The 144179-nt window shown below is 42.8% G+C and overlaps 1 protein-coding gene across 1 annotated transcript; it reads right to left on the bottom strand.

Moving 5' to 3' along the window:
• Positions 1 to 37691: 37691 nt before the first annotated feature.
• LOC147901754 (TCP-1/cpn60 chaperonin family protein) lies at positions 37692 to 104847 on the bottom strand. Its single transcript, XM_087374809.1, has 14 exons — positions 104647 to 104847; positions 103881 to 103942; positions 103129 to 103201; positions 100704 to 100771; positions 100499 to 100568; positions 90107 to 90175; positions 89943 to 90014; positions 89724 to 89797; positions 89234 to 89511; positions 55138 to 55522; positions 54881 to 55006; positions 54501 to 54605; positions 38303 to 38377; positions 37692 to 38219 (listed from the first exon to the last, which is right to left on the bottom strand). Exons 1-14 carry the CDS (start codon positions 104669 to 104671, stop codon positions 38034 to 38036), a joined length of 1668 nt encoding a protein of 555 aa, XP_087230935.1. The 5' UTR covers positions 104672 to 104847; the 3' UTR covers positions 37692 to 38033.
• Between the last annotated feature and the right edge of the window lie 39332 nt (positions 104848 to 144179).

Genomic DNA, 144179 nt, shown 5'->3' with positions numbered 1-144179 from the left:
ACACTTGGGTTGAGTCATCAATCATCTTGCATAATACACTGGATAATCCACTTCCCATCTGGTTGATCTAGTATAATACCAATGGCATACCTAGAAGCATCCACATGAACATTAAAATAGCATCCCATCTTGGTTGTTTGAGAATGGGTGTTTTAGAGGCATGTTTCTTCAATGTATGGAATGCATTAGACACTTAGAACTCCACTAAAACTTAGTATCCTTCTTGGTTATCTCATATACTGAAGCTGCAATCTTGGCTAAATCCTTGATAAACTTCTATAAAAGCTAATAAAACCAACAAAAGATATCAATTGAGTCATAGTCTCAAGTTTTAGCAACTTTTCTATGGCCTAAATTTTACTTGGCTTGGTTTTGATTCCTTTCCAAGAGATGACATGACCAAGAAAAATGCCAACTCAAACACAAGAAACACTTTTGGTAGGATGCAAGGAAATGCCTAGCTATCTACATTAATCAAAAATGTTACTACCACAATGGGAATTAACCAGTCACTTATGTCAATGGCATAAATAAATCTTGCTTAAATGAGCTTATCAAGCTCATCTTTAACTTGCTTAGCATAATTAGGATTCATTCCATACCTCTATTATTTGATAAGCTTTGCATCTTGAACAAGTAAAATTTTGCATTGATAGATTTCCCAAGAAAACCCATTTAAATCAATGTTACTCTAGGAAAAAATATGTATATACTGTATGAACAAGTTTCTTACAGCTTGAAGATGAGTGCCAACCACATGGGCACTAATTACTACCATATGTATGATTAAGCCTTTTCCCAACAAAAAAAATATTCATGGTGAAAGTGAAAATTTTATTGGAAAGAAAAAGAATACAAAGACAAAGCATAATGCATAATGATAACCTTCATTGAAGAGGTCAAAAGAACGCTAAAAGTCTACAGTCAAGTAGTAGATTCCCAAGATGTGAGGCCAATCATTTGGGAAGTCCTACCCAAAAATGAAACATATTTGATACATGCTAGAAAAAAAGGCAAACAACTCAACCAAAGAGCTTTTAGGCATGATAAAAGAAAACAAGTACAACTTGACTATTATGGACCTATTCTCTCTTGCAATAGCCATAAGGATAGGCATCAACTATAATTAAGAACATTGAAGGTGGTTGAAGATGGCTTGTTGAAAATTGGTTGAGTAATCCAAGAAGAATTCTCTCCGTTGTTTGGAAGAATGTGTCCTAGTTGACAAAGAAAAGCAAGAATTTTACCATGAGCACCATGAAAAGGCAGCTAAGTGATGTTGAATAGCTATGCTACAATAATTATAAGCTAATAAATTTCAAAAAACTATGCTACCATGAGATGATGTAAATAATTTTGTTTATAAGGATCATTGTGATACCCTTGAAATTTTCTATTTTCACAACATCCAAGATTTCCATATAAGAAGTTTGGAGGCATCATAGTGCCATGGATTAGTAAAGAGGGAATTAAAGAGTGGATGAAGAAGTGGGAGAAATAAAGGAAGCATGAGAGGGATGAATACAAAATGTGGCAAGAGAGTGAAGTATGATAGGGAAAGTGGAGGACATAAAGGAGGCCTTGTGTGGCAAGAATATGCCTAGGGGGAAAATCTAAGAATGGTAATGAGAACAAAGGTGGTAGAAAAATTCATGGGAGGCATAACTACAAATTGTTATAAGGCCTGAGGTATCCTTGGAGGGGTCAATTTGTTGAATTGCCTATGGCATCAGCAATAAAGAATGTATGCAAAATACTCCTATACTTGAAAACTTATGTATCTTTATATACTTTTTAATCTCTCTTGTACAAATGTACCTATTGTGATTCTTTAGTTTAAATATATCCATCTTGTACAAGTGAACATGTTTTGATTCTTTAATTCAAATTTATCTGCTCTACATTTAGATGACTTAATCATATTTACAAGTATCTTTTTAATTTGATCAAGGACTCGTTAAAAAAAGCCCCGTCCACTGTTTAAACATCCTATGTCACATGTTTAAGATAGGTCTCCCTAAGGTCCTTGTATACATGTAAATTCTATTTCCATCCCCCAAAATGAGCGACCTCTCTTGCATATTATCTTTGAAATATGGCACCACAATAGGGGTTGATGCATATTGGAACCATAGTATGCCTCACCAATCCATTACATTTTTGGAATCTTCCACTCTTTCCATACACCTCTCTCATACTCCTAAGCTAGCAAGAGAGTGACTTGTTGGTGTCTCATAGGTTTTGGTTTAACCTAAGAGTTGTTATAAATGGTTCTTTCCCATAATTCCACCATCTGATATATGGTTTGGAACCTCATACTCTTGGGGATCTATTGTCTTTGAAATAATTTGTAATTTTTAAAGATGTATAAGCATATAGTTCCTTATTGATTGTCACAATTCATACTCTTGGGACCTCATACTCTTGGGGATGTATTGTCTTTGTAAATAATTTGTATTTTTTTAAAGATGTACAAGCGTATAGTTCCTTACAGTTGGTTTAACCTAAGAGTTGTTATAAATGGTTCCTTCTCACAATTCCACCATTTGATATATGGTTTGGGACCTCATACTCTTGGGGATCTATTGTCTTTGCAAATAATTTGTATTGTTTTTAAGCTGTATAAGCGTTTAGTTCCTTACAGTTTGTCCATAGCTTGAGATTTCTAGGTTGTAACATATAGAGACCTATTTTAATTGGATCGGTGATGATGACCTCAAAGTTTCTCTTAATACTAATCATTCTTTCCATTATAATTTCTTGGCATGAATTCAGTCCTCTTTTAAATAATAAAACCTTCATATTTGCATGAATTAGTAATTAAGACAAGGGTAGTGTTTCGATTCATTATTATAAGTGTCGAAAGCCTCCCCATAGCTAAGGTGAGGTTATTTTCTTTGACACAAATATGTCAAGGTTATAATGTCTTTGAAACAAATATGTCAAGATTCATTATGATTCTCTTATTTATGGACTTGTGAGTTCTATATTTGTGTTCTCATGTTGGTGGTATGGTCATTTTTATAATAATATTGTCCACAAGGACATTTTTATCAATTGATTGCCTTTATTGATAATATGATATGAGATTATTCTTGGATGCTAAACTTTGAATAGTTAAAGACTTCTTTGACTTATAAAAAGTAATTTAACTTTTTCTTACCCTTAGAAAGAAAGTTCCATAAATCTTATTTCAATAGAAATCTAAAAATATTTGGCTCCAAAAGGTTAGGAAAGTTTCTATACCATTTTGGATGTAAAGTTTTTTATAATGCATGCCATTTCATGATAGATTTTAAGGTTACATGCATTTAGATCTTGTATGCAAGTTATAACATATAAGAGAAACAAAAAGTGGTTTGAAAGTAGATATAAAATAATAATTAAATTGAAAAGAAGTGACATATATTGTTGACATGCAACTTTTAGCTTAGGCTTGAGTGTCTAACTTGTGTTGTTCCAACTTCAAAACAACAATGATTACCAATTGCAAGCTAGCCATAGAAATTTTTACATATAATATAATAAAAATTTGTTTGATCGAGAATATATGTCTACGTACAATATTAGAATATTTACATATAATATAATAAAAATTGTCTCGAGCATATATGTCTACGTACAATATTAATATGACCAACAAGATACTAATCATGGAAACATGGACCATATTGATGTATCTAAGATATAACCTAAATTATAATATACACCCTTTAACTTTAACTTGTTTAAATTATATGCTTAATCTTTAAATCTTATGAAGATAGAAGGGTGAGCAAGACTAGAGCCTAGGACACATATGGTCTATTAATGTCCTTTTAAAGTTGAAAGGACTCATAAAGATGTCTATTTTCATTTTAAAATCCATATGTATTACATGTTCTAACTTTCTACCCATATCACGTCCATGAGAAAAATGTGTATTCTATGAAAATTATTTAAAACTTCATGTGAGCTATGTCTACTACCTTGCATTCATCAATTATTGATTGAATAGTATAACTTCACATATGCTAGGTATATGCTGATTTGCCGTCCAAAGGACCAAGATTGTGTCTTATTATGCAAGGACACAATGGTATGATTGCAATAACAATTTTTTTCATGAACATTACATTTACCTCGTTAAATCAACATGACATGATTATGTATTTCTCCAAAGGTCTCAAAAAATGTCCTTTTTTCACCTCTAATCACAAGAATCTTTGTCATGTGGAGATGTTAGCACACATGCCATATTAAATGCTAAATGTTGTGCATATCTTTATGCCATTATCCCAACAAAGACTAAAATGAAAGAGCACTATACATACTACTTCTTGTATTATAGCATGTATAATAAGTAGCTTGTCAAATTTTCTAGTTTTTAGCAAGTTGCAAAACCCATGATATTCTATGCCCAATTCAAATTCTATATGAATTTCAAACCTAATATGACATCCTATCCTTGCTTTCTTGAAGTTCCATCCTCTTGATGCTACCTGATTACATCCTTGAATTTTGATACTCTTGATTCTCTATGATTACATCTTTTAATGTCTCCATTTATTCAATTAATCATATAGCTTTATGGAGAAAATCTGTAGAGCTACAGGTGGAACATGGAAACCGTGTATAATGGTGAGGATTGTAGTGATCGGATGCAAAAACTCTGTATTGATAGTGATGTTTGTAGTAGTTGGGAGTGGCAAATTTATGGGCTTATTTGCATGGTGCTTATAGCTTGAGTACACTTAAAATAATTATAAGACAAAACCTTGTAATGAATGAGACGATTAGACACACCAACCATTACACTTTACATGGAATGACTTTTTTATCAACGTAGGTGATCACAATAGATCAAATGTCCCCACAAGTATCTCTTTAGATAGATTGAGTATTGAAAAGGTGCACTCACATCTCACTTTCCAAATTCAAAAAAGACAAAAGTATGGAAAGGGGACTTCACCTAGTGTTATAATGTATAATCAAAGTTATGCATCACTCATTGCACTTTATTGAGTTTATTGCTTTATTGGTTGCAATATTTAAAGCAAAAGCAAAAGTACATAAGGTGCACTAATAAATGAGAGTCTTATAAAACAAGTTGACATTTGCATGTGGTGCATAAGGGCAAAAGTAAAAGTACATAATATGCACTAATAAATCAGAGTCTTATAAAACAAGTTAACATTTGTATGTGTGATAAAGGCAAAATCTTAAACCTTGGTCCTTAGGAGCCAATGCACATGCTACCGTTGGAGCGTGTTGGCTATTGTTTTTTTGTTTATGTGATCAATGGAAATAAAAGTTTTGCACTCCTAGAGTGGAGATAATGCATTAACTTGTAGCTAGCTAAAACTTGGAGGCTAGTGTGTAACCCATAGAGCAACCATTAAGAGGGGCTTAAGTTCACATTAGAGCTACCTATGCATATTTATGATTTATTCTAAGCTCAATGGCAAATAACCATTAATGAAGCTCAAGGCAAGAGGTAGGAATCTATCAAAGGGCATTGGCATGAGATCATGAAGAGTTTATGCACCCATTCTAGACAAGAGTATTTGAAGTGTACTCTTCGTGAGGATCTACAAGCAATTTTTTTGGCCTTAAAATAAAGACTATCCTTTATAGTAGTTGTAAGCTTTAGAGTCCCTTTAGAGTATTTGCCGAATATTTGCCTGATCCGTTTATACTATTTTCCGGTCTTATACAACACTCATACAATAGGGAATATATCAATATGACCATCTTCGATGCACCTCATATTTTGGCTCTGCTCTGATGTCGTTTTCTAGTGATTTTCGCACATATCCTTACCATCAAAAGGATCAAGCAGCAAATGAAGGAGATAAACTAATAGTCAATTACATGTAGACTGCAGTTCTTATTTCCGTGCGACTCAACAAAAATGGACTCAACGTTCCCAATATTTGTTCATTGCGCTGTCCAATGTTCCAACTTCCCGTGTGTATTTCAACAAACATGTTGGGCGCTTCCGTGGGGTCGGCTGATTCCAGTACCGTTTAAAAGTGCACGGTTGAAACTGCAACATTGCAAATTGCAATGATCAATCTGTTCATGTGGGTCTACGGCTCCGAGAAGAAGGTCAAGGAGGAGACTGCGGTTAACGGTCTGGGGGTACTCCCGTCAACCATCAGTCCAAATGTCGTCGTAAAGGAGAGATACATGGACGCTGGCGATTTGGGGCCAGGGGCAGGATACAAAGTATGAAAAGATAGATCGACGGGAGTGAAGATGTACTGAATTTCTTTTTGCCTCGGCATGGGTTTTCCATTGGGTAGTGTGTGGGCGTGTGTATGTATATGTGTGTACGTCAGTGCGGGGATCGCCGAGTAGATACGCATTGCCTGCATAGAATAGAGCCCGGCCAACCAACGTTAGATTTCGTGTGCCTTAGTGCTTCTTTGCATGGATATAATCAATCAATCTCTAAATGGTTTCATGGAGTAGCGCACCTTACCTATCCATAATGCAGAGTGTATTTAGTGTCGTATCGTTCAAAAATCATTGGGGCACAACATATCACGGTTCCCTACTAAGGGCCTCACCGAAATCTTAATCGGGGCTGCATGTACTAGAGGGGACTTAAGCCTCATCGTGCTAAAATATTAATATACAAAAAGTGTATTAAAGCCCCATAATACTTCTAATTAGAGTGTCGTGCCTGGAAGTAGAAGGTGAACCTAGTATTTAGTCTTCTCAAGAGAGGGTGCCTTGCTCTATTCTTTTGGCGCCTACACTTATGTAATGTGGGTCCATAAGCATGTGGGATGTAGGACAAGGGTTATAGCACATGTGTTTATCAAAAACCTATGTGCTATGTGTTTAGCAAAACCCTATGTGAGTAGTCTTTCAAAAAAACTAGAATATCCTATAATATTCAATCTTAAACCAATAGTTCTAAGAGCATGGTCATATGATGAGCATACTAGTTAATGCATGTTGTTGCATGCAACTTCAATCAAATTTTATAGGGGTCTTTTTAAAAATTACAAACTAAATGATTTTGATGCATGCAAAACATGTGCATAGATCCTTTTACAATATGTGATCCTAAATTAAACTAATTAATTTAGTTAGCCATTGCCTTATTTATCATGTTCTCTAAATTTTATTTTCTTATAATAGAAATACTATGCTCATTATTCATCCTATGTGTCGTCTGAGCAATCCACTAGGCCCCCATGATTTTGTTTATCCTCATTTGTAATTAGTATGCATGGGAAGTGGATATAATTAACATAATGCTTTTGTTTGATTAAATTAAGGTAAGAATTATGGTTGATTTACCGAAGCAACACGTGTCGCAAAATGGAAATCTAGCATGAGATAAAAATATGTGCCTTGCATTCAAGAATTCTCTCCATTGCCTTGTGTACAGTATAAAGCATGAGAGAGGGCAAGTAGGGGCACAGCGTGAGGGAAGGAGGGAGAGGGGAGGTAGGCAGAGGGGAGGGAGAGGCAAGGAAAGGGGGGGGCTGAGGAAGAGGAGAGGAGAGGGGAGGCAGGCACAGGGAAGGGAGAGACGAGGAAGATGGGAGCGAAGGAACAGTCAGATGAGGAAGAGGGGAGCTGAGGAAGGGAGGAGAAGGGAGGGAGGAGGGGTGTAAGAGAGGTGGACTGCAGAGGCGAGAGATGCAAAGCAGTGAGGCAAGCCATGACGCGAAAGGGAGAGAGATGTGATAGACTTAGGCTACTTAGAGAGCAAGCCTGCAAGTAGCTTAATTAGAGAGCAAGCTTGCGATTTGAGGGAGCGAGGGAGGTAGAGCAAGGAAGAGATGTAAGGAGGCAGGCAGAGCTTTACTACTTGGAATTTTCTTTGCAAAATAAGAAATGTTTTGCAATTCATTCGAGCTCAAAAGCATGAGTGGTCTATAAGTTACATATTTTTGAAGATGAGAGAGCCAATAGTGAAGACAAGAGCACCTCACAGAAGCTTATCTTAAGGAATGTACTTACACCGATTATGCTTCCTTTGGAAAATAAATAAGACAAGATGGACAAGGTGTGAAGATCAACACATGTATCACACATTGCTTACTTCCATTGAAGTCATTCTTTCGTAGTTATTCTTTCTCTTTGCTCCTTGCAGGGGTGAGAAAAACATTTAAACATTTGATAAAACTGAATGTGTCCATACCCTTCTCTAACATTGAATGTTAAAAATATTATACATGTTTCTTGAAACAAGAATCCGGCAAGAATAACTGGATTAAAGACAGATAGTGTCTACAATTATGAGCTATCTAAAGATCCATAAGAGACCTTAACTAAAAATGAATCCCAATGATTTGGAGGTCTCATACAATTGAGGTATACCAGGGCTTCTTAAAATAAAAATACTATGCTCATTATTCATCTTATGTATTGTTTGAACAATCCATAAGAAACCTTAACTAGAAATGATATCCAAACTATTTAGAGGTCTCATACTAGTAAGGTATACTAGGGATTCACATCTAATCATGCTATGGAGTGGTCAATGAGGCAAACTAAGGCTTAGTGTTCAGGGACACAACTTTTTCCAAATCTATAAAATTAATGGTACTCCGTCATAATGATAGTAACATAGACAAAGTAGAGCTCACGAAACTGTGGAAAGATTTATGCCTCGTCCCAAACTTGAAGAGGCAACGAGGGTGGAGAAGTAGCATCTTAATGATACTCCATCCTAATAATATTAACATAGACAAATTAAAATGCATGAAACTAATGGAAAGCTTTTTGCCTCATCCCAACAAACTTAAAGAGACAATAAGGGTGGAGATAATTTTACATGCACACACATGTCTATGTGTGCATGTAATTGTGCATGCTTGTTTATGTGTTAGGGGGGCATGTGTGTGCCAATGTACATGTGCATGTGCTTGTGCATGCTCATGTGCAAGTGTCTTTGCATGTGCATCCACATGCATGTCTGCATGCATGCATGCACAAAAAATTTACAAGATTTTTACCTTACATTAAACTTCAAAGCTTGTTAAAATAGTTGAAATTAGCCCTACTTTTTAGGATATAAGGCCCAACCAAACCTATGAGACAAGATGTACATCAAGTTGGGTGTGCAAGAGAATATCAAAGTGAGATCATAACAATGGCATAATAGAATATGGAGTAGCTCTAACAACTATCGACAAGCTGAGTTATCTTTGATTGATATATAAGATAAGGGTGAAAGCATGCTACGGTGTATGTCAAAAGTATTCTTTTGGAAAAAAAGTACGGAGTTATAAGAAGCCATATAGTACTAAAAAGTATAGTAGTATTTTGTAAAATGAGGAATCCTTCCTTGCACATCAAGGATTATGTGATCAGCTTGACCTCTAGATCTTGAGCATCTATGACACATGTTCTCTCTCTCTCCCTAGTCCCCAAAGTAGCTTGGGAGCTAGTTATGGAGGGAGGTGTGTTATCCTTGACCCATTCTCTCTGCTCTCAAAATTCACAGAGGAGATTTTTTGCCTCTGATGGGTCCATTTGAGACAGTAACTTTCTCGCTTTCTCTCCACTACTACCAGAACATTCAAACATAGCCTACTTCACTATGGTTCTCAAACATTCATTTCATATCATCCATTTTAAATATCTTACTTGAGAGGTAGTGTTTGAGAACCTTTTCCTCCCTTCACCTAAACCTCCTCTTGTACTTCCAACTTGCCATCTTGGTTTCAAAGGTACCATGAAAATGTATGCGTAGCCCCATAAAAATATGAGTCATTTTCAAATGGGACAAAAGGATAAGAAAATGAGGAAAGAAGAAAAGAGGTCTAGCTGGTATTACTCTACACCATGCATATCGATTGAAATATGCACCATCTCAATGGAAATATTGATGTGAAAATATTGAATGGACACTATGAAGCAAGAGCACGTAAATTCATAGAGTAGGTTGGACCTCATACAATGTCACAATATTCCATGAGGCATAGATTTCAAGGAAGATGGCCTTCTTCCTCACAATTTGTGCACCACAAAATTTTGTAATGATGTACGACATCAACCCTATTCTAAGAATTTACATGTCCTCCACTGGTCTTCTTCTTCCGTGCAATCCACTCATCGCATTCTTCCCCACAATCCTTGATTCAAAAAGAGATTGCATATCTTGATGAAGATAAGAAGGGGGAAAGGAAGAGGAAAGAAAAAGGAAAAGAGTAGAGTGAAACAGAAAGAGGAGAGGAAAAGGAAAGAGTAGAGGGAAAGGGATGGCGTGTAGGAAAATGGAAAGAGGGATTCAAGAGAAAGGGAGAAAAAGAGAAAGTAGAGTGAAACAGAAAGAGGAGAGGAAAAGAAAAGAGTAGAGGGAAAGGGTAGAGGGAATTGGATGGCATGTAGGAAAATGGAAAGAGGGAAAGGGAAAGGGAAAAAAAGAGAGGGGAGAGAGAGGAAAAGAGAGGAGAAAGAGGGAAAATAGAGGAAAAGAGACGAAGAATAGGAGAAAGGGAAGAAAGAATGGAAAGAGAAAGGGAAGAGAAAGGAAAATGGAAAGAGGGGAAGAGAAAGGGGGGACAAAGATTCAAGAGTAGAGGGAAATGGAAGAGGAAAAGGGGAAAGGGATGGAGAGGAAAAGGGGGAAAGGGATGAAGAAAAGGGGAAAGGAAAGACATAAAAGGGAATAGGAAGAGTGCATTCTCTTCATAAATCTTCCTTCCCCTCTTCTTCCAAAAATAAAGCAAAGAAACCCCCAAAGACCATGAACTTGAAAAAAGAATGCAAATCTTGAACACAAAGCTCACCTCAAACACTTCTTTGTATTTCACTTTTTGGGTGTGCTCCTTGGTCTAGGTGGGACTTCGAAGTAGAATGTGGAAGATGGCTTGGTGCAAGTTTTGGAGGGATGAGAGTAAGGGATATGGAGATGAGAGTATGTAGAATGAAAGCGATGGGTTTTGGGTCAGAGTTTTGGCCATCGACAACATTGATATTACCATCGCGATTACCATCGCTAATTCTGTCGAAAATTATTGCACAAACAATTGACATCAAAATTGTCTATTTTTCCAAATTTGGCAAATTTCAGTCACTTCCAATTCTTGATAGAGTAAAAATAAATGATTACTTGTTTTGGATAATGAAATTTTGGCACACGAGAGCAAAACCCTAGTGGGATGCATGGGGACACGTGTAGGTTCGGACACAAATATTTTGAATGGGGATGTTGGGCATCGGTCACTGGAATGGGATCAAAACTGGTAATCCTCTAAATCAACATGGTATAAAGATTCATGCTAGGTATTCTTGCATTTGGAGTAGCGCAAGGCCTCCTTTTAATGTGTGAATTCCATTTTTTACTGCACCCTAAGCTAATTAATTTTTGATAGGGTAAGGCCAAATCCATGGCTCCGTGTCTTCAAATGGGACAAGACTTAGTGTGCCTCTAGTGTATCACGCTCCATGCCAAATATTGTCCCAGAAAAATGTATCCAAGGCACCTTTTCAAGAAAACCGTGGTGGCATACATGAGGACATGTGTGGGTCTGTAAACATTGGTTTTGCATGGGGATATTGGGCATCGGTGGCTAGAACAGAGTGGTAGGCCTCTAAATCATGATGGGACAAAGATTCATGCTAGGTTTTTTTGCATTTGGAGTAGCTCAAAGCCTCATTTTAATGTCTGAATGCCATTTTTTAGAGATTTTTTATCACACCCTAAGCTAATTAATTTTCGATAGGGTAAGGCCAAATCCATGGCTTCATGTCTTGTAATGGAACAAGACTTGGAGTGCCTCTAGGAAAGTAATGGACCAAGCTCCGCCGTGCCAAATATTTTCCCATAAAAATGTATACAAGCAACCTTTTTAAGAAAATCCTAGTGGCATGCATGGGGACACGTGTGGGTATACAAACGTTAGTTTTGCATAGGGATGTTGGGCATCGATGGCCGGAACGGGACCAAAATTGGTAGGACTATAAATCATGATGGTAAAAAGATTTATGCTGGGTATTTTTGCATTTCGAGTAGCGCAAGGTCTCATTTTAATGTGTGAATACCATTTTTTACTGCACCCTAAGCTCATTAATTTTTGATAGGGTTAGGCCAAATCCATAGCTCTATGTCTTGTAATGGAACAAGACTTGGTATGCCTCTAGGAAACCAGTGGAACAATATCCATGCCAAATATTGTCCCATGTAGAGAGCACATACATATGCTAGAAGCACACCAATGTGTATTTTTAAACGTGTATTACATGATATTAAACAAGGAATTATGAATGCCCAACCATGCACATGAGTTTCGATTGTTATGATACTGTGCACGGGCCTTGATCTTACTGACATTAAGTCATGTGCAAAGTATCATACCCATCAAAGACACACACATAGTCCCGAAGCTCACCAATGCATATTTTTCAACACTCCTACATGATGCATGGTAGGAAACAAGGAAATACGCATACCCAACCATGCAAATGAGTTTTGATGGGCATGATACTTTGCACGTTCCTTGGTATCACTCATATCAAGGCCTATATAAATTATCATACACATTATAGATATGCACATAGGCCCGAAGCTCACAAATGCATATTTTTCAAAACTCATGCATGATGCGTGGTATGAAACAAGGAAACATGCATACCCAACCATGAAAATGAGTTTCTATGGGTATGATACTTTGCACAAGCCTTGATCTTACTATCAGAGACACACACATAGGCCCAAAGCTCACCAATGCATATTTTTCAATACTCATGCATGACACGTGGTAGCAAACAAGGAAATATGCATACCCACCCATGCAAATGAGTCTCGATGGGTATGATACTTTGCAACCTTGATCTTACTCACATCAAGTCTTGTGCAAAGTATCATACCTGTTGAGGGTGACCTCTCCACCCATGTGGGCTTCACCCCAAGAGGGTTAGTACACCCCTAGTAAAGGGAATTTACATTAGGGAGTAGTGGATAATTTTGTAACTACAGGGACAATTATAACTGTCCCTGATAGGAAGTAGTAGTGGCCTTATCCACCACATCATTTTTTTAACTATTTTATGTTTCTGACTGTTACTCAACTGAAGTCTGATGATGTTATAAGCTCATCTTCACCTCTTGTATGCGGGTTGTTGTTGTGATCTACTAGAATACCAACTACTAGTAACATTTCTACTCTATACATAGCAATCTCAGTTCTTTTGATGTTTTTAGTTATCTTTACATCTTTCTGATGTTAGTCAGACGTAAGTCCAGGACCCTGGCATTACCATTGCCAAGTGTGGATATGTGTGGGTGTTTTCCAGCTTTTTGGAGACATCATTAACACTATTGGCAATCCTCTACTGTGTTCGAACTCTGACTACTGGTTGTTGCTGCTACATAGCAATTCTTCAAAAAGAGAACAAACAATAAGATCTATAATGCCATACAAAAAATAGACTAGCAAACGCAACTTCCATGAAAATCAATCATACTATAACAAACCATTATCGTAGTGACAACTTTGTGCAAAGCAGAAAGCCACAAAACCACGTTCAACAAAAGAAATCCATCAAAATTCACTTGAAGGTGGACTACAGTCGGAATTCCTTCAAGGCTTCTGTTATCGACTTCATTCAAAGACATTCAGTTGGATAGTCACAACACACTCTGGACAAGTGCATACACTGTGAGACAAGTGGGGTGCCTACAAAGCTGTAGCTCGAAATTTGCAATCAGTGCCAAGTAGAGCCTAGTCTACTGACAATACAAGGGAGGAACAAGTGGACTAACATCCTACTGCACACAAAGCACAATCAACTATTGAAGACCGAAAGATCAAGAAGGTGCTAACAGACTAGTCATGAAAATGTACTAGACGCAACTCTATAGTAGCCAGTGATTAAGGTGTTGTATTTTTCTCTTACATGGTGAGTACCTTGGTCCATGTCAGATAACTCTCAAGACTAAACATTGCCTCGCCAAATTGGCTACACCTACTTCACCAAAAACCATGGTAGACTAGAAGCAAGCACACAGATGGATGATCAAGATGACATTTTCCACGATCCAGGTTACACACCAAGTGGAACAAGTTCTTCCGACAATTCTGTGCATGGCATAGAAGTAAGTGAAGTACAGCTCAAACTTACCCAATTGATGGTGCAATCACCTGCTGAAGAAATAATCAAGAGGAGTATTGTGACAAATTTTGCAACATAGTTATTTGTACAAGTTTAAAGGAAACTCGACTGTAATCCACTGCCTCCACCTCCAAAAAGAAGACAACAAGTGCCACCTCAAAGACAATAACAATAGCCAAGAATGTGGAATCCCTTTATGAAATCGACTAAACTCACCGATAAGAAAAGACAAGATCCTGACAGTCATGTCGGACAATTTGAGACCAAATGGGCTACAAGCAGATTCGGACAATTGCCGGACCTCACCAAAAAAGAGCAATTTGCAACAACATTTAATGGGGTAAGGCAATGAATTGGCTTATGCAATACTGTGTAGCTCATTTTCAAACTTATGATGAATTGAAAAGTGCCTTTTTAAGTTGTTTTCGTAAAGAAAAAACTCCAAAAGACATACTCAAGAAGCTTCAAAATATGAAGCAAAAACATCTGTTAGTTAAAGACTATGCACAGATGTTTAGAAATCTGAACAGGAGGTTGACAAACAACCAACAACTCACTGATGAGTAGTTGGTAGATTATTTTTGTAAAGGACTCAACAAGGAATTATGGATAGCAATAGCCAGCAGAGATTAGCTCGGAGGAGTAAATGATTTCAACAACATGGTTGATGCTGCACAAAGAGCAGAAAGAAGACTTGGCACTAAGTCAAGGTCCAAAAAATAAAAGAAGAAAGGACATTTTGACTCTGACACAGATTCTAAAACAGAAACAAATACTGATACACAGAAGAAGAGGATATAATTGGTATGATAAAATGCTATTCTTTCTCACTAATGGTTTAATCCCTCAAACATTATCTAGGGATCAGAGAAAGAAACTTGTTTTATAGAGCAGACCTTTCCTAGTCATTACTAGTGTTTTGTATGGAAGAGGAATTGACTAGGTAATTAGAAGATGTGTCCAAGATCAGAAAGTTGTGCTATGTAAAGCCCATGGAGGACCAACAGGAGGACACTTTGCTAGAGACATTACAGGTAAGAAGATTTTGCAAGCTAGTTTATAGTGGCCTATAGCTCTAAAAGATGCTCATAATTGGGCCAAAGCATGTTTACCATGTCAAAGAGATGATAGACCACTTGACAGTGATAGGATGCCCCATCAACCAATCCTCCCCTTGGGACCTTTTCAAAAATGGGGACTAGATTTCATTGGACCCATCAAGCCTCCAGCAAAATTTTCAAGTAATCATATATTTTGTGTGCCACTTACTATTGTACAAAATGGGTTGAAGCTATAGCACTCAAACATGCAAAGCTAGAACTGTAGCACATTTCCTTTACCACAATATTGTCACTAGATTTGGTGTTCCTATTGAAATAGTATCAGACAGAGGAACACATTTCCTCAACAAAACTATCAGGAAGATGACTAAGATGCACATGATGTTGCATAAAAAGTCTACAACCTATTATCCACAAGCCAATGGGCAAGCTGAGAGCTCCAATAAACTAATGAAAAAGGTCTACAGAAGAACAGTTGTTGATCACCTTGAGGATTGGGATTAGCACTTGGATTCAGTGGTATGGGTAGCACTTAGAACATCACACAAAGTTGCAACTGGGTTAACACATTTTAGGTTGGTATATGGCTGTGAAGAAGTGGTACTTATGGAAATTCTAGTAGGTAGCCTAAGAGTGGCAATAGATAATAAATTATCCACAGAAGATTCAATCAATGCAAGATTAGAGCAACTTTTGCAATTGGATGAGGATAGGCTCACAAGTTCACATACTAATGATATAATTCAGAAGAGGAGGGCAGCATGGATAAACAAGAACATCAAGTTCAAATTGTTCAAGAAAGGTGATTTAGTGTTAATGTTTAACACAAAGTTAGGGAAAATGCCAGGAAAGTTCAAGCTGAGATATGATGGTCCCTTCAAGGTACTTGAGGTTTTTGAGCAAGGTACCTTCAAATTGGCTGACCTACATGGGAATGTATTTGACCAACCAGTCAATGGTTTCAGGCTCAAACCTTATATTGGACTTGACCCCACTCAAGCAAAAATCAACACAATCTCTCTACAACTATGCAAAGACCTGCATCATGATCCTATATATGTTTCAACTATTCAGATTGACAAATCTATCTTTAACAGGCTCGAACTGCAGTCCGTCCGATAGGAACACATGAAACATGTTGTGTTATCAATAGCAACATTTAGGTAAGCTCTAATCTGGACTAGCCCAATTCAATCAATGATGCAGGTATGGAACTTCAAAGAAGCAAGCACAGTGGTGAGCCTGGCCCCAACAATAATCCGCCAACTGTCCGACAAGAAAACATCTGACCCCGACTCCAACTCTGACCCCAATCTGCACAACATGTGCGATGTCACTCCACCCATCCGACCTCACGCTGACTCAAATCCAACTCCAACACCCGCTCTCACTCAGCTTCATGCTGAAGGAGAGACTCCGTCTCTGAGCCAACCATTTTTTCACCATCCTACCCCATTCTGACATACTGAAGAACTTTCAATAGCCCTTCGACCCTGGTCCACCAACAAGGAAATATGTCTCATGCATACACAATTCTTTGTACTGACAGGACAACCAACAAACGTACACGTGATGAATCAAAAACTTATGGACAAGCCGCTTCACTCGCATGAGGCTCACACCTCCACATTATCCGTTTTCACTGACCTCTCCTCGATGAACTCCATCGTCACAAATACATCACATAGTGCTCAATGCAAGCTGATAAGTAGTTGCTTACACACGCTAAAAGACTAATGCGCCATCCCTTGAAACACAAGATCATCGACAAAAGCTTTTCCCACGTGCCCCCTCTACATATGGTGCCCAAACGTGGCCATTGCCTCACATTTTCTAGCACATTGGAAGAGCCCGAGCCCAACCTTCACCTCCTAAGCAGCAGTGCTCTTGGATGCAAGCATGGCCCCTATGCGATCTGTAATGCCCACTCGCAAAAGTTCATGCCAACTCCTAGCCATAGAGAAGATCGTTGACTTACCTAATCTAAAGGAGACTGAATTTGATGATGAGCCACCTCTCCCACTGCCAATTTTAAGGTGTACCTGAACTTGACAAAGCATCAGAAGTGGCTAAAAAAGATTGGCTTATTACTGTATGCAAGTCTACCCTGGGCATCTTGGAAAGCTTCCCCACAGTCTCTCACACAGTGCGAAAGTTTCCAAAGGAGTGGAGGTATGCTTGCTGGCAATGTTAAGCTTTCCTAAAAAATTATTGCATAGGTTTTTCATCTCCCAATTATAAATGAAGAGGTGGTCTACAAAAAAACGTGGACTTCGACATACAAAAGGAGTTCGGCCCCTCGAAAATGCAAAAAAACTACTTGTTCATCAACAACATCCAAGATTTGAGGAGACGCCAGCAATTTGAGTGGTATCTTGAGTGAATGCAGTTGCTTGTCAAGACCAACACCAAAAGCAGAGACTCATATGCCACCCTCATTGTAGCTGAGAAGGGGACCAAAATTTTGTGGGCTCATCTCCTCCACTCTCAACCGTTGAGTGAAATCGCCAACAAAGACTTAAGCGCCTCCAACACGCATTCCGAAATTGGCCATTTCATTGCATCCCTATTCGAATTTGCTAGTCAAATAGATGCAAAGGTCCCAGAGATAGTTCAACAATCTAGTGCAGAGTGCACCAAAGTGAAGCAGACGCAAACACCTTAGGAGGACAAGGGAAAGAAAGACATGATGAAAGCCGTGCAAGATGCCCAATACTCATTAAAGGAAGCATCTATGGTGGTCTATGGCCAATCCCTGGGGGCGGAGCGACTGTGGGATACACCCCTTGCAAAGGGAGAGTTTCTAACCTCACCATCCTAGCAGAAATCCTCAAAGAAGATCAAGCTAAATCTTCGGTCTAAGTCTGTGCTTCCAAAGCCCGAGAGCTAGAGCAAACCGGAGGACAACATTTCTAGCATTCTACTGAGAACACCTCCCAGGAGTTGTTTCGAACGATTCTCCCCTATTCACAGCATGGCCGAACTGCCGACATCACCAACATAGAAGCAGAAGGTTCTGCCTACAGAAGGAGTCAAGACAGTAGAGATCCATAACATGCATTGAAAGTTTTACAGCATTATGTTGACAAACAGAGGACAATTCAGCTCTATAGCTGAGACAGTGAGTTCAAGAATTAACTGAAGACAAGAGGGCTAGCCATGAGTACATGCTCAAAAGAAGCTACATGCTACACAGTTAGAGCTCGAGGAGGTCAAGAGAATATGCACAGTATAGAACCATGTAGAGAAAAATGTCTCCAAGCTCACTACTCAGGTGCGAGTCTAGAAAGAATGCTTACCTACTGTCATGCATTGGTTGGAGGAAATGAAGGCAGAGTTTTTCCTACAGTTGGATCGAATGGGTGCTACCCATTTTGATTTAAACGTTGAAAATATGTTACTCAAAGAACGGATTAATGCTTTAGAAGGAGTTGACCAAAAACTCAGGGAAATGGCAGAGGAGGTTGATGGTATTTTCTTAAGTTCCTCCGATCTCACAAGACGTGGCTAGTCAAAGCATCTCAGGACCTATGGTCAAATCTTAAGAGCCGCTTGTTTGTTATTGCACAGCAACCATAAGAAGCATTTGCCTTTGCTACTTATGCCTATGAGATTATGGCACATGAGTTGGAAGCCCTTAAAGCTGCAGCTCATAATGCTAAATAGAATCAGGTGCCATTGGATGGTGACACAAAAATTATAGAGCTGCCAATAGAGCCTGAGAAACTAGATGAAATAGAGCAAGGCCAGTCTACACAATTGTCTACTAAACATGCTCCTTTGAGAGATGACAAATATTAGGATACAAAATATTTTGCCCTCCCCAACTGGGCCTTAGCCCCTACTGCTGATTTTGAAGAGGCAGAGACCAAAATGCAAGAGGAACTAGAGCTACATGATAGCTACAAGGAAGACACAGAGGAAGAAGATCCCATTGCTGCCAAGGTAATAGTCATTGATCTAAACTCAACACATACTATCAAGGTCCACCTGATGGACTATTTCCAGTAAGGGTTTGTGTCTTCCACTTTTTGGCAAAAGTTTTGCCACCAAGACTGCCAAGTGTTGAGGGTGACCTCTCCACCCATGTGGGCTTCACTCAAGGAGGGTTAGTACACCCCTAGTAAAGGGAAGTTACATTAGGGAGTAGTGGATAATTTTGTAACTGCAAGGATAGTTATAATTGTCCCTAATAGCCAGTAGTAGTGGCCTTATCCACCATAGCATGTTTTGAACTATTTTCTGTTTTTGGCTGTGTTACTCAATTGAAGTCCGATGATGTTATAAGCTCATCTTCACCTCTTGTATGGGGGTTGTTTTTATGATCTGCTAGAATACAAACTACTAGTAACATTTCTACTATATACACAACAATCTTAGTTCTTTTGATGTTTTGAGATCTTTGCATCTTTCCGACGTTAGTCAGATGTAAGTCCGACCCTAGCACTACCATTGCTAGGTGTGGATATGTATGGGTGCTTTCTAGCTTTTTGGAGACACCATTAACAATACCGATCGGAGATTTACACATAGTCCCAAATCGCACAAATGCATATTTTTCAACACTCATGCATGATGTGTGGTAGGAAACAAGGAAATATGCATACCCAACCAAGAGAATGGGTTCCTATGGGTATGATACTTTACACAAAAGTCATGGGGGAACCAAAAGGACCTTTTGGAAAAAATGCATCAATGGCAAGGTGATTTTTCGAAGGCACCATGCGTGTTGATAGAAACAGAAGAGAGATATGTGAAAAGTGTTATTGTGGGTATGAAGACCCCAACCAGATATATGCACAACTTGAAGGGTACCATCACTTCCAATGGAAAATTGAGTGGTCTCAAGTCACATGATTGGCACAAAATGATACAGGTAGCATTATTTCCTCTTGAATAAAAAATATTCAAGAACTCTTGTTTCACTTTACTAACACATTATTTCCTCTATAGTATGTATTTCCACTTGCTTTGCAAGGACATAGTACTAAATATGCATCGAATGCCACCAACAACAAGATCAACATATTTGTAAGGTATGTTAGAGGGTCTATTGTGCAAAATCTAATTTTCCTTCTCAGTGCAAAAGCTAGTTCCAATGCCTATTTGAGGGGTATATGCAGATGGACATCATTAAAAGAGATAAAGAAATCATCCACTCAAGGAATGATAATTCTAGCCACCATCAAAGCTATATGTTTGATTGAAAAGGCATTGCCAACAAGTATTATGGACATCCAATTGCATCTAATCGTGCACTTGGTAGATGAAGTGGCATATGCAAGAACTTTGCATAACCGGTGGATGTTTTTTGGAACAGTTTATGAAGGTCTTGGAAGGGTATGTAAGGCAAAAAGCTAGACCAAAGGGTAGCATGGCAGAGGATGGTTGGTGCAAGAGTCAATGTTTTACATTGTAGAGTTTCTTATACAACTCAATCCAAACATGCCTTGACTTTGAGATGATAGTGATGATCCATAGGTTGTAGGAGAGGTTGGACAAGGGAAGGGAAAGAAAAAGGAAATGAATATCTCCTTACAACTCAAAGTGAACACCTTTTGTCTTTACAATTGTGGAGAAATGGAGAAACAGATCAAACAATATGAAGAATGAAGAGCTAAAAGAGAGGAGGACAAAAAGGCATGGCAAAGGGCCAATAGAGGTAGGCCTTATCCTGAGAGTTATCAATAATGCCTACTAAATGCACCATCAATTGGTTGGAAGATTCTCTTGAGGATGCCAGTTAGAGAGGAGAGATTGTGGCAAAGAGGGAGGAGGAATTTGCATGAGGTTTTGATCTACAAGTATCTAAAAATATTGCTTTTATTTACATTCGATCATTCATAACCTTTATGTATGTGCTAAAGAATTTTCAATACTTTGCAATACCATTACTTCAATGCAATGTGGGTGTATGGTAGTGTGACATGAAGTTGTGGGTAATAAAACTTCATGCACCTCTTGGCTTCCTACTGCCTCCAAACTTAGTGATTTTGATCTTTATCACTGGGAAAGGGGAAATAAAATAGAAACTTCCATGCTAAGGGACCACACCACAAATTCTTCCCTTAGATGAGCATGAACATGGTAACATCCCAAGTGATGTCGTACTCTAGCATAGGGAAAAGAAACGGATCAAGGGAGGCCATAATCTCAACAAGCCGGTTTGCATCAAAGACAAGAGCGATACGTTGTTGAAAGAAGATCTTGTGGCTCAATATAACATGCACTAGTATATATTGAGGGGATTGAAGGCGCTGATTGGGACGTATGGGTAGGTTCTAGGGAAACATTGCACCATAGGTACCTCTACAAGTAGCTCAAAACACTTTGCAAAATATCATCAAAAATAAAGGCCTATAACTTCTAATAAAGACATGATATCAAGGATTCAGATACAATAGATGCACCTTGAAGTGGGCTTCGTATTTATATAAGTTTTGTAAGAAACAGAGAACTGATTGAAAAGTTATGGACATTTTACTCGAATGGGGTGAAAATTGTTTGAAAAATAAATAGTCACACATAGAAACTCATAACTTTTTTATTTGACCTTTGATACAAATATAAAATACATAATATGATGTGCCTTCAATAGAGCTTCACTTTGATATAAGTTTTATCAAAATTGGAGATCGAGTAAGAAGTTATAAGCAAAATACTGATAGAGGGTCAAACAGTCTCATGAAAAACACCTACTCCTTCTACTGATGTCGACTTGGGAGAATACTCCCTCCATGCTCATACTATATCACGATCCAAGTCCCATAGAGGTTGCCTAGGAGAGAAGGAAGATCTCCCTTCATGGCTCAAGAAACGGATAAACCATGTATGCACAATGAGCAACTGAATAGAAAGAGCTTTTGAAGACTTTGGAAGACAGAGAAAGAACAAAGCGACGGAAAAAGGGGAGAGACACTCAAGAGAGATAACTTGAACTGACCTTCATTACCAATAGAGTGAGACTCTACTCAAATGCAACTCAAAATACTACAAACACAAGGGAGAAGAAGAGGTCTCATTCATTCAAGAGGGAGTGGAGCTCCAAGACTACTCATAGAAAGAGAATGTACTAGAGAGATATGGACTCAAGAGTCTACAAAAGAGGATATCTACAAGAGGGAGGGAGAGGGATCATGGAAGAGGCTTGAGGAGACTAGAGCTACATCAGCATGAGACTTATCAATGGTGGAATAGGTGTTGAACAAGGGAGAGGGCTCCTTTTATAGAGATTTTGTCACCCTCCTTCACCATTTACAATTGATGCCTATAGATTCCTTTTCCCATCAATCACATAAGCCCATATGTCACCATCCATGTCCTACTAACCCTAGTTAAATCCCATGCTATCTGCTGCCACGTGTCAATTAATGGTGACCTTAGCAAGAATGAAAGTGAGGTCTGTTCTAATCTATAGCGACGATGGCGGTGTGGACACAGTCACAAGGAGCACATAGGGACCCTCTCTTTTCCATATGTCCACATGCTCCAAATTCCACATAAGAATTCTAGAAGGATTCCTCTTGCAACAATGAATAAGACTTCATTTTCTAGAAGCCCACAAAGCATTGAAATATGGTTAAAAACCCATTGGCTTTGTGTTGGAACATGGCTTTGTGTTGGAACATGTCATAGCAATCAAAATTTTGAATACCATCATAGATGCAAATTTGGCAAGTAAAACAAGTGTTTTTGCCATTATCTCAGTTCAGCACCAATCTCTTAGCAAAGGAAAAAGCAACCCACATTGGTATCATCTTGAATTAGAGTTAATATGGAGCAACCACAAACACAGTATATAAATCTATGTGGCTATACCGACTTTTGGTTAGGCCATAGCTTATTTTTAGGGGATCAACATCCATCCACTCAAATAGTATGAGTAGCATCCAATTAGCCAAAAACCTGATTTCCCATGCTACCTAGATTAAGCATTTCAAAGTTTTCATCAATTTATCAAACAAGTTCCAATTGGACAAGTTGAATCAAGGTGATACCCCAACCATGAATATTCACTAAGCATAATCACAAGCCATTGAGGTTTGCTAGCATATTAACCACTCCATTACCTATGAGAAGTTTTCTTACTTTGGTAAACAATGACTAGGTGTGTTGAAACCTTTTGCAATTTAAGAGGAGTAATGGATTAAGCTCTTCCAAGCTTGTCTAGTTTTAAAATTTTGCTCTAATTCTTTTGGTCATCATCACAACAAAGCATCAACTTAAACCATTTTTCTTTTGTAATGCATCCTTATCTTATGGAGTGCAATTTAAGAGGGGTATTGTAGATATGCATTAAAGACCATATACAATGGCCTAATAGGACACAAAGTAGGGATTAGGGTAATGTCCTTCTAATCATCTTTTGGCAATATAGAACAACCATTTTGTGTATATCCTTGCTTGTGGAAGATACTCTTCTCTCCCTCATGTCTCACCCTCCTCACACTTGCAACAAGAGGCCATGTGGGTGTACGTGTGGGTGTAAGGATACACACGTGCACGTGCATGCATGTGTGTGTGTGTGTGTGTGTGTGTGTGTGTGTGTGTGTGTGTGTGCAATTACAAGACAAACATTATCCATCTTAGACTTATCAATCAAGACAATTTGTGATAGGATATCCTCTACCAAGAAAGCTTCCGAAAAGATCAAATAATTTTGCTCAAAAAAATACAGGATGATATTGAAGGAGCTCCACTCACTTGCATCCATCCACAACAAGGACAAGTCGGAACAAGACCCCTTATTTGTGGGACTATAGGCTTCAATGCACAGCTCCACTTGTTATCGATGTCACAATATCATAGGTTATTCTAATATAGCAAAATTGAATCGACCTTGGATGGTGGTACACTGTGTGGCACCTCAATATTTGAGTCATAGGCATCCAGATGCTCCATGTTTACAGTGTGAGTTCTTCACACTTTCTGAAACATATTTTTACAAATTACCCCAGGACAGAGGATAGAAGAAACTTTAGTCTAGTCTGATATGGAGAAAGTTTTATCTCCATTGAAGCTATAAACAAGCTTCGTATAGAGACCAAGGATTTAATCATATAGATTACCATTTACTGAAATTTAGAAATAGACATCCAGTGGTCCTGATTCATGTCTATAGGAATATGACAATAATATGCTTAGTGAAAAAATCATCATACCTTTAGAATAAGAGAAAACAAGGAAGTAGAGTATGAATTTCCTGAGTCTCCACCAAATCACGTCTAAGATCCAAGTGAATCCCTGATTATTTTCCCTTTTCAGAACAAGAAAATTTCATTTATGTATATACCCATGAAAAAATGGTATATGTTTAAGAGGTATATTGGCATTATACTCACTATTACCATGCTATAAATGGAGTAAAGTACTGAGTGCTCCACCCTATCATTAGTGTTAAAATTCATGTCATTTGAGATAGTAGTTACCTCTTACTAGCTCGAGTGCTCCAACTAAAGTTTGAAAATTTTGACCACCATCTAGCCCTTATAAAGCTTCACCAGGGCCCAAATATTAATGCTAACCGATGGTGGGGGTTATTAGATTATGGGATCATATACAACCATAAAAGAGTAACATATAGATTTGAAAAGGAGCTCCTACCGGTCTCTAGATTACCTCTTATAGTCAACACTTGTGTTGATAAGCATGCGTAGATCGTCATATCCTGGATCGCATATCGTGATAACTGGCCTAGCGCAGATCATCGTATGCTGGAGCGTTGCACGGGCACAAAGTAGTTGGTTGTGATTGCGTACTCCCCGTGACTCTGAAGCGTAACTATGTAGATGTATGGAGTATCTTTGCGCACCCACCTTTCACGTAGAAGACTCCGTTGGCCAATACGTGAAGTATCTGTGTAGCTATCAAGATTGAGCGATCATACAAAGCTTAACAAGCTAGACCGCCACTATGAATACTTGTTCGTGGTATGGCTTTATTTGGGTGTCAATCAATGTATACCTGGCTTGCTTCCATTGCAAAAACTTTCCATCAATAGTGAGTGGTCTTCAGGCCTTTAGCAATGCCGCGAGATCCTTCCTCTCAAGTGTTACGTTCAAGGTAGAGTTACGCTCAAGAAGTCTATGGGCAATTTAACTATTGACTGAGATCAACGAGTGTATAAGAGCCGTGTCTCATCCCTGGACTGAGCATTGATCAGAGTCTTCTTATGGTCATAAGAGCTACAATGTCTTGTGGACATCTATACGAGTAGCTTCTTTCCTTTACAAGGAGTCCACACAACTTGCCTCTCTCGCTATCAATCTTACAAAGGGATGGACAAGAGTATTGGCGGTAGTATAGTTCAGAAGCTATCGTATGAGCGAGAGAAAAAGAAAGAGAAAGAGAAACGACCAAGCACAATGCATTAACCTTGAAGCTGCGTTTTGAATCGCAATGGCTTGAGTGGGAGGCTTTATATAGCCATCAACGTATTCAGGCTGACCCCGTCGGTCTATATGTTGGGATATCTCAAGGTGTATGCCTCAGGCACACCTTATGTTTCTATGTGTGAGTGCTAGAGGCACAGTTAGGTGCCCACAAGCATAGTTAGGTGGTGGAGAGCCACATAGGATGATTGAGAGAATCTAGGAGCAGATTGAGGAGATGATTGTGGAGCTCTGAGGTCATCAGTGATGTCAGTGAGCATGTATGAGGTGCCTACTTAAGGACCTCACTCTTCTTCATTCTACAACCAAGTAATGCAAGTATTCTGAGTTTGTGTCCACTCTTTGCTTTCCTTTCAGCCTTCCAACACTATATTCATGCAACGTTTCACCTTATATGTGCATTTCCATGCAACGTCCCATGGGTAGATAAAAAACAATATCCCTTAATAGCAATTCCTCACGGATTAGCAGATGTTTGAACACAAAAGGTCATGGTCTAGCTTTTATGGTAAGTCCAGGATTTACTACTTCTAAAAAAGTACACACACACACACGTGTGTGTGTGTGTGTGTGTGTGTGTGTGAGAGAGAGAGAGAGAGAGGTGGTCAATAGCCATGTGCTAGGAAGGAAGGAATAAAAATGTGATTTGAGCGAGACATGTACTAGTAAAATAAATGTTCTAACTTGGAGGGTAATGTAGGACATTTAGAGCCAAGGGTGGGAAGAAGAACTAGAATAGATGTAGAACAGTATTGGCTATGTGAAGAACTAGAATAGATGTAGTTGCAAGAGATGGCTTACGAGTTGTGAACATTAGTTGATGGGTTGGTTGCACTAGTCACAAAGGCATGTGCTTGTAATGTTGGTGATGCACGTTTGTAGAGAAGTAGCATCACTTCAAGCAAGAAGGTGGACTAGCGAAGAATCTCCAAGCAATAGGTGCAAACGAGATGGTGGAGTGTAGATTATCCAAGAGTAGTGGTGACATTCTATAAAATGTGTGAGAGAGAGAGAGAGAGAGATCTATTAACATCCATGGGAGACCTCACAGGTCTATAAGACAAAGTACAAAACCAAAAGTGACTTACTACATTTGGATAACCAAAGAGTCGCGAGATTACAAAAGGCTCAATTTCAACCGAAAATGATAGGACATAACTACATTCTAATACTATCATAAAGTGACTTTTCTAACATCAATTTAATATTGAGTCTTTGGGTTTGGATTTGAAGTCTCTAATCAATGCTTGCCCATCTCAATAAACCACCCATTTGCCTAATTTGTGTCCTTTTACTTTGGTGTGTTCAATGTTTCTATGTTTGAGCTCCTCATATATCCAAATCTTTGTACCCTAAAGCTTATGTGTTTGTCTAAAGATCGTAACTCTCGCTACCCTCCCTCTTAAGTAGACTTGTGCTTATGTGCCATTTTAATAGATATTACATAAATCATTCAACTTGTGATATTCCTTCCTAAAACATATGATTATGTCATCTATGTTTTTCTCATCATCATCATGCATTAGGGGAGAATTGGGGTCTCCAAAGGGCCTCATAAGGAATGGATTAGTCCTAATGAAAGGGCCAAGGTAGGTCCCAAAAAGTCCTAACCCCCCCTCACCTAGGTGGTTTAAGCCCAAAAGTGACCCCACCTCTTACAAAACTCTTACTCCTAGGTGGGAACCAAAAAATTCAAAATTCAAAATTTGAATTTTGAATTCCCTCCCTCCCTCTCTCTCCTCCCTCCCTCCGTCCCCCTCCTCCCTCCCCCTCCCTCACTCCCCCTCCTCACTCCCTCCTTCCCCTCCCTCCTCCTCCCCCTCCCTCCCTCCCTCCTCCCCCTCCCCTCTCCTCCCCCCCCCCAAACCCTCCTCACTCCCTCCTCCCCCTTCCTACTCCTCCCCCTCCCTCCCTCCCTCCCTCCTCCACGCCTACTCCTCCTGCCCTCCCCCTCCCTCCCTCCTCCATGCCTACTCCTCCCCTCCCTCCTCCTCCTCCTCCACCACTGCTCCTCCTCCCCCCTCCCTCCTACTCCTCCCTCCTCCCTCCCTCCTCCTCCACACCTGCTGGTCTTCCCCCCTTTTCTCCTCTTTAACTACTGGTCCTCCCTCCCGCATCCCTCCTCCTCCTTCCCTCCCTCTTCCTGCGTGCTGCTCCTTCAAACCTGTATCTCCACACCTTCTCCTTCTCTACACTCCTTTAGTCATGGCACCATTCTAGGATGTCTCCAACAAGTACCAAGTTCACTTAGAGTTGGAGGCTGAATATGCAAGCACACGTAGTCTAGGATTGAGGGGAGCTTCCAAAATCCATAGTCTTCGTTCATAAGGAAAGAAGCATCTCGACCTTTGGGTAGAAGGATCCTTGTATCCTTTAGATCCTGCCAACCAAAAGAGCCCTCCTTTCCATAGAATGCATGAGCTAGTTCGGTTTGTTGGAAATGGACATGCGGGGTTGCTTGGTTACTGCAATCGGTTAAACAATGCTCAGTCAATGGCTATGCAAGCAAATGAGATGCACAAAGCCCAAGTAGAGATGTTAGCACATTTAGGAAATACCACCATTGTTGCAATGCATAACTCTATGCAAGATCTTCAAAGGAAGAACCAGGATCTTCATGATAAAGCCAAAGCATTGGACTTGGAGAAAAATGCATTGGACTTGGAGTGACATAAATTAGAAGAGTCACTCTGTAAACTAGCTCAGTCCAAAAAAGGCTTGCAAAGATCTATATACAATCAAGTTCGACGAGCCGTAGAGAAGGAATGAGAGAAGGCAGAAGAACAAGTGCAAAAGATGAAAGAAACACCTTTGGGATTGAAGGAGAGGAAAAGAAGATGCTTACATAACATGGATGCATTGGGACCCACTAGTGGTGCTAGAAAGAGGAGAGTCCAGGCTACAAGGTTGGTTATCAAATGTTCCAATGAGATTACACTCTTCTGTGCTACATTGTTTGTGACTAAGTTTTTATTGTGTTCTTCTTTAGGAACTTCATGGAAGATGTGATGGGAAGAACAGACAGGGATGATATTGACTGTTAATATGCTCTAGCTAGTTTATTGAAGTCAAGCGATGTCATTAGGATACTAAGGGACCCAAGACACAAGCGCCTACGTGTGCAAGTTGTTGTTGAAGAGGTGATGAAGCACTTCAAGGATATTGTGGATGCAAAGGAGATGCTTGCAGCTTGTGATACTACCGGTGTAAGTCATGAAGCTTACACATCTGTTTTCAAATTTTTCAAGTCTGCTATTTTGGGAAAGTATAAGAAGTCTACAATGCCCCTACCCACACCTTGGTCTGTTAGACGTGCACGGCGAAAAACAAACCAATGTGTAAGAGAAATGCTTGGAGGGTACCATAGCATAAGGGGCACAATGACTTGGAAGAGTAAAAAGAAATCTGGCTTGCAAACCTTTGAGATGAATGCTTTCAACAATGTCTACTTAGATGTTGAGAAATTGCAACAAGCAATGGTCAAATTCTATGGCATGAGAGAAGATGGTAAGAGGAAATCCATTATAACATTGCACTTTACTTAGTTCATTTCCTATATCATGTTTATCCTAACGATTTTCTCTTTTGTTGTACAGATTGCAATGGAAAGCTCGTATTTGTCATCAAAATGGATGAAGCTCAATTGGTGAAAGAACACAAGTTAGAGAGAGTTAGCATCTGCATTATGAATAAAGCGTTAGCCTTTGTTCAAGGGGACGAACAAGTAGAGCAAGATTTCTCAGTGCAATCAGAGAAAGATATATGGTGGCTTGCAGCATTTGAGACTTCAAAAGACTGTCATGAGACATTGAAGTGGGTTCTAGATAGAACAGGAATCCCATCGACGATCCGAAGACAAGAGGAAGGACAAACATTGACAGTCGATGGCCATGGAACCTTTCAAGTTGAATGGCATCTTGTTGGTGATTTGAAAACCCTCAAGTGTTTGCATGGTTGTGATACAAGGGAAAATGCAATGAACACATGCCTTTATTGCATGTGTTCACAACGTAAGCAAAAGGTTGGCTTACAATGAGAGAATGGCATTCTATCTTGCAGCCAAACGCAAGCTCCCAATTGCGAGACAAGAAGGATCCGAAGTGGGATCCCATCTTGCCGATCCCACTTAAGAGAGTACACATATGTACTTTACATGCAGAACTATGCGTACTTGATAAGTTGTTATATTTGCATCTTGTTTATGCTTGGAATTTAATTCCACAAGAAATATCCGCACGGTGCATTGCAGAAGTTGAGAAGTTGTTGTCAGAGATGGGATTCCATGGAGGACATGTCAAACTTAAGGAGGATAAGAAAATGTCTAGGGCAACACAGAATCTTCCTACAAAAGTGCCCATGGGTGGAGGGAAGGCAAGGAGATTCCTATTGAACCACAATCTTGACAAAGACAAACATACATTGTCTCAAAGTAGTTTGGGTTGGGAATATTGGAAAGCATTGTGTGAATGCACGACCAATAAGGCTTCTCATCCTCAAGTAGCAACTTTGAGAGCTAAAGTATGGACAAAGGTAGATGCATTGATAAAATTGCTTCGCCAGGTTCAAATTGATGAGATGTATTATGAAAGGTTTAGGATGGTTGTGAAAGAGTTTATGCAATTTATGGTGAAAGCATGGGGGGGGTCACACATTACGCATTACATGGTAATCTTGGCACCATCGTAATATTTAGCACTTGCTTTATAAACAGTTTTTGTTGTTGCTGAAATGATTCTCATCATGTTTGTAGTATATTCTCTATGCACAGGGACCATGGTTTGTACAAAATTGGAGTCCTTTGTCCATTTGGAATACACAAGCCATGGAGAAGTCACACTATAGAGCCAAGGTAGCCTACTTCAAGAACTCAAGGCATGGTGATGGTGTCACTCGCAGCAATGCATTGCATGAGATGTTCGACTAGTTTTTTAGATGTTTACTAGGAAGGACTTTGAAGTCTAAAAAGGCAAAGGCATCAGAACTTGCAAAAGCAGTTCAAATTGTATCAAAGAATAGAAGGCATAGTGCTTAGAAAGCATCCATAGGGAGTCGAGGAGTTGCACGTTGGTTGCAAGCTAGAGTGAGAGAAGGGAGCAGATGGGTCCAACCACTAATAGAAGCTATGGTGTAACTGTATACAAATATGAAATAAATATATTGCTTATTTTGACGACAATTTGTGTACTCACTCTTTAATATCTTGCTTTTAACCACAATTTTTGTAGTCACACGACATTGGGGAAAGTGGGGACATGGTGAAGGAGGAGGAAGAGAAGGGAGGGGCGTGGGGCGGGGCAAGGGGAGGGGTGGAGTGGTAGCAAGGGTGGGGGGAGGGGCAGATGGGGGGTATGGGGGAGGGCAACGAGTGTGGGTGGGGCAAGTAGGGAGAGGGCGACGAGGGTGGGGGGGTTGGAGGGGTTAGGGTGGGGGCAAGGGGCACGATGAATCCCTAAATGTAATTAAAAGGGATATCAAAACATGATGGGCCCATATAAAACGTTTAAAAAAACCCTATCTCTCATTATTCAATAGCAAGAGTGAAGAACACCGCTAGACCCACTAGAAGCCGCCTCCACCCTTCCTCCTCTAGCTCCACCACCTCCATGGCATCTGCGCACATGAACCTATCCGGGTCTGGTGGTGCCTCCCCCAACTCTCGTGAGCCCTCTCCCAACTCTCGTGAGGTCTCCCAGGACTCTCGTGAGCCCTTCCCCAACTCTCGTGAGCCCTCCCCCAAGTCCCGTGAGCCTAGTCCCCAACCTCGTGAGCCCACTCCTCAGCCCCAAGAGCATGTGAGCCTTCCCCTCAGCCTTTCCCTCAGCCTTCCCCTCGGCCTTTCCCTCCCCATGAGAGCCCTCTCCCGATCGAACAAAATGTGTTCGATAACCTCCCGGACATAGAGAGGCTTCCTGAGGGCCAACAGACTGCTAGGAAGAGCACCATCTTCCCTCTTCTGGTGATACAACCCATCATAGAGATGATCCCTATTTCCATGATGAAGAGGGTAAAGCAGACGTTAAGGAAGCCCCATCCCAAAGGAGGATCAACGTAGACAAGAGGAGCGAAAGAAATTCAAGGCAGACAGGAGGCCATGGGATCATGTTCGGGTACCTGTAAAGCCTCCACCAAGAGTCAAGAAGCTGTATAGAGCAAAGCCAGGAGTGCGGGCCCTAAGGGAGCTTAAGCAAATGCAGAAGACTAACGACAACCTGATTCCGCATGCTCCCTTCCAACGTGTGGTACGGGAGAGCACAGGGATACAAGGACGACGTGCGATTCAACACAGGAGCTATGGGTGCGATTCAACACAGGAGCTATGGGGGCACTCCAGGAGGCTACGGAGCAAGTGACCACAGCTCTGTTTGAGGACGCCAACTTGTGTGCCATCCATGCAAAGCGCATCACGGTCATGGACAAGGACATGGCTCTGGCGAAGCGGCTACGGAGTGACCCAAGTTTAAAGCCCTAGATTCTCTTGCAGCCCACTCTTAGGACTTAGACCACCCCCAACCCTTGAAGGCACTATCTTGTATCTAAGGCCCAAGGGCTGATATTTTTTAATAAAATATATCGACATTCTCTACACTATTGCATTGTTGTGTATTTTTCATTTCTATGACTGCAGCAACTGATCATTTTAATGTAAGTTTTGAATTCTGCTTAATCCTGAAGGAATTTCACGTCGCGTAGAGTCTAGCACGTTGCAAAGATCCCAAAAAGCCCAAAATCCACCACGGCGCGAATTTGGACATTCTAGCAAGTCGCGCAAAAGGAAAAAGTGTCCAGCACATTGCCAGGACCCCAGAAAGCCCAAAACCCACCACGACTTGCCAGAATGTCCAAATTCGTGTCATGGCGGGTTTTGGGCTTTCTGGGGTCCTGGCGACGTGTCAAACACTTTTTCCTTCTGCTCGACGGTGAAATTCCTTCATGATTTGACAGAAATGAACTTTCGTTACCCAGAATTGGTGAAAATGATACTAAATTGGCTAGAAATGTATTAAATTAACACAATTAAAATGATGGAGAAAATATATCATCGACTTAAACAAAATACAATGGAATTCATGACGAGCAATGATAACTTAAAACAAATAATAAAGACATGTAGTCATGTATCCATTTAAATATATGTCAATATATAAAAAAGGACTCATAGGCTATCTTTCTTCTTAGCTAGTTCAAGTACATCGAGAATAAGGGTCTTTGAATCCCCTAGTGGATTCCTAGATATAAATCTAGCCGCAGCAGTACTAACATCCTCCTCTCCTGCTGCCAAAGACATAGCCGTTGCCATCAATGCCCTTCTATGAATGTTCAATCCAAAGGCATTTATAGCAACCATGCGTAGCAACCATGCATAGCAGCCATCCGGTGTACCAAAATGACTTTGTCGGCATTCCGAGTAATGTTGGAGTATCCAATAGCGCGCAACAATGCCTTGCACTTCAGCAGCTCCGAAGGACCTCGAGGAGAAATTTTGCTTTGTGAAAGACCACGATATGCTCTGCGACTTTGCCAAGGTCATTAATGGGCCAAAGAATGATCTTGCCCAAATGCGAAGCGAACATTATCCCCTCGAGATGAGAATTCATCAAGCTCAAACGCATCCTGCAACAATTCAACAAACATTAGAAGACCGACAAAACAAATTATACTGAAAGAACATCAAAATAAAAAATATTGTTCGAACTTAGCTTCCTCCTGACCTGTATTGGAGGTGAAAGCTTCTACATGAGAGGGTTGTGCATCGTATACAGACATGTTTGCATCCCTCATTGAAACCAATGTCGTCAAGAGAAAGTCTTCCATTGTCTAGTCTTTGGTACCTAAAATCCCAAGATCTTTGATACTTGTGTCAACATCGAACCCCGATAGGACTCCGAGTGCCTCATCCTCTCGTAGTCCAAAAAGAATCTCTATGTCATGGAGGAATACCTACTCTTCTCCATCGATGATGAGGGGGGACACGGACCATAATTCTGAGTCTGGGTCAGCGGTCTCCGATGCAAATTCTTGCTCTACTGAGGGCTCTTCAAGTAGGCTCAATGCTTGAGCTGCTTCCATCTCCTCTGTTGGATCGTCAAGACTCTCTTCTATGTAGATGTCCGAGTCTAATCTAAGGACAACCAGATCAGCAATTCTACTAGAGGGGGTGCTAGACGATGAGGCTTCTTCCTCTAAATTTCCTTCTTGGAGAAGGAAGATGAATGTCATCTCCCATGAAAGGAATTTGGTGCCTGTATTTCCTGTGATCCCCACGTCTAGGATGTCTGGAACTTCGACTGTCCTAAACCCTTCGTCTGTAAGTTTGTCACAAAAGCGGGCCAAGCGCTTTACAAACTTGGGTTCCTCTACGAACAAATACTTTATGTAATCTATGGGAACCCATCTCTTTGAAGAGTGGTCAAGTGTATAGGCAAAATTTGAGAAATTATCTTACATGTAAAGGATAAGATATGAGAAGTTATCCTTGACTCGCATATATGTGCCTGGGACATCTAAAGTCCTATCTGCAAATACAATTCGTGAGATGAAGTCATGGAACACAGTTCTAGCTTAATCCTAAAGCTCTTTCTCACGATCTGCAAATACAATTCGTGAGATGAAGTCATGGAACGCAGTTCTAGCTGAATCCATGGAAAATAGCAGTTGATGGAGGAAGTATAACTTCTAAGGATGGGAGTTTCTATGGCTCTCTAAATGTGAAAGTGAGAATGTGATGTAAAAAGGGCTCTTACCCCTTAATATATATCAAAACCCTAAAAATTAAAATTAATCATAAAATCCTCAAATTTTTTGAAAAACATTCACCATAAACTGAAAGGAGAAAACATTAAAAGAAATAACATTTTAATTTAATTATCCATCATCTTTTGAAGCAATAACTAGGATTTGACAAACAAAAAATTAAATGCTGCACTAGTCAAACACATTGTTAGCAATCTTCAAAGTTGCAGGAGGAATGAAATTGGCACTATGCATGCACTTCTCCACACGGCGGCTGATCTTACCACCATTTAAGGTAAAGTAGAAGGACTCTGACATGCTGTCCTCCACGACCAATAGGTGTTCTCGCTCATCCCTTAGAGTCCATTCCGATGTGACATTCACATTCTTGACATCTCCCTCGTCAACATCAATAGACAAACTTATCCCCGTATTGTCTTCATCATTAGAGTCTAGGGAAAGCCACCGACCATTTGTTTTCTTCCAACGTCTGTACTAAAAAGCTAAATACAATATTTGGCGGGACAAATGGTATACATTGAAACACATCACCCTTTTGGTCGCCTGACTTGGTTCCCCAATTCATCCCGAGTAAATCTTCAAGAGCATTTTTATCTACACGCTTGCAGGACCACAGTTTTTGTTCTATGCATATGTATATTCTGAAATAAAGAAGCGAAAATGTGCAGAGGCATAAGCCAAGATAACCTTGCCCATTTGGATCCAAATGTAAACTTCATGGCCATGCCCACATTCTTTGCAATCTTGTCCTTATACGATTGCAATGTCCTCGAGTCCACATTGCTGCAATCCATGTCTTGAAGTTGTGCTGGTGCAATGGTTTGCAAACGGCCATAGCTTGATGATATCGTTGGAGTGATGTATGTTGCATTATACTAATACACATTCTTCATTCGCAAGGAGGCCAACTTCTCCCCGGCATGCATTTGCTTACCTAAATCCTCATGAATCGCAGTGAACTTGCCTATGAATGATTCAACTGGTTCCCACTTCTCGAAGTCCAAAGGGAAAACATCTACCACCATGAATAAGAGCTCTTAAAAACCAAACACAAAATCTTCAAATGGACTCATTACACTTACAAGTGAAAAAGATACATAGATAGAAAGACTCACAGTGAGATGGTATCCTAGATTGATTGAATGATGAAAGAAACGCATATCTTTTCCCATGTAAACATGTTGCACTTTTGCGAGCCATCCTTTCTTCCCAAACTTAAACTTCAAGATGCGCCCCTTCCACTCATGCAAGATGTCACCTCTCTTACTCTTGGGAAGCGTATGTGAACCTTTGGCCAATCCTTTCATCACTATCCAGTCATTTAAGCTGTAGGTGCAAGGGATCCACTCATCCAATGCATTTCTAGTGTTGTGGAAGACACAAGAGGTCACAACATTACGTGGTCTGGTAGCCTTGCTCCTCACCATGCTTGCAAAGGTTGCAATAGCAAGAATGGAACTCCTACACACAGCAATGCAGCTCCAGCAGAGGCACAAAAGAGGAAGAAGGAGAGGGACAGAGCAACCGCAACAGACACGAGAGGGAGAAGGAGAGGGACAAAGCAGCTCCAAACAACGGCACAAAATAGGAAGAAGGAGATGGACAGAGCAACAGCAACAAAGGCACAAAAGAGAGGAGAGGAACAAAGCAACTCCCAGAGAGACACAAGAGAGGGAGAGAGGGGGGAGAGAGAGAGAGAGAGAGAGAGAGAGTAGCTGCGACAAGCAGGCCAAAGCAAGAGGGAGTAGAGAAAGAGAGGAAAGAGAAAATGCGTGGGATTTGATTCAAATGGAGTGATTTGACACACTAGACCAGAACAATGGGAGACAAAGGCCCTAGAAAGAGAGGGGAGAAGAAAAATTCGCCAGAAGGACCCTACCATCCCATTGAAGGCAGTTTTGGACTCATGTGAAGGAGATGCACCTGGTAGGAGGGAAAAAACATGGCTTAAAAGGAGGGAAAGGGAAATGGTTTGGGTGGTCCCTAGTGTAAAGGGAGCAACCAATAGGGACTCTCTGCAAGCTTGCCCACCCTCCACCTCAACATACCATTGCCTCACCTTTTAGCACTCTCATTGGTACACCTCAAATCACTCTCCAAACCCTTGAAATTAAGAACACTAATTGAAGGCCCTTTTGAGACCCCCATTCTCCCCTAATGAAAGCAACCCTCTTTCAGTCCCCAAATCCACAAGATTGTCTTACTATGTGCTCCAGCTTCCTACTCTTTCACTTTCACTTAAAGATCCGCTCTATCAACTTTGTTGTTGACATCAACATTTGTGTACAAACCTCTACAATAATTTCCTACTTTCCATTACTCTCTATATCCTAGCTTTCCTCCCAAGGGCTGCAAGCTAAAGCTTGAGCTCTCTAATTTCTTGCTGCAATAGATTTGCCCCTATGGTCTACAATGATCCTCCATCTCAAATGAGTCCTTGCATATGGAATGGGAGTCGATAATGCTGTAATGGTTAAGTATGAGGGTTTGCTAAAAGGAGTTGTTGACGTAGAAAATGACTTCATTTGGGAAATCTCCATGGCCTGCATAAATCTCAATACCCCAATGTTGTAACTAACCCCCAGGTTGGGGCAACCCAACTCGAGATGGGGGTTTGAAATTTTGAACCTTAGAGTTGACTTAGAATGGAACAAAGGGTAGTAAACTAAAAGTCGAGTTGTGGCAAGGTTTAGAAAGGAGCTATGCGCACTGAGACCTCGAGCGACGCTTCTCTCCTTCTCAAGCAAAAATGGTAGAGTTCATTGTCTCCTGGCTTTTGGCAACGCTGGAGAGGGAGGAGACCTCGGGCGACGCTTCTCTCGTTCTCAAGCAAAAACGGTAGAGTTCATTGTCTCCTGGCTTTTGGCGACACTGGAGAGGGAGGCGAAAAGAGCTGTGTTAGACAAGGGGAGAGCTGCTGTTGGGAAATGGTTAAGCTACTAGGCGGTTGAGAGAGAGAGAGAGAGAGACACACACACACACACACACAGAGAGAGAGAGAGAGAGAGAGAGAGCTTACAAAGACAAATTATGGCTAGCCGTGTGCTGCTTTGGGAGCTATCCTTTGGGAGCTAAAATCTGCTCGTACCATTTAGATACAAAATTTGCTGACAGCCTCACCACAAGGTTGAAGTGAGACCACACCCTACCATTTCAATTGCAATGTTAACAAAATCAATGAATCACTCTGTGTGTGTGTGTGTGTGTGTGTGTGTGTGTGTGTGAGAGAGAGAGAGAGAGAGAGGTGCAGAAACAAACTCAAATTTCAGTGTTCTTTAAGGAGGCTCAAAACAGCCCACAATGATATTAAAATGTGCCCACACACAACATCATCTGAAGCATCGATGTATGTGAAGACACATGCAAAAACAAGATGCAAATCAAGTATACACCCATCAAAATAAACACTTACTAGGTAGCAAAATTAAAAGCATCTAGGTATGAGATAATTATGTAGAAACCATATTGAAAAGAGAGTACACTCATAAAGGGAGCTCACAACAGCTAACCGTGCGGTTAAAGCAGTGAGCTCCAGAAAATCTGTTTCGCAACAAAAATGAGTACTATCCAGCTTTTTAAGGATCACCAGCTGTCATAGCAGATACATCTCACTCGTTGCTGGTTCCGTATATATTTAATCTTGAATGTGAACTTGTAAACCTGCCTGCCTACATTGGCCAATGTCAACCCAAGTGATTGGAGAAGCCCTCGAAGCCAATATAAAATTCAGACTAAGGGGCTCCTTCTGTCAAGAACATCTTGATTACTCAGGTAACATCTGCTCACTATCTACATCCTTCTCATCTTCCACCTGCGGTTTAGCTGGAGTGGACGATGGTGCTTGCTTTTTCTTGATACCAGAGACAATGTCATCTATTCTCAAAAGCATACATGCTGCTTCAATGGCAGTTTTAAATGTTTGTACTTTCACATTGTAAGCATCCAAGACCTGCCAAGAACCAGCTAAACAGCTCAAAAACTTCGTCACAAAAAGTATTTCAAATGAATCACAGAGCCAAATGAGTATATTACCCCAATTTCTTTCATGTCAGTTATGGCTCCTGTATTACCATCAATGCCAGTCCAAACGTTCTCACCATTGGCATGCTGTAACCAGCACACGAGACACAGTGAGCAATCTTCCAAATAGACAATTTGCAATTGATTTTCCACGTGTGATTTAACAGAAAAAGGGCATTGAATTGTAATACTTACATAAGCTTTTGAAACACCACAAAAAGAAATTTCAATTTCTGCTAGCAGAAACTTCATTCATCAACATTGTACGTCATATGCAGATACAAAATCCCACTCACGCAACCCTGAGAACATGGTGTTGAATAGCCTCACTCTTAGAAAAAGAGACAAAGAGCTCGAGAGCTGAATGTTGTGCTTGCAATAGATGAAGTAACACAAGAAGTGGGATAGGTTTTGTCTAAGTGACAAAACCTTATCCTTCACTAACGGTAGTTAGTGAACTAACTGTGGTTAGGAGGAAAAACCTCTAAATGAGGAAAAAGTGCCCCTAACCTACTTATTACATTACATTGGTCACTACTAGAATATAAGAATAATTCTAACACCCCCCTGCAATGCCAATGTCATGTACAAGGAAATGATCAATCACCAAAAGGAGATAAGTTCAGGGCACTGCGAAATGCCTCAAACTTTGCACGTGGAAGTGCTTTGGTGTGCAACATTGTCATGTGTTGACACATAGATCATACTGATCTCTCCTGCATGCAACTTCTCTCTGACATAGTGATAGTGAACCTCGACGTAGCACTCTGACTATCAGTGAGAATCGAAGAAGGACCCTCCAATGAAAGATGAAGATCAGCAAACAAACGACGCAGCCAGACACATTCAACTGTCGCTGTGAAAGCTGCCCTGTACTCAGCTTCACATGAGAAGGTAGCCACTGTAGACTATTTATTGCTCAACCAAGAAATGCAAGCATGTCCTATAAAGAAACAATTCCCACTAGTGGACTGCCTAGTCTCATAGTCTCCAGCCCAATCTGAGTCACTGTAAGCATGCATCTGCAAGTCACCCCCCCGGGAAACATCAAGCCAAAAGACTTTGTACCTTGCAAGTAACGGAAGATGCGTTTTACAGCCTGCCAATGCATAATCTTTGGGCTGTGCATATACCTGCTTACCTGAGAAACTGAAAATTGAATATCAGGTCGTGTATTGCAGAGATAAATGAGGCATTCAATAGCCTGACTATAGATTATGACATCAATTGATTCACCCGCATCATGCATTGTAAGCTTCAGCCCCGGCTCCATGGAAGTGGACATAGGCTTGCAATCATGCATGTTGAATCTGTCCAAGAGCTTTTGAACATACTTGGACTGAGACATAACAATGCCACGTTTCTCTTGAATAAACTGGATCCCCAAAAAGAAATGTAACAAGCCCAAGTCTGACATATCAAATGTAGCTTTCAATTGGGCTTTGAAATCTGCAATTACTTCCTCATTTGATCCGGTGAGCAGCATGTCATCTACATAAAGAATGATGACCAAAATATCCCCCCCATCCTTCTTGATGTAGAAGATGCTCCCAGTTGGACTATTGTGCAGCCCCTTGCTGGTGACCAAAATATCCCCCCCATCCTTCTTGATGTAGAGGATGCTCTCAGTTGGACTATTGTGCAGCCCCTTGCTGGTTAGAAAGGCATCAATTTTGGCATACCATGCACGTGGGGCTTGTTTCAACCCATACAAAGCTTTATTCAGCTTACATACTTGATGTGCATTTCCTGAAATTTCAAAGCCCAGAGGTTATTTGACATAAACCTCTTCCAACAAGTCTGCATTAAGGAAAGCTGTTTTGATGTCCAACTGATGAACATTCCATTCAAAATTTGCAGCCATTGTTATAACTGACCTGATGGTGGTCATTCTGGATGTAGGAGCAAAAGCCTCCTCATAATCTATGCCCTTTTTCTGAGCATATCCTTTTGCAACCAGCCTTGCTTTGTACCGATCAATGGACCCATTTGGCTTTCTTTTGACTTTGAAAACCCAACGTGTACCTATGGCATTCTTACCTGGTGGCAAATCCACGACATCCCAAGTCTGATTTTTATGAATGGACTGCAATTCATCGTGCATGGCATTCATCCAATGCACATTATCCTTTGCTTCTTCAAATGTCTCAAGCTCCTCCTCATCAAGAAGAGTACCTACATAAGCTAATTCAACTGAAAGAGCCCTCCCCATGTGCCTTACTGCACTACGAGTCCTGCTAGGCAATGGAGCCTCAAGCTTACTCTCCCTGAGAGTCTGAAGCAACTAATGCAGGACTGTTTTGGCTGCGTGTATCTCTTGAATTTCTTGCCTGACAACTTCATCCACACCCTAAGGTTGTACCAATTCAACTGGGGGCTGAATCTGTACTTGTGGAGCTGGCGGAGGTTGCTATAAATTCTGAGTTTTAGCAGAGGAACCAAATGCTATAGGAAGCATCCCCTCAAACACATTATCTAAAGAGGCCAAAATCTGAAATTCAGCATGTGTATGTGCAGAATTTTCAGAGAATATAACATCTTTACTAACAAAAATCTTGCGTGTAGCAGGATTGTAGTGACGATAGCCTTTGCTTTGTGAACTATATCCCACAAAAATGCATTTGAGTGCCTTATCTGACAACTTGTGTCTGAACTCCACAGGCACGTGAGCGTATGCAACACAACCAAAAACTCTGAAGTGGTCCATTGAAAGATTTCTCCCATGCCATGCCTCATAGGGAGTGATTGTCTTCAAAGCCTTTGTAGGAGCCCGATTTAAAATATAGTTGGCACACATGAGGCCTTCCAGCCAAAACCTGTGAGGCAACTTCTTACTTGTGAGCATGCATCTATCCATTTCCATGGCGGTGAGATTCTTCCGCTCAGCTTTGCCATTCTGTTGAGGTGTAAGCCTCACTGTAAGCTGATGCATAATGTCTTTTTCTTTCAGAAATGTCTCAAATTCATGAGACATATACTCCCCCCCTCGATCTATACTCCCCCCCTCGATCTGTGAGAAGTGTCTTTACCTTGAGTCCTGTCTCATTCTCAACCATAGCCACAAAAGGTTTGAAATGCATAAACACTTCTAATTTTGCCTTGAGACCATAGACCCAAGTGTAGTTGGTAAAGTCATCTATGAATGTAACCAAATAGAGATAACCCCCAAAAGCAGGTGTCCTCATGGGAACGCAGACATCGCTGTGAATAAGCTGCAATTTTCTTGTAGCTTTTACTGCACCATCCTTTTTGAAGGGAAGCCTAAGCATTTTGCCAAAAATGCAACCTTCACATGCATAAGGAGGAGGCGACTCCAAAGGAGGTAATGCATCAACCATATCATGCCTCTAAAGCGTCATTAAGCTACCATAGCTCATGTGCTCATACCTGGCATGCCATAACTCCGCATTCTGCATTGCAACAGTGGGAGTGCTAACTGATAATGCAAGATGGGATCTTTTTTCATATAGATCAAGCTGAAAAAGACACCGATACAAAGTGCCAGACAACATCAAAGCATAGTCATTTTCTTTGTCTCTTACTGCACACTTGTCATCATCAAAAACAACCTAAAATCCTCCTCTATTGAGTGAGGACACTGAAAGCAAATTCTTCTTTATACCTGGCACATAGAGTACATCTGAAATTCTGAAATCTGTGCCATCAATGGACGTGAGAATAATATCTCCCACTCTACACACTGAATAAGAAGAATTATTTGCACAAGTTATCTTCTTCTTGGTGCGTGAACAATGCAGAGTCACAAACAGAATTTTCTTGGAAGTTATTTGAAGCACCACTGTCAAAATACCAAGTATGTAGTGTCTCATCAACACTAAAAGAGCATTCATCCTTTTAAGGATTGTAACTGCAAGTCAAGAAAGCATATGGATCATCATCATTAGTGGTTGTAGTATCTGAACTACCCATTGAAAAATCTGAAGTGCAAGACAAAAAGGCATAGTGCTCTTCAACCAAGTTGGCTGCAACATCTCCTCCCTCATGAGAATGTGAAACTGATGCATCTGACACAGCCATACCGGAATCCCTTTTCTTCTCTTTGGCTATGCGCTTCTTGCACTCTCCAATATAATAACCTGGCTTCTTGCAATAATGACAGATGCCCTTCTTTTTTTGCTTATTTGTATCACCCTATGCCTTATAATAAGAAGGCTGTCCAAAATCAGCTTTATGCTGATGTGTGGGCTAATTGGCATGTGGCTTATGCTGCCCTTTACCCTTGGATTTGAACTTGGAGAGCATAGTATGCTCGCCACCCCGGGTTGCCATATTTCTACATGTTTGTTCCTCCTGCAACAGAAGTCCTACCAACTCGTGAAAGGAGAGGGGATTGCTGCCCCTCAATCACAGATTCAACGAGGTGGAAACCGAGATAGGACTCAGGAAGAGAGTTCAGAGTGGTGGTGATCATCTCTGAATCCGGAATGACTTCATCAATATTCAGCAATTGTTCCCTGAGGTCCTGAAGCTTTGTGAGGTGAGAGTTCATGGAATCTCCCTCCTCCATATTTGTATGGGAAAGTTCTCGCTTCAAAAAGGAAACCCTGCTATCATTTCTTGCTGCAAACATACTTTCAAGTATCTCCCAAGCTGCCATAGATGTCTTGCATGACCGAATATGAGGTATAATGAACCTCTTGACAGAAAGAGAAATTACTGAAAGAGCTTATGCATCTCTAGAGTCCCATCTTTTCAGCTCTGCTCTGGGAGCTCCTAGAGCGACTGCTCCAATCACCTGTGCTGTATTTGTACCTCTTCCCTTGCCTCCAGCAGTAGGAGTGACACGTATAGGCGTTGTATCTGGTCTTTCTTCATCTCCATTGACATAATCCCAAAGATGTCTGCCAACCAAGATATTACGAACCATGAAACTCCACAAAGAGTAGTTGGTGCCATCCAACTTATCCTCTAGAAAGGCTATTACAAAGTTATCTAGATTATGTCAAGCACAGTGTTCTCAAGATCACAGAACATAACAAGAGCATATGCATTACTTTAAGCTAGTAACATCCTTTTAAGTTCTAAAGATACATCATCGAGATGCATCCTGAGCTGATGACACCTAGAATGCAAGTTAATCTCACTAAAATACTTAGCTCCTTGAAATGGATGAACGAGCTCATTAATGCATGATCACGTTGTTTCATGACAGCTTCGATCTAGTTGTGAAGACCGGATAGAGGGTACCATATCCAAGCAGTGAGGTCTCTTGCTATTGTTGCTTTGTTTGTTGTTGAGAGCGTGACATTATAGTGGTAAAACAGCTTTAAAGTGGGTTGGTTGTGCAATGAGCGTGGCGACGCGATACACGAAGACTTTGTTGAAGCGCAAGTTTGTTTAAAGCAGCACATGTATATTGGGTTGGAGTTGCATGTGCTGTCACAAAACCCAAATCATTCAATGCTGTAGTTCTTTTGGACTTCGACAAAGCACACATACAATCAATAAGATGATTTAGCAGCTATATCCTGCAAGCAATCGTGGATGTGTGTTGTTGTTGATGACATTATCCATCTGTGTGCGATGTTAGTTAGTTGGGGGTCCCATTTTGGGATGCATGTGTATTGCCCATAGCTTCAAGAGTGATTGCGTTAATGAATTGTGGGTTTGAACAGTTTGATGATTTAGCAATTTGTGAGCTGATAGCAGTTGTCCACAAGTATTGATCAACATCTAGAATCAATAGATTGCTTGCAATCTAGAATTTGATGTTTCACTGGCAATAAACACTTTTCGAATATTGTTGATTGGCAACATATAGTTTTGGAAGATTGTTGACGGCTGTTTATGCTGCCAAGTTGCAAAGACTTTAGTGGCATTTCTATGTACTTCAACCTTAAAAGCATAGTTAAGATTGTGTATAAAGCCCCTACTCTTATGGAATTAGTGAGGTCTTAACAATGGACTTCTGATGCCAGTGACGAACTGATTCTATGGGAACTTCTCCATAGTAAAAGAATCCCACATCTCTGAGAGATTTTTTTTAACTCACTCTTGAGAAAGATTTTCTCACAGTCCAACCATGTATTGGGAACTTGACCACTATTCCTTATATACACGTTGCTGCAAAAGATAGACTAGCTTCGACTACTAGCAACTTAGCTTGGGTAGATTTCAATCTAATAAAATCTTTTCACTTTTACGAGAAAGTTGAATTTGGAGTTGTGATTAGTCAACTCCAAGGGCAAGAGAGAAAGAACAACCTATGGCAACCCTATTGTCGAAGTCGTAATGACTTCTTCAAACAAGCAAGTCGGGTCAGTTGAGAAGAGCTCAATTTAAGCTGGCCTCATAATTGCCAAAGTTTGAATTTGGTACATGGTTTGGAAAACACACAATGATAGTTATCTGTTACAAGTATGTCTTGGACATCACTCGTGAAGATGGTTGTCCATAATGTGCTGGCTGGATACTTCATGTTGGGAAGATTAAGTCAACGAGTGGAAGCTAGTACTTAGAGGATTAGGAGTGATTCTTGAATGGTTACAACACGTGTTTGTTTTTCTATCTTAATATAAAATATTTTAAGGGGGGAAAATGTTATGTTCCTACTTGGAATAACTAGGGCTCAAATATGATTGGACAATCTGTGCTTAAGGCTAGGTGAGCCCAAGATTTGGACGAATAAGGGTGTAGGAATAATTCAACCCGATGTTGGCTATGGCTAGGGTTGAAACTAGTCCAAGTAGTATTAGTATTGATGGAGGATTAGGGTGCAATCTAATCAAGGGTATGGATTGACGTTAGGTTGAGGCTGAAGCTAGCATGGATGAGGTTTAGATCCTTTGAATAGAGCCAATCCAACAGTGACAAGGCTAATCCAAGAAAGGCAAGGATATTTTGGAAAGCAGGTTATTTGGGACATGGCTTGATAGTTGGAGTCATATGCTCATATTAGCAGGAGATAGGCTTTAGTATGTGGGGGTCCAAGAATTGGTGGATCTGTAATCCTCCCTCGTAAATTACAGCAGAGACACTCTCATTTCTTTATGCAATCGCTAGCTCTCTCTCTCTCTCTCTACACACAGCTAGGGCCCAGGACAACATGTCGGGCTGGACCCCCCCGAAGGTATTTTATTTCTTGAAGAGAGAATCTGTTACAAGAGTTCAGCGTAGAGCTGCCTGATACATAATCCAACGTAGAATGAATCATTACAAGAGCTTCAAGCTCATTTCAAATTGGCAACATGCCACTTGTCTAAAATCTAGACTAAGTCCTATTACATGCCACTAAGGGCAACTTTGGGGTCTTCGAAGCACTTGGTCACGCGAACCGCCTCCTAGACTCTGATTAGGCTCCCATAACGCTTAGGAAAATAACTCTTCCTGGTACCTGCAACAATTAATTAAAGCGCACCACCATGGCACCCATTAATTGTTAGCGCTTTGCATGCAAATAACACACTGTGGACTGTAGGCCATCTTCTGGTGGTTCTAGTGATGCCCTATAGGCCATGGTATGTGCCTTGTAGGCATAAGTGTAGGCACTTATAGTGTTAGTGCCTTCTAGGCCACATAGGACACTTAGTCCTATGTGACACCTAGGACACTTAGTCCTAGGTCTAGGTACAAGTACTTTGTAATTGTGTGTTTTCAAGTTATCTAAGTTTATTGACGTGACTACCTATCCGTCTTGTACCTGCACTCTCTCTCTCTCTTCGTTTTGGACCTTCAGTGGTATCAGAGCAGGTATTGCTCTTGTCTTCCAGCTCAAGTCAGCCCCCGAGTCTCCCATTGCTCATTGGGAGTCTGCTGCACTGCTGGTCATCACATTTCCAGCCTGTTCGAGGCTCTTCAGCTGCTGTCCAAGATCCAGGCGTCCAACTCCCCAAACCAAAGGTGTAACTGTATTCCCTTCCATACAGTCGTACGGAAGGTCTAGTACCTGTAGCCGTACTGCACGTCGCCGTACCTGCGCGTCACATCGTCGTACTGTACGTCCGTACTACACGTCGCATCGCCGTACTGCACGTCCGTACCTACATCGCCGTACCTTCAGTGGTATCTGCATCACCATATCTTCAGTGGTAGATTCGTCGTGCAATGGTACCTACGCCGTACAACCGTACCTGCACATGAACTTTTCAATACAAAGAAACTTCGCCATACAACTGTACCTGTGCAGAAACTTCTATGTACAACTGTACCTATGTAGGAACTCCGTACAAGGTACCTGCACCGTACATGTTCCGTACAAGGTACCTGCTTTCATACGATCTTCCGTACATGTATACCTACAGATCAGTCGTCAGCAGCTTGTACCAGCTTTCTGTACACATGTACATGTTAAACAGCTGATCGTACAGCTTGTACTTGCTCTGGGTATTCCGTACAGTTTCACACGTGCATTGGCAAATTTGGGGCTTTCAATTCCTCTCGCCTCCTTTGATTGCAAATTCTTGTTTAGATTGCAGTACATTGGGTCAGATTGCAGGACATTAAGTTACATTTGCAGGACATTGAGTTAGATTTGCATACATTGGGTCACATTTGCAAAAATTTCAGCAAAATTTGGGGCTTTTCTGCATTTGACCTCTTTTTGGCCTACTTGCCCTCAATAAATTTGGGGCTTTTGCCAAATTTGCTGTTTTTGCAGTGAACATTGCCTGTCACAGTCACATTTGGGTCAGATCTGCATTTGCCCTTTGATTTGAGTCTGAAATTGGCAGATATTTGCTGTCATTTTTGGGACAACCAGCTTTTTTTACAGTGATAGCCTTGAGGCTTTTGGGTTTCCAGGTCTTTTTCAGGGTATAAGAGTTGCTATGGCTGGGAACAATCCAGATTTATTCGGAGTTCTTCGTGAAGATGATAAGTTGGATGGCACCAACTATCCGATGTGGTCTTATCTCATGAAACATATTCTTGTTGCAAAGCATTTGTGGAATATTGTTTCTGGGGCTGATCTGAGGCCAGCCAATGCTACAGTGGTTGTTTCTACTGCTGGTTCTTCTGCAGGGGGTACTCCTCCTGATGCCTCATCTTCTAGCACTCCTACTGCTGCTCTTCCAACTCAAGAACAGTCAAGATAGGATGCAAGAGATGCAAATGCACATTCACGCATTGCTTTATCATGCAAGAGAATCATTATTCCACACATCTGGTCTTGCAAGACAGCAAAGGATGCTTGGGATAAATTGGCTTCTCTCTATCACATACGAAATGAAGCTCGTGTTGCATATTTGAGAAAGCAATTACAGGAAGTGAATTTCATATGAATGAAGGTGAGTCAATGCATGCATATTTGACAAAGGTCAAGGACCTCATGGAACAGCTTGCCAACATTGATGAGGTGGTGCCAAATTCACAGCTTGTCAGTACCACATTGAATGGACTGCCAGATACATATCAAGGGTTTGCTACAACCCTTGACTAGTGGTCATGGGTAATCCAGACCACTATTCTTTTGACCCGCTAGTTACTTTGCTTTTGCAGGAAGAGCAAAGTAGAGCTAACAGACAAGCCATATTCCTGATCATGCATTTGCTTCACAGCAGACAGGAAGAGGCAAGGCTTCCAAGCCTATGGGCAAGCCAAAATCTGCGCACAGCAGCTGCAATTCCTCTACGCATAGCAGCTGCAATTCCTCCCATGCATCTAAAAATACAGCAGATAAGGGAAAGAAGAAAAGATGCAACTATTGTCGCAAGCATGGACATGACATTTCAGAATGCAGGAAGTGCATTGCTTCGGAGAAAAAGAAAGCAGGATTGACAATTAATGCCTCACATGCTATTGAATCCCATGAGCCAGCAGATGCCAGGATGATTGGGCATGGGCTGTCCATTGCTCATTTGATCCCTCCAAAGCTGATGCACTCTTTACTGCTAAATGCTCAGTCCTAGTACTTTGATAGTGGTGCTTCCAAGCATGTCACATCTTGCAGACAGTTGTTTCATTCTCTACCTGCTGCACCTCGAGGGGGGACTGTCACATGTGCTAATAATGCTTCATATGCTGTAAAAGGAGTTGGAGATGTGCAGCTCACATCCATTTCCAGCCATCCTGTCACTCTGACAAATGTTCTTTTTGTGCCTGGCATTGAAGTCAACTTGATTTCAATTTCAGCAATTGCTACTTCAGGTTTCAGAGTAAATTTTGATGGCTACAGATGCCTAGTATATGATCTTCGTGATGACAATGCCATAGTTCTCACTGGCACTTTGCAAAAAGGGCTTTATCACCCTGATCATCATCCAGCTGCACTTTCTATTGAAGCATTGGCTATTTCAGATTCACAGCTTCCTGAAACTCATCTTTGGCATGAGAGAATGGGCCATCTCAATTATAGAGCTCTTGCAAAGCTACATTCACAGCAGATGGCAAATGATGTACCTCAGACTCACCCAGTTTCCAAACATGTGTGTGAGCGTTGTCTTTTGGGTAAGATACATCGATTTCCTTTTCAAAAGATTTGTCCAAAACTCACAAAGGAAATTGCAACTAGTACATAGTGATGTCTGTGGCCCAATGAGGACAAATGCCATTGGGAGTATAAGTATTTCATGACTCTCATTGATGATTTCACAAGATATTGCTGGGTATATCCTTTGGACGCCAAATCTGAAGTTTTCTTATGCTTTCAGAGATGGCTGAATATGGTTGAGAATGAATCAGGAAACAAGCTTGTCACCCTCAACACAAATAGGGGGGGTGAGTATACGTCAAAGGAGTTTGATGCATTTCTATCCTCACGGGGCATTATTCACTCATGCACTACTCCTTACACTCCTCAGCAGAATCCTATTTCTGAAAGGAAAAACAGGTCCACAATGGAGATGGCCAGATGCATGCTTAAGGCCAAGTCTTTGCCCAATAAATTTTGGCTTGATGCAGTAATGTGTGCCAACTATGTGCTGAATAGATCACCTACACGGGCATTAAAGACTATTACACCTTATGAAGCATGGAAAGGTAGCAAGCCTTCACTTTCACACATGAAAGTTTTTGGATCTCTTGCATATGTTCATGTACCATCTCAGCTGAGACATAAGCTTGATGACAAGGCTATCAAATGCATATTCATTGGTTACAGCCAGGAGAGCAGAGGGTATCGGTTATATCAACCAAATACTGGGAAGATTATTGTCAGTAGAGATGTGATCTTTGCTGAACATTCAGCTTCTCCTCTTGTGGACTGCAAAGCAAAGCTAGATGTTGACATGTTTGATGCCTTTGAATCTTGGTTACCTCTGCCATCATCAGAGGAGGATTTTGAGCAGCAACATGAGCCTCCTGCAGGCCCTCCACTAAGCAATAATCAGCACCAACCTCATGCTCATTTGCAGGTTTCTCTTCCGGCACAAAATGAGCCCATTACTCATGATGCAGTCATTGAAGAAAGAGCTGACAATAGACAGCAAAGGCAAGTTCCCAGATGGCTTCTTGATACATTGAGAGACAGCAAACAAGATCAGCCTTTTGCTGCCCGGACAAGATCAGGAAATAGACAGCATGGTCACTCTCTTGAGTTTGCACTCCCGCTACAGCTTGCAATGAAAAGCCTTTGTGCCATAAAGATGCTTTTGACAGCAAAGAGTGGACGGATGCAATGAAAGCTGAGTTACAATCTATTGCCAAAAATGACACATGGGAATTAGTAGATCTCCCACCTGGCAAGCATGCCATTGGAACGCGGTGGGTCTACAAATTAAAAAGGAAATCTGATGGCAGCATAGATCGATACAAAGCCCGTCTTGTTGCAAAAGGGTATGCCCAACAACAAGGCATTGACTTTGAGGAGACATTTGCTCCCACATCCAGGATTACTACCATTCGATGTGTCATTGCCATTGCAGCCCATCATCATTGGCAAGTGCACCAACTTGACATCAAGACCGCTTTTCTTCATGGGGATCTGCAGGAAGAAGTCTACGTCACACAACCTCCTAGCTTTGAGGTTGTTAATTCTGAAAATAAGGTATGCCGGCTTAGAAAAGCCCTTTATGGTTTGAAGCAAGCACCCAGGGCATGGTATGCCAAAATTCATGCACGCTTACTATCCCTTGGTTTTCAGAATAGTCCCACAGAACCCACTCTTTATTTCCGTGGGAGTGGATCTGATTTTTTACTCTGATTTTATATATGGATGATATGCTTATCACGGGCCCAGATACTCAGCAAATTGCAGCTTTCAAGGCTGATTTGCAGCAGATTTTTGACATGTCAGACATGGGACGGCTTCATTATTATTTGGGCATTCAGTTTGCTCATGGTTAGGGGGGTATCATGATGTCTCAGTCCAAGTATATTGGACAGCTCCTTGATCGTTTTCAGTTTGAGGATTGCAAGCCAATCTCTACTCCACTGGACCCTTGCTTCAAATTCTTAGCTCGTGATGGGAGCCCACCATGTGATATCACTCTTTATCAGTAGGCTGTTGGATGCCTTATTTATTTGTGTCACACCAGACCTGACTTGCAGTATGCAGTATCTCAGCTCAGCAGATTCATGCACATGCCGAGTTCACAGCATTGGCAGGCAATGAAGAGAGTCTTCAGATATCTCAGAGGCACTCAAGATTTAGCCCTCTTCTACGGTGATCAAGGTTCACTTACCATGCACGGATAGTGACTGGGCAAGATGTTCCGACACCAGAGTGTCACATACTGGCAATTGTTTTTTGCTTGGTAATTCATGTATTTCTTGGCTCAGCAAGAAGCAACCGACAGTTGCCACGTCTAGCTGTGAGGCTGAGTACAGGGCAGCTTTCACCGCTACAGTAGAGTGTGTTTGGCTTCGACAATTACTTACAGATCTTGGTATTTGCCAGACATCCTCCACTATTGTCTACACTAACAGCCAGAGTGCTTTGGCCATTGCGCGTAACCCAGTGTTTCATGCGCGTAACAAGCATATTGAAGTTCACTATCATTATGCTCGGGAGCGGTTGTCAGCAGGAGACATAGAGTTGTCCTATCTTCCCACAGAGGACAACATCGCATATATGTTTACAAAGGCACTTCCTCGTCCCAAGTTCGAAGTCTTCCGACAGGCTTTACACTTGGTTCCCTTTGTTACATGATCTGACATTCCTTGTACATTCATAGGTGGCTATATCCTTTTGGATGAACATGTGCCACCATGACCAGAAACTACCAGGTATTCTGAGACGTTTCGAGAGTACTTCAGCTCATCCCATGGAGGGGGGTTTGTAGGCCATCTTCTGGTGGTTCTAGTGATGCCCTATAGGCCATGGTATGTGCCTTGTAGGCATAAGTGTAGGCATTTATAGTGTTAGTGCCTTCTAGGCCACATAGAACACTTAGCCCTATGTGACACCTAGGACACTTATTCCTAGGTCTAGGTACAAGTACTTTGTACTTGTGTGTTTTCAAGTTATCTAAGTTTGTTGACGTGACTACCTATCCGTCTTCTAGCTGCACTCTCTCTCTCTCTCTTCGTTTCGGACCTTCATGGACTAATTCTAGTCACGGTGGGCGTCCCCACTGAATACATGTGCACACATAACAAATATAAAAATATATATTTATTCTCCAGTTGACCGAAGTCAACGCTCTTGATCATAATTAAGGAGCTTTGACCAAGGGTCGATGCGCCTTAATTATAGCCGAGTCTCTCCAACCGAAGTTGGCACATCTTGGTTAACCATGGTTAACCCTCTTGGCGCATGCCAAGTCTCGTTGACCGAAGTCAACACTCTCTGACCGGAGTCAGCTCTGTAGTTCTTTGGTTAACCGTAGTTAACCCTCTTGGTAATAAACCAAGTCTCCCCGATCGAGGTCAAGTTTACTTGACCAGAGTCAAGTATCTTTGACCGTAGTCAATTCTTTGACCATTAAAAGAACTCTTTGACCATAATTAGCACATATAAAACTCTTTAATTATGATCAAATAAATGGTCAACTGTACTTTGACTTAGGATATTTACATTGTGGTGACAGGATCCCAAGGATGTTAGATCTATGGTACACGCAATAATAGCTTGGTTGAAGGGGTATGCGGTGAAGCTTCCTATGTGACTATACATGGCTGGCTTTGAAATAGTGGAGGCGAGCTCGGAAGCTCAACCCATAATATATATGTTCCATCACCTTATGGTTAGTACTTCTTTGTTATGGTTTGATAAGTCAACATATTTGTTACCGAAGGTGGTTACTTGGAGGTCGGTGTTGGAGACACAATCCACACTTCTAGAGAGAATCAATAATGTTTTGAAGAGTAGCCTCATAGACATTTCCATAAACTAGATAGCCTGGAGGCATCACCTTAATATTTTAGTGTTTAGATGGGTAGACCAATTTCTGAAAATATTTTGTTAAGCATGCTCAAGCGTGAACAAAACTCGAATGGGTGATCTTTCGTGATCGGGGAAGTGTAGCTGCCTCCATTGGAATTTCAACATGGTGTCAGAGCAATGGTTGTGTGTTTGGGAGCTAGAACATCAACTAAAGTGTCGCTTGAGGGAAATCACCTTAAATCTTCGATTAAGTGCATTCAGACATGAACAAAACTTGAATGGTTGACATCTTGAGAAGGGGGAGGTATAGCTGCCCCCATTGAGATTTCATCAGTAAGGACCTTATAGCGAGGGCCCTCCAATGGCACTGTGAGGCACATCGTGCTATTTCCCTTTAAAAGTTCCAAGAAACTAAGACACAAAACCGTAGAAGTAAAGGTAATGAAAGCATGGGTGGCTGAGTGGTAGGGGCCTTTCTAAGATAAAATAATCGTGTGCCTATTATTGGTAAAGCATCTATATTTGGTACAAAGCAAGGGCAAACATAAGGAAAGGCCACATAGTAGGCGGTTATTTACTCTATCAAAATAGATTTTGTCTTGAGGTGATAAAAGAAAACAGAAACCACCTTATCCATAGTACCATAGTAGTTCGAGAACGTGACATCCGAGAATTCCAAAAGACATACTCTTTTGAAGAGAATTATTTTGGCCTAATATGAATTAAGGACATACATGATTATCTTGTTAAGTGCCAAATTTTCCGAGTAGATAAAGCACAGAGCCTATTAAGTTGGGTGACTTGCTTCATCACCACTAAAGATCCCATCTAACAAGTGAGGAAGTATCTCGATGTGTTGATTTACCTACAAGGCATAGAAGTCATGACTTTTATGGGTAGCAATTTGATCGATTCACCAAGATGGCTCTTTTTATTTCAACCAAGAAATTTGTGAAAAACTCAAGTTCATAGATTCCTTTATCAAATATGCTTTCAAATCATAAAGACTATCAGCCGTTTGCTAGTGACTGGGATAGCAAATCTAATCATCACTTGGAAAGACTCTGTTTCATAAGTTAAAAGCAAAGTAAAAAATGAGCAAGTTTGATTCTCCTTAGTCAAATGGTTGGATATCCGATTATACTTTTCTCATTCATATGGTCCTTCAAGCCCACTGGGTTTGGTACTTGTAATCGAATCACCCTCTAGTTATCCACATGCCTCACGAGACTAGGATGCTCTGTGCATCCACAAAATTTTGGTACCGACTCATAGGGTTTATACATCCTACAATTATCCTAGTACCTTCAAAATAGGCCTTGGGAGTGAGCCTCCGTGTGCTAGGCAATAGTCCTCGTTTTACAAGGAAAGACATTATATAATTTACCTTAAGACAAGCATAATGTCAAGAACCAACAATCTTTGAGTCCATTCCAAATTACCCTAATCACTCATATGGTACACATTAAGACCTGACCTTTAATTAAATAGAGAAGTCTATCTTGAGTTGGCCTAGGAAATTCTAAATATTCTAGGGTTATTTGTGTAATGAAATGTGTGCATGGATGGAGAGGACATGGGGCCAAATTCTTGAAAATAACTATTAAAATCTATTTGATTGAAATATTTTTATTTATTTTATATTTATTCAGGTTTGAATATTTATTTAAGTGAAAATATTTACATAAACTAAATCTAAGAAGCAGTTTTTAGCAAATCAATTTGATTTTCATAGCTTTCTAGTTTTCTTACTTTCTATTGCTCGAGTTTGGGGTGTGTGCATGTTGCCACTTGGCTACAAGGATTCCCTCACGCTCATGGTGTAATGGTTTATATTATAGGCCAGTCTACAAACTACAATCATGGTGAACGTCAACAAGAACCGTAAGATCATGCCCTCAAAACATAAAAGTATTTGATCTCCTACCCACTGCATCATGCAACAGTACATGCGACACATTTTTTAAATAAATAACTTTGGATAAATACCTTGGATTGCAGAGCTGTCATTGTCCTGATGACATTTACTCCACAGTTTTGTGCTAACGTTCGTGGGATAACTTCAAATGCACGAGCGACTGCTTCATAAGGCCACTAATCAAGCACACACACCGTTAAAGTCTTCCAGGGATCGTGTAGGCCAATACCACAAGATTAGAGGTTCCCCCAAAACTCAGCCATCCACATTATGAGAATATTTGTCACACAGTATTAGTGGAAGCTCAAAATGTCACGATCTTTGTTAGAATGAATCCTTTCAATTGTGAATGCACAAACAGACTTTCTAGAAACTATTCACATTGCAACGTCACATTTGGGCCTGGTAGATACGTTCCATTATAATAAGCCTAATGAAGCAATGGCAATACCTTATCTACACCCTCGACAAAAGAGCTTTTTTGTTTCAAATTTGCCGAAACAGCCATCTCTGCTGCTCCACCCCCAGGCACAAGCTTTGGGTTTTTTATCATGTTGCGAGCAACACACATTGCATCCTGCACATCATCACATGGCAGTGAGAAATCATATTCTGTGAGGACTGAAGCCAAGCCACAAATACAGCGGGCGGGCAAAAGGGGAAGAGGGGGGGTAAAAAGGAGCCACCTCAATGCCTCTGTACGCATACCTGCAAGTTCCTTTCCACCTCGTTAAGCAGGTCTTTGCTGGCCCCTCGTAAAACAACCGTGCATGCCTTTGGGTCCTTGCATTCTGTGATAAAAGTGAAGAACTCGTCTCCTATTTTCTTCACCTCAAACAATCCAGCACCTGTTCCCACATCACTTTCTTGTAATTCCTCAGGGCGATTAACAATGACAGCTCCACAAGCTTTTGCAATCCTGTTATTATCCGTTTTTCTCACTCTTCGGATTGCACTAATATTATTCTTGCTCAGGTGATGGCAAGCAAGATCACTAATTCCTTTCTCAGTTATAACCAGATCTGGCTTGAAACTAGCAATCTGAGTGCAGAGCTTTAGGACATACTCTTCTTCCATTTTCAAAAGTGCATGCCTGAAAAGAACATAATTTATAAGTTTCTGTATAACGAACAACAAATGCAATGCAAGACCAAAAACCTGACGCATTGACAGGATTATTTTCTTCCAAATTCAAAATGACAGTTGTTCAATTCCATCAGATAAAATCTGGAAGCTCATAATCCTAATATAGCTTCACATATTTCCATATGAGAACAGAATTTCCAGGGAAACTGCAGATAAACTTTCACTTCTGGAAACCCTAATTTCTGGCATTCTTCCTGAAATTCATTTTGTTACTCGGCACTCCGGAGGTGACCAGCAGACTTAGCTGTGACAAAGACTAGCAGTAAAGGAAATAATCTACTCGTGAGTCATGCTTCAATATATGACTCAAGACCCCCATCATTTTGGTTGCTTATTGATTCTCTGCATCCAAGCAAATAAGGCTGTCTAGTGCCTAGGACTCATTGTAGGGGGTGCTTGAGAAAATGGATTGAAAAAAACAACGAAGTGTCTAGTTACCTTTTCCATTTTCTGAAAAGCCTTCAAACAAAACCAATGTCTGCCTCCCTGCTACCCTCGGTACCTCAGGTCTCAACTCTCGTGACTTGCCATAAGGTCTCCCCCCCTCTTTCTTTCAATCCCCTTGTAGGCTGCTTTGCCAAACAAGGAGGGGCCTTTTATGGGGTGCCCTTGGACTGCCCCTTTGTTTCCTCTTCCTTCCATTACTGTCCCACCCTTTCTCCATCCATCCTTTGCTGCTTCCTAAACACTCCTCTTCTCATTTGGCTAGCACATGATGTTCTTTGTTTGATGAAGGGGTTTGGATTCAAAAGGCGACCACTTGGTCTAGACAAAAGAGCTCACATGGCAGCACCATTGACACCCTCAAGTTTCAACCATCCGGATTTCCTCTCCCCAAATGACAAGCAATAAGTGCATAAGGCTATACAATCTCTTTCAAGATTGAGCAGTGATGGAGGGCACATTGTTGGCCTTATCCACTTGTGATGAGACAAGTTCGAGATTTCATCCATACAAGCTTAGCCCTAGGAGTTGTGTTGACGTCCAAGACCCCACCATTTTTTTTTTTGAGGGGGGGGGGGGGGAGCGAGGGGTCCTTCCCCATCTTAGCTCCCTAGACAGCACTCGGGCTTTGGTGGAGTGAAGCCCAATTTACCTTGGACCTCATCTCGTTTTCTTCATCCCTTGGTACCACGTGTTCATGGATGACATAGGGACAACATTATATACCAATGTATCCCATTGCGCTCCGCTTCACACACCTCCCCAATGAAGTACATATTTATTTTGTCCTCTATCGAGGCCTGCTTTGACATTGTCCTCAAGGGCTTCACCACGTTAGCTTCGATACTCTCAGACGGCAAAGTCCCGAAGGTGCGGCTGATCATGGATGATCCAGATTCACTCACAAAGGACATACTTATAAATACCCTAGTTAGAGGTGTCTTCAAGAAGAGGGTCAAGTTCAAGCCTTACCGAGGCAATGCTTTCGTTGCAAACAAATGGGCCGCCTAGCCAAGGCTCGACCTCGATTCGCAAGCTCCCTTTGCCTCACCTTAGACCTCCAAACCTTCAATAGGAGGATCGGGGAAGCACGACCCCCCAATCAAGAGCTATAGTCTCATCAAAGAGGGTTTGGACTAAAATGTAAGGCAAGAAAGTCAACAATTGTATTAATACGAGGTAACATGCGAGGCTGGGACCTCAGCTAGAGGCCTCTCTCAGGGAGTGCAGTCAGAGTTGCCTCCCTTAAGGAGTGTAGTCAGAGCTACCTCACACATAGATAGTGCCACGGGACACGAGAAAAACTCCTTCGGCACACATTCAGATAGCTTCAAGGCCAATCCTAGAATCCCTCTCTTCTTCGTCCCTCCCCACCTGCCTCTTCATATGCCTTTGCCTCCACATCCACCTTCACCACCCCAAATAGATAGTACCACAAGACACAAGGCAAGCTCCTTCAGTACACATTGAGACAGCTTTAGAGCCATGTTACGGAATTGTATATCCGATATTTCTCGCTATGGAAATTATTTTATTTTAGTCAAGTGTGACTGGCAAAGTATTCCATAGAAGCACACCGGACACGACGAGGGTCCTAGTGGATGCTTTGTGGAGTTTAGTTGGGATGCCTAACTACCTGTGTTCTGCCACGCTAGATGGTTAGTATTGTGGGTGATTCCATATTAATACTAATGTCGCTAATGTTACTGGTCTTATTGCAATTGGTCGCAAGGTGTGTATTTTGATGTCTGTATATCAAGCGTACAATTGTGTTGGGATTAGTTGGTGTGATGATTCATCAATTGATTGTAACAACTAACAAAATTGGCGGCTTGAGTACAGATGATGAGTTGGATAACGAGGAACGGAGATGGTGAAAGTGATTTGGATTAACCGAAGTACCAAATGGTAAATCTTGAATTTGTAAGCATGTCTAATTCCAATTTTCGTAACAAGCCAACATCAAAGAGCCCTCTCTTCTCTCTCTCTCATCACATAGCTCGCACATTGCCACCACATCCACCTTCATTCCCTCATTGCATGACCCTTCAGCATATCTAGCTACCCCCCTCCTCCCTCGAGCTGCGCTTGCTACCCCTCCTGCCAACTAGCCGGCTCGCCTCTACATCCTCCTACCATCCCTTCATCCCTCTACACCAGATATCATCACCCTCGTCACCAACCCACCTACAAGCCACATGACCAAGGCTGCTCCGACTACACCTCTTGCCAACCAAGCAGCTCGCCTCTCCATCCTTCTGCCATCCCTTGATCCCTCTCTGCTAGATATTATGACCCTCTTCACCAACCCACCTACAAGCCTTGTGACCCCCTCACCCCCTCAATAGGCTTAGACTTCTTCGTTGCCTCCTTACCTTCCCCCTTAAAAGTCAAGCCTAGGACTCATTGCGCTCAACCTGGATCTAGACTTGACTCCTTTCTTTTAGTTTCGAGGGGCACAAGCCCTGACGAGGCCAACCACGCCCGAAGAAGTTCTAGCGCTTGGGACACCGGAGCTACACAAAGGTTACCCTCTCATCCTGGAGAGCTCAATCATCATCTTGCAACCTCAAAGGGTGGGCAAAATTGAAGCGGTGGGAAGGTCCTCCTATCCTTTCTAGGGCTTTAAGTTCGCAGCCATAGGAGAGAAATAGAGCACTTTTTTTTTTGCTCTTTTTTTGAATGTCCAAATGATGGAGATCCTAAAGAAGTGGTTGGGATAGATGGGTCACAAACTATGGCTAGCACATGACCACAATGCCAACCTCAAATTGCTTCCCGCAGAGACAAACACGGTTGTGGGTGTGCAAATGGCAATGATCCATTTAGAGAGGAGTGAGCAGCTCAACATGGTGACGCATTGGCCCCTAAACCCATGCACAATCTCCTGAGAAGCTTCGACTAGGTCTGGAGCACTTATGCCATAGTTCCCTCAAGTTTCGAAAACGGTGATACGGAGCACGGCGAGAAATGGTGTTTTGGAGTTTTGTCCACCAAAAGAAACGACGAAAACAAAATTTCAGATTTTAAGATTAATAATGTATATATATATATATATACATACATATACCATTAATGAAAATTTTACAAAAGCTTGAAAGATACATCTTTGATCATGCTCAAAGAGGGAAAGCGTAACAGGGTAGAGTTAGGGGGAAATCACTAATAGAGGATTCAAGAAGTCAAGGAACTTGGCAAGAACGTGGAGATTTCGAGAAGCGGAAAAGGACCAGCTTCCAAAAAACGATAGGGAGAGAGGCTTGAAGACGTGGGGTTGAAGAATCGCAAGTTAATGGTCCGTCACATCAACACCACGCAGGAAAAATGTAGGGGGAGAAAAAGAGCCTATCCAAAATGCAACTTCGTGTTTCAAAAACGGCTCTAAAACACTGTACCGTTTTAGACCTTCTGAAACATCTTTTCTAGGAGCTATTATGCCTCTATGGTGGTGCCACAAAGAACTCCCTCCAAGCTTCAAGCAAACTCATTTTGTAAAAAAGGGGGTAGGGGCAGATAGAGGAAGGGTAAAAATGCCAAAATTTGTGACTCAAAAACCTCAACATCACACTACATTAGGGCTGCAATCATGAGAACTGGATCTTGGGGCTTGTCTTGCTGGCTTATGTCTGCAACTTGCTGGACAATAGCTCTTTTGCATATTTCTGAATTTCTATTAAAGATATCTCCATGTTACTAGTAGTCAACCTTGATGAACTTTAATTAATAGTCCTGACGCCACCATTACAGCTTTGTTCAGCCTCATCATGTGCACATGGATTTGCTTTTGCAAGTACCAATACATGGCAGCGATATTTCTCACACGCTGCACGCAGCACGACGACACCCTTCCGATGTTCTGCCCTTTTATTCAGAACTCCTATGAGCTGCCATTGTTCTTATTATGGCTGCTAAGTGTAGAAGGCAAAACTCCCTAGTATATCAGCTAATGAGCAGTAGTAAGGGCATTAGTTAGGTTAAAATTGAGGCCATATTCCCCACTGTCATGCGCTTGAATGTGTTGTGATGAAGCTTCAAGATTTAATGTGTCGTGCATATCTTGCTCGTGCTGCACAAGCTGCTCCTCATCATTGTGTGTGAGTTTACTTTTGCTATCATTTGTGGCCATATTCCCCACTGTAATGCGCTTGAATGTGTTGTGATGCAGCTTCAAGATTTAACGTGTCATGCATATCTTGCTCTTGCTGCACAAGCTGCTCCTCATCATAGTGTGTGAGTTTACTTTTGCTATCATTTGTGCGGTCTTCTATATTTTCTTCCTTTATGGAGACTGTACAATGACGGATACTCAACTCCGCCCCGACAACTTTGTCCTCAAAGTTTGCATGCCTAAATGTATCAAGTGTAAGCGCATCCAAGTCCTTACCTTGCTGGTCAACATCTCAAGTTTGATGTCTGATATATTTGCCCATCATTGCTTGGCTCATCATCTATCTTTTCACCCATCAGGCCTGCTTCATTGTCACTATTATGTAGGCTTGTTCCATCACCCTGCCTATAGGTATTTCTTTTATTAGAATGCTGAACCGCCAGGGCATCATCTAGAGCAATCTATTGCTTCTGCAAACTGATATAACAGCCCTTCTCTTGCTGTCCATTTTTGTTTCCATCAGGTGGGCTGCTGTTTTATTTGAGCAGGTATCCCCACTCAACCCTTTTATATTTGCACCTGTAATCGCATGGAAACAACCAGTTTTTTGTCTTGCATCTTGAGGCACCTTCCATGGCTTCGAAGCATGCTTTGGCTGCATAGTAGGGAGAGGCGTAACATGGCTGAGCTGCACTGGCTGCATTATCGGCATTGGCATGACTGCATTCTCCTCAAATGTTGGGTGTCTACTTTTATAGGCTTGCATAGCCGTTCGCATAACTCCCCTCGACATTATAGCTCCAACATTTAGTGTAGGACATGTCTGTCAAACCTAGTAGCTGGATATGTAAGGTACATATATCTCGACCATGCAACGTGTTTCGTGCTTGCAATGCACTAGTGCGTGAGGCAAAGTGCATTTCAGCTTGGAGACCTGAAATCTGATGCATCTCAATAAGCCCAACAAGTGAAAATACCTGAAGCAACACACCCAATGTAATGGGCTACAACAGATTGGTGATGGTAATCGCAAGCATCCCATTGGATTGTGAATCTTCCTCACGTTGAAGCTGCCCCAAGCTTTTTGCATGCTACTCAAATCCCTGTATAAGCTGCCCAAAACTTGAGGCATGTTGCCACATGTTCCATCCATAGGCATTTGGTTGCCCCATGGTGTGTGATAAAGTGTTGTTATTGTCCTCTTACACCAAACGCATGCACATGTGCAACTCTTGCATGACTCTCAGCTCGAACGGTGATGCAGAGAACGTGGGTGAAGAGGTTGCAATGCACTACGCTACCAACCTACAAGAGGATTCCAATCTGATAGATAAGGCTGCCCAAAATAATCAATGGAGAGGCTCAATAAAGTACCCGAAGACTAGGCTCTGACGTGGAGCCTAGGTAGGCTCAATCGAGGTCGATCTTTTTTTTTTTCGGGGGGGGGGGGGGGGGGGGGGGGGGGGGGTTTCCTCTAGTTCAGTTAGGACAGCCCTAACCTAAGACTGCTAAAATAGTTGGGGCTACTAAGTCACCCCTTGGTTAGTACAACTCAACCCAAACTAGGACTTAGCCTAACCTTGGTTGAGTTAACCCAACTAACCTAACCAAGCCTACCTAACCTAACTTAACGCAAGCTCAACAACTCGACTCAACAGGTTGACCCAAGTTAAACTAACCTAACAATTAGAAGCTAAGGTTTGGCTGCAGGGAAGCAACGGACGGCGTCGATGTCGACGGCCGATGGCAACAAGGGGGGGAATGTCGATGCAAGACGATTGTGCAAGAGCTGGTTCGTCAAGGCAAGCATAGGATATCCGGATTGTGCTTGTCTGCAAGTGCAACTAAGGGTCTCCACTTGGGAGCCAGGAGAATTTGTAACAAAGGGCAAATGCCATAAGTTGTCACGTGGCATCATAGGCTGGCCATCCCATAAGTAAACTTGTAATTGATGCCAGGCCCACACCTATAAAAGGGGGCTTTGCTGTACTATGTACTCAATTCATTTTCTTGATGCAAACTTGTGGTCACTCATTACAGCTGAAGCTTGAATAGCTCTAAGCTGAACTAGGATGTCTTCTCCTAGCCTAGGAATCTTCTTTCGTAGTCATGTTGCTGGTGCAACCCCTCACTAGCTATGGATCTACACACAAGCCAAGTACTTTGATGGTTCAGCTCTTGAATTTCTGCAACCTACATGCTGTACTTTACCTTTGTATTCGTTTGCTGGTATTACTACATCATTAGGCTGTGAATTAGATCTAAGCTAGCAGACCGTAGGCTAGCTTAGTTACAGTGGTATCATGCCACTTTTTGGGAATTGTGGGGAAAACCATATCAGGTTTGCTTTGAAACTTGGGAGCACATCATCTGAGCCATGGGCCTATCTACCTGCCAAAAACTGTCGTGGCCAGGTGTCTAGATCTGCAGATATACACGTGGCAGCCCTATACTAGGTCAAATTCCAAAGTGGTCAGATCAGCATAATTCTTACATCATTGTACTCAGTTTGATCAGCAGACCAAAAGCACTCAAGAAATTTCTGGAAATTCCATGGTATGAGTCAGCATTACTCAGGTTTTATGAGCGCTGCCAGTTTTATTGATTCTGCTCCGAATCAGGGTTTTGCTTATCAAATCTGGATTTTGCTGCATATATCATTTTGCCCCAGCTACTCCAAGGCCTGTACTAAGTTTCATTGGGATCTGAGGTCATTTGCCCTAATATCTACCTCGAAATTGGTTCCAGCAGAAGCTTTTCTGAGCATCAGCAGTTATAGTTTCGGGCTTTCATGTTTTTCCTGCATATATGGAGTCACCCCAGCCGATTACAATCCAGTACCAAATTTGGTATTGATCTGAGGTCATTTTCCCTCGAAATTGGTTCCAGCAGGTGCATTTTTTACCATCAGAAATTATGGTTTCTCTATAGGATGGGCATTGGCCCCAATGAAGGAGTACAAGATGATGGCATGGACCTAGTGTGATGCCCCAGGCAGTGGCAAACAGGGGGCTACAAAGAGAGCCTATCAAGGCTGGGAGCAGAATAATATTGGTTATATGGATCCTATATTACAGGCCCTTAAGGAGATAACTGTGGAGGTTAAAGCTAATGGTATAAGGATGCAGAATGCCTTTGCTACAATGAACAGGAAGTTCGACCAGCTCAGAAGGAGTCAGATTCATGACAGAAAGAAGCCTATGGAGCAGGCCCTGGAGGGTGACTCAGATTCTGAAAAGGATATCTTGGTGGAGCCCACTGTAGACCCTCATTATTTCATGGCATCAGCACGGAAGACCTATCATTTTAATGTGGAAACAGCTCATAACAGCAGGGAGCCACTAAAGAGTAATGTCCCCAAGAGTGCCAGCCCTGAGGTAGATAACCACTGTCAAGATTGATGAATACAGCTGATCTCAGGTCAGTCATGCCATTTTATCAATATATTCAGTCTGTTAAAGTTGCTGAACCAAGGGGACCTACTCAAGACAAGGATGTCAAGGATAAAATTGTTTTATCTAAGTTCAAGGGTGATACTTGTACCCCTAGTGAATTGGAGGAATGGCTGAGTAAAATGGAAGACTATTTTCTGCTCTATCCTAGAATTGATCAGAGTAAGATAAGATTTGTTGTCCTACACTCGGAGGATTATGCTCATTCCTCGTGGAGAAACCTTCAACATGAGGGAATCACTATTCACTCTTCGGAGGAATTTAAGGAGCAAAGGTTTCAGACACAAAATTATAATGCTAGAGATAAACTTGTTTGTGAATGGTAGGATCTATCTCAGCAAGGCTCTGTAAGGAACTATATTAAAAGGTTTTGAAAATTATCCTTGTTTGTCCATGGTATTGATGAAAGAAAGAGGCTGCTTAAATTCATCTACGGACTCCATCCCAGCATGGCTGCTGGTGTGTCAGCCCTCAATCCTAGCACTCTTTAAGAGTGCAATGAGATTGGCAGAATTCTATGAGCCTAAATATAGCCAGAAGGAGAAAAGATTGGGCATTGGGCACATGGACAGTAGACCTATCAGCAAGGGTAACCTCCCATTGGTTCCGAAGCAAGTGTTACCTTCCCATTCCTAGATAACGCACTTTTTTTTGCAGCAATGTGGGTAATGTCAAGCCTTTCAGGTCTGAAGACGCAAATGCCTCAACTAGGTCCGGCTCTAAGGAGGACCTAAAGGACAAGAAGGATAGAGTGGTTAAGCAATTGTCTCAACCTATTATTGAGAACAGGAAGAAGAAAATTTTATGCTACCTTTGTGGAAAGAATTGGACTCCAGATCATAGGAATGTGTGTAAGGCCAAGGCAGGAGCTAAATTGAGTATGATAATAGAGATTGAAGATGATCCTACTTCAAAGACCCTACTGCAGAGGTTGAATTTCATGATTGTGAAGGTGATGGTCATGAGGATGATATTTTTCATGATTCCAAAAAGGAGACTTCTTTCCCATTTGACCCAGGTGGTTCTACCTATAGAAACACCCAGATAAGTGGTGATTGCCAGCCTAATTGCCCAAGAGCACATCAAACATGGAGTGTAGAAATTCTTGATGATTACATGGAGAATGACAGAACCTTAAGGCAACTCTTGTGTGGATGATGAAAATCTGTTCTGGGACACCCAATCTGAGATTTATTGCATATCCCCAAAGGCATTTATGGGTTCCCAAAGTGCCCAAACACTCAGGCTGAAAGGGGCCATCAATGGCAGACCAGTTCACATATTGGTTGATAGTGGGAGCACCCACAATTTCATTAACTGTAAGTCTGCCCTATCAGTTAAACTACACACTACACAGATTCAGCGTGGGCTGCAAGTTCCAATGGCCAATGGGAAGCACTCCATTAGTAGATATTGCTATCAAGCCACAAATTAGACCTTTCAAGGAGACTTGTTTGCTTTGGATATGGGGCCAATAGACATATGTACTTGGATGTGAATGGCTTGAAAGCTCTTGGAGAGATTACTATGGATTTAAATCACATGTTTATGAGGTTCTTCCACGAAGGTAAGAAGGTGCTTTTCGAGGGTCATGAACCACTTAGGTTGGCTGTTATTTCTTCTAGGAAGCTGGCAAGGGACCTCAAAAACGTGTGTGCAGTCTATGCCCTTCACCTTTCTAAATCTGAAGGCACAAAAGGATGTGTGGGTTAAAGATCATGACATGCAGGATGTTACAGCAATATTCTGATGTGTTTGATGATCTGCCCCATCATCTAAACCTCAAAGGGACATTGACCACTCCATCACTCTTGAACTAGGTTCTAAACCAGTCAATAAAGCTCCATACAGGTGGTCAAAGTGGAGAGAGGAGGTGGCTGGGCATGTCAAAGAGTTGCTGGATAGAGACTTCATCTCCCACAGCCAATCCCCCCTTGCTTCACCTATCCTCTTGGTGAAAAAGAAAGATGGATCCTACAGGATGTACTGATCACAGAGATCTCAACAAGATGACTGTAAAGAACGAGTTTCCTATAACCGGGCTTCGTGATCTCCAAAGGGCAATGAACAGATAATAAACAGCAAATACTTAATTTACAACCACTTATAACTTTCCACAGCAATCCAAAGAGGTTAGAACACAACACCCGAGAGCTAGATTACCCCCGTCTTGCACACCTTTCTCATGGGGATTTTGCTACTTCTAATGCACCCAAAACTGGACAAATTTAGGTCTGGTTATTTGGATTTCCAAGGACACCAGATTGGCCCCCAGATTGGCCCTAAACTAGCACCCCTTTCAGTATTTCTTTATCTTTTATTCGGAAGGCATTCAAATACAAGAAAAGAACCGTAGTGCATTATCCCAAAGACAGCCAACTGAATAATCCCTTCACAGCCACTTCCATCCTGCTATGCAATCACCGAAAAAGGCATCCCAGTCCAATGCAACATTCCATGGCAGCCCTTCTTCTGATTCTGGCTGAGGGTTCTAACCTGCCAGTTCTGATATCCACTAGGGGAGTCCTGGCAGAAAAGAAATCAGCCAAATCTTTCTTGGCAGCTCTGATACCCGTCAAGACAGAGGCCAGCAAAACAACCACACCTGGCTGTTCCTGCCAAACAAAAAGGCTAGCTGCAACAAAGCAATAGGATCTAAAGGTTCCGAGGCAATAGGAATGCTTCTGAAAAACAATCAACAAATCGAAAAGCTCAAGAAGCCCTAGGAGAGCAGCAAACATGAAAACGAATCTCCCTGGGCAAGCTCTCTAGCACCCTAGCAAGTGAAAATCAGCAAAGACAACCCTGGAAACCTGCTGGAGGAAAATCACCAATACTGGAAGCCTGCTGGAGAAATTTGCCAACCCTAGAAGCACCTAGATGGCCTGGTAGATGAGACAAATTGCTGGAGGTCACCGGAGGAGCCCAAACCAGTGCAAAACTGAAAGCAACTGACCAGAGAAGCCCTCTGGTAAATTGCGAATTACCAACCTGGAGGCTCCTACAAACTGTGAAATCTGCTGAATCAGCCTTGGGAACACACAGAACAATGAACCGCCGTGTCTGGAAGCGGAAGGAAGCCTGGAACAGTGTGCAGTCAGAAAACGCATGCCTTGGCTGCTAGCACCAAGGTGATTTGTGATTTTAGAAATCAGCTCTTGGAAGGTCCTGATGAAGTGTGAATTAAGGTAGCAGCTCGCAGCTCTTGGAAGGGGTGATTTTGCAGTCTGGGACCTAGCAAGGCTCCTGGGTGGTGGCAGATTTGAGAAACTGGCTCTCGGATGGTGTGTGGTTAGCTCGGAAGCAAGAAAAACTAGATTCTGATCGAAGATGGAGCTGAACCATCCCTAGCTTAGCCCCTAATCCACTTGAGCCAAGAACAGCTGCCTTTGCTTGCCTTGAAAGTCACTCGATTTTTATCCCTATCTAACCCTCAGATCCTTTGCCTTGGCCCATGGAATTAATTGCAATGAAGTGTCCTTTACAAATTTAATCAGTTTGAGGCCAGGTCAATCACCGCAAATTCCTAAAAAATAGAAATTCACGTCCCCGTGACATTTCCTATCCCTAGAGTTGATGATCTCTTGGATGAATTGAAGGGAGCCCAATACTTCACCAAGGTAGACCTTAGGTCGGGTTATCGATGAGAGAGGAGGATCAACCCAAGACAGCTTTTAGAATTGAAAGGGAATTGTATCAGTTCAAGGTGATGGCATTCGGCCTCACCAATGCTCCAGCCACTTTCCAAGCCCTAATGAATTTGTATTGGTGTTTTTTTATGATATACTCATCTACAGCAAGTCTAGGGAGGAGCATCTCTCTCATGTGAAACAGGTCTTGGAGGTTTTAAGAACCCACCAGCTCTATGCAAAGCCTAGTAAGTGTACCATCATGGCTAGAGATATGAAATATTTAGGACACATTGTGGGCAGCAATGGAATCAAGGTGGATCCCAATAAAGTGAAATGTAAAGGGGAATGGCCCTAGCCAGCAAACGTGACTCAGCTCAGAGGTTTTCTTTGTCTTGCTTCCTTTTATAGGAGATTTATTAAGCATTTTGCTAAGATTGCTGCTCCCCTCACTGACCTACTCAAGAAGGATTTCTATGCATGGACATCAGATGCAGAAAAGAGTTTCCAGCAATTGAAGATTGCCCTTTCCTCAGCTCCTATATTGGTATGCCCTGATTTTTCCCTCCCCTTTACTATTGAACTTGATGCAAGTGGGAGAGTCATTGGTGCAGTTCTTAAGCAGACTCATGGAGCTATTGCCTTTATGAGTAGAAAGTTGGATGCTAAAGGTCACTTATCACATATATGATCAGGAGATGTTGGCCATACTCCATGCCATTCAGAAGTGGCACCATTATGTCTATGGCAGTCATTTCAAGGCAAAGACAGATCATAGGACTCTCAACTATTTCCTGTCACAAACTAATCTCTCCCCCTTACAAAGGAGATGGCTTTCTATAGTTCAAATTTATTATTTTGATATGGAGTATAAGGCAGGAAAGGACAATATTGTGGCTGACTCTCTATCTAGGATGTGGGCATGCGCTTTGAGTTCTATCACAGAAGTGTATAAGGAGTGGATACATGGTATTCAAGAAGAGTATCTCTCAGATAATGAAGCTGCAGTCATATTCCAGGAACTACAAAATCCTTCATGTGAAGGCCATCTTCACTACAAGTTGTCTAATGGTTTATTGTGATATAAAGGAAGGATTTTTTTGTGGAGAATTCTGCCTATAAGTTGCTGGTCCTTCAGGAGAAGCATTCTTCTCCAATGGCTGGTCACATAGGATTGTTTTAAACCTATGAAAAGGTCAGACAGAGTATTATTTGGAAGGGGTTACGGAGAGATGTATATAAATTTGTCCAAGCATGCAAACCCTGTCAGCAAAATAGGGAATCTCAGACAAGTTGGCTTGCTTCAACCTCTTCCAATCCCTGAGGGCAAGTGGACCCACATTTCTATGGACTTTATAACTGGATTACCAACTGACAGCAAAGGAGTGGAATGGCATCTTTGTGGTTGTGGATAGGCTTACAAAGGCAGCATATTTTATACCCACAAAGACACACTACTCAGCTTCTATGGTGGCAGCTCAGTTCATGGAGCATGTATTCAAATTACATGGCATGCCTCAAGAAATAGTAAGTGGCAGAGATGCTAAATTTATGGGTCAGTGTTGGCAAGAATTGTTCAAAGCTATGGACACTCTCCTCACCCCAAGCACGACTGACCATCCCCAAACTGATGGCCAAACTGAAAGGGTCAATAGGTGGTTTGAGGAGTATGTCAGGCATTATTGTTTTGACACTTAAAACCACATGGGACATTCACTTGGCTGAATTCTAGGGATGAGCCCCTTTAAGGCATTGCATGGGTACAGAATCCAACCATGTCCAATCAACAGGCCATTGAGGATATAGCACATACAACAGCCCTACTTACAACCATGCAAAGACCACATGATGAAACCCTAAGCACATATGAAGACCTATGCTGATGCTCATAGGAGGGAGCTTGAATTTGAAGATGGGGATTATGTTTTTCTTAGACTTCATAAGACAAGATATGCCTCACTGAAGGGGAGTACCATTGTTAAATTGGCTCACAGATATTATGGTCCCTACATAGTGCTGCAGAAAATTGGTGAAGTGGCTTATAGGCTAGAATTGCCTTCCTCCTCAAGGATACATGACGTAAATCACATTTCCTTTTTAAAGAAGTATTTGGGTCCACTTGATCAGGTTTTGGAGGAGCTTCCTCCAATGGATGAGCAGGGTCAAATTCAGTACATACCTGAGAGAATTATTGGATCCAGGGACAGAATACTCAGAAACAAATCTTATGCTCAATATTACATTAAATGCTGGCAGCCATCATCAAAAGTAGAGCAGTATCCACATCTGCTCAGCTGATCTATTGACAGAATTGAGCCTCAGCCTAATGGATAAATTTTCTGGAATCTCAATCCTACACTTATTGCAATGCTCTCTATACTCCCATCATTGTCGCTGCAGTCCACCATGTATCAGAGATGATTGTGTCATTTGGACTTGCTGTCACAATATCTTTCGACCAGATATGAGTTACTTTTCCATTTCTATCATTGTAACTCCTTGCTATAGCCATTGCAAATTTGAGGGTTTCTTTTGGGCCTGGGTGACTGTAACAAAGGGCAAATTTAATTAGTTAGCTTTTAGAACGGTGGGCCTTTTCAATGGCTTGTAAATAAATAGTCTTTTAGCAAGGGGAGCCCTAAGTTGCCACGTGGCATCATTGGCTGGCCATCCCATAAGTAAACTTGTAATTGATGCCACGCCCAGACCTATAAAAGGGGGCTTTGCTGTACTATGTACTCAATTCATTCTCTTAATGCAAACTTGTGGTCACTCGTTCCTGCTGAAGCTTGAATAGCTCTAAGCTGAACTAGGATGTCTTCTCCTAGCCTAGGAATCTTCTTTCCTAGCCATGTTGCTGGTGCAGCCCCTCACTAGCTATGGATCTACACACAAGCCAGGTACTTTGATGGTTCAGCTCTTGAATTTCTCATGCTGTACTTTACCTTTGCATTCGTTTGCTGGTAAATCTACATTATTAGGCTGTGAATTAGACCTAAGCTTAGCAGGCTGTAGGTTACCTTAGTTACAGAATTCGTTTGCTAGTAACGCTTGGGTGCAAGGAGGATTCTTGACTCACCTGGTTGATCGATTAGCCCTTTCACAACAGACCTGGGCTTATGGAGTTTCTGCCGATAGAATTTGTCACAGAGCTATAAAACCTGGCTCTATAGATGCTCTCAAGATGGCTCGATAAGGAGCTAGCAAGTCAGTTGGTCACAATGATTTGGGCTGGCGACGGGTCACAACGCTGGGTGGGCAGCCATCGTTTCCACTTTCCAGCCACCAGCAACATAACCCAGAGACACTTGATGCAACGACAGTGCTCAGCGAGGCAAGTCAGAAGCCAATCAAAACAGGAAGAGCTCCATCGAAACTGTACGATGGCTCCTAATAGGCGACTAAAGTATCGACAATGACTAAGTGTAGGCTCCATGCGATGATGGACCATATACAATCGAAGCCTTGTCTCATAAACGTCCTAGGAACTTTGCATCCCCTCAGCTCTTCCGACCCTTCCTTTGGCCCGGATTTCTAATGTCATTTTTGTTGTACAACTTCGTCATTGGACACACACAACAGAGTTGGGGTGCTGCTCTAGAATTAGGGATGAAGGGGGAAAGGGGGAAGCAAGGGTGCCCAAATTGGGGGTCTGATACCAATGTAGAAAAACGGCGTAGGGGCAGATTAGAGGAAGGGGGATAGAAGAGCGGAAGGGGGTGAGAGGAAGGGCGAGACGGAGTGAGAAGGGATAGGGGGGCGGGGGGAGAGAGAGAGAGAGAGAGAGAGAGAAAGTTTATTAAAGTCTTCGGAAGACCGGTGGGTCTATGAGACTGTGAAAAACCTGATACAATGAGCTGTGGTAGTGGAGCTACTAAATGAGCATCCGTACCAATGCAGAATGCGAAAAAGGAAAATGGTAGTACTAAATCCTAACTACAACAGTCATATCTCGACTGTATATATCAATCAATCAATCTCAACATCATCGTCAACATCATATCATCATCATCATCAGCAGGACATCAGGATGGATGAGGCTGTGGAAGTGGAGGCATGAGGTTAGCAAAATAGAGTGTTGATAGAACCGGGCAAAAGTAAACTCCTTGCTGGTCTCTGGATATTCGGGCACGACGTACGTCTCAGGCTTCGAACTGTGTGTTCTTATCCCGTCACATTTGAAGCTCCAAGCATACTATTTACCATCTCTTGAGCCAACGCCATCCTCCCTTCATGAATTAACGTCGAATCCTTTTACTCTCTTGCTGGGTCGTCACAGTCTTTAGATCGTCACCCCCTTCAAAGAGAAGGCGAGCCATGCTTTGATACCAATGCAACCTCAGTCGTAAAATACAGCAGAGACACTCTCATATGAAATACTACCCGCAAAGGACAGCCAAAACACTTCTTTTCATTTGCTCTCCCTCTCTCAACAGAGACACTAGGGCCCAGGACAACATGTCGGGCTGGACCCCCCGAAGGTATTTTATTTCTTGAAGAGAGAATCAGTTACAAGAGTTCAGCGTAGAGCTGCCTTATATCCAATGAAAAATCCAACGCGAATCCATATTACAAGAGCTTCAAGCTCATTTCAAATTGGAAACATGCCACTTGTCTAAAATCTAGACTAAGTCCTATTACATGCCACTAAGGGCAACTCTGGAGTCCTCGAAGCACTTGGTCACGCGAACCGCCTCCTAGATGCTTGTTAGGCTCCCGTAGCGCTTAGGAAAATAACTCTTCCTAGTACCTGCAACAATTAATTAAAGTGCATCACCATGGCACCCATTAATTGTTAGCGCTTTGCATGCAAATAACACACTGTGGACTAATTCTAGTCACGGTGGGCGTCCCCACTGAATACATGTGCACACATAACAAATATAAAAATATATATTTATTCTCTGGTTGACCGGAGTCAACGCTCTTGATTATAATTAAGAGGCTTTGACCAAGGATCGAGGCGCCTTAACTATAGTCAAGTCTCACCAACCGAAGTTGGCACATCTTGGTTAACCGTGGTTAACCCTCTTGGCGCATGCCCCAACACACTCTCCACAAGCATCACAATCAACATCAAAAGGTTGATAAAGATCCGGGACTACAAGAATAGGCTCTGTAGTCAACTTCTCCTTGAGTGTATTGAATGCTTTCTTCTGTAATATTCCCCATGTGAAGGCTGCATTTTTCTTAGTAAGGTCATGTAATGGAGCTGCGATATCAGCAAAATGCCTGATAAATCTTCTATAGTAAGAACACAGGCCTAGGAAACTTCGAACTTCATGCACAGTTTTCAGCTTTGGCCATTCTTGAATGGCACGGATCTTTGCTGGATCCATCTGTATCCCATTCTTGAATATTATATGCCCCAGATAATGGATTTCTTCCGAGAAGAATTCACTTTTCTTGCTGTTTGCATAGAGCTTATGATTTCTCAGCTCTTGAAACACTATAGCAAGATGTTCCTTGTGCTCTTCTTTTGTCTTTGAAAAGACTAGGATATCATCAAAGAAAGTACCCGTGAAATGCCTGTACTTTTGGAAGATGCGATCCATCATTCTATTGAATGTAACTGGAGCATTTGTCAACCCAAAAGGCATCACTAAGTATTCATACAACCCGAATGTAGTGCGAAAAGCTGTCTTATGCACATCTTGTGGTTGTATCTTGACTTGATGATAGCCACTCTTCAAGTCTATCCTACTGAAAACTCAAGCTCCGTTTAACTGATCCAGCACATCATCAATGCACGGAATAGGGAATCTATTCTTGATGGTCATTTTGTTCAGTGCGCGGTAATCGACGCACATACGAAATGAACCATCTTTCTTCTGTACTAGCAGTACAGGGGAACAAAAAGGAGAAGAACTGGGCTGAATCAACCCCTTGTGACAACAAGTCCTGCACCTGAGTCATAATCTCTTCTCGCTGAGTTGCACTAACTCTGTACGGGGGCCTATTGGGTAGCTCGCTACCAGGCATTAACTCTATCTGATGATCTTCTGGTCTCTCTGGGGGGTAACTCCCCTGGCAAAGCATCAGAAAAGCAATCTTTAAAGTTTACAAGAAACTGAAACTTATCTTTGTCTGCATCATTCATTTCAGCATGCATATCATTCTCTTTTTCTTTTACAAAAACCATGTACGCGAAAATTGCAGACTTTATTGCTTTACCACATGTAGCATCAGATACAATGGGGATAGTCTCTCCTTTATTCCTGGCAACTAAACGCTGGTTTTTTCCCCTATGCACAAACTCCAACACTCTTTCAGGAAGAGTCAACTTCACTGCCTTGCGATGAAACCAAGGCATTCCCAAGACTACATCATGATGTTTTAGTGGATAAATGAAGAGGTCTTCCTAATCCACATAACTCTGTACATGAAGACGGAGCTTCCCTATCAAGGGAGTGACTAGCACAGGATTCCCACACAACATCTGATCGGCATCCAAAGCCCTGCCCAACTCCTCCGTCTTTATTCCCAACCTCAGGGCTAGGTCCTCTGATATGAAATTATCAGTAGCCCCTAGATCAAATAAAATTAGCGCTTGCTAGTCTCTGACTTTGCCCCATGATAGCAGCAATTCTCGTTCTTCTGGGTTTGAAACATGACCCAGTATGTCAGGAATTCCTCCTGCCATTGGCTTTTGCAATCCCCGTGGCTTCTCTGCCTCTTTTCCCCCTAGATCAAATAAAATTAGCGCTTGCTAGTCTCTGACTTTGCCCCATGATAGCAGCAATTCTCGTTCTTCTGGGTTTGAAACATGACCCAGTATGTCAGGAATTCCTCCTGCCATTGGCTTTTGCGATCCCCGTGGCTTCTCTGCCTCTTTTCCCTTTGAAGTTGAAGGCTTTTCTGGGCACTGAGCAGCCACATGTCCCTCTTTGCCGCACTTGAAGCATTTCCCATCTCTATGAAATTCAGCTATCTGTTCAGGGGTGAATGGAGATTTGCCTTTATAAGTCTTTGAAAACTGAGTACCCCTCGGCTTCTGAGACTGAAACCCTTTCTTTTCAACCTTGGGATACTCTTTCTTTTCTGATTTTGAAAAATCAGTTTTCTTTCTTTCAGCACGTCCTACATACAAGGATAGTACTGTAGATGGATCTTGTAACGGCACAAGACTAGCTACTGAAGCTGAATGCATAAGATCTTGAATGTTCTTTGCCCCCAAAGCATTCACTACTGCCTGGATTCTTGGCTTGAGACTTGCTCTATACTCTCTCATTTGGGTTCCTTTGGAGATCTTTTTTAAAGGTGCAATCTGTAAATAAGCATCCCAAAACTTTTGGTTGTTCACATTCACTGTATCTCCTACATCCATATGCAAACTGTCCCAATCTTGAAGAACATGGTCTCTAATCTGTTTAAGCATAAACTGCTGGTAGAAGGCTTTCTTGAAGTCCTTCCACTTCTTTGGGGCTGATCCATCTGTGGTCTGTGCACTCCACCATGCACTAGCTGTCACTGTCAAGTGCAAACTGACCATTCTTAACTTGGAGGATTCTGAAAACTTTTCTGTACCGAATGCAGCATCAAACTGCCTGATAAACTGCAATGCTTTGTCTGTATGACCATACTGTCCATTGTAGGTCATAAACTTGACAAATTTACCTCCCTCTTTGAATTCCTTGGTCTCTCTGGAAGACTTACTCTTCCTGGACTTCTTGGGTTTCCTTCTTTTCCTTGATGGTTTATCTGATAAAGAAGAAGATACAGAAGTCGAACTCGAGGTAGACGGTGATGGACTAGGAGATCAATGATGATGCCTCGATCTCTTCCTGCTATGAGACCGTCCCCTATGAGATCTCTCTTTCTCTGGTTGTACACGAGAGTGTGCCTCTGGCATTGACACATCATATGCTGCATTAGGCATAGCTTCTGCATGAAACAAATGCTGAGCCCTTGGATCCTTTCTGAGATTTTCCATCTCTTGTATACGAGTGCGTAACATCTACTCAAATTCTTGCTGAGTTTGTTGCACACTTCTCTATCTTAAATGTACATCCCTATCTTGTGAATCCCACTGGATAGGCAATTAAGCCATTTTCTTACAACTTGTCTGAGATCTGCAAGTTTCTCACACACACTGTGTATGCAACTGATGCACGCTGCCTTTGCTTTTCAAAGAGAAAATTTACCTCAACAAGAGGTGTCTTGCATTCACAATCTATGCCAATACTGGGCTGTCAACTCAAGGCATATACCCACAAAGTTGCCAAAGCATCAACAACTATATTGCCCCTTTTCTGGCTGCTGCAGAAAGCACTCAGAATGCATCTGATTCCCTTTTTCTGAACACAAAGGCATATATATATATACCTTTGTAAGACTAGAATAAGTCCAATCATACAAATTTAGAATTTTTGTTGTTCTAAAGATCAAAAATCTACAAAGAAAATAAAAGAGAAAATGAAAGAGAAGAAAAAAGAGGTACACAAAAACTTTTATGAAAAGCAAAAGGAAGACATACTTAGCAAGCAAAGCAACACTTATGTCGTCATCAGTGCCCAAGCATAAGCAGCTATACTGGGTTTCTAAAGACCCGCGGAGTCTCTTATGGGTTTCTAAAGACACAAAGGCATGCATTTTCTCTTTTTCTGCACATCTCTGATTTTTCCTTTGATCTCTGCTGTTTCTGACAGTAGATACTTTCTCAGATAAGTGAAAACTGCTAGCAGAAACAGTCTCTGCAACTGGTTTTTTTTGTTTTTTTTGGGAACAGTAACCAGATGAAGTAACTGACTGGTTACTCTAACCAGACTAACTGGCTCTGGTCTGGTTAGTCTGCATCTAGACTAACTGGACTGGTCACAGTCTAGTTACACCAACCAGACTGGTCTGGTTAGGCCAGATTAACTGGACCAAGGTTGAACTAACTGGGTACTGGTTCAACTAACCAGAGTTAACTAGCTGTAGTTAACTGCACATGCTTGTGCCATGTCAGCATGCCACGTGTCACTGCCACGTCAGCTGGACCTGCTGGCTGCCACGTCAGCTCGCACGTGTGGTTGCCACGTCACTTGCCTGCTGCTCATCTGCCACGTGTACTTCTAACTGGCACCTGGCCACGTCAGCGTCTATGCCACGTAAGCCTAAGGTTCTCAACATTGGCTGACTTGGTCGGCGTCACGCATCGCTGGAACCTTCTATGTGCAGTGCAGATAATCGACGACGAAACAGAAAGAAAGAAAATTTCTTGGGTCACGTATATCGTCGCACCATCGCGTCAACATGCATGTGCAGAGTGCCACGCCCGCGCCCGATCATTGTTCTGTGCCTTCACAAGGACATTGAAAATTGCATACCATCTAGTGACCCCCCTGATACCCCTTCGCCGTTCGACGGAGATTTTTTTCCCAAGGTGTTGCGTTCTTGTGAGCACATTCCCTTTGGTATTGAGTTGCAGGGCCCCGTGCAAAGAAGATAGTACCGGGCAGAAGTAAACTCCTTGCTGGTCTATGGATATTCGGGCACGACGTACGTCTCAAGCTTCGAACTGTGCGTTCTTATCCCGTCACATTTGAAGCTCCAAGCATACTCTTTACCATCTCTTGAGCCAACGCCATCCTCCCTTCATGAATTAACGTCGAATCCTTTTACTCTCTTGCTGGGTCGTCACAGCCTTTAAGCTTTAGATCGTCGCCCCCTTCAAAAAGAAGGCGAGCCATGCTCTGATACCAATGCAACCTCAGTCGTAAAATACAGCAGAGACACTCTCATATGAAATACTACCCGCAAAGGACAGCCAAAACACTTCTTTTCATTTGCTCTCCCTCTCTCAACAGAGACACTAGGGCCCAGGACAACATGTCGGGCTGGACCCCCCCGAAGGTATTTTATTTCTTGAAGAGAGAATCAGTTACAAGAGTTCAACGTAGAGCTGCCTTATATCCAATGAAAAATCCAATGCGAATCCATATTACAAGAGCTTCAAGCTCATTTCAAATTGGAAACATGCCACTTGTCTAAAATCTAGACTAAGTCCTATTACATGCCACTAAGGGCAACTCTGGAGTCTTCGAAGCACTTGGTCACGCGAACCGCCTCCTAGATGCTTGTTAGGCTCCCGTAGCGCTTAGGAAAATAACTCTTCCTACTACCTGCAACAATTAATTAAAGCGCACCACCATGGCACCCATTAATTGTTAGTGCTTTCCATGCAAATAACACACTGTGGACTAATTCTAGTCACGGTGGGCATCCCCACTGAATACATGTGCACACATAACAAATACAAAAATATATATTTATTCTCTGGTTGACCGGAGTCAACACTCTTGATTATAATTAAGAGGCTTTGACCAAGGGTCGAGGTGCCTTAATTATAGTCAAGTTTCTCCAACCGAAGTTGGCACATCTTGGTTAACCGTGGTTAACCCTCTTGGCACATGCCAAGTCTCGTTGACCGAAGTCAACACTCTCTGACCGTAGTCAGCTCTGTAGTTCTTTGGTTAACCGTAGTTAACCCTCTTGGTAATAAACCAAGTCTCCCCGATTGAGGTCAAGTTTACTTGACCAGAGTCAAGTATCTTTGACCGTAGTCAATTCTTTGACCTTAGAAGAACTCTTTGACCATAATGAACACATATAAAACTCTTTAATTATGATCAAATAAATGGTCAACTATACTTTGACTTAGGATATTTACATTGTGGTGACACCCCGGGTCACGGTCAAGTCGAGGTCTCGCCTCGTGGGGGTCTATGTGATCTGGCTGAAAGAACTCCATGATAGAGCTCTAAGAGGTATCAGTCAGAACAGAAGTCTGCTCCTGTCGCCATGCTCAGAGTATCCTATCTCGGTGTCTGAGCAGCTCATGAATGAAACCAACCAAACATCGCTAGTCTAGGTAGGAGAGGAAACAGGCCAAAACCCCATAACTGTCTCTGAAGAGGCAGTAGAAACGACCTCAGATCTCATAGTAAACAAGACATCTGAATATGAAATGCTCCTCTGTCTCAATCTCCTGCATGTCATATAGGAGACCCTGCTGCAAGTGCCATAGAAGAGGATAGTGCTAGCCATGGTATCCTGCTACATCCGGATGTGTAATCCCCATACTCCCTGACTCGGTACAGATACGTAATGACCTAAAATGCAGCATCTAGTTGTAATGGGGGTGACCCAAACTCCGCCCGGATAATCTGGTGAGGGACGGATGGCTTACCACGGATCATCCGTGATAACATGAGAACCTGTAGCCGCTCCACCCTGGCCCACTCTGTATCCGACAAGTCTAGCCCCCAGCATGGACTGCCATGCATCCCTGCTGGGCGGACCAAGGAGTCAAAAAGCAACCCTTTGGTCCGTGGATCCTGAAAGTGAGAGCGGAAGCACTGCCTCTCTAGTCTAGCCAATGAAGCATATCCTTTGCTCAGGCGTGCATGCATCGCGGGTCTCATAGTAAATATGGGTCCGAAAAAGTCGACCCCAAGATAGGTGTATGATGAAACGACCTCAACAGGGGACCCATCAATTGCAAAATGCTCGTCGCGTATGATGGCTTGAGATGTATTGAAGATCATAACCTTGGCTTTACCCAAGTTAACCTTCAAATCAAGAGACTCACAAAAGAACTGTAGTGCGTCAAGGTGTCTCTGGAGTTCCTCTGCTAAGGAAGACAAGAGAGCCATGTCATCTATGTAAAGCAATATCAAGATCAACATGTCCACAAGAGAGCAACATGCCCCACCCTGTGCCTGCATCACTGTCTCGAGCTCGTCAATGTAGAGGCAAAACAAGGTAAAGGCCAAACTACCTCAACAGGGAACCCATCAATTGCAAAATGCTCATCGCGTATGATGGCTCGAGATGTATTGAAGATCATAACCTTGGTTTTACCCAAGTTGACCTTCAAATCATGAGACTCACAAAAGAACTGTAGTGCGTCAAGATGTCTCTCGAGTTCCTCTGCTGAGGAAGACAAGAGAGCCATGTCATCTACGTAAAGCAATATCCAGATCAACGTGTCCACAAGAGAGCAACCTGCCCCACCTTGTGCCTACATCACTGTCTCAAGCTCGTCGATGTAGAGGCCAAACAAGTCAAGAGCAGCTTTGGAAGGCACCAGTTTAGTTCCAGCAGGCCTTCCTTAGTATGGATCTGCACCCGTATTCACTACAGCCTCCATATCAGCATCGAGTCATCAGCAGCATCACATGTGGAGTTAGCCATAGCCCAGACCTAAAGGGGCTCATCATTGTATACAGTCATTCGCATTCATATTCGTAATTGCACATTGCATTGCATATACCTAGATGAATCCAGGAACATTCCCAAACTCATCCTCTAAAAACACAACATAGTGCAGTTTCAATCTCACGATAGTCACTCATAAGATTGAAAACCATAAACTCCATCACGCATAGCAGGGTCTAGCTACTATGACATCCCCACTGACGTCATCAGCGCCAACAATGGGTGTAGACCATAGTATAAAAATATGCTCTCACACATACAAATCCACACACCCACACATACTTGAGCATCCTTTTATACAAATTCTTCGTACTGAAATTCAGTCGGCACTCCAGAGGTGAAGGGCACATTGCATTGCATCACTATTGTGTGTCTTGTGTCAGATCTAGCATCTCTTTCTCTCTCTATCTCTCGATGCTATCTAGCCAAAGTCCTCTGCATGTAATAATCTAATTGATAACAGATTCGACAAAAACAATCAATAACAAACCACAAGCAGTTGTCCTCACTAATGCAAACATATGACTTCTACATGGACTGTTGCTGTTTATGGTCTTCTTATTACCAGGGACAAGAACAAAACTTTACTTGATGACGTGTGAACTGAGGATGAAAGGGAGGGGGGAGGAACGGACTACCTCATAGCACATTTACTCAAAGTGCAAAAATGTTGTTCAATGGACTATTGTTCTGTGGAGTGACTTGTGATGGGGGTGTTAGACTTGTCAGCAAGATTCTCGTCTCAACTGACATGTATTAGCCTAAACGATATTGTGCTAGCAAATAAGTTGATAGGTCTCCACTCACACTCTACTAAATTTACACAACTCTCAAAAATAGAAAGCATTTCTAAAGGCAACCAACAAGATGAAAACTCACCATCTCAGTCATCATTTGACAGGCCCAATGGCTTCAAATTTGGGCAAATTGACATTTTTGTAGGAATGCAATCATTAAAAAGGTTATGGCAAGATTGAGGTAACCCATGTGCCAACAGAAAAAGACGCTGATTATTCAAACATTTCTTACAATATTTCAGTTCCAAAAGAAGACAAACATATCCACAGTATATACTAGAGGAGTTGGGCTGTCAACTGAATGAGGTAATGCGTAAGGCAACTAAGAACCTAGATCCAAAGAATTCAACTATTCAAAACATTTCTCGCAACCTTTGATATATAACGTATCCCACAGCATATATAGTAGAGGAGTCGGAGCAGTCAAGTTGACAGCATTCTGCAGATTCAAAGAAGCTGGCAAACATAAGGACTTTGGAAGACTTTTCACACTTGATTTGGGGAAAGGTCCATCATTTGAAGCCCTTGCGAAAAATTCAAGATCCATTTTCGTATCCGCTCCACACAAAGTCATTCTCAATTATTAGCACAAGCAATTCTGGCAGCTTCCCGTTCTCTATCCTGAAACTCATATCCTGCAGGCTACACGTTGAGGAACCCACTTGTAATGAAGGGGAAAAGGGGTTAATTTAGAGGTGATAATGGAGGGGACTATCTATGAGTCCAAGCCCTCCACTCTTGTAGTACCTTTTGATGTGACATCTAATCCTACTACTCTCCTTCCTGCTTCCTCCTACCTGCTCTCTCTCTCTCTCTCTCTCTCTCTCTCTCTCTCTGTGTGGCGATACCACTGTCTCTATCAGAGGGAAGTGGCTTCGGCCCACTATCAAGATTGATCCACTTCCATGACCAGGTCTACATTGGGCTCTACTTGCTTGAGATGCACCGACACAAGGAGATCCTGCTATGACAGATTAGAGAGCACCAGACCACAGGATACAAAGGCTGACCAGATACAACGACAAGAGACATATTTATATGCATTTGAGTCAGCTCCAAGACACAGCCGGGTGGAGGAGCAGCAGCTAGCTGATATGCGGGCAGTCTGGATTACCGATAGAGGTTTGCAGAGGCCACCCACGACACGGAGAGCAACCAGCACACACTCTATTGAGGTCCAACCTATCACAGCTTCCTCAAAGGAGACCACTCGAGACAAGGGTTCAATCTAGACATAGCTCAATGGGTGCAAAGATCGAGGAGACCACATCCCCTCCGCCGCCACAGCATGAGACAGCTCGACAGACACAAATCCGAGACATTTTCACCACTCAAAGACAAGTCACCACAGTGCCGGGTTTGGATTTTGAGTTACAACTTTAGCTCTCAGCCTACCTCAGATAGCACATGATATGTTATATATATGTTTGTACTTGATTTTGCTTGAGTTAATTCAGCATAGTACTCAGCAAGGATCTTAGCGCGCCCTTTGCTCTAGCCCTTTGTGGCGTGTATGAGTTTCTTTCCCTTTTGGTGTACTTTGCACTTTGTCCCATAGGACCGCGAGGCCTCACGCGGACGTTAAACTCTCTCACCAACCTTGTTTGGCGGGTGGGCGGATGGACAAATGAGATCATGAGCACCATTGGGATCAAACAAGGTTGTCCACTCTCACCAACCTTTTTTGGCCTCTACATAGACAAGCTTGAGTCTTTTACGAGGACATTAGGAGGTATTGGTTGTTCTCTTCCCGGTAACTTGCTCCAGATCCTTTTGTACAATTATGATGTGGTGCTCTTATCCTCGTCCACTGAGGGGCTCAAGAGACATCTAGATGTACTACTGGCTTTTTGCGAGTCTCATGACTTGAAGGTCAACCTGGGTAAAACCGAGGATATGATACAAAGAGAGCAGTTTACTTTTGACAAGGCACCAGTTGAGATCGTTCATCATACAATACTTGGGAGTTCTCTTCTTCGGATCTATCTTCACGATGAGACCAGCAATGCAAGCCCACCTGAGTAGAGGTTACGCTCCTTGGCCCAACTGGAGAGATACTGCTTCCACTCGCACTTTCAGGACCCGCGGACCAAGGTTCTCATTTTTTACTCCTTGGTCCAACCTGCGGGCATGTATGGTAGCACTTGGTGGGGACTAAACCTCTCCGACACAAAGTGGACGCATGTAGATTAGAAGTTCTCCTACTTTCACGAATGATACACAGCAAGCCATCTGTCCTTCATCAGATCATTCAAGCTGAGTTGGGGGCATCACCACTGCAATTAGATGCGGCATTCCAGACTATCACTTATCTCTACGACGTGCACACGTACGGCTCATGTACCATAGGGCGACGCAAGCTACCTTGGTTGGCACTAGCATCTTCTATGGAATTAGCAGCTCATGGTGTTCAGAGATGTTGGTACACACGCACATGCGGGTGGTTTGAAAGATTGGGTTTTCATATAGACAAATTGCCACCCTTACAGTACAGCATTGACACTCCATTTGTTCCGTTCCAAGGCAACATATTTAACCCAATCATCCGGGAGGATCTTCTACAGCTACACGCTTTCAAGACCTGTCTAGCACAGGCAGCTCCCTGTGAAGCTCAGTTTCTATTGGGACCACCACTTGCACATTTCAGCAAAGGGTTTCATCATCCCACTGGGGTACACCCAAATCCACCTACCACATTCACTCAAGATTGCCCTTGGACATTTACGTGTGTCATCGCACCGACTCCGTATCGAGAGCGGGAATGCAAAGGGGATACCCAGGGAGAGTCGTATATGCACAATGTGTGAGCGCCATGAGGAGTCGTCAGAGGAGCACTTCTTTTTCCATTGCCTAGTCTACTATGAGATTCGTGGACATACCATTGCCTTTTCAGAGACAGATTCGAGGGCCTCTCCATATTCTCCTATACCCAGACCAGAGATGCGTAGTAGCTTTTATTCACGAGGAAGTCCGACATAGAGATCGTCTCATCAAATCAAGGAGATAGGAGCAGGGGACCATGCCTAGCCTATCCCAGAGTACGATCACAAAGTTCTTCCAAGCAGAGCAGGTCACTATCATAGCCACGGTTAGCAAGAGAGGGAGAGACCTTGAGACCGAGATGCAACACACCCAACAGAGGACAGACACACAAATCACTCTCACTGACATCTCCTATGTTTTCAGACCTGGGGTGCAGCCTACTGGGGTGACAGTAGGTAGCGGCCAAGAGGGCAGAACAGGTTACTCATCCAGATAGTAGACAGCGATCCATTACGGGCTTCTTGCCTACACTGCCTAGTCCGACGTTGGGTGTATCTTGATGTTCTATATGCCTATTGTATTGTAGTGGATCAAACTGCGTCTCCACATGAGGATGAGGATGCCAAGATGGCTGCATAGGTTTATGGTGGACATGTACTATGATATCACTCACTATGTCTACACAGTTCTCTAGCATGGGTTAGGATGCTCGCTTAGTAGCTCCACCCTTTTGCTCATTGCATCAGGTTTTTCTTCAGTCTCATAGTCCCATCTGTCTTTAGCAGACTTTAATAAATTCTCTCTCTCTCTCTCTCTCTCTCTCTCTCTCTCTCTCTCTCTCTCTCTCTCTCTCTCTCTCTCTCACACACACCCCCCCCCTTTTGCTCGCTTAGTAGCTCCACCCTTTTGCTCATTGCATCAGGTTTTTCTTCAGTCTCATAGTCCCATCTGTCTTTAGCAGACTTTAATAAATTCTCTCTCTCTCTCTCTCTCTCTCTCTCTCTCTCTCTCTCTCTCACACACACACCCCCCTTATCCTCCCTCTCTCCTACCCCTTCTCAATCCTTCTCCCCCTTCCTCTCTCACCCTTCCGCTCTTCTATCCCCCTTAATCTAATCTGCCCCTACCCCCTTTCTACACCACTGACAGTTGGCAAGAGGCGCCAAAGTTTGACTCCTTTCAAGGTAAAAATGGGGTGCCATTCATAACCTTTGCATGATTTGTTGCAGATCCTTAAGAATCAGAGACACACATTTTGAGGGATCAAACTTTTACAAAATCCAAAATTGGCTGCCAGATGATGAAGCCACTTGGGAATCAGTACCCATACCTTCCTACTTACCACGTCTTTTTTAATCTAGCTGTTGCAGATATATACTAAGTTCAGACAATAGCTATTGTACCCTAATGTTTATGGCTGCAGCCTCTTGGGATCTCATTTTGAAGACAAAATATCATTTCACGAAGGGATGGCTTCTAACATTATTGGCTGCTATTCTCGTAATAGTTGGCAAAAGCTTATTTGCTAGATAACCCTAGAGTGATCAATTGTCTTATTCTAAGCTCCAGAACTATAGATATAGGGTATTTTACATGGTCGCTTTATGTTTGCTATGTGGCACTGTCTCCAATACAACATGTATTTATAGTGGGTTGCCACACGTCAGATATGTAATAGTCCCATAAACATAGGTGTGCTTATGCCCAAGTCGTTTGCCATGCTGTCTTGGAATAAACTTCAGCCATTATTCAACTGAAGCTATTATTCAACTGACATCAACAAGAAGCACGCTTTCTCAACCAAAGCTCTCTCTCTCTCTCTCTCTCTCTCTCTCGGGGTAATAGAAAGATGGGTCTACTGGACTTTGCATCAGATTCCCTCATAGTACCAGAACTAGATGCAGCTGAGCTCGGGATAGTGAGACATTCTGCAGATGCACCATAGGTACAAGAGTATGGACGACATCTACTTGAGCTAGGGGCTGTTCATGATTTGATCATTTATAATGGTCTACAGAGATGGCCATCATCCGGTGGTCTCACTTGTTTCCCGCATGGCAGAGGGACAACCACAGTAGACTACCTCTTGGGTCCCTTGACCTTTACCTCACGGATATACGACTTCATTGTGCCCCCTCCCCCACTCGGGGCTGATCACTCATACCTAGCCTTTTGCATCTCTACCACTATGCCAGCCACAGAGAGGGTCCCCCCCACGCCCGCTCGTGTATAGGTTCACTTTGATCGTGCCCTGGACCCCATCTATGTGAGAAACTTGGCGAAGGGACTTCCAGCCCTACTACTTGGAGATGCTATAGACCTCGCCCATGCCTCAGACACCCTTTCCACGGTAGTCATGGACGCAGCCATCAAGTCTTTCCCCACAACTTGATCTGCACGTGCCTCACTAGGGAAGATGCCACAGAATCCCTAGTATGATGATGAGTGCAGAGAGATGAGAGCTCACCTCACACGTGAGCTAGCCCTTGGCCACTTGACATCACCCGAGGCACAACGGATTTCACGGCGACTGACACGTCATAAGCGACGGGCCTTCCTCATCCATAGAATGGATGAGGTGATCAGTTCATTTCAAGGGGGGGATCCCACCATTGGATGGGGGCTTCTGTCAGAGGGGAATCCACCTATACCCATCACAGACCCAGGTGTTTGGCACACTTATGCATGGTCTCTTTATGATGTCCCGATGCAAGCACCACCTGATATGTCCACTATGCCTCGGCCTACCACTTGCCACTTGTTCACTACATAGAATGCGCGGTCTGCACTCAACCGGCTTCATAACTGGAGAGCACAAGACCATGAGGGACCACAGATTGAGCACTTTGATCATGGACAAGAGGTCTTGGCTCCGGTACTAGCACAGATGTTCAACCACGCCTTATGTCACGGCTTCCCAAGCGACCCCATGGATACTGGGAACTATCGCACTCTCATGATTGGCCACACGCTGGCCAAGATCTATGGATCAATTCTAGAGAGGGAGATCAGCAGTCATACAGAGGCACATGGGCAGCATGCTCTAGGGAGGGAGATCAACTGTCATACAGAGGCACATGGGCAGCATGCTCTAGGGCAGGCAGGCTTCCGGAGACAGCACTCCACTCTAGACCACATCTTCACCTTAAGGGCTATCATTGAGGAGGCGAGGTCGAGACGCCATAAAGTCTACGCTTGTTTTGTAGACTTTTGAAAGGCCTTCGACACTGTCCCACGATCCCGCATGATCAAGTGACTACAGGATATGCAGATTCCAGAGGTTCTGATCTAGGGAGTGGTGAGCCTATATGAGTCCTTTAGAGGGAGAGTTCGTGCCCTAGGAGGCCTATCAGACTAGATTGAGAGCACGATCGGAGTAAAGCAAGCTTCGGACTCTACATTGATGAGATTACATCTTTCATAGACTACCTAGGAGGCGAGGGAGCACCACTAGCAGACTTGATGATACAGATTCTACTATATGCGGATGACATAGTCCTCCTGTCAAGAGAGAGACCTGATGGTTAACCTTGGGAAGACAAAGGTCATGATCTTCAACACCTCCTACACAGTGCTTCACCGACATAGCTTTACATACCAGAGTCAGCCAGTGGAGATTGTGCAATCCTACACATACTTGGGTGAAGTTTTTACGGGGCCAGTTTTCACGATGACCCACGCTGCCAAAGCACGACTCACACGAGGGCATGGTGCCTTGGCCCGACTAGAGCAACAGGGCTTCCAGGCGCACTTCCAAGATCCACCGACGAAGTGTTGGCTTTTCGACACTCTAGTGAGGCCGACCGCCATGTATGCGGCACCGTTTTGGAGGTGTGATTAGTGGAAGAGATTTGAGCGGCTACAGGTGATTATGGGCTCCAGGATGATTCGCAGTAAGCCCTCGGTCCCCCGTCAGATAGTACAGGCAAAGTTTGCCATGACCCCTCTCCAAGTTGATGCCATCTTTCAGTGACTTTCCTCCACAGAGTTTGGGACCTACCCCGTGAGAGACTTCCGAGATTGGCACTAGAGTCCTCCATACAATTATCTGAGAGGGGGGCAAGTACAGCATGGTTTGCACGCATCACCGCATGGTTCGCCAATCACGAGATTCAGATTGATCGGCTTCCCCCGTTTCAATATAGCTGGATGCACCGCCCGAGTCGATCCCACGAGATGAGATTAACCGCATCATACGGTTAGATCTCCTCCAGCTCCACACATCTCGCACTTGGGGGGGGGAACCAAGAGTTCCCCACGAAGACCCAGCTCTACTATGACCACTTTCTGAGAGTATCGGAAGACGGGCTCATCATCAGACTTCAATATCTAGAGGACAAAGGAGTCTCACACGCACTAAGAATTGCCATCAGACAGATGCGGGTCTCGTCCCATCAACTGAGGATTGAGACAGGGAGAGCTGCACACATACCCAGAGAGCAGCTGACCTACAGGTTGTGCATGATGGGGACGGTCGAGACAGAGGAGCACTTTCTGTGTGTCTACCCAGCCTACTATGAGATCCGAGGGCGCTACCACTGCCTTTTTCAAGAGGGATACGGCTTTGGCCCCACTCTCACGACTGATCCACTTCCAAGACCAGGTCTGCATGGGGCTCTACCTGATGGAGATGCGACGACACAGGGAGATACTACTACGACGTATCAAAGAGCAAGAGGATGGGACCACCGCACCACAAGGTACCGAGGTAGACCGAGCGCAGAGATAGGTCACAGATTTCTATGCATTTGACTCGACTCCAGGGCACTCTGGGACAGAGGAGGAGGAGCTAGTCGACATAAGAGATATCTAGATCGGCGGAGGTAGCCGACACAGCACTGCCAAACGAGGGACACAGAGACCATACACGGCGCGACAAACGACTAGAGCACACACTATCGAGATTCAACCTATCTTAGCTCTCATTAGAGGAGATTGACCGAGGCAAGGCATCACTCTTGACATAGCCCATCGGATCCAAAGATCGAGGAGACCACGTCCTCCACCACCACGGGAGACATCCCGACAGACGCAGATACGTGAGCTCTTTGCATCTCATCAAAGAGCCATCATGGAGCCTGATATGTAGGGCCGGTCCACGCACTTGGGACTCTAGCTCTGAGCACTTGATATCTTCATGTCACTCTCATTTTGCATTTTTACTTTGCTATTCTATTTTGTACTAGTATAGCATCTTAGTACTCAGCAAGGGCCTTAGTGAGCCCTTTGCCCTAGCCCACAGTAGTTTGTATGAGCTACTTGATTTCGTACTTTGTTCCATAGGCCCGCGAGGCCTCCCACGGACATTAATATATCTTTCTTCTCTCTCTCTCTCTCTCTCTCTCTCTCTCTCTCTCTCTCTCTCACATCACACACCAATAGCATTGACTGTCACTAAATGGAAGATGGACTAGCCCCAAAGTGTAAACTATCATATACAGCACACTCCCCCTCAGCTGTTATGAAATGTTACTTCAACTACTATGCAATTGTCACATTCACAAGCATGTGTTTGTATTGCCTTGAAAATATAGATGGGTTTAAGCATAGTCATTCATCGAAACCCCAAACTTTTTGGAAAATATAAAAAAAGACCCAAGGCTAAACTTCTATATATACCTTTGTAAGACTAGAATATATCCAATCGTACAAATTCAGATTTTTGTTGTTCTACAGTCCAAATTTCCACAATGAAAATAAAAGAGAAAATGAAAGAGAAGAAACTAAACTAACCAAAAAAGGAAAATTGAAAAACAAAAGGAAGACATACCTAGCAAGCAAAGCAATACTTATGTTGTCGTCAATGCCCAAACATAAGCAGCTATACTGGGTTTCTAGAGACCCATGGAGTCTCTTGGGAATACCCAGTGCTTACTAAAATACGTCAATTTAAAAAAAGGGAAAGATAAGTACAAATAAAGAAGGTGACTAAGCAAAAATAAACGAACGTAATAAGAAACAAAAGAGACCAAAAAACAAGAGTGAACTCTCTCTCTCTCTCTCTCTCTCTCTCTCTCTCATATGAATGAATGAAAGACCAAATGAATGAATTATTTCAAACATAAAAAACTAAAGGAACCACTTCCTACAATGATGAAACGCTTCTTGGATGAAGTGCAAATGTGCTAAGTGGCATATCAATGCAATGAATAGTCCTTGCTATCCCTGATGCTACGAACATGCTATCCTTGATGCTACGAACATGTATAGCCAAGCTGTTCAGTACTTTCTTAAAAAAGTGTGCTTTTTTGTAACACTTACCAATCTTCCTCATTCATCAATTCAGCATTCGTCATGTTCTCGCCCTTTTTGTATTCCAAAGGGCAATCAAGAAGAATTATTCTTGGATTTACAATTCTGCGTCTCATCTTGCCAGGTGTGACAATATCTTTATTGAACATGACCCCTCTTAGCACTATGGAATCCTCCAGTCGGCCACCAGGGATCTTCTCTACTTTCACGTACTTCTTGATATCAACCTCATGCAGTCCATTACCCAGATCAGTGGACACTAACTTTGTAGCAGCAATTGCTAGATCCTGAATTCATGCAATAAGCCACTTAAGACACTGATCCATGGTCAAGCAAAAAGCTATCAACACAACTGATGATATGCCAGGTTTAGCATCATGGACAGAAAGAGAACATTAGCCAAGCACGCTTATTCAGAAGGCATGGTTTGTCTCTTTTCAGAATCAAAGTGCAAATTCCTATCCAAACCCTTTAATCATAAATGAGATGGCATGCTCACCGCAATCAATGTTCCGAACTGCCCAGTAAACTTTGTACCGATGCAACTTTTCACCATGTCCAGCATCATCTCACCTGCAAAAGACCTCCTTCCAAGGATTAAACTTCACAAGCAGTTGAACCAACCTAAAGTATTGAGATATTGCATCACAGATGAAATTCGTCATTGTAACAAAATGAGAACCAGTTGAAAAGATGCTACACAAGAAATACCACTTACGATCATTTATATCTATAGGGACTGCAATCTTATCCAATGCCGCAATGGCATCCTCCAGAGCTTTATTATATGCTGGCAGTATCCAATGATTTAATGCATTAGACACAAATGCAAAATACCAAGGAAAAAGAGGAAATGATATTTGTACAGTAGAGGGCATGCACCTCGACATATAACAGTTGGATGATAACCCTTATCAATAAAGGATTCTGCAACATAAAGCATTTCACCGGCTGCATCACAAACATAGTGTTAGCAAAGTCATGAAAAGTTAATGTCATCTTGCTGCTAGTCAAGCATATATTTCTACAAGCCATCAGTGCAATGTTTTCCTAATGCAAAATTTCTTTTGCCAAAAAAAGTGTGTGTTTGTGTTGAGATGGGGGAAACAGAGAGAGAGAGAGAGAGAAAGAAAGAAAGAAAGATATATTAACGTCAACGGAAGGCCTCGCGGGCCTATGGGACAAAGTGACACCAAAGAGAAAAACTCATACAAGCCACAACGGGCTGAGGCAAAGGGCACGCTAAGACCCTTTGCTGAGTACTGTGCTGAAATAAAAAGAGCTCATTGGCTCAAACAAAAACAAGTACAAAAATAAATAAATATATATCATATCATGTGCTATCTACTATCGAGAGCAGGCTGAGAAATGAAACTGGACTGGAAACTCAGAAACCGAAACCGGGCACTGTGGTGGCTCATCTATGAGCGGTGAAAATGTCTCAAATTTGAGTCTGTCTGGCTCTCTCATACTGTGGCATCGGAGAAGGGTGTGGTCTCCTCGATCTCTAAACCCGCTATGTTCAAAGTGACCCCTCGTCTCAAGCGGTCCCCTCTGAGGAAGGCTGTGATAGGGCGAACCTCAATCGAGTGTGCTCTGGTCGATCTCCGTGTCGTGGGTGGCCTCCGCAGTCCTATCTCGGTAATCCAAGCTGCCCGCATAGCAACTAGCTCCTCCTCCTCCACCCCACTGTGTCTTGGAGCTGACTCGAATGCATAAAAATCCGTGACGTGCCGTTGTCTGTGGTTAGCCCCTGCATCCTATGGTGTGATCGCCTCTTGCTACTCTCTAATCTATCGTAGCAAGGTCTCCCTGTGTCGGTGCATCTCAAGCAGGTAGGGCCCAATGCAGACCTGGTCATGGAAATGGATCAAGCGTGATAGTGGGCCGAAGCCACTCCCGTCCTGATAGAGGCAGTGGTATCGTCCCCGGATCTCATAGTAGGATGGGCAGGTGCAAAGAAAGTGTTCCTCTGTCTCAACCACTCCCAGTGTGCATAGCGTGCACGTCCGCTGCTCTCTAGGTATACATGCTGCTCTCCCTGTCTCAATCCTCAGCTGATGGAATGAGACCCGCATCTGCCCAATGGCGATCCTTAGCGCATGTGAGACTCTTCTGTCCTCGAGATATAGGGGCCTGACAATGAATCCATCCTCTGAGACATTCAGGAAATTGTCACGGTAGAATTGTGTCTTGGTGGGGAGCTCCTGATCTCCCCCCCAAGCTCGAGACGTATGAAGATGGAGAAGATCTAACTGTATGATACGGTTAATCTCATCTCGCGGGATCGACTCAGGGGGTGCATCCAAACTATACTAGAAGGGAGGTAGCCTATCCATCTGAATCCCGTGTCTGGCTAACCATGTGGATATACGTGTCTGCCCCACCCTCAGCTAGTTGTTTGGATGACTCCAGAGCCAGTCTCGGTAGTCTCCAATGGGGTAAGTCCCAGACTCTATGGATGAAAGTCACTGTCTGAAAGATGGCATCAATTTGTAGTGGTGTCATGGCGAACTCTGCCTATATAATCTCATGCAAGACAGAGGGCTTGCTCCAAATCATCCTAGATCCCATGGTCACCTGTAGCCGCTCAAATGTCTTCCACATTGCTATCGGTAGATCACATCCCCAGAAAGGTGTTGCATACATGGCAATCGGTCACACTAGCGTATCGAAAAGCCAACACTTCGTCGGTGGATCCTGGAAGTGTCTCGAAACACTGCCTCTTCAATCGGGTTTGAGCACCCCGTCCCCGTGTGAGTCGTGTATGGGCTGCATGTGTCATAGTGGAAAGGCCTCCTGTGAAGACTGCTCCCAAATATGTGTATGACTGCACTATCTCCACTGGCTCAGTTCGATAAGTGAAATTGAGATGGCGGATTACTGCGTATGAGGTGTTGAGGACCATAACCTTGGTCTTCCCAAGGTTGGCTGTCAGGTCTCTCTCTCTACCGAACACCTCTAGGGCCTCCAAGTGTCTCTGCAACCCCTCCACTAAGGATGAGATGAGGACTATGTCCTCAGCGTATAGCAATATCTGTATCATGAGATCGGCTAGTGGTGATCCTTCGCCCCATAGGCGGTCTATGAAAGAGGTGATCTCATCAATGTATAGCTCGAAGAGAGTCGATGAGAGGGGACATCCCTGCTTCACTCCAATCATACTCTCGACCCAATCCGATAGGCCTCCTAGGACACGAACTCGACCTCTGACTGACTCATATAGACTCATCACCCCCCATATCAGTGTCTCTAGAATCTGCAGCTCCTATAACCTCATGATCATGCGGGATCGTGGGATAGTGTCAAAAGCCTTCCGAAAGTCTACAAAGCATGTGTAGACTTTCTGGTGTGTAGACCTTGCCTCCTCAATGATAGCCCTCAAAGTGAAGATGTGATCTTGGGTAGAGTGCTGTCTCTGGAATCCTTCCAATCCTAGTGCCCGCTGCCCCCGAGCCTCTGTATGACTGCTGAGTTCCCTCTCTAGAACTGATCCATAGATCTTAGCCAAAGTGTGGCCAATCATAAGGGCCCGATAGTTCCCCGTCTCCATAGGGCCCCCAGCTTTGTGTACCGGTACAATAGTGGTGGTACTCCAAGAAGGTGAAAATCCGTGACAAAACAACCCGGTTGAACATCTGTGCTAGGATCAGAGCTAGGACCACATGTCCATGTTCAAAGTGCTCAGTCGAGAGACCCTCGTGGTCTTGCGCTTTCCGATTGTGTAGATGGCGAAGTGCAGCCCGTACATTCTGTGTGGTGAACAGATGACAAGTGGTGGGCCTAGGTGTTGGGGTTTGTCAATGTCTTGCCTCTCCATAGGCACACTTGCGGTCCTATGTGTGTGCTACAGGGGCAGTCAAGTGGAGCTAGATGCTTCTAGAGGATAGGGGAGAGATTCTAGGAGCTTGGTGGCCTTTGGTATGAGGTCATCTATGATGTCAGCGTGGATGTAGAGGTAGCCTACATATGATGAGACAGTTCTTCATTTGTGTCCATCTTCTTGTCTCCATTTTGCTCAGCTTGCTCTTTTCCAACATGGTATCAGAGCAGTACCAGCCTCCTTGAGCCTGATCCCGCCACCTCATCATCTTCTTCTCCACCTCCACCCTCTTCACCATTCTTCCCCCTTTCAGCCCAGCTCTTGGAGCTTCGAATTCTACACCTACAGTCCACTATTGCCCGAGCCCTTGGAGCTGGAGAACCCCCAGACATAGGCGACCATACCCCCCAGAGGATTTCTCGACATTGTCCCTATGCAGCCCGAATAGCGCAGTTTTTCGCCATCTCTCTGTTGCAGAATACTCCCTACTTGTTGCACCATTGCTCGAGCCCTCTTAGGAGAAGATGGGCGACCTCAAGACGATCATTTTGAGTCACTTTGCAGCCCATTTGGTTCAGTAACGAGGGAGAAAACGTCAAAATACAGACTCAGCCTGCAGCAGCTCCCCCGGGCAAAACAGCGCACCATTCTGCCCAGCCTCTGTGCTGGATCTTCTCCTTAGTGAGAGCTTTCTTTTGCTCCAGAAAGCCCCTTGAGTGCTTCACTCTGTTGCTCCAATTTCGGCCTCTAGCCTCGAACTGCTCGATTTGGGGATAAATGTGATCTCTCTTTCCGCTTGCAACTATTTCCAGAGGTTTCATGATAGAAAGTTCTGGAATTATATCAGTTATCTTTTTTCTTTAGGATGTTTGATCATTGGATGTGATCAAGAGCACATTTGAGTTGCATCTTTGGAGCACCTTCCTGCAGTTTGACAGTTTTACAAACATATACATAAAAAAATTGTGGTCAAAGGTCAGCATTTCTTCAAAGATTTGACTGTCAAAGCTGCATTTATTATTGCTTGACTGTATCAGATCAGTTTGACAAAGATCTACCCTCTCATGGCACCTTCATTTGACTCCAAGTAAAAGAAAAACATGAAGGTCAGATACCTAAGATATGCTTCTCTACACAACTATGGAGATGACAAGATAATTGTTCTCTCGAAGGATATGATTTTCAGATCCACTTGTTTTACTTCTTTTATCATGGTACCATCTTAGAAGGCACTAGACACTGCCCATGTGGTAAGACCTTGCCTTGACATGGATATTTTGCTTTGCTACAAGAAGAGGCTTCTTGTCAAGCCCACATCATCCAGGAGATGATGAGTATGTTTTTTGAGCTCCACTTGTATCTCCCCTAGTTGTCAACGTACTCTGCCTGGATAGTCCTCCAAAATGATTGTAATAAACTATGTGTTCTTTGTCCTCAACTCTGGTCACCTATGATGTAGACCATGTGAGTATGTGTTGTCCCCTTGGTACCTCCTGCAGACTTGTGTTTGTACATGCAGGGGAGATAACCATTAGGGGGGGTTTTGTTTTTTGCCCTCATGGTACCTCTTGCACACATTTTGTTTGTACATGCAAGGGAGATAACCATTGGGGGGGGTTGTGTTCCCCACTCCGTATACCTTACACCCATGGGAACCCTTGCTAGCTTGAGATCCTAGCCATTGATAGATCCATGACCACCATGAGATGGCATGTGACACCTTGTGCTAGCTATATCCTTGGCATAGCTTGAGGCAGTCCCTTGAGGGGGGGTTTGTTGGGGTTTGTCAATGTCATGCCTCTCCATAGGCACACTTGCGGTCCTATGTGTGTGCTAGAGGGGCAGTTAGGTGTGTTAGGTGGAGCTAGATGCTTCTAGAGGATAGGGGAGAGATTCTAGGAGCTTGGTGGCCTTTGGTATGAGGTCATCTATGATGTCAGTGTGGATGTAGAGGTAGCCTACATATGGCCCTCATTTCTCTTCATTCTATGAGACAGTTCTTCATTTGTGTCCATCTTCTTGTCTCCATTTTAGGCGTGGACATATCCGACGGTGTCTACATCTGGGCATCATAGAGGGAGCATGCATACGTGTGCCACACATCTGGGTCATAAATGGGGATAGGTGGCTTTCCCTCTGATAGAAATCCCCATCCAGTGGTCGGGTCTCCTCCTCGGAACGATCTGACAATCTCATCCATCCTATGTGTGGGGAAAGCCCGTCTCTTACGACGTGTCAGTCGTTGATAGATCCTCTGTGCTTCAAGTGGCGTCAGATGACTCAAAGTCTGCTGTTGTGTGAAGTGGGCTCTCGCCTCTCTGCACTCGTTGTCGAACCAAGGGTTCTGAGGCATCTTCCCATCTCTGGCCCGCCTAGATCTCATGGGAAAAGATCTGATAGCAGATAGAGAGAGAGAAGGGGCCCGGGGGGGGGGGGGGGGGGGGAAAGAAGAGAGAATTAGGATGCCAATAGATCACAATCCAAAAGTGGAGAACCTAACCTATCTCTTTCAATGCCTACAGGAAGCTTACAAATCTATGAAACATATTGCAACAGACATAGTCACACGAAACACATGTAGTGTGAATGGCTTTGGCATTTTGAACCATGTAAAATTCTCCCAAAGTTCTAAAGCATGAATAGATCACAATCCAAAAGTGGAGAACCTAACCTATCCCTTTCAATGCCTACAGCAAGCTTACAATTCACAAATCTATGAAACATACTACAGCAGACATAGTCACACGAAACACACATAGCATGAATAGCTTTGGCATTTTGAACCATGTAAAATTCTCCCAAAGTTCTGAAGCATGAAGTTGTCCTTTGGGCATCGAAAAAATATCCTAGGTACTCTCCTATACCTCGTAGAATCTGGAATTGCAAAAGACATGTCAAAAACTGGCTTTGGAGTAAAAAGATGAAATTTGGAGTCAAGAGATGAGATGAGAGTCAAAGCTGGGGTCGAGCTTATAGGTCACCAGACACCCGATGACATGATTCATGAAATAATAAATATGCAAAACGCAATTTAAAATTTTAACATTGAAAGCATTATCCACCCTATGACCTTGATTGTTCATGGGTTGAAAGCATAAAACATTCATCATTTCATTAAATTTAGGAATCTTCATAAAACATAGAAGTAATAAAAAATGCTTTCTCCATATGATAATAAATAGTCATCAACTTTCAAGTTCTCATGCTTAGAATACCAAGTTTGAATTGAATGAATAGATTATAGTCACTAGGTAATCCTAACAAGACATGAGAGTCCAATGTCCACTGTTAACAAAAGAATAGTCAATCTGGAACATATATAGCGATAATGGAGAAGAGGACACCGGCTGAACCTTTGCTCTCTCAAAGAATCTTCTCAACGTAGAGGCTCTTGTAATACATCAAAACAACATCAAAGACATCTGCAGATCTAGTGATGTGCACTGAAGTAATTGCTCCTTCCATATTTCTTCCCACATGTCAAAAGATTCAAGAGCACATTTCTACAGGTTGGCCTGTGATATGCCAAACTCCCCAATCGAGTTCCTCAAGACTATGATAAGAGGAACATAAGCTATGCTGGTGGGGGCCTTCCCATACCACCTAGCATGTCACTTTGTCCCTAATGGCCCCACTGACTCTTTTTCCAACTCCACGCACTTCACGTACCGATGACAGCTGGTAACCAAGAGCCGGAACATAAAGAACCTGGAAGGTATGCTTCCCCCCTTTGCCACCGGGCATGATCTTCAACCTGCCCTCACCTTTAACCGGTACAGTAAACTTATCAATAATGCAAATCTCACCTAACCACCATCGAAGGTCCTTGAACTACTAGCGAATGTGCCATGTGCCTAGAAGCACCGCTATCCACAATCCACTCTTGACTGGTGTGACCTGCCCCCTATCGACTTGAAGAAGATACGAATGCTAGGATTGTTGCAGTTGCTCCTAACGAACCGGTATCCTTATCTTGGCTTCACAGAAGACACATCCTTCAATAGTGACCCTTCTTGCCCCAGTAATTACATGACTGCTCCACTCTAAAAACCTCACCATCCGCATCGGCTTTCTTTTCAAAAGATTTTCCTTTTTTCCCTTGTCGTTGTTGCTCCACCCTTTTGCCTATAGGACCAGCATAGACTGCATTATCGAGCCACTAGACCACTTGGTCTAGGATGGGAGTAATGATGACAACAAGATTCCCATCCTAAACCCATGCTAGCCCCATCTATGTTCTAAGGCCCTTACTATATCCCAACTCAGGTAAAATCCCCCCCCCCAAACGAACACCCCCCCTTGCCCCTCCCCCCATGGGTGAGCGGGCTTTGGGACACCCTACAATGCTTGAGATGCAACCATTCTCACCCCGCTTGACACGTCGTAAGAGACATAGCATTCCTCTCGCATAGGATGGATGAGGTGATCAAGTCTTTTTGTGCGGATCCCACTATTGCATGGGAACTTCTATCTAAGGGGAAGCCACCCATACCCATCATAGATCGGGGTGTCTGCCACACATACGCGACCTCGCTCTACGACATCCAAATCCATGCAACACCTGATGTGTCTTCTTTGCCCAAGCCCATCACATCCATCTTGTTCACTACATTGAATGTGCGAGCTGCCTTGCGCCAACTCCTCAACCGAAGAGCCTAGGACCATGAGGGTATGTAGGCTAAGCATTTTGCACATGAATGGGGAGGTCTTGGCTCCGATCTTAGCGCAAATCTTCAAACATTCTATATGCCAAGTGAAACCTTACCCAATCCACAAGCTCATCTCCCGAAACTAAACACAACTGCTAGAGTCAATTCACACCTTGGAAACAAGCCTCAAATGGGTTGGAAACTTCAATCGCAGCAACAAGGATGAATTGCAGCACTTCAAAGCAAACCGCAAATCAGGGTAGACCCCGCCTAGAGGCTGGAAACTTTAGACACCGCGTTAGAAACTGAACGATGAAGGTGGTCATTAAATCACAGTGGGGAGAGAATATGGAAGAGGGAGGGAGAAAACAAGAACAAGCACTAGAAATCTCTTTGTACAAGGTGGCTCACAAAGGAGCAGAGCCTAGATACAAACTAGGAGCCTAGAGGCCCTTATTGTATAGACTAGGCTAGCCAACTAGAAAGCATGCACTTTCTAACAGCTGGGCCTACTTTTATTGCCTAGAATAGGTGCTTTTCCCTAAAAAATCAGGTGCTTTTCTCCATAGAGCGGGCGCCTTAAATGCTTCTAACTCAAGTAGGCCCTCATTAATTGGGGGGCCACTTGTCTTGCGCTTTTTCCCTTAAAAAGGTGCGGGAATTTAGCACCCTCCAAAGTCCTACACCAATATCCAACACTTTAACCCATTAGAGGTTAGCCAAATGCATGCATTCTAGTTCTTGGACTGATCCTAGTCCCTTGTTGGCATCCCAACAATGCTATTTAGCCAATGCAATGCAAAGGAAAATAGAACTTTTTCTAGTTAACCGAAGAGAACTCTCTTTAACGAAGTCAATCTTAAAGATTTCTCTTCATTTCTTGGAAGAAGTTACAAACCTGTGAACACCAAGGTTTCACCCACGCCTAGAGTACCACCGCCATTGTGCCGATACACAGAGCAAGGGATCCCATTGACAAGGGGAGCTACTGCACCCTCATGGTACGCCACACACCGGCCAAGAGTTTATGCGCCAGTACTAGGTTCTCAAGGCAACATTCCACTCTTGACCACATCTTGACTCTATGGGCACTCATCGAGGAGATCAACACTTGCTTTGTAGACTTTCAAAAGGTCTTTGACACAGTCCATTGAACCCACATGATTAGGAGACTCCAAGAGATACAATCCCAAGAGATATAATCTAAGGGATGAATATGAATCAGTCAAAGGGAGAGTATGCGGCTTGGAGGCCTATCAAATTAGATTGAGAGCACGATTGGAGTGAAGCAAGGATGCCCCCACTCACCAACACTCTTTGGGCTCTACATTAATGAGATCATGACTTTCATCGATCGCCTAAGATATGAGAAATCCTTGCTAGCTGATTTGATGATATATGGTAAACATAATGCTTACTGAGCTTTGAAATGCCCACCAAACCTGGTCCAAGGCCTCAACCATGTTCTTTCTTGTCTCTCAATTTTTTGCAATCCTTATAAAAAAATAGCCCTTTTGTAAAGGAGCAACACCCCTCTAAGGAAGACCAATTGAACCTCATACAATGTCAGGATGCTCCTATTTGTCTCTCTTTCACTCACGCTTGATTTGATTCAATTAAATCATCTACTTAGTAGTCTATCAAAAGCAATGGCAGTTCTAACCTATACCCAATAATCAGCAATGAAATGATCAAGGTACAAAGAAAATATAAGCCATATCTTGAGTCTAGACCTTTCCCACATTTGCAAAGCTAAACTTCCTATGTAAAAATGCTCTCATCCATTGTCAAAGTGAAAGAATATGGTTTAGTCATATGCTTAGGCAGCAATGGTCTACTAGTGTACTAAGAACTCACATACCAACTAACGCAAACGGTGAAATCAACATTGTAACATGGATGTATCTCAAGGAAAGAGGGAGTCCCATGAACAGTTGGAAGTGATTAGAACAAGATCTTGTAAGCAATGTCAAACAAGAACCTGAAGGGGGGGAAATGCCTCCATAGAAACTCCTCCAAGGTGTTTTTTATCCAAACTAGAGCTGAGAACCATCCTATGCTTGTAACAAAGAACACTGAGGACAAAAGGTGTCCCAATACACTCATTCAGCTGCGATAGAGCTGTATGTGCATGGCACGTGAAGGTCTCTTTGTTGAAATTATGTGATGTCAATGCAGCTGCTCTTAGGATAAACCATGAACCAGCCTGCAGACATGGGGATCAGCTAGCCTTCACTCAACAAGGTGGTAAGAAACCCCTTTTACTATATTTCCACAATATCAACTTAAGCTCCTTATTAAGATAGTCCTTGCCTGACTTAGAATTTCCCAGCTAAAGAAACATTAGCGACTAGTCCATCCAATATTTTTCCATTTGCCAGATTAGTGTCACATATAAAACATTTATCTGCAAACATAGAATGCATTCAGTGTACTTCGCTCTCAGTGGAGCCTGCAAGACAGGTATACATATGTTGGATGAGCTTTTGATGTAGCATAGATAAGACTCACAAATCAGAGGAAAGCACACAGCACCATTAACAACATCTCTTATAACTTCCTTTGACTTCCAACACAAACTTGACTAAAGAAGGGAAAAAGTCTCGCCGCAAAAGAGGGGCGGAACATTGCAAAAATGTCTCAGGGTGTAAGAGATGTGTTAGTTATTGTCAATTTCTCAGACCTATATACCAACCTAAACCAATATAAGACAAAATTGGATGACAAAAGTGGAATACCTACATAGCATAGCAGATCAAAACTAGACAAGACCAACAACAACAAAAGGATCAGTGTCCTCACCTAATACAATCACTGATGTTGTTCCATCTCCAACTTCCTCATCCTGAGTGCGGCTGAGCTCAATCATCGACTACATTACAGAGAGTTCAACATATTTACATACAGAGAATCTATCATCCATTATGCCCTTCTAAAGTGTGAAATGCAGACCTAACATCTATGCATCTATATCTGCGGCTGCTTGACCAAACAAGCCAACCATTACCTTTGCAGCTGGATGTGCTAGGTCTAGCTCTCTCAAAATAGCATTGCCATCATTAGTTACCACAATACCTGCAATAAACAACTCACAAAGGGTAATTTATCAATAACATTAAGATGCAGGTTAGAAACATTTGTTTAGAAATCATTATTATAAATTAATAAACAAATGCAAGAAATGCCATGCATAACTATTCTGCAAAACAGAGCATCCTGAAAAAAGGAACAGACATAAGAATGTACCAATGGCGTGATAACATTCACAAAGATGAATGCAACTTGACTGCAGCAAAGCTGACTCATACCGACAATGACGGGACAATATAAATTTAAGAGTATCATCCTGAGAGCTATAGGAACCATGCCAGGCTACAATGAATTAGTACAGCCTTTAAGGGAAAAAACATGGCTATCCTGAGTTCTGATCTACACCCAAATTTCCTGGGACAAGCAGAAGGCAAGAAAAAGGTGTGGAGGGTTTCCTTACCAGTAGAGCACGTTCTACAATCACCATCTAATACTTCTCTGCTTTCAGGCATAGGTGACTGTAGAAACAACCTTGTGCAAGATCACCCAGACTAATCAAGTCAAACTTCTCGCAAAAGTTTCGATCCCAAGCACCTGCAAAGCGTTTGATCCACACAACCTGACTGTCTATCCTAAGACATTTCTTATTCAGCTCCTTATAGGCTATACCAGCGACTTCTACCTAATTAAAACTTCTAAGACTTTCAAAACTGCCTAGATAATTGATGACCCTCTTGAATTTGTGCACATAAAAATCTTTAATCCATAGAGCAGCTCCTGGTAGTTTGTGAAAACTTGTATGGGCTTGTCTTACTTTTTCCACAGCTCCCTAGGCTCTTGATGGCCCTCTAGGTACACATAACAATCTTTGATCCATAAAGCAGCTCCTCCCCTTTGCAAAAAACACCTTTACTGCTATCTAATTTATTTGACTGTCTGTCAAGTTTGCAACGCAACCTTGACTTTCTGGACGACTGTGAGATATGGTACTAAGCCTGAAGATCCTATGCAAGGCCCTACACATCCACAATTTAAAAGAGGGCTTTTCACTGTCCTTGGTACTTCTTCTATTCTTTTTTTTTGCAGATGGAAACTCTAAACAAGGCTAGCTAAGGTCCCCTCTTGATCATTTATGAAGCTGTTCTATATCAGCTTCCTTCTATTCAATCATCTTCTGTTGGGTTAAATGTATGGCCTTTTGTTTATTGACAAAATTTAAATCTTTTGTCTTCTCAAAATAAAGTTAAAGTAGCTCATCAATTGCTGTTCCAACGTAGCCCAAGGTTGGGAGTCTTCCTCCTCTCCTAATTCTGAGTTAGTATTCGTGGGTTTGGAAACCTCAGAGTATTCCAGCTGAATATTATTTTCCTTGATTGGAAATTCTTTAGCGTTTATTCCCTAACCCATCTGATGCATGCAATAGCTTTTGGAAAGTAGATTCACAAGTCAACGTACTTTTTTTGTAAGAATGAACCAAAAGAGGGCCATGTGGTATCCAAATGGCATGAAACTTGCTGGATACATAGAAAAATATGAGCCCTCCTGCATACAAGAATTGGTTGAAGATCAAAAGCATATTGAACCCTCTTTCATAATCTTTTCCATTTTCGGCATGCTTCCCTCACTGTCGACCCATGCTTTCATCTTGCTCTCTCTCGTATTCTCCTCCCCATTGCTTTCGTCGACAGAAATCTTCTATGCTTGAGCTTCATTAACTTCCATGGTCATGCTAATTATAGATCATTTTCTAGACCATGCTAAATTTCAACCAACAGCCCTTTAGCCTTGGGCAAGGTCAATTTCAGCTTTAGGGTGACCCCACAGTTAATAGCTTTTGTGTCCCAATGGGCTACAATGGTTCTCAAGCCAACAGTAGATCTAGGAATTCAACCCAAATGGCTGATTTAGTTGAGATTGGATATTCAGAGAGAACTAGGATGACTAATTTTCAACCGAGAGCAATGGATTCCAGATTGTCAAGAGCGAACGCTTGACCGCTTCTATGTCAGCCTCCACCTTCTATGACACTCACACAATGTAGACATTTCATGGGAATCTGATGTTTGATACGACCAACACCCTCTTGACAAAAACCATACCTACAGAAATTCATTGAAGGTCTGACAAGGGACAAAAAGCAAATGCCTCATAAAAATGTTATTTGGTGAAAGGGTAAAACAACCTAAATGATTCCAAAAGAAAATGCAAGTAAAAGAAAGCTTTAATAGAAGAAGCTAGATGACATGATAGCAATTTTGAAGAAGCTACACAAAAAGGAGTGTATCAAACAAGAGGTCTTGGAGGATACTATAAAGCAAGACTACTTCAAAGGTCTTCATAAAATGAGAAAGCGCAAGGTATGCTAATGGGGAAGGGAGCCGCCCAGCTTGAAGCCAACATACCTCCTCCAGCATCAAGCAACATCTTAAGCATAGCTCTTGGCCCCAAGGTAGTCCGGATGATGTCAGCAACCGCCTGCAACTCAGTAACACAATTTGGTTTTCAAAATTAGAACCTATGTGCCTTTTAGCTGTTTGCAAATAAACTGATTTTTAAAAAGAAAACCCCACACATTGCAGGAGGTAATAAAAGAAAGAGACGTAAATTGTCTTTAAAAGAGAGAAATATTTGCCAAAAATGAAAAGCAAATGCTTATAAGAGATAAGGATGAAGGACCATGAAATATCTGAGCCTAAGAAAGAAGTACTAACAAACAGAAAAGGAATGACACAAGTGTCAAAGCCACACGATAACAGCTGCTAGTTCAATATCGATAGGGAAAGAGGATGTCAGAAGCACAAGACAATCAAATAATCTGCCTTTGATAATGGTTACTCCAGACCCCTCTGTTACTCTACCAACTCACATTCGTATTAAGTGCCTTTTTCAAAAAGCAAAGAAATGCACGTAAACATTAAACTTCAGCTGTGCATGATTTCTTCAGAGAGCTGTAGTGATAAAACCTAACAACAAGATGTCCCACTCCTCAGGTGTAAATTGACACAGCAGACACAAACTATGATACGCATGTGTATTACTAGCAAATAGTAAAGTGACCGCATTGAGTGTGTTGCTAATCTAACCAAATTACACCTGAGTAAATAACGACCAGCTATGATTTTCATTTGCATCCTTCCAAGAAATGGAAAACTACCCTCGAGGCCTGTATATTTGCATGATGTACATTTTTCCCCGACTCCCTTTTGACCGCATCATCTACAAAGCAAAAAAAACAAGTCGTAAGATGCTTTTTTTTTTAAACATGCAGCTTTAAACAATAGCTGTTAGCACGCATGACACTTCCTAAATACGATCCAAAATGAAAACCCATCCTGCATCTTAAGAAACCAAGCCATAACAATACCTACACATAACAAAAAATTTCCAACCACAAGGTGTTCTTAGTTCTTTTCCCTTACAAAAAAAGATGCTTTCCGTAAACACTGTATCAGAAGAAGCGTTGCAGAAGCAGCGAGATAAATATCTCCGTAAAGCTAACAGAACAGGGCGTCATTAACAGGAAATAGAAGGTCTAACCGATATTCTTAGAAAATAGGATTGACATTTGCCCGACATCTCTGCTCGCATGCAGTTGATGGCGTCAAATATCAAAGGTATAACACCAAATATCCCAGTAAGGTGCGTGTGAAATACGGAGTCGACAGATAGCTGAAGAGCTAATAAAGGTGTTCTGAATATTTTTAAAACGACACTCTGAAGACTGGATGAGATCAGAAGATGACGAGCATGATCCCAACGCAACGGGACGATCCCCAGTTGAAAGTAATGCACTGGCAAGGAGAGGTGTGTAAGGAAATGGAAAACTATTTCTAAGAGGCGTAAAAGCGTCCAAGGGAGGGAGGCAAAATGCGAGAAGGAAAGGGAACTGAGAAAGATGAGAAAAGAGAGGAAGGACTTACTCAAGACGAGAACTGGGGCGTGCATGGTTGGAAGGCGAGGCTATGGAAGTTGATGTTGAACAGAGTTGGAGGTGGATCTTGCAGTGAAAGCAAGCTTTTCTTTGGAAGAATTGTTTGCTTTTGTGCAGCTTCCCGCTCTCCAAAAAGAAGACACTCTAGACCAATTTCTTACCTCCTTGTAATAATTCTTTAGTTAGGTTGGATTCATACCATATCCAAGTAGAGTTTATATAGCATTGGAGGATTGTAGGATTTGTGGTTACAAGAATAGGTCTGACGCAACCGAGGGTCGTCTGCCCCACCGCAAATCTCGTTCACCTCCATCGTAATGTCAATCACCTCCACCGTAATGTCAATCACCTCCATCGTAATGTCAATCACCTCCACCGCACTTGTCCCAATTTATGTCACCGATGTGTGATTGCTATAACAACAACTTGAGGAGATGGAATGGGCAAGTGGGCGGCCTTCATGGGCCTAACATCCCTCCTAGTGAGCCAAGTAGGAGGACAACCCTTCACACCAGCTTTTGGAGGATGGCGTGAACCCTCTCTTAGGGCCTATTACCTTTAGTGATTAAGGACTGCTTGTGCTTTTTTTTTTAATGGTTTTTTTGTACACACCCACTCCAGACTCACCCACACTTGGTCCTACCAAGGGGCATCCCTGCCTTGCACCAATGGGCACAAAATCCACAACTGGCATTAACTCACACACACCACACATGCACCTGTCCATGAGCTAGGACACCAAGCCCAATCTCCAAGATTTGAACTCGTGACTTGAGGATTGGAAGCCCAATGCTCAAACAATTAGGTCATGCAAAGATACTCATAAGAGTAAGCCTAATTTTGACTTCTAGTATATAGTAGAGGTTGCTCATTTGAGAGGTCCCCATGTTCATAATAAGCCTATTTATGGAATTCAAAGTTGACAAGATGCACAAAGTCATCGTTGATAATCGTAAAGGATTTATAGATCCTCCCAGCTTCATGCTATAATGTGGCCATGTAGATTTTTAAAAATGTTGTACGGCTCTTCCTCAAATATAGAGGCCAACTAACAGCTAAAGCTTTTAATGGTGGCAATGTCTATATGTGTTATATTAGTACATCCTTATTGAATGGGCTTCTTATAAAGCCATTCCACAAGATTAGCATTAAAAGTTCTTTATGTTTTCTAAGTGTTGATGACAAACATATGACAATCCCATGAAGCCAAAAGTTAGAACTTAGCAAATCTTAATTAATGTCAACAGTCTTCAAATCTAGTTTAATAATCTACCTTTCTCTCAATGCCAAGAAATAGTGAATAAGTTTGAGATCAATCATTTTGACCTTCATCTCTAGTTGCATCTTCACCTCTTCGATTTGCTTCCAGTACTTGCCCTAATCATTTTTCCACCTTTATGTGGAGGTAAGGTTTTCATTTAAGGCACTTTGGGTTAAGTGATCTAGCCAAAATACTCATCAATCCATCGGTACCACACTAGCAGGGGTAGCGTTGCTTGATAAATTCATCTGCATCTCCGAAGAGAGTTAACCACCAAAGGCCATCCTATAGCACTTTACACGCCGTAACATCATCGACGACAAAGTGACTGCTTGCTATCCCAGAGTGGGCTTCTTCGAGCACGTCGATGTATTCATGCTCACACACGCATCTACGCATGATGCCATCCTTGCCCATGTAGTATAGCTAGCCTACAATTAATTGATATGATGATGTGTCCTTGATGAGTTTGCGGCCTCAGTCCTTCTTGAGGGCTTTGTCCAAAGGCAACCCGTTGGCCAAGTGGCCGATTTTGGCTGATCCCGGCAATTGATCATTAAGCATGTGAAGTTGGAGTAACTCTTGTTCTTGGGCATCTAGTTTATCGTTGGCATTTACAACGTGCTCCTTGGATGCTAAACCTTCTTGTTCTAGTCTCTGAACTTGGCATTTGAATTCCTTGATGCATTGTTGCAACTCATGGCTTTTGTTGGTTGTGTCGATGAGTTGATCATATTTTACCTGTGCAGGTTCTCTTTTAAGAGCATGATTTCTTTTTTAAGGTTTCATTATGTAGAAAGACTTCAGTACCTCTTCTTTTTTGCTCAAAGCTTCATAAAGTTGAAGATGTTTGTCTTGTAAACAAATTGCCACTTGTTGTGCATCCTTTCGACTTTCTACTAGAGCATTTTGTACAAGGACCTATTGTATCATTTGCTCATCCATGCATTCTTTGAGCCTTAGATTCTTTGTCTCTACACTCAACATATTGGTTTGAAGTGCTAGCAACATCTGTCTTTCCCATTCACATTGTTGCTCTTCTAAGGCCATATTAGCCAATAGTTCTAACCATTGTTGCATATGTTGACTGTGATGCTATATGATTTGGGAAATGGAGTTGCCTTGTTTATATTGAGTATAGAGTTGGCTTCCATGCATCCATACAGTTTATCATGTATGGCAACCTGTTGACTGAGTGTCACTCTACATGATGTGTGGTTGAGGCAATGGAACTATAGACTTATTAACATCTTTGAGTCATTCTACTTTGGTTGATGTGGTAGCAATTATGAATCGAGATGCATTATTTTTTGGCATAGCTCTATATTTTCAACCTCAAGATTCTGCTCTGATTATGTGCCATTCATGGCATCCACATTAAGTGCGGGTTAGGTCTCTATTTCCCATTCAGGAGATAAAAGAAATGCAACAAAGTCCTCCATTTCTTGGGCTAAGAGGGGTGCATACACCTCTTCTTGATGTATATCATATCCAATCATAATGGCTAGTGGATGGGCAATGTAGCTCTTACCATTATGGGTTGTGGATACATATTTTGTTAGCAACAAGGATATGTGTTGACCCCAATCCTATATTTTGTCCTTGCTACGGAGTGTAAGAGTTTTTACGGATATAAGGTGTTTTCTCAATCTTGTGTGATTAAGCATTTCAGCCATAAACTTGGCTACTTCTTGGCATACTGGGTCCAGAATCATATCATGGCGTATTCCATTGCATTGAAACTTTGTGCCAGGTGGACACAACTCCTGAATTTATGAGAATCTTGCATCCATATATTTCATTGGATAGTCTTCTTGTGACTTTTGAAATGAGAAAGCTTCCTTGATTGTAGATCTACTGAGGTAGATTTGGATAGGCTTTTGATTATGCATGATTCTGCCATACTTTACCTTCTACAACACCCTACTTTGATATGAGGTAATGAATTGAATTATATAGCCTGTCATAGTAGGTAATGGTAAGAAGGGTTGTAGCTTTTTAAAATACGTCCCTAGACCCTTTGCCTGCAAAAATTTGTGTGCATCAGCTGATATGTTGTATGTTGTGATGTGCGGCGATACAAGTTGTATTGCTCTCTCTATTGTTGGGTCCTTGTTGGCTTGGGCATCAAGCTAATATGAGACTGCATCCTATTCCCTTATCTCCCCGCTCTCTAACTCTTGATGCATCTCTCCTTTGCATGATGCATCAACTTTCGTATCATTGTCACCATCCGGAATTACCATCCGTGATCGCTTTGGGGTTAATGGTTGGTTTGGTGATTCCAGAGTTTGTCCTCCTTTAGGTTGGTGATTTGGGGAGGGCTATTGATGTTGAGGTTTGGGCCATTTGCAATTATGCATCTTTGCCGATGGTGTGGTAGGCCTTTTCACCATCTTGTCAAGCTATCTTTAGCCTGGCATTTCACACATGAATTGGCTTCCAATTTGGCAGTTCCATGTGCCATCAATGCATGTTTCTTTTGTGGGTGGGCGAAACAATTCATTGTCTTGTGTGGATATGAAAGCAAGTGTTCCTTGGGGATTTTATTTGTGGTGCTTGAAATGCGTGAGTGCTCTATGCATGACTAGTGAGGTGGGAATTCCTCCTATATGCTTAAGTTTCTAAGGAGTTCATAGGGCAGCTAGGGCTCAGGTATCACTTCTCTGCCCTAGGTTGAGATCGACTCAATCTACCGATATGTGGAAAACGTACGTGTGCCAGTGGGTGCTCGTGATACAGTCTAGTGCTAACTAGGAGAGGTTTGGGGTTCCCAAATCCTCATTATTGTTGGGGATGGCTCACGTGTTGATGTAGTAATGCTTTAATTAGCTCCTATTGATTGTCATCGTGAATTGGACTCTATCTAGAGTTTCTAGCAACACATCTCCAATTGAACTCATCTTCTTGACTCTATAAGGTCCTTGACCTAGATATTTGAGCTTTCCCTTACGAATCTTGGCATTGTAGAGTAAGACTAGGTCACCTTCCTTGACGTCTTCGGCTTTAAGGCTTCTGCTAAACCATGCCTTCCTTCTTTGTTTTTGTTATCATGGTATGGTAGGAGACTACTCTGGTTTATGTATATGCTCCTCTAATTAATAGATTCTTTCTTTCAGGGATGCATGATCTCCCATGCATTCCTGTACTGCAATGTGTGGGCTTGGTAGTACAAATTCCAGTGGGACCACAGCTTCAAGGCCATACACCAATTGAAAAGGTGTATTCCCTTTACTAATCTTGAGTGTGGTGCAGTATGCCCATATGGCTACATTTAGTTTCTTTGCCCAATCAGAACGCTTTGGTTCTACTACCTTGGTGAGGACAATTCATAATATTTTGTTGGTGGATTCAACTTGTCCATTCCCTCGAGGGTAGTAGGGTGTGCTTTCTCTATGGATCACCATAAAGCCAGACAAGAGTTCTTGGATACCGTCATTGACAAAATGTGTGCCTCTATCTAACACAATTTCAATGGGACATCCGAATCCAGTGATCACATTCTTGTACAAGAACTTTGCTGTGCTTCTGGCATTTGCCTTTTTGACTGATTTAGCTTGAGCCCATTTGGTAACTTAATCAGTGGACCACAATGATGTAGCATGCCTGTGTTCCCTTATTGCTGCTGGATGTATGGGACCCACAAAATCAATCTCTCATTTTTCAAATGGTTTTTGTGCAATCTTAGGGGATTGAAGTCCTTGTGTTGCGGTTTAGTAGTTCGTTGGCATACATCACAACTTTTGACATATTCATAGGCATCTGCCCAAAGTGTTGGCCACTAGTAGCCTATGAGGAGGACTTTTCTTGTGGTTGCTTTCCCTTGGAAGTGTCCTCCTATAATGCCTTCATGGACTTCACTCAAGATTGGCATGAACTCATGTGGCATTACACATCTCCTTAAAACCTGGTCCTTGCCCATCTTGTATAGTTGTCATGCAATGAGTTCATAGGGTGCAATTTTTAGAATTAGTTTTCTAGCATCCATTTCTTTCATTTCAAGGGGTGGTCTTCCTGCCATTAGGTACCCAATGATGTCTGCACACTAATCACGTACAACATCAATTTGAAATAATGCAGCATTTGTGAGGTTATCTTCTATTCCTTCCAGCTCTTCCTCTATCCTCAATGGTGATGTGTGATCAGCAATGAAACGTTGAGCTCCTTTTCTCATCATGATATGACAGGGTAGCTTATCAAGCTGGCTAGTGTGGTACCATCCAATTGGGGATGTTTTGCATGTTGCTCCATTACCCTTTGGAAGGTGTTGGGATCAATCACTGTGTCAATGTTGGGTGATGAGGGTGCTCTAACCTTTGTTTTGCTACCATCTTTTTTGCCTCAAATTTCTCTTGCTCTTGTTGTACCCATTGCTTCAGGGCTTGAGAATGAGCTTTCTCATTTTCATAGTTGGGGTAGGCTTCCTTCACTTCTTAGGTGGCACTGTTTGTAGATGTGCTAGGCATGGCCTCATTGATTTGTGGATTTGTGAGGCTTTTTTTGCTATAGGGATCTTTGCTTTTTGAGTGGAAAGAAGTTTTTTCCATGTCACTTCTTTCTGTTGCCTTGTTATGATCAAGATAGGCTATGATACCCCACTTTGTGTAGCCACACTATGCATTGTCCCTGTTTTACCCAAATGCAAGTTCCGAGGGTGTTGGTCACCTACAATCGTGTCATTGCTCATTGTAGCATAGGTGTTCACAAGTGTAGCATAGGTCCTTGGGTCGTGTTCCGATGAGAGGTGTATAGGCTAAAGCATGGAAAGCAGATCTCATGTATGCGTGGATGAGAAAGAGAGTTTGATCATAACGATGGAAGGAGGCTCTCACCTCCACAGGAGTTCAAGGGTTTAGAAGAGGATTTTAGGGTTCGAAAGGGGGACAGGGTTGAGAGAGCTAACTAGGAGTTCCAAGGTTCAAAGGGGGTTGCAGGGTTTAGGAGTAGTCCAAGGTTGAGAAGTGTAGAGCGAGTCTCCTTCGTAGATTCAAGGGGTAAGGGTTGAGGAGGAGGGACAAGGAAGGAGGAGGAGGAGGGAGGGAGGAGAGTGGAGGAGGAGGGAGGGAGGAGGAGGAAGGAGAAGGAAGGAGGAGGAGGGAGGGGAGGAAGGAGGAGGAGGAGGAGGAGGAAGGAGGAGGAAGAGGAGGGAGGAGGAGGAGGAGGGAGGAGGAGGAGATGGAGGAGAAGGATGAGGGAGGAGGAAGAGGAGGGGGGAGGAGGGAGGAAGGAGGAGGAGGGAGTACAAGTGTAGAGAGTGCAAGGTAAGGGCATGCTAGAGCGCGATAGTGTAAAAGAGCATGGACACAATGGAGATCAATCACATGAACACAATAGTGAGCTTGAACACTGAACCCCAAAGAGTGGGAGCTTCATTCCATTGAGAGATATCTATACATGTTGGTCTCTACACAATCTGTAGGTACCTCTGTGGTGGGACCTCTTTTGTAGGAAACCTTTTGGACAGGAGTCCCTCCACTTTTGGGGGGGGACCTTTTGGGTCTCTACACAAAATGGGGGGACCTTTTGGGTCTCTACACAAAGTGGAGGGATCTTTTGGGTCTCTACACAAAGTGGAGGGACCTTAGAAAGTGTAGGGTTTTAGTCTCTCTCTCTAGATCCTAATTTTGCAAGTATGATTGGATCTTTTCTAGAGAGGATTTTGGCTATCCTCATCCTTTCAGATTTATCCTACCATCTTTCAAAATCAAGATATTACAAGTGGAGCTTTGCCGCTACTCTATACACACAATGCTCTCATAGTTGTCCTAGACTGCACTTCTGGCCCTTGTTGCCACAGGGTTAACAACTCCCTTGGACTGATTTGATTACCCTTCCTCGAGTTATGGTTGAGTTTGCAAATGATGTTGTGTTGCGGTTGTCTTTACCCAATGAGTATGGTAAACATGGTGGTGGTGATAGACATAGCGATCTTGTTGTCGATCTTTTCCTTGTAATCCACGAACATCGTAGATTGCTTGCTCAATTTTTAAGAAGCCATTGTCAACCATTTTTTCAAACAAACACACATAATACCCTTGAAGAGATATGGCTCTTTGAAAGAGGTGACTTGCTATTTGAGCATCTATTTGTTGATTTGGATTGCAGCTGAGGTTGGGAAAATGGTCATCAATGGTGAGGGCCACCTCTAGGATGACTGCTAAAGCTTCACTATATTTTGCACTTTCCTTGAGTGCTTTTTCATAACTGCCTTGCATAATTGATGCATGTTTGCCCAAGGCTTTGATGAGTGTTTCCTGGCTTATCCATTTGATTTTAGAGTTTCGATTGATTAACAGCCAATTGCTAGGAGCATCTGCATTATCTGGATCATGATGATCTGCATCCCACCAGTAGCGATGAGGTACTGCATCAAATGTGGGATGTGTGCGAAAGGAAGGTGGACCCTGTATATAGTCAAGAAGGTACTTTTCATTGAGTAGCCTTGGTCTACGCCAAGTAGGCTGTGGCTCCAATTTCATGCTGATGTCTAGAGTGATTTGTGCTTGGTAGGTACTCATTGAAATTCCGAAGAGGTCCCATCCTCCTCTTGACTGCATGTTTGGGTATTACCTCCAAAAATCACCAATGGGATTATCGGGCATGGGAATCCTATCTGTATCTTGTTACAACTCCCTTGTGGGTGTGCGAATTGGATTATCCAATTATTGAACCTCATTGATGGAATCATTAATGGTATGCTCCATTGAAAACTCTAGGGAGATTGGAGGAACATGTGGTCTTGGGGCAGAGAAAGAGGTTATAGGGGAAAAGCTTGAGGTCAAAGCAAGTAGTGAATTTGAGAAGGTAGAAGTATGGATGTTGTTGGAAAGTGGAGGGAGAGTAGGGCAAATTGATTTAGCAACTTGATAATCCTCAAGGGATGGATTGTCAAGTGTTGGAAAAAAGTTAGGTGTAATTGGATGATGATAGGAGTTAGATTCTTGGATTAGGCAATAGTGTTGAGAGGCATGGCAAGGAATATGGATTAGCGTGGATTTCTAGAAAGGTATGGAGGATAGTACTGGAGTTAGGTAGGGATGTGAGTAGATCAGAATAGAGAGTGGCAAGATAGGGGAGATTAGATTGAAGGTAGACCACTTGTCGCTTCTAGTAGGCATTGACAGCTTTAATTTTGGACCTTTTTTGGGAGTTATATCCCATGGAAGTTGCTGGTGATTGTTGCAGTAAAGGTAGGAGTCTGGCTACCACCCGAAGAGGGGGGCTTCCCATCAAGCATTCATATAGTAGTATTGTATCAGCCTTTATCTGTATGAGATTTGCATGCACGGAGAGACATAACACATTCTTCTCGTCTTCATCCATATGCTAGCATAGATCTCAGAGAGTCTTGGTGCTTATTGGTCTGGTCCAATCAAGACCAGAGACTGCATGTAACATTTTGATTTGCAAGTGTTTCCAGAGTATGTGTATTCTTCCTTCAAGATGATCCTCTTATTGGAGGATTGCAACAAGCTCTTGGTATAATGTAGTGATGCCTTGTAGTAGCAGAAGATCTTGTGTTGACCCCTCCACCTCGTCATCGGCTTGACCTAGTAGTTGAATTTCCAACTTGGAAATTATTGCCTTTTGATTTTGCCACTCCATGCACTTGTCTTTATACTTACCCAATGTGGAGGTGTATGCAAGCTTTAGACTATTGAATTGGTGAGCTGCTTTTGGATGCCCTAGAAATTGATCATCAAGCACGTAGAGTTGGAGTATCTCTTGCTCTTGAGCATCCAGTTCTGCTTTGGTGTGCACAAATATCTTATTAATGTCATGCATTCCTTCTCTATGCTTGAATTTGATGTTTACCTTCCTTGAGCTGTTCTGCAACTCATTGTTTGTGTCTAATGTGGCATGGAGTTGATCCTCTTTAAGTAGTAATCTTTCGTTTAAGTGCACCAATTCCTTCTTGATATCATCACAAGTGGCTTGCATATGGGAGAGGGATAACTCGACCTTTTCCTTTTGGTTCAAGGCATCAGATAGCTATAGGTGTTTTTCTTGGAGAGAAACTATGGCTTGTAGGGCATCCTTTCTACTTTCTGCTAGAGCATTTTGTGCAAGGAGATGTTGCTGCATTTGTTCTACCATGCTTTCCTTGAGCTTCATTATTTCAGTCTCGGCACTTTGCAACTTGGATTGGAGTGATGGGAGCATCTGTCTTTCCATTTCTCTTTCTTGCTCATCTGATGCCATGGTAGCAAAATAATTGAGACCATTGTTGTAACCGTTGGCTGTGATATTGTATGATCGGGAATGTGCTATGGCCTTGCTTGTATTGGACATAGTGTTGACTTCCATGTGCCCATGTGGAAACTGAAAAACTGACAAATCAATAAGTTGATAAAGGATAACTCTAGAGAGCTCAATAGCTTGAGCAAAATCAAAATAACCCGGAGAATGTCCATCATCGATACGCCAGTGGTGGATGATCAAGTTCCCATCATTATTGTAAAATAAAAAAGTAGAATGTGTCTAGTGTTAATGTGGATGGTGGTTCAATAGTTGATACTATTTCAAATGCTATAGCTAAGCATCTAAAGTTCAAAAGTCTCAAACCTTCTCCATTACAACTATATGATTTTGAATGTTGTAATTACTATTGGAGGAGTCCATTATATTTTGGGTTACTTATCATCCTAATGGAAGAAGATGCCTATCCATTTCTATTGGGTAGACCTGGGATGGTGGATTGGGGCACTAAAATCATGAACATTAAGAGGGGCAATAGAGAATTCCAAATTCCTACTAAATGAGGTAGCCAAAGTGGTTGTATCCTCACTTGATCCATTCTGGATGAGTACTTTGTCTGTCCCTTCTCCTATCTTGGTGGCCCTTTTGGCAATTGCATGGGTAGACTGAGTTGTCTCATGTGGTTGAGACATTGATGCCTTGTCTTTCTTTGCTTGTTTCTTCAATTCCTTACCTAAATCCTCTTGACATGCATTATAGTTATCAATTTTAAGGGCACAGAGGCCACTTGGCCCTATTCGATGCCCAACAAGTTGAGGCTAGTACTTTTGGGCAGGGTGGCCGGTGTGGCTGGCCTTTTTAAGTGGGCAATCTTTGAACAAATGTTCAACTCCACACCCAACACACAAGGGGGTTGGGGCATTCGATGATTGTACCACTGGAGTGAGATCCTTGAATGGGAAGTCCTTTAGGAAATGAGGTATTTGGAATTTGAAGCAGGACACGAGAGATTTGTTGCTCCCTTGTACAGACACTCACTAGCCCTGTGTGGCCCTTGACATGTATAATGCCCGTGACCATGTTCAAACTCCTTGCAGTTGCTGGTCAACTCTTCCACTGGTACTTGGATTACTAGAGTAATATTTGGTGGGGGTGGTTGAGGGCCCAACACTGGTGGCAATAATGGAACATTTTGTGCCCTATATTGACCTGCATTAGTGGGTATGGTACCTTATACCACCAACTATGCTTGATTGGGAGGGTTTGGGGGCACAGTCAATACAAGCTATGGGCGAGCATGATACGTGCCTTGAGGTACCATTTGTGGATATCTACATTGAGTGGTATCATGGTTACCCCATCTAGAATAATCCACACATTAGACTGACAACTACCTTACCCTCAAGAGTGTACACTCGTTGGAGGGATGGTTGCCATTGCACACCCCACATCACACATTGTCTCTCCTTGGAATAGGTGGGGGTTGCTTCAGGTTTCCTTAGATGTCCTAGCCTTCCATTGTTGGTCCAATTGACTCAGTAGGTTGGAGGCTAATTCTTCCATATTCAGGCCCTTGAGACCCTTATCTTCTTCCTTGGCAGGTTCCATCATGGAAGACCTTTCCATATATGATACTTTTTGAGGGGCCACAGATTTATCCTTTTGGGCCCTATCCATCATGTTGTCACTTCGTCATATAGCCACCTTACTGTAGAGCTCAAAAGAGGGGGGGTTAATGGCAACTAGATGATCATGAAGCTTTGGATTTGCTAACCCTATGAGGCTCACAGTAGGAGTTGAGGTGTTTATCCTCGTGATATAGTCTCGTAGAGAGTCATTTTCCTTTTGCTTCACCTCATAGAGTTGGTTGATGGGCCTCCACTTGGGGCCACTGGGTGAAAACCCTACAATAAAGGCTTTGCACAGCATCTCCCAATTGATTTTCTCTTTGGGGTTGAGAGCCCTATACCATTTCCCCACCATACTATTATTGCCTTTGTGGCACCAAGGGCCAATCAATGTGTGTGTGGAGTAGCGGCAAAGCTCTGCTTGTAACATCTTAATCTTGGAATACAACTTGAGAAATCTAGTGGGACGAGGATAGCCAAAATCCTTTCTAGAAAAGATCTAGTCATACTTGTGTTGATTTTGTGCCGACATGAACTTATGTAGAAAGAGAATGTGTTACAACTTTGCGATACAACTTTGTGTTACAACTTCTACATACGACTTCTACATGTAGAAAGAGAATGTGTTATAACTTTGTGATACAACTTGTACATATGACTTCTACATGTGGAAAGAGAATGTGTTACAACTTTGTGTTACAATTCCTACATGTAGAGAGAGAAGCTCTCCAACTTGTATAAATACCCCATAATGGAATGAAGCCCACACTCTTTGGGGCATTGTGTTGAGTCTACTTTGGTATTTGAAGCATTTGTCTCAAGTGTCCATGCTTCCTTGCACTCCATGTCCAAAAGCATGTCCTAACCTTGCAACTCCTCGTCCCCTCTCCTCCAGCCTTGCAACCCACCCTCTCCCTCTCCTCCTCCCTCCTCCTCCTTCCTCCTCCTCCTCCTCCTCCCTTCTCCTCCTCTTGCTCTCTCGTCCTCCTCCCTCCTCCTCCCTCCTCTCTCTTCTTTCCCCCATGCTCTTACACCTTTCTCTCCCACTCCTATGCTCCCCCTAAACCCTTTGTTCCTCATCCCTTAAACTCCATCATCTACGAGGGAGACGAGTTCTCCACCATGTACTTTACCCTGAAACTTGGAACCTCCTTCTAACCATGGACTCCTTCTAAACCTTGGAACCTCCTAAACCCTGGACTCCTTCTAAACCCTGGAACCCCCTTCTAAACCCTGGAACTCCTTCTAAACCTTGGAACCTCCTTCTGAACCTTAGATTCTCCTTCTAACCTTGGACTCCTTCTAACCTTGAACTCCTTCTAAACCCTGGACCTCTTTTTGAACCCTGGAACCTCCTTCTAATCCCTGGAACTCCTTCTAAACCCTGGAACCTCCTTTTGAACCTTGGATCCTCCTTCTAACCCTATACTCCTTCTGAACCTTGGAACCTCCTTCTAACCCTTAAACTCCTCCTAAACCCTATAACCCCCAATGAAGGTGAAAGCCTTCATTACCTCAATCATGATGATACACGTTCCTTTTACACATGCATGCACTTTGTTTGCTTACCACACTTAAGCCTACATCTCTCATTGGAACACAACTCGAGGTCCCAAGCTACACGTATACTACAATCGACAACTCTAATATATTTGTAGGTGATAAAAAGCCTCAAAACCCTGCTTACTGAGAGATCCCAGCTCTTCCTACGAAAGCAATAGGAAAGAGCCAACATTTGGTGCTGTTGTTAGGGAGACTAGCATCTCAAGTAAGAGTAAACATACGCAGGTATGTGTAGAAAACAAACTACTTTGAACTTTCACGAAAATAACACTCAAGGGCAAGGAGAGTAAAATTTTTTTCCATTTCTAACCAAACATATCAACCCTAAGCATTAACCTTGGGTTACTACCTTAAGAAACTTCTTAAATAGAAGCCACATAATAAATAATCAGGCTAGGTAGTGGACACGAATGCGTAGAGCTTGCAATTTTGATCATTTTACATTTTTTCAGAAAAGCAAATCGAGCTATCCATAAAGAGTTATGGCTCGGGAAGAGTTTAGGGTTAAACCCTAAACCTAAACTCATTTCCTATAAAAACCCACTCTACCCCCTCATTCTTCATCTCTCACATTTTGCCTCCATTCCGAGCCCTACGCAAGACACTCCTCCCTCTCCATTGACCACCACCTTAATCCCATCCTCACATTGTAAGTGACTTCGAGCCCATCTCGCAGCGATAACCTAGCCATCCACCCACCGTCCATTGTTCTTCAACAATCCCATTACATCGAGAAAGACTTGGAGAGCGCTCAGGTGACCACCTCTTCCTCCCTTTGGATTTTTGTCTATCAAGTTTTTTTCTCTTCTTTTTTTCCCCCCTCCCATTTCCACCACCCCCCCCCACCTCCCCTTCCCCCCTCCATTTCCACCACCCCCTCCCCCCTTCCCTCCATCTCCACCACCCCCTCCCTCTTTCCCTCCCCCTTTCTCTCTCTCCCTCTTTCCCTCCCCCTCCATCTCCACCACCACCACCCCCTCCCCCCTCCCCCCCTCCATCTCCACCACCCCCTCCCTCTTTCCCTCCCCCTTTCTCTCTCTCCCTCTTTCCCTCCCCCTCCATCTCCACCACCACCACCCCCTCCCCCCTCCCCCCCTCCATCTCCACCACCCCCTCCCTCTTTCCCTCCCCCTTTCTCTCTCTCCCTCTTTCCCTCCCCCTCCATCTCCAACACCACCACCCCCTCCCCCCTCCATCTCCACCACCCCCTCCCCCCTCCCCCCCTCCATCTTCACCACCACCACCCCCTCTCCCCTTCCATCTTCACCACCACCACCCCCTCCCTCTTTCCCTCCCCCTTTCTCTCTCTCTCTCTCTTTCCCTCCCCCTCCCCCCTCCCACCTCTATCTCCATCACCCCCTTCACCCCCCTCCCCCCTCCATCTCCACCACCCCCTCCCCCTCCATCTCCACCACCCCCTCCCCCTCCCTCTCCACCACACCCGTCCCCCTCCCCCCTCCATCTCCACCTCCCCCTCCCCCTCCCCCTCCCCCCTCCCCTTCCCCCCTCCATCTCCCCCTCCCCCCTCCATCTTCACCTCCCCCTCCCCCCTCCCCCTCCCCGTCCCCCCTCTATCTCCACCACCCCCTCCCCCTCCCCCCTCCATATCCACCACTCCCTCCCCCTCCATCTCCACCTCCCCCTCATCTCCACTACCCCCTCCTCCTCCCCCCTCCATCTCCACCTCCCCCTCATCTCCACCACCCCCTCTTCCTCCCCCCTCCATCTCCCCCTCCACCTCCCCCTTCCCCCTCCATTTCCACCTCCCCCTCCCCCTCCCCCCTCCATCTCCACCTCCCCCTCCCCCTCCCCCCTCCCCTTCCCCCCTCCATCTCCCCCTCCCCCCTCCATCTCCACCTCCCCCTCCCCCCTCCCCCTCCCCGTCCCCCCTCCATCTCCACCACCCCCTCCCCCTCCCTGCCCCATATCCACCACTCCCTCCCCCTCCCCCTCCCCCTCCATCTTCACCTCCCCCTCATCTCCACTACCCCCTCCTCCTCCCCCCTCCATCTCCACCTCCCCCTCATCTCCACCACCCCCTCCTCCTCCCCCCTCCATCTCCACCTCCACCTCCCCCTTCCCTCTCCATTTCCCCCTCCCCCTCCCCCTCCCCCCTCCATCTCCACCTCCCCCTCCCCCTCCCCCTCCCCCCTCCATCTCCACCTCCCCCTCCATATCCTCCTCCCCCTCCCCCTCCCCCCTCCATTTCCACCTCTCCCCCCTCTCCCCTCCATTTCCACCTCCCCCCCCTCCCCCCTCCATCTCCACCTCCCCCTCCCCCTCCCCCTCCCCCCTCCATTTCCACCTCCCCTCCCGTCCCCCCTCCATCTCCACCTCCCCCTTCCCCCTCCATCTCCACCTCCCCCTCCCCCTCCCCCCTCCATCTCCACCTCCCCCTTCCCCCTCCATCTCCACCTCCCCCTCCCCCTCCCCCCTCCATCTCCATCTCCACCTCCCCCTTCCCCCTCCATCTCCACCTCCCCCTCCCCCTCCCCCCTCCATCTCCACCTCCCCCTCCATATCCACCTCCCCCTCCCCCTCCATCTCCACCTCCCCCTCCCCCTCCCCCCTCCATCTCCACCACCCCTCCATATCCATCTCCCCCTCCCCCCTCCAAGCTTATGCGGAAAAAGAGAAGGAGCTTATGATACCATTCTAAAGCCTCATCGATTAGGGCCATCAGGAACTAGGCGGCTTTGGTTTCATTTGACTGATCGCCTCTAGCACAACACGTTGCATCGAAGAGTTGAAGGAACCTGGCAGGATCCCCTCGTCCATTGTACTTTGGCATTTCCAATTTACCAAAGTGTCATCTGCCATTGTTGTTATGGTTGTGTTGTTCTCCAAGGGGATCTATAGGAGGCAGATTATTGTTACCTATTTCTTCTTCAATTGTTAGGTCCTCCATGCTGGCTTGTCGATGGTGAGAGATTGAATTCTTGAAGAGCGTCAAGGGCCGAAGAAAGTTCACAAAAGTATGTACAGGCTAGTCTTTGTCCAGATCTGAGGTGCATACACAATGCTTAATTGTATCCTTTAAGTGTGCTTTTGAGTTTGAAATTCGCAATTGATTTCGACCTTTGTAGCTTGATAATGGCAAAAAATATGTAATCAATGCATCAAAATCAGTGCCTATGTAATGGCAAGTATCGAGATTGAAAACGATGGTAAAAAGACTTAAAAATTATTGTTTGAGATTGGATGTTGCGTGAGTGAATCTTTGCTTTAACTGGGTGTGATTTGGTCTTCAAATTTCCATGATATGGGCTCCCAAAGAAGGAGTGAAAATTGTTAGGAGGGTTAGAGATGCGTTAGTGTTGTAGGGAATGTCATGTTAAAAATGTGCCTAAGATTGTTCCACGTGAGTGTAAAAATGTGCCGGTGCAGATGGATTGTCAATCGGAGGTCACGGTGGAATCTTATGAGTAAAATAATGCAAAAAAGGGGCCCACACGTGGGTGCAAATTGACATGTGTATGGATGCCTAAATGGTGTGGCATTGGTTGGAAAAAGTTCTCGTAGCTCAATGATTTCGTGTGTGAATTTGTGGTTCAATCTGGGTCCAATTCGGGTTCCAAACGGGCAAGATATGGAGGGTTAAATTGAGGTGAAATGTGGCCCTTTAGGGGGGTCCTAAGATTTTGGTGTGAAGGGTCCCTAGACTTAAAGAAGCCCTTAGTTAGAAGATTACCAACTCTTAGTTAGTTCAACTAACTGCTAGTCCAATCAGTTACTCTAACTAAGTCAGTTCAGTTACCCTAACTAATCTAACTACTGTGCTAAACTAGCACTGCTAGTAACTACAATTAGTCTAATTATGCTAACTAACTACAATTAGGCTTGTGAAGATTGTGGGAGAGAGGGAAGGAGTCTCACTTACGGCTTTCTCACATGCACAATGGGGGAATACACACAAAGGTGGAGGCTGAAAACAGTTTTCCTCTTCTTAGTTGTGAAAGCCAAAAGAACTCTGGTACAAAGAAAATAGAAGAACCCTATATGTGGGTCTCAAACCAAACTCAACTAACTAAGGTGGCATACTAACTGAGCCACAAACTATAGTAGATAAGGATAGCTGTCATCCAGCTATTATTCGTGGGCGGTGTACCAACCGCATCTCCAGCTAACAAGTCAGTGACATAAATACACAACGGTCACCCTGGCATATCGCGAGTGGAGCTCGATATCTCAATACTCCCCCTCGAGCTCAATCCCAATTCTTGCACACCAAGCAGGTCTCTGAACTTGCGCAGCTTCTCTGCACCCAATGCTTTCATGAATATGTCAGCTACCTGATCCTCTGTGCTGACATAAACTAGATCAATAAGACCTAGTAAAACCTTCTCCCACACATAGTGATAATGCACCTCAATGTGCTTTGTTCTAGCATGAAAGACTGGGTTCTTTGCCAAATGTATACTGCTCATGTTGTCACAATAAATGACAACCGGCTCATCTGTAGACTGATGCATATCATAGAGTAGCTTATGCAACCAAGCTACCTCACATGCAGCCATTGCTGCACCCCTGTACTCAGCCTCTGTGCTCGACAAGGCAACTGTAGGCTGTTTCTTGCTGCTCCAAGTGACTGCAGCACTCCCAAAAGAGAACACATATCCACTTGTAGATCATCTATCAGAAATACTACCAGCCCAATCAACATCAGTGTATCCATGCAATTGTATCTGAACCCCAGCCTCATAAAATAGTCCATACTGCAATGTGGACTTCACATACCTGAGTATGCGTCTAGCCACATCCAAATGCGGTTTCCTTGGAGCCTACATAAACTGACTTACCAACCCAACAGCATAGCTCAAATCTGGCCTGGTAATAGTCATGTAAATCAAGCTTCCTACTATACGTCTGTACATAGTAGGGTCTTCCAGAAGCTCACCTGCATCTGCGCTCAACTTCACATTCTGCTCTAAAGGAACTGAAATAGGCTTACAGCCTGTCATCCCATATTTGGACAGCATGTCCAATCCATACTGCCTCTGCAAGAGCTGTATCCCACTTGGTGATCTAATCACCTCAATGCCCAAGAAATAACGCAGCTCTCCCAAATCCTTCATCTCAAACTTCTGCCTCAATAGCATTTTCACATGAAGGATATCTTCATCACTATCACCTGTGATGATCAAATCATCAACATAAATGACAAGCAGCATAATTCCTTTCTCTGTTTTTCTCACATAGAGTGAGAAATCTGCCTTGGAAATCTGAAAGCCAATAGTGACAAGATACTGTCCTATCTTGTCAGACCATGCTCTAGGTACTTACTTCAAGCCATACAAGGCTTTCTTCAACCTGCAAACAAACTCAGGATGAGTAGCATGAACATAACCTGCTGGCTGCTCCATAAAGACCTCTTCTTGCAAATCACCATGCAAGAAGGCATTCTTTACATCCATCTGATGTAAAGACCATCCCTTTGATGCAGCCATAGCAATGGCTGCTCTTACGGTTGCCATCCTTGCAACCGGGCTGAAAGTTTCTTCATAATCAATGCCATATGTCTGTGCATACCCCTTAACAACTAATCTTGCCTTGTATCTATTCACAGAACCATCTGCATTGTGCTTAATCTTATAAACCCACTTACAGCCAATTGCATTCTTGCCTTTAGGCAAAGGCACCAATTCCCATGTAGCATTAGAATCCAAGGCATCCATTTCTTCATCCATGGCTTTCTCCCATTTTTCATTTCCCATGGCTTGCTCAAAAGAAGTGGGTTCTGGTTCCTGTATCACTTTGACCATATAGGCATAGTGAATGGCTATAAATCCATCATATTTCAGCCTATCCACAAGATACCTAACCCTGGTAGACCTGTGCAAAATAGGCTCACTTCCAGGTGCGCTCAAAACATCCCTGGTCTTCCTTACTCCAGGTGTAACAATAGAAGGAATACCCAACTCATCATCAATGCTCTGTTCTGAGCCACTGGATTCAGGAGTGACCTGCATTCACATCAACCATGGGTTGATCTACCTTCTCTTTTCCTTTTCGTGATACTTGCATACCACTTTTTGCATTGCTTTGAGGAGATTCTCCTGATCTCAATCTGCCTGTCCATGGCGAAGTATGTGAACCACTGCTAGACGACACTGCAGGTCCACTGATATTTTGTGATTGCTGCTGTGAATTCTGTGCAACATTACCATTTTGTGCATCTACATCAATCATCACATTTATTGGTTTATACCAGCTGCTCATCTCATCAAAAACAACATCTCTGCTCACTGTAAACTTTCATGTAGAAGGGTTATAGCATCTATACCCTTTCTGCTGCAGAGAATAACCAATAAAGACGCACTTCTCAGCTTTTGGATCCAACTTGGACCTCAACTCATCTGGCACATGGACATAGGTAATGCAACAAAAAATTTTCAAATGAGAAATATCTGGTTTCCTACCAGTATACATCTCCTCTGGCGTCATGCCATGTATTGCTGCAGTGGGAGTCCTGTTCATTATATAAACTGCTGTAGCAACTGCTTCAGCCCAATAAAAATTTGGTAGATCTTTTTCATTTAGCATAGCCCGAGATACCTCTCCAATATGCCTGTTTTTCCTTTCTGCAATTCCATTTTGCTGTGGGGTATGACTGCATGAATATTGCTGCTTTATATCATGCTCCTGCAAGAACCTTGCAAACTCATTTGAGAGGTACTCTCTCCCTCCATCTGACCTTAGGCATTTTATTTGCAGGCCTGTTTCTTTTTCAACCATAGCTTTGAAAGCTTTAAAGTGCCCAAACACTTCACTTTTCTTTTTCATAAAATACACGCACAGTTTTCTGCTGAAGTCATCAATAAAAGTGACAAAATAGTGACAGCCTCCAATAGATGCAGCTTTAGTAGTCCACACATCAGAGTGGATTAATTCCAATGGCTTTTTACTCTCTTGAACATGCCTAGGAAAAGGTTTCCTTACCTGTTTCCCAAATTGACAGGCTTCACAAACCTTGTGCATTTCTGCAACCTTGAATTTAGGCAATCCTGCAACAATATTTTGGGCTTGCATTGATTTATGTCGCTGTATATTAACATGACCAATGCGTTTGTGCCAGATATCAATATCTGCAACTACACCGGTCCCATGTGCAAACATTGCTGCACTCAGGTCCACATCCAACGTAAACATCCTACCCTTCTTCTTTCCTTTTGCTATCAAGCGACCATTATTTTTCATATCCTCAACAAAGCATCCATGAGGATTAAATCTGACCTGCAAGCCCTACTCAACCATCTGACCAACAGAAACCAGGTTCTTGGTGATGTTCGGGACATGAAATACATCAGACAAGTATTTCTTTTTCCCATCCTGCATAGACAAAGGAATTTTGCCAATTTGCACAATAGGATGTGCAGTATCATCACCAGTCTCCACAAATCCTGGTTTTTCCATTTTCCTTGCATCCTGCATCCATTCAGCATGACCTGTCATGTGGTTTGACGCACCTGAGTCAACATACCACACATCATGGCTTTCTTCTGCACTTGTCACAGAATTTGTCATATGCTGCACCATAAACAAATGCTCATTTCTGTCATCACCCTATCTACTAGAGGATGCATAATTGCCTTGCTGCAATTTTCCATTCATAATGTCATTCTGCTTTTTGTAGCAGTCTTTAGCCATATGCCCCATTTTACCACAGTAGTAGCATTCAACATTGCTGTTTGCATTTTGGCCTCTCTGCCATCCACCACGACCTCTTTGGCTCCCCCTGCCTCTAGAGTTACCACGTCCTCCTGCATAGGACTGGTTTTCTTGCGTTTGCTGCATATTCTGATTTCTACCATGGCCTGCAGATCGGCCTCCTCTACCTCTGCCTCTACCTCTACCAGCATTTGAGTAGAAGATAGTTTCTTTTGAGGTTCCTGCTGAAGAAGATGCACCACCATTTCTTTGCTCTTCAGAAATTAGAAGAGCAATCAACTCCTCAAAATCAGGAAATTTTTCACAGACAGCAATGGATGTCCGGAACTGTGCATAATCCTTTCCTAGACCATTCAAGGTCACACAGACCAAATCGTCATCATCCACTGGCGACCCAATGGAAGCAAGTGCATCTGCAATTTTCTTCACTTTCATGTGGTAGTCATTTATGCTCAAATTTTCTCTCTGCACATTGTGCAACTCCTATTTGAGTTGCATTTTCCTGGCTTGCGTATTTGTGCTGTACATTTTTGCCAAAGTATCCCATGCCTCCTTTGGCGTATTTGCATCCTGAATATGCACAATCATGGAGTCTGAAATACTGATAGATAGCTAGTACATAACTTTCCTGGCTCTCTCATGCCATCCTTTAAATGCCTGCATTTCCTGTTGACTGGGAACAAAAAAAAAAGTCTTTTTTGAGCTTTTCCCTATTCCGTTCGATGACAGAGACTCCATATTGACTTGTAGAGGCAACTATTGCTTGCTTTTGGTGTCCACTTCACTTCAGGAGCTTGAAAACATCTTCATTCTTGAATCTAGGATCATTTCATTGGATTTCTGACTCACTGTGTTAGTTTCTGCGTTTTTTTGCCCAGGTGTGGGAAGTCAAGTTTGGAGCAACCATTTGTAGATCTGTCAGTTCCAGTGGACTCAGGAGGTCCTAAAACTTCTAACGATTTTCAAAACCATCTGTCCCATTGCATTTCGGATGCCTAAAAATCCCTACCTGTCAGTTCTTATGCGATTCAGTGGAGTATTTTCAGAGTTATAGATCTCTGTGTATTCGATTTCGTCTCTCTGTTATGCATTTTTCATTCTAAGGTTTTGAAACCTTAGATTTATGCCACATGGCAGTGGAGAAGTGTTGACTCCCATTTCTCACTCATCGGTTGAGATTTTGGAGTTCCGGCAGAAGAGAGATATTTGTAGATTTTCTTGCTGAGTCCGATTATGCAATGGGACCCATGTTTTGAGGCATCTTAGGTTCTATTTTCAGTAGCGGTCATTACCATAGGACTATGATTTCTTGAGCATACCTTATGCAGATCACTCTGGTTGCAATGTGCGCTCATTCGTGGTGTGCATTGGGTTGCAGTGGATGATCTATAGGCCATTTGGATGCATTGCTGTCCTTATTGGATGCGCTGATAGGCCCAAATTGCCTTGTGGGATGCTATTTTTATGGACGCTTTGCACATGGATGCTGTATTATGCTAAGGGACAGTTTTGACACATTGCAGGTGATGCACTGATAGTGTTATGCTCTCTTGGATGAGATATTATTGATGCATATGCCCATGGACGGTGTTTATGCTTGAGCCATTTGGCACCTATTGGCATTTTGGATTGCCATTGTAGTTGGCATTTTCTTTTGGGCCAGATTTGCTCATATGGATGCATAGTACATGCACATGAGTCAGCTGCATCTTTTGATGCTTTGAACTTTGAGTTTTGGTGATATTTCATTCTATTGTGGCATACACATTTAGGTGCACCCAGTATTTGGTGTGATTCTCTCTTGCAGGCACTAGCATTTGGGATTCTTCTTCATTTGCATCATGGCATCCTCTTCCATGTCTGAAAAGGAGTTTTTTAGCATTAAAAAGTTTGATGGGACAAACTTTTCTTTGTGGAAAGAACAGATAAGGGATGTGCTTATTCAAAAGAAGCAGATTAAACCCTTGGCAGATATTGAAGCTAAGCCTGTGGATATGTCTGAGGATGATTAGAATGAGTTGGATGCATTAGCAAAGTCTACTATTAGACTTCATCTTGCAGAGTCAGTTTATTTCACAGTAGTAAATGAGTAGACTATGGAAGATTTGTGGAAGAAACTGTATGCCACTTATAAGAAGGAAATTGCCTCTAATAAAGTTTACCTCATGAAGAGGTTGTTTGAGCTGCAGATGGAAGGAAGGGATCTCCATTGCTTCTCACTTGAATGAATTCAATATTATTTTCAGCCAGCTTCACACTCAGAAGATGAATTTCGATGCGGAGACTAAGGCAATATTTCTCTTATGTTCATTGCCATCCTCATGGGATACCTTCTGTACAACTATCAGTAACTCTGCGCTTGGTGGAGTACTAAAATTTGATGATGTTGTGGGTAGCTTGTTGGCCGAGGAGATTAGACGGAAGTCTATGGACGGCAACAAGTAGGATGCAGCCTTAAATGTGCAAAGGGGCAGATACAGTTCAGGCGGAAGTCCCAAGAAAGAGGGAAGCCTCGTAGCAAATCCAGGGCATGGAACATTGAGTGTTACCACTGTGGCAAGAAGGGCCATATGAAAAAGGATTGCTACAAGCTGAAAAGAGAGCAAAAGGATAAGAAAAAGAATGCAAATTGGGGTGCAAATCAAAAGGAAGAGAGCCCAAGGGAGGACAAAGGAAAAGTGAAGATCGAGGAGATCAATGCAGTCACACATGATAGTGACAATGACGTAATCTTCATGTCTAGTTTATCTGCAGAGTTGCTTTCCACTTCAGATGATGCATATTCCCAGGATTGGATTTTGGATTCTGGTGCTTCATTCCATGTTACTCCCCATAGGGAATGGTTCTCCACTTATGACAGTGGAAAGACAAGTTGTGTGCATCTTGGAAATGACTATGCATGTGACATAGTGGGAGTAGGTGACATAAAGTTTTCTTTTGCAAATGGGTCTGCATTTATTTTGAAACATGTGAGACATGTGCCTAAGTTGACCAAGAGTCTTATTTCAATGGGTTAGCTAGATGATGCTGGTTTTCACACCACTTTTGGCTTTTCGAGTTGGAAAATTCAGAAGGGCTCTATGCTTTTAGCTAGGGGTGCCAAGTGTGGGACTTTGTTTCCCTTACATGTATCAGGGGTATTTGATCATGTTGTTGCAATAACCGAGCAGCCAAGCACTTCTTTGTGGCATTGCAGGTTGGGACACATGAGCCAGAATGGAATGAAACTCTTATGCCGTTTGGGTTATGTACCGCATTTGAGTTTCTCTGATTTTGAATTTTGTGAGCACTGTCTCTATGGGAAGCAGACTAAATCAGCCCATAAAAGAAGGGGAAAGAAAGAGTTTGAAAAGCTTGATTTGGTGCATTCAGACGTATGTGGTCCCATGCCTACACGGTCATTAGGCGGGGCTGAATACTATGTGACATTCATTAATGATGCAACTAGGAAAGTGTGGGCTTATGCTATAGCTCGGAAGAGTGATGTGTTCCAGGTATTTCAGAAATGGCTGGCTTTGGTTGAGAATCAATCAGGTAGAACACTTAAATGCCTACGGACTGACAATGGTGGAGAGTATCTCTCTCATGACTTTTAGCATTTCTGTGATACATGCGGGATTAAGAGGAAGCTCACATCACCTCGTACTCCAGAGCAAAATCCAGTTGCAGAAAAGATGAACCGTATCATTCAAGAAAGGATGCAATGCATGCTTTCCAATGCAAGTCTTTCTAGTGGTTTTTGGGCTGAGGCAATGAAGACTGCAGTGCATGTGCTCAATAGATCACCTAGTAAGAGTTTGGATGGTGGTATTCCTGAAGAGGCATGGAGTGGCAAGAAGCCCTCTTACTCTTATTTGCGTATATTTGGGTGTGAGGCATATGCACATGTGCCAAAAGAGCTTCGAAAGAAGCTAGATCCTAAGTCTAGGAAATGCATCTTTCTGGGTTATGGTGGAAGTGGAGAGATGGGCTAGCGTCTCTAGGATCCAGAAGCAAAGAAGATCATGTGCAGCCATGATGTCGTCTTTAATGAAAAGAAGATGCATTAGACACCCATGAGGGATGTGGAAATGAGGAGAATCACTTTCTAGGATGTGAATCCACCTGCATATGCTGATAGACAGCAAGCTGTCCATGCACCAAATGTGCAAGAAATGGTACCACCAAGTACTCCCACAGGTATACAATCAAGGGTAGATGATGGATCATCTATTGGTGGAAATGATGAGCCAAATGTGGCTGATATGCAGGTGGGACAACAAGCTGAAATGCCCTTGAGAAGATCATCTAGAGTGTCTAGACCACCTGATAGGTTTGTTCCAGGGGTAGACTATGTGATGCTTACTGATTGCGGGGAGCCTTCTTGCTACAGAGAGGCTATGATGCACGAGGATCAATGCAAGTGGGAGTATGCTATGAAATCAGAAATGAGTTCACTTATGAAGAATAAGACTTGGGACTTGGTTTCTTTGCCACATGGAAAGAAAGCATTGCCATGTAAATGGGTCTACAAGATGAAGGTCACAGGTGATGATGTGCCTAGGTACAAGGCCCGTTTGGTCGCTAAAGGGTTCAAGCAAGAGAAGGGTGTGGACTTTGATCAGATATTCTCTCCGGTTGTGAAGATGACCACACTTAGATGCATGCTTGGACTAGTGGCATCAGAGGATATGGAGCTTATGCAAATGGATGTCAAGACAGCTTTCTTGCATGGGGATTTGCATGAGGAAATTTACATGGTACAGCCGAAAGGCTTTGAAGAAAAGGGCAAAGAGCATTTAGTTTGCAAGCTGAAGAAGAGTCTCTATGGTCTTAAGCAAGCGCCTAGAGAATGGTATCAGAAGTTTGATGCTTTCATTCGGTCCCAGGGTTTTAGAAGGAGTGAAATTGATCACTGCCTCTACACTAAAAGGGCTAAGGATAATAGCCTGATAATCCTGGCACTATATGTGGATGATATGCTATTGGCTAGCAAGAATACTTATGAGCTAGATGCATTAAAGGCCAAGTTGCATGAGGCCTTTGATATGAAGGATTTGGGACTTGCAGGTCATATTCTTGGTATGCGCATCACGCGTGATCGGAGTAGGAAACTCCTTTGGCTTTCACAAAAAGAGTATGTTACAAAAGTATTGCAGCGTTTCAATATGGAGGGGGGGAAGGCAGTGAGTACTCCATTGCCTCCATATGTGAAACTGAGTCATACACATAGTCCCAAATCAGATGAGGAGAGGGCCATGATGGCCAAGGTTCCTTATGCATCAGCGGTTGGGAGTCTTATGTATGCTATGATAGCTACTAGACCAGACATTGCATTTGCAGTGGGAGTTGTTAGCCGATATATGGCTAATCCAGGAAAGAGGCATTGGGAGGCAGTTAAGAGCATCATGAGGTACATGAAGGATACTGAGGAGATGTGCATCTACTTTGGTAATGGAGACATGCGTGTACTTGGGTACACAGATTCAGACTATGCAGGGCATGTGGATAGTAGGAGATCCACTTCTGGTTATGTGTTCACCTTTGCAAGTGGTGTAGTGTCGTGGATGTCTCGTGCACAGAAGTGTGTTGATTTGTCTACCACAGAGGCTGAGTATGTTGCAGCCACAGAGGGTTGCAAGGAGGCCATATGGCTTGATCAACTAGTGGGAGATTTGGGGATTCATATAGGTGTACCGACATTGCATAGTGATTCCATGAGTGCTATTCAGCTAGCATGGAATCCGGTCTTTCATGCAAAGACCAAACACATTGAGGTCAGGTACCATTTCATCAGGGAGGTACTTGAGGACAAGCGCATAGAGCTTGTCAAGGTTCATACAAATGATAACCCTGTAGATATGCTGACGAAGAGTCTACCTAGTCAGCGGTTTGAGTATTGTTGTGTATTGATGGGCATTGGATAGTATGCTCACTGGTTGTTCTCGCTTAAAGGCACATTGTCCTTTAAGTGGGAGGTTGTGGGGGTTAAAGGTCACTGTGCCTTTACCCCGGTTATGGACAATACTCAAACACATATATAAATGAATGAAAAAGAAGATTAGGGGATTCTACACCCACCAAAACTTGTGTGGCTCTCTGTTTCTCTCTCTCCCTCTTCTGTTCTTGCTTCCATTGAGAGCACTCTCAGAAATTTTGAATTAATAAATTTTAAAAGTGGGATGAGGGCAGTAGAAAAGGCCAAAAATTAAGGGAAATAAAGGATAGAAGTTAAGGGAAAATGTTAAGGGGAACATTAATGATAAAAAAGGGGGGGAAGTAGGGAAAATAAAGTAAATGTAATGGGAAAATGAATAGGAAGTGCGTGTGTGTGTATGTGTGTGTACTCACCTTTGCCCCAGTAGGATACACCACACTAGGTGAGACAGTAGGTCATCACCTAGTGTGATGACCTACGGTCTACCCGAAGAGGTTAAGAAGTATTGAGAAATGCAAAATTTAAGGGATAGAAGTAGCATCATTAAAGGATGAACAATTTTCTAAAAAAGGAAATGTGAGTAGTAGAGCTTTGATAAGTCGTTGGCAGCATCACTTTTATTGAAGAGGGGAGTCTGCCTTCCTGCCACCATCCAACAAGAAAACCAGTGAGAACCAGCTTTAACTTAAGTTGGGAAGACATGCATCATAAACACCCCTCCCTTGTTATCGGGGTCACAATAAATTTAACATTTAGCCTCAGACTAATCAAGTTTAATGGGAATTTGCAAGCATAAAGTTAACTAAAGTAGCCTTTAGGAAAAGAAAGTGGAATAATAACTAAGGAGATAAAGTGAGCCTCTAATCACACTAAGATTAGTACAAGAGATAAAAGGCACAAAGATGTATATATAAAAAATTTGTGAAAAGAATTATTTTAAACATGGAAAAATTTGAGGAAGGAGGATAATTAAAGGAAGGAGGGTAATTAAAGGAAGGGGTGGATCACAAAGGGAAGAATTTTGGGGAAATGATAAGGAGATGTTTAAAAAGGGAGATAAGGGGAGAAATTTTTAAAAGGGGGGGAAAAAACCGAGTGAAATTTAGAGAAAAAGAGGGGAGGGAAAAAAGGAAATGATAAGTAAAAGGTTTTTTTTTAATGAAAAAATTTTAGAAAATTGTTAATGAAGAGGTTTTTATTAATAAATGTAAGGTTTTAGAAGGGGGGGGTGTTTGGGAAGCATAAGAGAGAGAAATAGTAGCAAGAGTAGAATTAGTAAAGAATAGTTCAAATAATGAGGGAAAAAAGGTGGTGCGGAGTTGTGAGTACAGGAAAAGAGGACCAAAATAGGGGAAACCCAAACAAAATCATGGAAAAAGCCAACACGACGTTCGTGGTTTTGAGGGGACCTGAGAGTCTAGATAAATTGTGGAAATTCAATGAGTAAATAGGCACTGCAGTTGAGGTACGCACGACAGGCCAGGAGCTTTGCCACGGGTAGGTAAGTAAAAACGTAAACGAGCATCAAGGCAAGTGAGAGGCAAGAAGTCCGAACACTGTGGCAATGGGACATCGCCACAATGGCTGCATACGAGCTCTCAGAGCAGAGGCATGGTAAACAAAGAAGCTTACTAGATAGGGAAGGGGGCGCAATTTAAATAGGAGTTATTCATTAGTAGTCGGTGATTGCAAAAAAGATAGAGCACTATACTGCCTTCATAACTACTACAATCTCTTCCGTATCCTCACCCCTACCCCAAACGCCAGACACCATAGACTCCCTCAACCCTAAAAGCCTTCATCCCGGACAAGTTCAAAGAAAAACACATCATCCAAAAGAGGTCTTGCTAGTGGCAATGGCAGATTAATCCATTCTTCCTCTTTCACATATGCTAAGACTGTCCAAATACTATCATGTACTTCAGAGTATAAGATTTCTACATGTACATTATTACCAAATTCAGTGCTCTGCACAGACAGGACCCAATTCCAAGATCAAGTACATGAATATACAGTTTCCTCTTTTTTCTTTAGTATTTATATCCACTCATCAAACTCAACATCTGTACAAAGACTCATCCAAAGAATTTCTTTTGGGAGGTCTTCCATTGCTGATAACACAACACCCTGCCACTCTTCATCATTTACATACAACAGTAGGTGCTACACACCTTGTGCTTCAAAGTTGAGGATTTCTTCATACTGAAAGTTCCGGCTGAAGCACACTGTATCATACTGTGATTCTACCTCAAAACAAAAATACATTTGTTGTTTTTTTTCATTTCCTCCAGTAACTCCTTTACTGGTATCCCTCTATCTCCTTCCACAAAAATATCTACAAAATCAAACCCCACACTCAAATCACTCTGATATGATATCTACACTCTAGTCTTAGAAAAATTCATTTTTTGGTATCATTTCTATCTCATAAAACAGATCTCTCAACCACTGGTTCCTGGGAAACTCCAATCCTGCAGGTACCTCATCTGTTATTTGTAGAATAAGAACCCATTGCTCCTTTGTAACTTCATTGTATATTACTTCACACTGCACATGTCATGGTACAATAATTGCCTCCACCCTGTGGTTCATCTCAAACACCAAAAACATTTTTTAATTACACCAATGTTATCAGTCTTTTAGCTTTTCCTTGGCCTGGAAGACTCTCTGGTTGGAAAATGACTGCAACCACTAGTTCCTACTGCCCCTGGCTTCCCTGGGTGCAAACTGAGCTCCCTTGGCTTCGATTTCACTGTCTAACTCCATAGCAATGGCCTCTCCTTCAAGAACCCCATGGTAGAATCTCCCAAGTAAAAATCAATCATGAATAGCCCTAGACCTCTTTCATCATGTGAACCAACTGCCTCGTATGCTCAAAGTTGCCATCCTATTTGCTATTTTCTCCATTGTGGATCAACCACCCTCGACCTAACATGGATAGCTGCTCCTGATATGCCTTGCTAATTGGTATGCTCCCATTGTAAGCCTTCACATGGTCACCTCTTCTTTCTTTATGCGATCAACCTACTAGTATGCTGCCTCTTTACTTTGCTTAGTTACAACAACAGCCCGTGGATGCTTGTATGGACCTTCTTGCAGCCTCACCTCAGCTTGTGGTCACACATACAGACCCATTCCATTAGCTTGTAGGCATCAAACAACTTGTAATCAAGAGCACCAGCCTGCTATATGCATCCATGCTCTCAAGTGCCAACCTCGTCTAGCTCTTCATCGTGCCAACACGCACACCAATGTGACCTTCCTTCAACCTTAGGTGATCAACCCATGCACTACCTATAGCTTTAGTGCCATGTAGTGCTGTACACAAGCCTTTCTCGAGTCAATTCGCAAGCAATGAGAAGGGCCTTAATCACTCACTGGGGACCGCAACCTCCATCAACTCCTCTGCTAATGGCCCATGCAATTGACGACCAACGAGCCTATGAGCATGCAGCACCTCTGAACCCCAGAAGCTCCCCAAAGCAATAGTCCCACACTGTTTACCTCTTGCTCACAGAGCCCACTGAGCTCTTATCATTGAATTATGGCCTTCACACTAAGATAGCTTCTTGATCCTGGAACATGCACGTTGCCCATCATCTCTGTCACCCTACGCACCTCTTCTCTATCCTTTGCATGAAGCTAGCCAACACTGCGGCTTCACTTGTCATCATAGAGCACCCGCCTCCCGGCTCCTGCAATCAACCCATCCTTTAAACTCGATCACAGCTTGCCATCAATGTTGTTATCTCCATCGCCATCTCTTGCTCACAGAGCACACCCAACATCCAAGTATTTCCAATCTGCACAATAGAGACCACAGCCAAGTTCCAAGCGCTTCTCACAAGCAACCATCGACCTCTTCAGCATGATCTAAACTCCCCTCCCGTCGTCTGAGATCCTTCCCAGCCACACAGAAGTGATGCTCCTCTAAGCCCAACCACCGTATATTTTTCCTAGTGCGATCCTGGACCTCCTCAGTCGCTCCCCCTTGTGCCTCTCCTACCAAGCTTTCAACTCACGTACCTGCCACCAGTGACTAGAAGCTTTAAGACTAGATTTACGTAGCCACCTAGCATGCAAGGGACACGTCACGCTTCTCTAGATTTTCCAGCCACATAGTCAAGTCCATTCTACCACTCTTTCATTCCCACAATTACCCCCATGACATTTTGGACCTTAGTTACATACATTTCAGCCCATAGATAGCTCTTGAGACATTCACACAAACTTGCCCACAACTCATGAGCCAAAAGTTCCATCCAATGCCCACAATCTAAGACAAATAAAATGTCTCCTCCTTAAAGACATTTATTATTGACATGATACATATCAAAAAGAACTCCACTCAAAACTTTATGAAGACGTGACAAGTAGAGGCAACACTGAACACATGACCTCCCCAAACTGACACAAACAATGCGTTGGACATCTTTTGCTCTGGAATACTTGGTGCATCCACACTACTTTTCATCATCTCCCAAAAGTCCCTGTAGAAGTATCTACCATCTCAAGAAAACATATACATCATTGTAAATTATTTTATGAGAGTGTCCAGAACTCAAAGCTACCACCAACTAGCTATGTACATAGCTATGCACCTACCCATCAGCATGCAACAAGTGAAAAACATATTTACATTTTCATCCACACATCTCTAGCAACCCCTTTCTTCTGCTATGACATTCATGTCCAGCAGTGAGCCAGAAAGAGATGAAAGATCCAAATTTTCTTCTTCTTCACTTTACACTAACTTCCATCGGTTCTGCCACAACTCATTATCTTCATGATCCTCCCCTTTCGGTGCTACCATCAACCATGCAAAGTATTTCTTCAACGGGACACCATTGACTCTCTTCTTATGTTTCTTACCATCTAAATCAGTCAATTGATAAGTTCCATTTTCAAATTTCTTCTCCACTCTGTATGGACCTTCCCACTTGGTCTGAAAAGCAGTATGAAAAGTACTATCCAGTTTGCTATTGTATCTGAGAACCAGGTCTCCATCTTCAATTTCCTTTTTTTTTTTGCATTTTCCAACTCTTGCCTCCGCATTTGCACTCAGGCATAATGCTCAAAAGCCAAATCCCTGTCTAATTGGATCCCCTGCAGTGCCAGTAATATCTAACTGTCTATAGGCTCATATCCTTCTTCAACCAAAAATTTCAAAGCTGGTATTTCCACATCCAGTGGCAGTATAGCTTCTTTCCCATATACCAAATGAAATGGAGAGAATTGAGTACTATGCTTCACAGCTACCTTGTATGCCCACAAAACTCGATTCATCTCCAAATCCCAGTTCTTTGTGTGGTTTCCCGTCATCTTAGTCATCATCAATTTAAAATCTCCATTAAAATTCTCATTCAACCCATTGCATTGAGGGTAGTATAAGGTGATGTACTTATGATTTATATTTAGCTTACTGCAAAAGTAATCTGTCACTTCTCCTTTAAATCCAGGACCATTATCTAAAAGTAACTCCAGGGGAATCCCAAATCTGCAGCATATGTGTTCATATATAAAATCAGCAACCCCTTTGCTATCCACTCTCTTAATTGCCTTCACCTCTGCCCATTTCGATAAATACTCCACTGCGGTCAACATATAACATTTCCCTCTGGCAGTTTTGGGTAGAGGACCAACTGCATCTATCCCCCATCTCTCAAAAATATCATAAACTAGCATAATATTTCTCGGCTCCATTTTAAGAATTCTTTTTCCCATCCTCTGACATTCATGGCAGGATCTACACCAGTGTTGCACATCCTTTTGTATTGAAGGCCACACATAACCCTCCCGAAGTATTTTTTGCAATGTTATCTTAAAAGCATAGTGTCCTCCACAAGCTCCTTCATGACTGGATGACAGTATATAATATATCTCTTCCCTCCAAGGCACTCTCCTCAAAATCTGATCAGCCCCTCATGTAAAGCTCATCTCATCAATCATCATATACTGTCTGCTCTTCCATATGAAGTGATATTTCTGACTCTTCTTATGCTCCTGAGGTAGATGTCCAGTAAGTAAGAAATCCACTATCTGAGTTAGGAATTCTCTCCCTCTGTACAGTGGATCTTCAAGCCTTGCTATCACTAGATCTTGATCACTCATCTCCTGAGCCAATTCATGTGCCATTTGATTATCCTCTCTTCGCACATGCTGGATATTCCATGTTGTAAATTGTTGAAGCAGCCTTCTTACTTTGGCTAGATACCCTCTCAACCTCGGGCTTCTTGCTTGCCAACTTCCCAGGACCTGCTTAACAACAAGTAGAGAATTTTCCTTGATCATTATCTTCTAAATTTTCAGCTTAAGTGCAACCAGTAACCCCTCATATAAAGCTACATACTCCACCTCATTATTGCTTCTAGCTTCCAGATGAACTCCCTCCTTCTAAATCAGCTTACTATCTGAATCAGTAATCACATAGCCTCCATTAGCTTGATGTAAACTCTTCTTGTATGAGCCATCAAAATGCAAGATAGATGCTCCTAGGATGATAACATGCTCCTTTTTATCTATCTTCTTCTCCACTTCCTTCACCAAAATGGGACCCTCTTAACAGATCAGCCAGTGTGGCTCTGGAAGTGCTCTCCACCAGAAATGAGAATATATTCTTGTAGCTCAACCAACCACTTCATCATGCTTCGAGAAAGTGTTGAATTATTAACAAGCTGAGGCAATAAAGGGTAGCCAGTCAAAACCACAAATGGCTTTGAGATAAGATATGCCCTGAACTTCCTGCAAGCATACACCAAGCTTGACAGACTCTGCCTCTGTATATCTCCTCTTTGCTTCTATCTTAACTCTGCTAGCATAATACACAGGCCTCATATAACGGGACTCCTCCCCTTTCTACAATAAGATAGCTCCCACAGCATCTAGTCCAAATGAAGGGTTCACATAAAAGGTCTGAGAGAAATTTGGAGCTTTCACACAAGCAATCTCTCCCAACACTTCCTTCACTCTATTGAACACTGCTTCACAATCCTCACTCCATTGTAGAGGTTCTTCTTTCATCTCTTTGGCCACTCTGACAGCATCTTCAAAACTATCCAGATTCTTCAGCTCCACTTTCAACCTAAGTGTAGCAGCTATGAAACGATCATGCTTGATCATTTGAGGTGGTACCTGTGGAACAAGAGTTTCACACCATAAACTCCATAATCTCCCAAACTGAATTAGATACTGATTCACATCTTGCTCTTCCTCCTACCTCACTTTACATAGCTTTCCAAACTTCATTAGGGCTCCTAGCTTGTGCAAACCGTGCAAGGAAAGCTACTCTCACCACTGTATACTTCGGATTTTGCTCTGCTGAGGATGAGCAGTCCTATAGGTAGCAACTTGAGTCTACAGCCATGCTTTTGCATCTCCCTGCAAGCAATAATTCATGATCTGAAACAAAATCTCAGGGGTTGCCCTATCTTTCATAAGTGCTATAAATTCCATCTTTTCCAGGAACCTTACTGCATTCTCATACGGCATCCCCGAGTACTCTAGAAAGTCCTGTGCCATCCTCACAATCCTTTAACTGCCACACCTTGGCCTATCTCAACCACAACAAAACTGGAAAGCAACAAGCAAGCACACTACTGAAGAAGCTCACTTTGCATCCGAAGAGCATTCTTTTTCCTACAAGCAAGCACTTTCAGCGCTTTCTGCTCTCTAGCATGAAGTCGGCGGATCACACGTAGCTGGACTTCAATGCATCTGTCCTTCCTGTGACCACACTCTCCCCACCACTCACACTGTATCACTCTCATGTGTGGATTTCTCCCCATTGCTTGCAACACAACTCAAAACATCTTCTCTTTCAGTCTTGTAAACTGAAGTGAACCTCCTCCGTGGAGGCACCAAAAAGATGATTGCAAAAAAGATAGAGCACTATACTGCCTTTATAACTACTACAATCTCTTCCGTATCCTCACCCCTACCCTAAACACCAAACACCATAGACTCCCTCAACCCTAAAAGTCTTCAATCCTGGACAAGTTCAAAGCAAAATACATCATCCAAAAGAGGTCCTGCTGGTGGCAATGGCAGATTAATCCACTCTTCCTCTTTGACATATGCTAAGACTATCCAAATACAATCATGTACTTCAGAGTATAAGATTTCTACATGTACATTATTACCAAATTCATTGCTCTGCACAAACAGACCCAATTCCAAGATCAAGTACATGAATATACAGTCTTGTTTTTTCTTTAGTATTTATATCCACTCATCAAACTCAACATCTGTACAAAGACTCATCTAGAGAATTTCTTCTGGGAGGTCTTCCATTGCTGATAGCACAACACCCTGCCACTCTTCATCATTTACATACAACAGTAGGTGCTACACACTTTGTGCTTCAAACTTGAGGATTTCTTCATACTGAAAGTTCTAGCTGAAGCACATTGTATCATACTGTGATTCTACCTCTAAACAAAAATACATTTCTTGTTTTTTTTCATTTCCTCCAGTAAATCCTCTACTGGTATCTCTCTATCTCCTTCCACAAAAATATCTACAGAATCAAACCCCACACTCAAATCACTCTGATATGATATCTACACTCTAGTCTTAGAAAATTTCATATTCTGGTATCATATCTATCTCATAAAATAAATCTCTCGGCCACTAGTTACTGGGAAACTCCAATCCTGTAGCTACCTCATCTATTATCTGTAGAATAAGAACCCACTGCTCCTTTGTAACTTCATTGTATATTACTTCACACTGCACATGTCGTGGTACAATAATTGCCTCCACCTTGTGGTTCATCTCAAACACCAAAAACATTTTCTAATTACACCAACGTTATCAATATTTTCATTTTTCCTTGGACTGGAAGACTCTCTGGTTGGAAAATGATTGCAACTACTAGTTCCTGCTGCCCCTGGCTTCCCTGGGTGCAAATTAAGCTCCCCTGGCTCCGCTTTCACCGTCTAGCTCTACAGCAATGGCCTCTCCTTCAAGAAGCCCATGGTAAAATCTCCTAAGCCAAGATCAATCATGAATAGCCCTAGACCTCTTTGTCATCATGTGAACCAACTGCCTCGTATGCTCAAAGTTGCCATCCTATTTGCTATTTTCTCCATTGTGAATCAACCACCCTCGACCTGACATGGATAGCTGCTCTTGATATGCCTTGCTAATCGGTACGGTGTAGGCCTTCACATCGTCGCCTCTTTCTTCTTTATGTGATCAACCTACTAGTATGCTGCCTCTTTACTTTGCTTAGTTACAATAACTGCACGTGGATGCACGTATGGACCTTCTTGCAACCTCACCTCAGCTTGTGGTCACACATACGGACCCATCCCAATAGCTTGTAGGCATCAAACAACTTGTGCTCTTCATCGGCCAACACGCACACTACTGTGACCTTCCTTCAACCTTAGGTGATCAACCCATGCACTATCTACAGCTTTAGTACCATGCAGCTCTGTACACAAGCCCTTCTCGAGTCAATTCGCAAGCAATGAGAAGGGCCTTAATCACCCACTGGGGATCGCGACCTCCATCAACTCCTCTGCTTATGGCCCATGCAATTGACGACCAACGAGCCTATGAGCATGCAACACTTCTGAACCCCAGAAGCTCCGCAAAGCAATAGTCCCGCACTGTTTACCTCTTGCTCACAGAGCCCACTGAGCTCTTATCGTTGAATTATGGCCTTCACACTAAGATAGCTTCCTGATCCTGGAACACGCACGTCGCCCATCATCTCTGTCACCCTACGCACCTCTTCTCCATCCTTCGCATGAAGCTAGCCAACACTGCGGCTTCACTTGTCATCACAGAGCACCCGCCTCCCAACTCATGCAATCAACCCATCCTATAAACTGGATTCGCCATCAATGTTGTTATCTCCATCGCCATCTCCTGCTCACAGAGCACACCCAACATCCAAGTATTTCCCATCTGCACAGTAGAGACCACAGCCAAGTCCTAAGCACTTCTCACAAGCAACCATTGACCTCTTTAGCAGGATCTAAACTCCCCTCCCGTCGTCTAAGATCCTTCCCAGCCACATAGAAGTGATGCTCCTCTGAGCCCAGCCATCGTATATTTTTCCTGTCATGATCCTGGACCTCCTCAGTCGCTCCATGTTGTGCCTCTCCTACCAAGCTTTCAACTTGCGTACCTGCCAACTCGTCGACCAGAAGCTTCAAGACTAGATAGCCACCTTGCATGCAAGGGACACATCACGCTTCTCTAGATTTTCCAGCCATGTAGTCAAGTCCATTCTACCACTCTTTCATTCCCACAATTACCCCCATGACATTTTGGACCTTAGTTACATACATTTCAGCCCATAGATAACTCTTGAGACATTCACACAAACTTGCCCACACCTCATGAACCAAAAGTTCCATCCAATGCCCACAATCTAAGACAAAGAAAATGTCTCCTCCCCAAATACATTTATTACTAACATGATACATATCAAAAAGAACTCCACTCAAAACTCCATGTACATCAGTGTAGAGTCTTTTATGAGAGTGTCCAGAACTCAAAGCCACCACCAACTAGCTATGTACATAGCTATGCACCTACCCATCAGCATGCAACAAGTGAAAAACATATTTAAATTTTTATCCACACATCTCTAGCAACCCCTTCCTTCTGCTATGACATTCATGTCTAGCAATGAGCCAGAAAGAGATGAAAGATCCAAATTGTCTTCTTCTTCACTTTGCACTGACTTCCACCGGTTCTGCCACAACTCATTATCTTCATGATCCTCCCCTTTCAGTGCTACCATTAACCATGCTTCAAGACTAGATTCATGTAGCCACCTTGCATGCAAGGGACACGTCATGCTTCTCTAGATGTTCTGGCCACATAGTCAAGTCCATTCTACCACTCTTTCATTCCCACAATTACCCCCATGACATTTTGGACCTTAGTTACAGACATTTCAACCCATAGATAACTCTTGAGACATTCACACAAACTTGCCCACACCTCATGAGCCAAAAGTTCCATCCAATGCCCACAATCTAAGACAAAGAGAATGTCTCCTCCCCAAATACATTTATAGTTGACATGATACATCTCAAAAAGAACTCCACTCAAAACTCCATGAAGACCTGACAAGTAGACGCAACACTGAGCACATGACCTCCCCAAACCGACACAAACAACGTGTTGGAAATCTTTTGCTCTAGAATACTTGGTGCATCCACACTACTTTTCATCATCTTCCAAAAGTCCCCGTAGAAGTATCTACCATCTCAAGAAAACATATACATCAATGTAGAGTCTTTTATGAGAGTGTCCAAAACTCAAAGCCACCACCAACTAGCTATGTACATAGTTATACACCTACCCATCAGCATGCAATGAGCATGCAACAAGTGAAAAACATATTTACATTCTTATCCACACATCGGTTATGAATGTGGAGAGGAATGGTTCGGGCCCCGGGGAGTGGGAAACCGGGCCGACGCGTGCAAGTTTTTGGGGAGAGCAAAAAAGTCAAAAAGAATTAGTTAAGGCCTAAGGGTTTGGGGTTTTAAGAGGTAGTAGAGGTGTAGTTAGTGTGATTAGGGCTAGTTAGAGAGTTTGTGAGGAAAAAGGGTTGGCGGGGGGGGTGAGGGGGTTACTTAGGGGTGGGGTTTGGGCAAAAAGAGGAAGCTATTAGGGAATAAGTAGTAAAAAAGGTTTTGTAAAATACACGGAAGGGCGAGGAGATTTAAGAAAAGGACAAATTGTTATTTTTTAAAAAAAAACCAAAGTGTTTGGAAGTTAGGAAGTTTTTTTAAAAAAAGGGGGGGAAAAGAGAAGGGGGTTGTTTTGGGTTTAAGGGCTTGAAAGAGATAAATTAAGGGAAAACATAAGGAGTTTAATTTAACTTTAGATTTAGATATTAGAATAGTGGAACTAATAGAAAAAAAAGGGGGGAAATGGGAGAGTAAGTGTAAATTAAAAAAGAATTAATAAAAAGGAAAATTAGGGAGAATGAATACAAGAAAATTAGGAGAAAAATGAGGAATTTTTTAATTAATAAATTTTAAAAGGGGGATGAGGGGAGTAGAAAAGGCAAAAAATTAAGGGAAATAAAGGATAGAAGTTAAGGGAAAATGTTAAGGGGAACATTAATGATAAAAAAGGGGGGGAAGGGGGGGGGAGGGAGGAAAAATGAATAGGAAGTGTGTGTGTGTGTACTCACCTTTGCCCCAGTAGGATACACGACACTAGGCGAGATAGCAGGTCATCACCTAGTGTCATCACCTACTGTCTACCCGAAGAGGTTAAGAAGTATTGAGAAGTGCAAAATTTAAGGGATGGAAAATATGTGCTTGAGTGAGGTAGGTTAGAACTTAGTAGTGTGGAAGCAAATAGAATAACTTGAGGTCTTAGCTACTAGTAGAGCAAGAACAAGCAAGGAGAGGAAGGTGGGCAATTCTATCAATTGTTCGGGTTTGAAGAGTCCTTAAAAAGGTGAAATTTTAGAAGGTAAGTGGAATAAAAATAATATTGCTCATAAGATCAATGAAAGGAGTCAAAAAGGCGAAGGCCATGATGACTTAAGTGTATTGTTTGGGAGGCGGGAGTGAGAGTTGGAGTGGGTTGTTGAGAGATATGGATTGGATTATGACGTCCCGTGAATATTTTTGCAAGGCTGAGAAAAGGATTAGAAGAACGTTTTTAAAAAAAGAGAAAAACCAAGCTAGATCAAGGAGTCAAAAAGCCAAAAAAACGGCCTTGATGACTTAAAGGTCCTATGTGCAACCGACCAAAGTTACAAGGGAAAGCGTGTATGTGTAGTAGACATTTACAACATCCCTTTCCATAGTGAAGAGTAGACAAATTTGGAGAAGGAAAGAGAAATGTTTAATAGATAAACATTGCAATAAACATACAAAAAAAAGTAGCGTCATTAAAGGATGAACAATTTTCTAAAAAAGGAAATGTAAGCAGTATAGCTTTGGTAAGTTGTTGGCAGCATCACTTTTATTGAAGAGGGGAGTCTGCCTACCTGCCACATCCAACAAGACAAACGGTGAGAACCAACTTTAACTTAAGTTGGGAAGACATGCGTCATAAACACCCCTCCCTTGTTATCGGGGTCACAATAAATTTAACACTTAGCCTCAGACTAATCAAGTTTAATGGAAATTCGCAAGCGTAAAGTTAACTAAAGTAGCCTTTAGGAAAATAAAGTGGAATAATAACTAAGGAGATAAAGTGAGCATCTAATCACACTAAGATTAGTACAAGAGATAAAAGGCACAAAGATGTATATATAAAAAATTTGTGAAAAGAATTATTTTGAACATGGAAAA

This window comes from Dipteris shenzhenensis, chromosome 5 (genome assembly GCF_047967505.1).
Source record: "Dipteris shenzhenensis isolate YYH24624 ecotype China chromosome 5, Dip_SZ_1.0, whole genome shotgun sequence".
Classification (NCBI taxonomy): domain Eukaryota; kingdom Viridiplantae; phylum Streptophyta; class Polypodiopsida; order Gleicheniales; family Dipteridaceae; genus Dipteris; species Dipteris shenzhenensis.
The sequence above is the reverse complement of the archived record's forward strand: the minus strand, read 5'-3'. Positions and strand labels throughout refer to the sequence as shown.

Coding starts and splice junctions, on each gene's coding strand:
- LOC147901754 (XM_087374809.1), bottom strand. CDS start 104,671: ATGCACGCCCCAGTTCTCGTCTTGA. Junction 90,015..90,106: donor TCCAACTGTTATATGTCGAG/GTGCATGCCCTC, acceptor GGATACTGCCAG/CATATAATAAAGCTCTGGAG. Junction 55,523..89,233: donor TTGATGAATGAGGAAGATTG/GTAAGTGTTACA, acceptor TGTTCTTTTCAG/GCATGCACTTTTGAAAATGG.